General features: G+C 45.2%; 1 protein-coding gene across 1 annotated transcript; it reads right to left on the reverse strand.

Moving 5' to 3' along the window:
• Positions 1-17,698: 17,698 nt before the first annotated feature.
• On the reverse strand, positions 17,699-60,659 carry AKAP14 (A-kinase anchoring protein 14). The gene is made up of 6 exons (XM_069212180.1): positions 60,237-60,659; positions 41,467-41,626; positions 41,284-41,375; positions 39,591-39,770; positions 28,632-28,684; positions 17,699-20,089 (listed from the first exon to the last, which is right to left on the reverse strand). The coding sequence occupies exons 2-6, from the start codon at positions 41,615-41,617 to the stop codon at positions 20,005-20,007; spliced, it is 561 nt and encodes a 186-aa protein (XP_069068281.1). The 5' UTR covers positions 41,618-41,626; positions 60,237-60,659; the 3' UTR covers positions 17,699-20,004.
• Positions 60,660-144,179: the final 83,520 nt, after the last annotated feature.

Here is a 144,179-nt window from a genome sequence, read left to right on the forward strand (position 1 = left end):
GTTGAGGTCACCGAGGAGGATGTAGTCCGGCAGGGCAAGGGCGTGCAGGGAGATGAAGTCAGTAATAGAGTCGCTGAAGAGAGCGCGTAGTCCAGGGGGTCTGTAGATGAGAGTTCCTCTGAGGGTGGTCCTGGGGTCGGTGTGGATCTGGAAGTGCAGGTGTTCGGCGGCGAGGGGGGTGTCTTCGGTGGAGGTGGTGACGTTGATGGAGTCCTTGAAGACGATGGCGATTCCTCCACCGACTTGGTTGGTGCGGTCTCTCCTGGAGATCTTGTAGCCGTCGGGGATGGCTATGGCGATGTCGGGGGCCGAAGAGGCGTTCATCCAGGTCTCAGTGATGAAGGCGACGTCCGGTGCGGTGGAGTCCAGGAGGTCCCATAGTTCAATCGCGTGCTTGTGGACGGAGCGTGCGTTGATCAGGATGCATTTGAGGTGGTTGTTGGCGCGTGGGCTGGCGGGCGGGGTGGGGAGTTTGCAGGTGAGGCATGCGAAGGGTCCATGGGTGCGCTTAGGGTTGGCTTGGAAGCAGGTACTGGAGTGCCCCGGGTTGAGGGCGTGGAGGGCGTTGGGGTCGTAGCGGTGCTGTGGGGTTTGGGAGTGCTGGGGGCCAGGGGTCGTGGCGCTGGGCGCGGACTCCATCGCCTGGACCCAAAAAGAGCATTAGCATTCTACCTCAATCGTACTAAAGATTTCCGGGTGGACGACCAACTCTTCGTTGAGTATGTGGGTGCGAAAAAAGGGAAGGTGGTGCAAAAGCGTACCATCTCTTGGGTGCTTCTTTGCATCAAAATGTGCTACGCTTTGGCCAAAAAGCAACCTCCTGAAGCCTTGCATGCTCATTCCACCAGAGCAACTGCTGCTTCCACTGCATTAGCACACGTAGTTCCTGTCCTAGATATCTGCCAGGCAGCTACGTGGGCATCCCTGCACACGTTTGCTAAGCACTACTTCCTGGACAGTCGGGTCCGTCAGAACGGCTATTTTGGTCGTTCGGTCCTGCAGGATGTCCTAGTATGATCTTGGGTCGCAGCCCACCACCGAGGATGCCATTATTTGGGTATCTATTCTAAGGTAAGGAATCTGCAACTAGAAGTCTCTATCAGATGTACAAGTTACTTCCCTTCGGTTACGAATTATCTGGTAGAGACATATTCTAGTTGCAGATTCCTTACCGCCCACCCATCCTCCCCGCTTGTAAACTGATTTCTAGGGACAGGGATTTCCCCTTTCAGGTCTTTAGCTCCGGTGCACCAATCTCAGTGTTCTTAGCAGCTCTGCGCTTTGGTGTGGAAAGTCGTTAAAAGAAACTGACATCACTGTGCGAGGGCGGCTTCTATATACTACGCCCGTTGTTATCATGGCGATCACGACGCCAGCGACGCCCGCAGAGTCGACCGACACCACCTGGCAATGCGCAAGGGTATTGCTCTAAGAAAAATGTCCGGATCCAGTCTGACGCCTTGGGAAAATTCTTAGGTAAGGAATCTGCAACTAGAATGTCTCTACCAGATATTTCATTACCAAAGGTAAGTAACTTGTACATATAGGTGTCTTCACCCGGAGATGGCGCAAAGCCTCTTTCAGCAGTGGGGATTGCCTTGGTTAAATATGTTTGCCTCCGCAGAGCATGCACAGTCAACTACTTTGTGCGTTAGAGTTTCCAAGGTGGCACTTGCTAGCGACGCTTTTAGTTTTGAGTGGAACTCAGGCCACCTTTACGCCTTCCCGCCAATACCACTTCTGTCCAGAGTTTTGAAGAAGATCAGGAATGACCGGGCCCAAGTAATCCTTGTGGCTTGGACTGGGCACATAGAGTAGGGTATCCAGAGCTACTGTGCATGGCTACGGATCCTGGCTCAGACTGCCCCAAAACGGTATACGTCTGTTGGCATAAATTTGTGGCATGGTGTTCCTACTAGTCAGTTGATCATCTTTCTGCCCCTCTCTCTGAGGTCCTTTTGTTCATCCTTTCTTTGGCCCAGCAGGCCTCTGCTTAGGGCACCCTTGAAGGTTACTTGTCGTCTATCTCAGCCTTTCTTAGATTGCCAGACCAACCTTCCTTATTCAAGTCTCCCATTGTTGGAAGGTTCCTTGAGGGACTCCCCCATTTGTTTCCTCGACCCCGTTCATTATGCCACAGTGGGACTTGAACTTGGTCCTAAGTTACCTTACGTGTGCCCCTTTTGAGTCTCTGCACAATTGCCAATTGCAAATGCTCACAATCAAGACTGCTTTTCTGATTGCCATCAACCTTTGTCTTCCAAGCCCCTACTTTGGTCTGTTCACCCTGATAAAGTGCTGCTTCATACAAGAGACTCCTTCCTTTCTAAGGTTGTTACACCTTTTCACTTAGACCAGTCCATCACTTTGCCTACTTTGTATGCACCCCCACATCCTTCTCATGAAGACGAGGGAGTCCGTTGTCTTGATCCGAAAAGAACGTTGGCGTTCTACCTCAGTCGTACCAAAGATTTCCGGGTGAACGATTAACGCTTTGTTGGATTTGTGGGTGCGAAGAATGGGAAGGCGGTGTAGGAAAGTGCCCTCTTTTTGGCATGGTTACCCCCCCCTTTTTGCCTGCTGTCAGTGTGTTTTGACTGTGTTCACTGGGATCCTGCTATCCAGGACTCCAGTGACTGTGCTCTCTCCCTCTAAATTTGGTTGTTACTGACTTTGTACACACCACAATTGGCATACTGGTGCCCCCATATAAGTCACTGCTATGCTTTTATTAGGTTTTATCATCCTTATAATCACAAAACATGCCTTTTTACATAGAATGCAGTTGATTCAATAAAACTTGTTGAACCTAGTCCTGCTTCTGTTTTGCCTTTGTATGTGTAGGAAGTTGGCTCTGTATATACTATCTCAAAGTAAGAAATAGTGTGCACAGAGTCCAAGGGTTCCCCTTAGAGGTAAGATAGTGGCAAAATTAGATAATTCTAATGCTCTATTTTGTGGTAGTGTGGTCGAGCAGTAGACTTATCAGAGGGTAGTGTTAAGCATTTGTTGTACACACACCGGCAATAAATGAGGAACACACACTCAAAGACTTAATTACAGGCCAATTGTTTTTATATAGAAAAATATATTTTCTTAATTTATTTTTAGAACCACAAGTTCAAGATTTGAAGTAAATAAATAAAATGCAAGGTACTCCACACAGGTAAGTTAGGAACTTTGAATTAGAGCAATAGCATACACAGTTTTAGTAAAAATGGCAATAAGCTATTTTAAAAGTGGACACTGCAAAAGTCAACAGTTCCTGGGGGAGGTAAGTAATGGTTAGTTTGTCAGGTAAGTAAGGCACTTACAAGTCTAAGTTCCTGGGCATAGGCAGCCCACCGCTGGGGGTTCAAGGCAACCCCATAGTTACCACACCGGTCAGGTGCAGATGTCAAAGAGGTGCCCAAAACACATAGGTGCCTATGAAGAACGGGGGTGCTCCGGTTCCAGTCTGCCAGCAAGTAAGTACCCGCGCCCTCGGAGGGCAGATCAGGGGGGTTTTGTAGAGCACTGGGGGGGGGGTTACGAGTAGGCACACAAAACACACCCTCAGCGGTACAGGGGCGGCCGGGTGCAGTGTGCAAAGCAGGCATCGGGTTTTGTATTGAAAGTAATGGAGGGACCCGGGGGTCACTCTAGCGGTGCAGGAAGGGCACAGGGGGGCTTCTCGGGCCAGCCACTGACTGGGCTAGGCAGAGGGTCACCTGAGGGTCACTCCTGCACTGGAGTTCAGTTCCTTCTGGTCCTGGGGCCTGCGGGTGCAGTGCTTGGTCCAGGCATCTGGTTCCTTGTTACAGGCAGTCGCGGTCAGGGTGAGCCTCTGGATTCTCTCTGCATGCGTCGCTGTTGGGGTCCAGTGGGAGTCGTCTCGGGCTACTCACAGGGTCGCAGTCGCCGGGGAGTCCTCCCTGTGGTGTTGGTTCTGTGGATCTCGAGCCGGGGGCGTCGGGTGCAGAGGGTGAAGTCTCACGCTTCCGGCGGGAAGAGTGAGGTCTTTGAAAGTTGCAGAAAAGTTGCAAAGTTGTTGCTGTTGTTGAACAGAGCCGCTGCTCACAGGAGTTTCTTGGTCCTTAGGTTCAGGGCAGTCCTCTGAGGCTTGAGAGGTCACTGGTCCCTGTTGGATGCGTCGCTGTTGCAGGTTTTTGAGTCAGGAGACAGGCTGGTGGGGCTGGGGCCAAAGCAGTCGTCGTCTCCGTCATCCAGTGGTCTCCAAACTTTTGAATGCTGCACCCCCCCCCCCCCAGTTGAAAATTAAAAATCATTGGGCCCCCCTCAGAATTTTTCACAATTCTTTTATAAAGATGGCAATGTTTAAATATGTCAAGACCTATTTAAACATTGCAATTATGTACTGCTGTCTTTTGAAAAATGCAATAACATGCTTCTCCTTAAAACAAAGTCGAGTTATCTGTATAATTTTTCTTTTGGCCAGAGTCTAGCACCCCTGATGGGATCTATTGAGGCCCCTTTAGGGGGGCCCGCCCCCCAGTTTGAAGACCTCTGCCGTCATCTCTGCAGGGCTTCAGGTCAGCAGTCCTTCTTCTTAGTTCAGGTTGCAGGAATCTGATTTCCTGGTTTCTGGGGTGCCCCTAAGTACTGAATTTAGGGTGTTTTTAGGTCTGAGAGGGAAGTAGCCAATGGCTACTGTCCTTGATGGTGGCCACATCCTCTTTGTGCCTCTTCCCTGTGGGGAGGGGGGCATATCCCTAATCCTACTGGGGGAATCCTCCAAACTCAAGATGGAGGATTTCTCAAGGCAGGGGTCACCTCAGCTCAGGACACCTTGTTTTTCTAATTATCTCCTCCAGCCTTGCCGCCAAAAGTGGGGGCAGTGGCCAGAGAGGCGGGCATCTCCACTAGCTGGGATGCCCTGTGGCGCTGTAATAAAGGGGGTGAGCCAGGTGTTACAGTTCCTGCAGGGGGAGGTCTGAAGCATCTACACGCAGTACAGCCTTTGTTCCTGGCCACAGAGTGACAAAGGCACTCTTCCCCATGTGGCCAGCAACGTCTGGTCTGTGGCAGGCTGGCAGAAACTTGTCAGACTACACTAGAAGTCGGATTGGTATTCAGGGGGCATCTCTAAGATGCCCTCTGGGGGTATGTTACAATAAATTGCACACAGTCATCAGTGTGCATTTATTGTGCTGAGAAGTTTGATACCAAACTTCCCAGTTTTCAGTGTAGCCATTATGGAACTGTGGAGTTCGTGTTTGACAAACTCCCAGACCACATACTCTTATGGCTGCCCTGCACTTACAATGTCTAAGGTTTTGCTTAGACACTGTAGGGGCATATAGTGCTCATGCACCTATGCCCTCATCTGTGGTATAGTGCACCCTGCCTTAGGGCTGTAAGGCCTGCTAGAGGAGTGACTTACCTATGCCACAGGCAGTGTGAGGTTGGCATGGCACTCTGAGGGGAGTGCCATGTCGACATAGTCATTTTCTCCCAACCAGCACACACAAGCTGTGAGGCAGTGTGCATTTGCTGAGTGAGGGATCCCCAGGATGCATTAAACATGCTGCATCCCTTAAAGACCTTCCCTGGCATCAGGGCCCTTGGTACCAGGGGTACCAGTTTCAAGGGACTTACCTGAGTGCCAGGGTTGTGCCAATTGTGGAGACAAAGGTACAGTTTAGAGAAAGAACACTGGTTCTGGGGCCTGATTAGCAGGGTCCCAGCACACTTTCAAATCAAAACTTAGCATCAGCAAAGGCAAAAAGTTAGGGGGTAACCATGCCAAGGAGGCATTTCCTTACACTTCTCACCTCTCAAGAGGTGCGGTACCCCAAAAGCTGGTCCTGCTGGCTCACTGTGCCAGTTCTCTTTTGCGTCTTTGTTATTGGGTGTAGAACAGTCCAGGGCTTCCCCCAACCGGTCTTCAGGGGGATTGAGGAGGCCAGCCTCACTGGCCTTATGGGGGACCCACTGGTCCTAGGGTCAACTTGACAGAGTCATGGGTCCTTGGTGGGAGTCAGGGGGAACCTCCTTTAGTTCTCCATGACAGTCCCAGGATCCAGCAGTGCAGTAGTTAGAAAATCCACAGGCAAAGAAACAATCTTCCCTCTTGTGAAAGAGTTTATAAAGGGGAGAGGAAGGTTCTAGAAGAGAGGCACTCCTAACCAATCCTATGGTGCCACATCACCTCTCCACCCCTGTCCCAACCCTTTTGGACATCATGTTGGGAAAATCTAAAATGGCATTATCCAGGAGCAGCTGGTCACATCAACTCCTGGGGCCTTAGCTCTACCCATCGCTGACATCAATGCCATGGACTGGCACACTAGAATTTCAAAGGGAGCCCCCCTGGTGGGATCGCTCCAGTTGTTTGAGCACTCTCCTTTGTTCAGTCAGCTTGGGCAAGCCCATCCCTGATGCAGTGTGACATCTAGGTGATAGTTAAAGATCCTTCCACTCCGCCCCTTTCCTCCTCAGGAGGTAGGAGAAGTAGTGCTAATTGCTCCTTTTGAGTGGGAATGGCCTTTGTTCCTGCTGCTGAAGAGTAATTACTGGGCACAGCAAGGTGACAAACGGTCTGGGCTTTGATCCTGAGCTGAGCCAGGAAAACATAGAAACTCTGAATGACCCACAAGATGTACAGATATCATTTTGGAAGTTACAAATCTGGGTTTCTTCCACATGTTACACTCTGATTCAAGATCTAAATGGGCTCTGTAGGCCAAGGGAAAGGAACAATACACTCTAATGCAGTTACCTCCCTTTGTGTATATTGGCCTGTCACTATAGTTAAAACAGTAAAGCACACTGACTTTAAAGCACACTACCCTCTAGAGGCCTATCCCAGGTGTATACCTAATCCTGCAGAGTCCCCATAGCGCCAGGCTACCTGTGCGCTGTTAAGGGGCTGTGCACGACAGTAGTATCACACACGTGTGCACGCATGTTCCTCGGTAACCAGACAAGTGTCCCTTACTGTGTTGCAGTGGCCTTTGTCTTAAAAAACTAACCCTGGAGGTAAAAACACTCAGTCCTTTTACAATGAGATTACCGTGGGTGAGACACTGGTAGTAAGGCTCGCCCACAGTAAAAAGTCCAAAAACCGGGTGATCAGAAAAGCAAGAAATCTGAGAACCCAGTGCAAGTGCCGCACACTTGTACAAATAGCAATGCTAACAAAAAATAACAAACATTAACTATTAACATCCGCACTTTCTTTAAGAATCTGCTTAGCACACAAGCTGTGCAATTTCCATTTGAAATTTCCGTTTGAAACAACCTAAACAATTCTCTACCTCAATTCTTTTGCACAAACATTGTTATAACATGGTATTAGTTGAGAGGTGAAAACTCACCTCAAATAATAATCACAATCCTTATCATGGTGAACCACAAGAGTCACTAAATAAACCTGTGCTTCTCTACGTGTGTGAGATCCTTTTTTTGTTTAAAGTATGATTGTATAGTGTAAGAAATTGAGGTATTAGCTGAGTGGGGTAGGAACCCACTTCAAATAGTAATCACAATCCTTGTCAGGGTGAACGACAAAAGTCACTAAATAAACCTGAGCTTAACCCTCTGGTAGCTTGACACAAAAGCAGCCAGACAACTTAGAGGCAATGTGTAAAGCAGTTATGCAGTACTCAAACAGTAATAAAGTGAAAACACAACATGAGAAAAGTTCCCAACCAATTTAAAAAAAAAAAGAATATAAATAAAATGAAACAAAACAACAAAAATCCAATCAGTAGAGCCAGTGTTATGAATTTTAGTCTAAGGTTCAAAATAGCACCAAAAAGCGTTGTGTGGTGATCTGGTTTCACTGTTTCCTGGACATAATCAAAAGTTAAGGTTGACCGCAATGGAGCGTGGGTCAGATACAGGGACCATGTTCGTCCCGGTGAAACATTCTATCTTCAGACTGAGGGGGTCATTATGATACGGCAGTAAACACCACTGTGTTCCTGCTGGTGGTCTTTCCATAGACCGTCAGCCCCCCTGAGACCCCATCGGAAGCATAAAGAGCATTCTGCTGGGCAGGGAAAATGATGGCTCCACATTGAGCCGCCGTCAATGCCGCTGTGTGGCGGGTGCAGCAGCACCCGTCGCGTAGGTCACTGCCCGTAAATCGGGCAGTGACCTGCGTGAAGGGGCACTGTATGGGGGCATGTGCAGTGGGCCCCCTGGTGGGGCCCCGGAGCATCCCTCCCGCCAGCCTTTCCCTGGCAGGGGAACCCACTAGGGAAAGGCTGGGGGAAACAGGGTACATTATCTGGAGCACTGTCGGATAATGTAATCTGCCATTGTCAGGCTGCCTGTCAGCGGTAGCCTGGCGGTGGCGGAGGGCCGCCACAGGCTGCCTTCCCTGTGTTAATAATATGGCGGTTGAGACCGCCATGCCGGTGGCGGTCTTTTCCGCCCCCGCCGGCATGGCGGTCTGAACTGCCAAGTTCATAATGAGGGCCTTAGTCTCTGGAATGGAAGTAAAAAATTCACAGTGGGGCAAGGCAGGAGGCTGTGGTTGGAGAGGGCTCCACTTTGTCGTATACCCACTGAACAAGGTCTTGGTAGAGCTGTTGACTTTTGGCGCGAAAGCTCAGAGAAGGAGGAATTTTAATTTTGCACCCAGAGAAGGCCCCTTGACAGTAGGACACTTTTTGTGCCATTGCCCACTCAAGACTTCTGACTTAGTTACTTGTTTAGAGCTTTGATTCTTCCAGCAGGACTGCAGGCTGTAACTGAAGAGAACTTCATGAGGCCAGACTCCGCTGGATTGTATTTGCTGCTGCGGAAAGCATAGCAGGAGCAACTTGAATCTTTGGCCCAGTAGCTATGGACCTTTGCCGGTTTAGCTTCGCAGGTCGGTCTCGGTCCCCTGTTGGTTCTCAGAACAAAAGATTTGCAAAACGTTTCCAAGTCCCAGGTTTCCCAAAACGTCTTGAGGTGTTCACTTTTACTCTTGCCAAGGTTCCAGGACCTTGGGAACAGTACTTGGGGGCCTAGACTCACCCCAGTAGAGGCCAGCAGTAGGGTCAAGGGCAGGTCCACTTGGAACTGGTGAGCTGGGCAGTTGCGTTAAAGGCATCTGGAATCTTGTTGTGTCCCTGTAGTTCAAATAGATGGTCAGCCAACTGACCTTTGGAGTCACTTCTGGAGTCCTGGGCTTAGGCAAGCAGATCCAGTCTTCCTTTAGGATTCAGATAGCCGGGTAGTCCTACTTCTGATCTTCACAAGTCCAGGCGGGTTCTGAAAAGAGTACTGAGGATGCTACTTTTATGCCCAGTCCAAGCCTGTGGGTGGGAGAAACCCCAGACTGTTCCCTAACCAAAGGGATAAAAGTTCCCAGGCGTGATCATACCCACTTTTGCCACACTTCATGTGTGTTTTACTTTAAACTATCCCACAGTGTCCTTTCCCTAACCCAACATGGCAGAACCCTTCTTTCCCTGTTCGATGCTCCCTCTGCCCACCCAGAGGTGTGGCTATGATAACGGGCCAACCGTACCCTCTGGTCACTCCAAACCAGTACTGGGACAACTCTCCCATACCTCTGGGTTTGGAGCCAAGGTGACTAGGAAGACAAAGGGAGACAGACTTAGGTGAGCTACATCCTCCAGAGAAAGGGAAGGCACCCTTTGAAGCTCTGGAAGGGGCTGGGTACAAATTTCCTGCCCAAGGAAGAAAAACACCTCTCCACACCCAGGCTCTTTGTCTAGAGTCTGGGAGCAATCCACATCTTACCACAGAGGAACCAGTCATCAGTAAGATGACACTGGCAGAAAGTCACATTTGCCCTAGGCAGGAAAATGCCAACTTTCTAAAAGTAAGTGTTATTTTCAAAATAGTAATATAAAATCCGATTTTACCATTAATTTAGATTTTAAATTACAAATAAACTAAGTAATTGTTTTTACTCACCCTATCTCTATCCTAATGACAACCTCACCTCTTTCTCTACCTTGTCTGTCTCTCTGATTCACCCGTTTCTCTCTACAACTCTGTATACATCACTACTCTTCCTTTATTTCCTTATACTTATCTCTACCTCACTCTATAACCTTACATATACGTCTCTGCCTTCCTTTCTCTACCTACCTCTGCTCCTTTCTACCTCCCTGCATTTATCTTTCTTACTCTTATTTCTCTTTGTATCTCTCCCCACCTCACCTATTCCCCATCTCATGTCTATCTTCCTTCTTCCTTTACTTCATCTCTTCGTGCAACTGTTCCCTTTACCTCTCATTCCTTCTCTTGGCCCCTCCTAGTGCTCTTACTCAGCAGAGTCAAAGGTCACTGTATAGATATACAGAGATACAGCAAACGAAGGATGGATGTAGGAAAGTACCATCTTTCTTGGCATGCTACCCCCAATTTTACATGAATGTCAGTATGTTTTTGCATGTCTCACTCGGATCCTGCTAGCCAGGACCCCAGAGCTCATAGTTTGTGGCCTGAATGTGTATACCTGTGTAGTGCCTAACTGTGTCACTGAGGCTCTGCTAATCAGAACCTCAGTGCTCATGCCCTCTCTGCCTTTAAATTTGTCACTATAGGCTAGTGACTACATTTATCAATTTCAATTGGCATACTGGAACACCCTTATAATTCCCTAGTATATGGTACCTAGGTACCCAGGGTATTGGGGTTCCAGGAGATCAATATAGGCTGCAGAATTTTTTTGCCACCCTTAGGGAGCTCAGACAATCCTTTACACAGGACTGCCATTGCAGCCCGAGTGAAATAACACACACGTTATTTCACAGCCATTTTCACTGCACTTAAGTAACTTATAAGTCACCTATATGTCTAACCTTCACTTGCTGAAGGTTAGGTGCAAAGTTACTAAGTGTGAGGGCACCCTTGCACTAGCAAAGGTGCCTCCACATAGTTCAGGGCCATTTCCACGGACTTTGTGAGTGCTGGACACCATTACACGCGTGCACTACATATAGGTCAATACCTATATGTTGCTTCACAATGGTAACTCCGAATATTGCCATGTAAAATGTCTCAGATCATGGAATTGTCCCCCCATTCCAAATCTGGTATTGGGGAGCCAATTCCATGCATCCTGGGGGCTCCACTAGGGTCCCCCCGTACTGCCAAACCAGCTCCCTGGGGTTTTCTCTGCAGCTACAGTTGCTACCACCCCACAGACCGGGTTCTGCCCTCCTGTGGTCTGGGCAGCCCAGTCCCAGGAAGGCAGAACAAAGCATTTCCTCTGAGAGCAATGTGTTACATCCTCTCTCTTTGGAAATAGGTGTTAAAGGCTGGGGAGGGGTAGCCTCTCCCAGCTTCTGGAAATGCTTTGAAGGGCACAGATGGTGCCCTCCTTGTATAAGTCAGTCTAAACCGGTTTAGGGAACCCTCAGTCCCTGCTCTGGCATGAAACTGGACTAAGGAAAGGGGAGTGACCACTCCCCTGTCCATCACCACCCCAGCATTCTGTCCTGATATGCTCAGCTCGCTGAGTTGATCTCCGGTGTTGTGGGACCTCTCTTTACAGTGTTGAGACGACTGCCGTTTTCAGACTTCTTGAACCTGTGTTCAAGGACTTCTATGGGTGATTCTTTCCTGTCTGAGGGCTCTTTACGTTGCTGAGGGCCCCCTCTGTCTCCTCTCCCAACTGGTGAAATCCTGGTTCTTCCTGGGCTCGGGCAGCACCCTTTTTCTCCAACTGCAACTCTTGCAGCTAGCAAGACTTGTTTGCGGTATTTTGCCACCAAGGAAACAACTCTGCATCCTCCAGCACGCAGTGGGACATCTTGTGCACGAAGAAGAACTTCCTACCTCCTTTCGTTGTTGCAAAACCTGCAGCTTCTTCCAACTGGAGGCAGCCATTTTGCACATTCATCCGGGATTTAGTGGGCTCCTGCCCCCCCTGGACACTTTAGCGACTCTTAGACTTGGTCCCCTTCCTTTGCAGGTCTTCAGGTCCGGGAATCCGTCTTCAGTGCTTTGCAGTCTGTTTTTGTCCTTGCAAAATCCTGTATCACGACTTTAGTGTGTTTCTGGGGAAATAGTAGTACTTTACTCCTACTTTCCAGAGTCTTTGGGTGGGGTCTCCTTTACACCCTTAGTGTTTCCTTACACTTCCAGCGACCCTCTACACACTACACTAGCCTAGGGATCGATTTGTGGTTCGCATTCCACTTTCTTAGTATATGGTTTGTGTTGCCCCTAGGCCTATTGCATCCTTTTGTATTCTACAGCGTTTGCACTATTTTCTGACTGTTTTACTTATCTGATTTGGTTAGTTGTGTATATTTTGTGTATGTTACTTACCTCCTAAGGCAGTATATCCTCTGAGATATTTTTGGCACATTGTCACTAACATAAAGTACCTTTATTTTTAATAACTATGAGTATTGTCTTTCTTATGATATAGTACCTATATGATAAGTGGTATTGCATGAGCTTTGCATGTCTGCTAGCTCAGCCTTGGCTGCTCTGCTATAGCTACCTCTATCAGCCTAAGCTGCTAGAACACTACTACCCTCTACTAATAAGGGATAACTGGAACTGGCATAAGGTGTACGTACCATTGGTACCCACTACAAGCCAGGCCAGCCTCCTACAATGGACAAGTCGGGGAAAGAGAACTAAGGAAAAAAGTATCAGATTTCATCGGATGGTATGGTGAAAATCCTCAGACTATAGCAGCAAGAATGTCAGTTTGAAGGAGGATTTATATGGGATGATTGTCCAGCAATTACAGCTACAACTTCAAGTGTTATATGCATGTGTTTTCATGTTAATAGTATGCACTAGTCCACTAAGCTTCCACCAATTCACTATTAGGGTGTCTTTCATACAACAGGAGGAACTGTCAGGATTGGTGGAAAGATCTTACTAATGAAGCCAGATGCCCATTAGCAACTCTCCTTCTAGTTTAGAAGAGCTCAGGATTGGTTGATGGACAGATTAGACTGATGGACAATTCCAGATTGTGAGCGGGGCTTTTGACTATATAACCTCAGCGCAGACACATGGACAGTGCCTGCCAACATCCTCCAGTTGCTCTGGCTCCTTCGCTACCAAACAATTCGTCACTCTGCATTCCATACCCTCACTTTTGTTTTGTTCTCTTTGTATTCTTGCCCCTCCATATCCTTTTCCCCAGCTCCCTATGATACATCCAGCTTACCTTCTGAATATTTTATTTGCTGCTACATTCTTCTTGAGTTCACTGCTCTGCTACAGGTGCCACTGCCCACCATCCTGGAAGCCTCTCCAATGGGGTGTTACATCTTTCACCAACTACACTGTATAACTGCGTGCTGTCCCAGTAGACCACCCTCCTCAATTTCAGCAGTCACAGAGCTTCCCCTCGGCTCTTTGGATCTATGCCTGATTGCAGGTAGGACTAGGGCTAGTCAGTCTTTCCTCACGAAGAAAGTGGTAAGCCTTATGATGCCACTGTAGTTGCTTCGGTTATAGATTGTTTCTTGTATTGCATAAATCTCACAGTGTACTTTGTTTCTTTGATTCAAGATAAGCCGTGGTCCAAAGACGATATTGGTTGCTGTGGGTGCCATTCAGAACCAGCATCCCTGGTGTCATTTTCCTTCCCTCATTTTCCCCAGGTTCATAACCTATGCATTATTATTGAGTAGCTGGGTTGGAACAGTTGGAGGATTAGGATACTTCTCTTGGGGATTACATCTTGGTTTGCTGTCTAGAGACCACTTGAAGAGTGGCTGACTGAATCTGAAAAGCTACATGGATGAAGTTAGTAGCTAAATTGCGGTTGGTGTTTTCTGTATTTCCTATTTTTTAATATGTTTTACACTAGACTTTCCAAATCTTTATGGGTTTTCCTTTTTTTGTTTTTTTACTTATACATTAAAAATAAAACGTTGAGCTGTTTTGCATGCTGTTTCTGAAAATGTAATTTATAATTCAGTATTGTTTGGCATCATGATGACTTGAGTTAGCAGGAAATCGGCATTAAATTTAAGGTTGTTCTGAACAAGAGATCTCAAAACGTGTCTTGCAGAAGGCCCCAAGAATCCTTAAGATTGCACTGAAGGAAGCACTTTGTAAAACACTTCTTCATGGAAGTAGGAAAGTGGATACCGTCCTAAACAAACACTAAGGGGCATATTTATACTCTGCACCGAATTTGCGTCATCTTTTCACCGCAAATTTTGTGCAAACCTAAATCCACATTTATATTTTGATGTTAGACACGTCTAAAGTCAAAATATAGGAGTTTGCCCCATTTTTTGGATGTTTGCACCTACCTTGCGTCAATGAGCTGCAAGGTAGGTGTTCCCATCTAAAAAAATGGTGCTATCCACATAGACCCATATTTATCCCCCTGGGCTAAAATGACGCACGTTAGGGGACCTGTGGACCCATTTTCATGGTTAAACACCATGAAATGTCTCCACAGAGGCCCTCCCCAAGCCCCAGGAACACCCCCACCCCCACCCCCACCCCCACCAGAGGGACACTTGAGGATGGGGCACCCAATCCCATGTAAGTCTGGGTAAGTATTTTTTTTTTGTTGGCATCTGAGGCCCTAACTTGGGGTTCCCTGCAATGTCACAGGATGCAATGGCCATGCCCAGGGGACACTTGTCCCCTCTGCTGGCCATTGGGGTGGTGGGCATGATTCCTGTCTTTCATAAGACAGGAGTCATGTTTTTAGTGGTTGTGCACCAGGAAATGCCGCTAGAATGGTTAGAGGCATTTTTTTTGCCTCTAACCAGGCTAGCGTCATTTTCTCACGCACAACCCCCTCCTTCAATACCGCCACCCACACACGGTTAGCGTCTTCTTCTAAGACGCTAGCCCAGTTTTAGCGCTGGCTTGCACCATTCAATAAATATGGTGCCCGGCTGGCGTTGTTAAATGATGCACGCTGGTGCTAAAGTTTTTGCCGCAATACTGCGTTATCGCAGTTTTGCGGCAAAAAGCATAAATATGGACCTAATAGTGTACATTTTTACCTTCATAAAATGAAGAATCATTCTAGACAAAATACATTCTGGTACTCTGCTGTGACGAGTAGATGACAAGGCTTTACCTTTTTTATGGAAATTTAATGTGGAGTAAATGAAGCCAGATTCAACACGTCAGAACCTGTTCAAGCGTCCAGTGGGCAAGCAGGGGCTACTAAGCCACAACTGTGACCGGTGGGGTCATTTGCCTCTGATGTCTTATGGTCTGCCCCACATGGTCCTGCAAACTGAGCTAAGTACTCCCTTTCTGAGTCTGACTTTCAGGATAGCGAGGGTGAGCAGTCAATGGATTCCCAGGGACATAGAACGGAGATCCCACTCAGAAATGAAATGGTCCAACAGCAGACACACTAATGTACTGACCAGCTCAGTACCTGTCTTAATAAAATGAGAAGTACTTTTATTAATCAGCAAAATAAAACACTATCCATATTGATGTGGCTTTAGCTAGAGAATGCTACAATGACATCTATGGGGCTCTACCCAAGTAGGACATTCCTCACAGCATCCACAGTGGCCTAACACAGCTCCTCTAGTGCCCTCTGTGTCTACCTTGTTTAAGCAGAGACAAAAGGATACAGGCAAGAATCAGGCACAGGTGTGAGTTCACTATCAAGCTTCTGCTAGTCTAAGTTTACATTTCTAGCAAACCAGAAAATTATTACAAGTTTAAGAGATGGTACAGCCATGTATACCTCTCTCAACAATCAAGTTCTGTGTTCAAGGAAATAACAAGACCTGTATTTCTCATCTCAGGCAATTGGCAGCACTGACAAATAACACAAAGGATAAATGCCCGCGTCCCGGGAGCCTTCAACAGGAAGCAGAGATATTACGTACAACCTGTCCCAGTGTCACCTGGCATGAAGATTCTTCTCTGCCCTTCACTTTTTGTGCTCTAATTTTATAACATAATCTCATTGTTTTCAATATCTCTCGGTGGAAACAAGTGACAGAAAGTGGGCTGATGCCTTTTCAAAATATTTAATTCTTCTATAGTGTTCTTATGAATTTGAACAAAAGTGAGACACTTAGTTGTCAACCTACTAGAAATTGTTAGAAATCAAGAGCAAGCTAATGTATAAATGAAGCCTTCAGGGTTTCGATAAAACATTGCAAATATATTCACCTCGGAGTTCATTATAATAAATGGAGTTCTGTAATCTGTGTATAAACGCCAGTCTCTAATTTCTTTATAGTTGGCAGCTCTGTCGCTGATTATAAAGAAGACATCAGAACTCGACTATTATAAGATTTTATAGTTGAGTTTTGACGTCACAATGCCTGCTGCCAGCAGCAGAGGTGGAAGGCAGGTCAGGTCACGAAGCAGCTGTTTAAAGCAATGAAAAGTTCTTCTGCTTTTTTTTTTTTTAGCTTACAATGACAAGCAGAGAGAACAAGTTTATTTTTTGCACTCCTTAGATGGTTTGAGAAAAGCTAGGATCTTTCTGCATGTTTCTACACATTCGAGCAAGTGGAGCTTTTTTGTTTTAACAGTCTTTATAATGAACTGTTTCTAATATCTGTTTGCAACAAATAACTAACAGGGTTTTTATTTGTATTCTTCATGTTTGCAAACATACTCGCTCTTTCATGTGAAAGAGCTATGCACCAAGGTTTGAAGTGGTTTGTGGGAAAGGTAATGGTATGACCATGTATTATATGGGATAAAGTACTCCCTGGTGTACATGATAAGGATATTGCAAGTCACAACGGAGTTCCATGAGCTTATAAAGGAGCTCAGCCTTTGGCCTGTTCCTATATATGGCCACTTGCAATATCCTTATCATGTCTGGCAGAGGGTACTTTATCCCTTCTGTTACACTGTAGAAGATGATGATATAACCAAAATGTCTGTCAAATGAATCATGCGTGTTCAGCATTTTGATTAATTGCTTTGCACATGTGATTCAAGCCAAGGGAATGGCCAAGATAAACGAAACACAATATTCACGTCGGATAGTAAGCACCTGTTACAATGAAGTTCTATGTTCAGTAGCATAGCAAGATCTGCTCACGAGACCGACTACATTGATTAGTCAGTGAGCGAGAGCTAAGTTCCTCCTGTCCCGGTAGCCTTCATTGGAACTGGAGAATTGATTCTGTATGGCCTGTCTCAATGTGGTCTGGCGTGAAGACTCCCCACTGCCTTTCCACTTCTGTGCTTGATTTTTGTAACATAATCCCATTTCTGTTAAATCTTTTAACAAAAACAATAAAAGGAGGCCTGATGTTCTTTCGAATATTTTCATTCTAAGAGATTTGGTTCTTTTGAATAACAACAAAAAACGAAACACATTTGTTAACCTAGAAACTATTAGAAATCAGTAACAAGCTAATGTAAAATGAAGCAGTGTTTTAGATAAAACACAGCAAACACATTTATGTGAGCTTTAAATTCATGCGAGCTTTATTATCACATTACAGAGCATAATAATATAATCGTGTCACATTAACCACACAAGTCACCCCCCTTCTCCCCCCCGCTCCCCCTTAACACCAGGGTACCGCCGGAGAACCATGCAAGGGACATTCTCTTCCCAACAGGTCATATGAGATGGCTCAAATCAAATGCAATGGAACTAGAAGCAACAAATTCTTATTCAATTAATTGGTATTTATTTTTCGATGGAAATATGAATTGATGCAAAATAATTACTCAGTGAGGTATGTGTCTATATATATGAAGCCACTGCATGTACAGAAGGCTTAATTCATGATGGCTTAAGAAACCTGGACCCCGTTTATTCAATGAAACAACTGTATGAAGAAAGGCAACGAATTACGATTTATTGCACAACAAAATACAGAGGCAAGATGATGGCAGAGGGCATGACACGTTTGCATACAGGAGGGCTCAGTGGAGCAGGACTACTTCTACAAGGTGGATGCACACACAGTGCAACCTCTGATTGCAATAATGAGAAATGATGCAACGCACATATGAGAACAAAAAGGAAACCGTATACAATTCACAGTTCTGTTTTCTCACTGATAATATATTGGATATGAAGGGTTACAACATGATTTCTAAACAAAATGCATACTGTTAGGCATGAAAATAGCATTGTTGTTAAATGTGAACATAAAAGGAAATTGGAAAAGTTAAACAAGCTAATGAAGGATAAAAATGTCAATTTTGAATGAAAAGCAAACAGGTGAAAAGAATCGTGACCTATCTGGAAGTTATTTAGATCTGAAGAGAGACCTCTAGACTTGAAGGTAGAAGTAGAGCTCGGATTAAATGATGACTATTTTAAAAGAACCGTGGTTCTCAACACTTCCAATAAAGGGATCTGCACTGCTCCAGGAGGCATCTTCTATCCATCAGGGAAGAGATACGGCCTTCATAGCAGCATCTTAAGAGGGACTTGAGTCCTAAGGGCCTGTTTCTTTACCTATTCTGATTAGTTTGACGCCTCAGCATTGATAAAAATGACTTGAAAGAAGACCTGAAAAGAGGCAGTCATTGGTTTAAAGCTAATTGTGAGTATTCCTTTGGGGAAAATTTAGTTTTTATGACATTAAATAGCAGGGATGAAGTAACATAGATTCCTTTTTCACTTGTAAGTGTTATACTTTAAAGTAAAATTTAAAATAATTCAATACAAGGACGTTGACAGAGAGAACCACAAGCAGCCAGTCTTGTACATAATAGATACATGTTTACAGCTGTTATAGTTATTTGGGGAATGCTCAAAACAATATCAACCATTATGATGGGCACCCATCAGTGGAACCGCAGGCAGGAGGAAAAGCCCTTGTTTGATTGAGCTCTTTGGTGTTCTCTAGGGCAGGACATCCTATCAGAAGTCTACAAAACGTATTTGAGTGACAGCTGAAGGTCTTTTTTTTAAAAAAGAATCGGAATAAAAAAAGGTAAACTTGCACATCATAGACATCATTGATTTGCATAAATTTAAATATTTAAAACCCTTAGGGGATTCACAACCAGGCCCCCATCAGTCATGGACCGGACTACACCTAGAGATTGATGCAAGTTCCAGACTTTCAGGCATCCGTTTACTGCTGTACATTCACTATGGGACGTTGTCTGAAGGAGTACAATATGTAGAAGTATGTACTGCTGATTGCGCATTGGCATGTCATTTTTTCGTTTATTATCCACTACCTTTAGAAAAGTGGGTGCCTGGATGTTTTTCCACCCAGCTTCCACACTTACTGCAGTATTTTTGACACTGAGGGCATCATTATGATTACGCCTGTATTTGGCAAGGTAATACCACACCCAGTAAATACCAATACCACCGGGTGCAGCAATATCTCTTCATGATGATCTTCATACCTTGTAATCCTTGGATAATCCCATTATACTGCATATTTTCCCATTCCCAGCTAAACTCAAACTGTGATACAGTTCCTGGCACACATTTTGTAGTTTTTTTTCTACAGAACTTGCTGTTTGGAAAGGGTGTGGTGTAACTGCACATGTTATAATCCCTTCGATCACAAACTCTTGAATTCTGCTCAGTTGAGGGCCTAAGCATAGGTTTTGAGCATTAATATCCTTTTTGCTAGTGAATATCTACACATTTTTGACTTAGTGGGTGTTTACCACCGTTGTCTAGTCTGCCCGCCTCTAGGAACACCCATCTTTCCAACACTACCCATAAACCTACAAGTTGCATTTGCCTGCACAAATCTTCATAGATCCTAAATCTGTGAAGTGGAACACAGGTGTGTGAAACACATTCTGTAATGAGCACCAACATAAATTTTCAAGTTTCGAAATGCTGCACTGGTCAGGTGGTCACTATCAAACTCTTCTCAGACACCTGTTAGGTAAGACACTGACATTTGTATAGACACAAGACCCTCTCCTGGTTGATGCTAGATGTGGAGAAATGCAAGAACTGCTGCCGACAGTGGGCCTCAATGACCCAATGTTGCAATATCTGTGGAGATACTGGAAAACAGTCATGTAAGAAACAAATGACCTAGCATTCTGTTCAATAGCACATATATTCTTCTGGTGCTGTGCTCACACCGACCACTGGTGCATCTCCAATGCCTGCCTCTCCACGCCCCTTTCTTTGTAATGGACAGCTGCCTAGAAAAAAATACTTTCCATCAAGTTGTTTTTGCTTTCTATAATGTCCTTGAGCCATTTTTCTCTGAAACTAGTTTTTCCGGGTCTGTAAAAGAAAAGAATGATACCGTTAAGTGAGAAAAAAATATGGATTTCAAATAAAGTCTGTAACATCAAAGAGCTATTATTATCATGAATCAAATTAGGAAAATAATATTTACGATCCTGAGACGTAAACTTGTATTAAATGAAATGGTTGGCGGAGAATCAGCCGGAATCAGAGGCAGGATGCATTTCTGCAGTATCACGTGTTTGGTTGTAGGGAAAGTGTCGCATTCAGTTGTTCTTGGGGGTCCCTCAAAGGTCGTGTTACTGGGTCGCAGGGAGAGTATTACTGACCTGGGACCGGTAGATGCATGGAATGGTTTACATGAGGTGGAACATGGCTATATCTTCTTCTCGAACATTCATCAATTCTTTGCAGGAACTGGCTGGAATCAATTAGATTGGCAGGCTGGTTTAAGAAGGCTAGGATGGGGTCCAAAGCAATTTCTGAGCATGCCCCGTGATGGCTATTTTAAATCTCAGGGCTTCCATGCCTAAGGATAAATGTGGACCTGGGCCAGGCCAGCAACTCAAAGCAATCCCAACAATTTTTTCTGACGTGACCCAGGGCACGGAACTCAAGAGTGAAGCACTGCTGCTTTTTGTTACTGGGGGCTGATATTGCAGCACCCCTGCAAAACAAGTCCCCAGTAACAAAACAGGCCCCATCTGCTGCAAAACTGGCCTCCACCCTTCCAGCTTCCCGGGAAAACACCCAATGCCTGCTATAGCCAGTCTGGCCCTGTGTCCAAGGACTGAGCCAGGCAGGGCTTAATTTGAGGCAGTAGTTTGCAGTACTCAGCACTGGCACTTAATTCTCAGCACCAGCACTTGTGATAGCCAGCCACAAGGTGGTGCTGTCTGCAATGTATGGTATGAGAAAAACAACAGCTGTTTATTAATTTAATGTACATTAACAGTCACTAATATGTGCCACCCAAGCCATTCTTATAGCTTTGGGGGACCTGAATAGTATGAAATGTCACACTTGTAGGTGTGTGATGGTTAGTGGTTTTGTTGGTACTGTCATTGCCAGCACTGGCGGGAGCAATGGATGGTGTAAGCTGTTGTGTCCTTCGGACAAGGGCCCTGGCATCTAATGTTTGAACCATTGGACCGAAGAGTAGAGATTACAGGTGAGTAGAAGAATCATGGAGAGACATGAGGACTTGAATTATTTGTGTGGTAAACCTTTAGTAAAATAAGGGGGTGGCGGAGTCACAACGCCACAGGCGGTCAGTTCAACTTTGGAGGAAGTGCAGGAAATCTCAACAGAAGGTGCAGTGGCGGAAGTTACTAGAGCAAAGGTCCAACCAGAAAAAATATGCTATTTGAGAACCTTGTTTTAAACAGAAAAATGCACAGGAGAAAAGACGAGGGCAGGATTATCGAAATGAAATGAAAGCAAAGTATTGTTACAAAGAGCTCTTAGGCTGTAGACTGCATTCAGTACACAACTCTCCCTCAGCTTAAGGCATTGATGCTTGCAACATGTAGTTGGCGACTCTGTGGTAAGGAAGCCATTGGCGTACCTGCATCTTGTGCACAGAAGCTGGAAAAGGGATAGCACGGAGGAATACTGTAAGGTAACTGAACTCACACTATGAGGCTCCTAGGCACTACAGTGCCATACCTTCCTGGCTCAAGAACACTACATAGATGAATAGCAGAAGCACTACTAGCAATAAAGCAAGCAGACACCCACCCTGAGTCCCCACACTACAAAGAGATGGCAATTACATTACCCAGATATCTCTGCAGCACATCTGAGGGTACCACACCTCACACACCTTTCCGGCCATTACACGTACCCCAGTGGGGCTAGAGGAACAAATGCTGTGAAAAGGCCAGGCTTTCAGCTCTGCTCCCTTGAGAAAGCAGATGCAATATATATCATCGCCCTCCCAGTACAGTGAGTGCTTGACGTTTGCACAGGCGACAGCCTGAGCTGAGGGCAGGACTATTTCTTCTTGTGTTTCTATCCTTTTCTAGATTGGCATGTGCTATACTATGCCCTTTGTGAGATGCCCTTCACGTCACTCTACGAGGAGGAGCTCGTTGTTATCCTTGCCAGTTCCATCAACCTGCACCTCTTCCTTCAGTTCATCGGTTCACCTCTGGACTCAGGAAGTCCGATGCTTTTCTGGCCTTCTTGAGGCAGCTAAGAAACTTTGTTTCCTGTGCTCGAAGACTGAGCAGGGGATGATGTTGCTAGATTGTAGATTTAGCAAATGCATCCTTTAGGATGTACCAAAAGGGTAGTGATTAGGATAGCAATTAAAAGATATCTGATCCCCAAAAAATACACTTGACTCTGCCTTAGGCAAACCCACACTCAAAAATCCATTCATCCTTCTTTAAGACTTCAGCTTGCTAAAATTAACTGTAACTTGCTCTCTTATCACAACTCCTTTCTGATACCTAGTTAATCAATAAGCACCTTAGATCAACCCATCTTTCTAGGGGAAAAAAAGGACTTATACTGATAACCAATACACCTCATTACATTAAACCCACAGTCAACCCCTTCACACCTGATCCTGTCATTATAACCCGTTAGTTGCCTTTCTCCCAGTACCACCACCTCCAGCTAACACAACAATACACCATCTGAGCTATGCACTATCCAATGTGCACACTCTATTCCACTGCCATAGATCCCAAATCATACAACATCCATGTTCTTAAAACAAAAATGAGGGCATAATTCACAGTGGAAAGGGGCAAGAACAAATCCACAATAAACTTGGAAGTGTGCACACGAGGACTCAACAATGCCTAATCTGCATCCTTTGATCCTTTCAAAATCTCGTCTTCACCAATGACCTGCATACACAATCAGTAATTTTCCTTCTCCGTTCTTCTCACTTGTGACCGGTCCTGCTCTATCAGCCAATGACTTTGCCGTATACTGATCAGTAAAAATCACCACTATTGGAGACATCCTAGCCACACAACAATTTCCACCACCTCTACCGTCCTACACCCCTACTACACCTCAACCCTGCTAACACATACTTTTGCATTTCCTCGCATCTCCAATATAGACTCCAAAAACAAAAATTGCCAAAGCCATCTTGTACATTGTCTAACCCGATAAGGCCTCAGACCACCAAAACTAAATACTGTCATCTTTGGGCTCTCATACCATCTTTAAGCTGCCGACACAGAAATCTTTCACGCCTTTCCTTCTTTCATGCCAGCTCCTGGTGATGTTTTTAGACTATCTCACTGCTATCAGCCTAGGTGGTCCTGCACTCACTCACACTAAACTCCTAAAAAATCAAGGTCCTTAACAGTACGTCCTCATCAGCATCCACCTCTTTGATTGCCCCATTGTTACTTTATCCCTGATACTCAGAAATGTAGTTCATCTTTCAGAAACCTTGTGGTTCTCTTCAGCCACTACATAGAAATGTAAACCTTTATAAGCAACACACCAACTACAGCGAGATAGGACATACAGGAGATCTGCCCTCGCATCCCTTTCAACCCAGCAAAAGCACTCATTAACTCAATAGCAATCAGCAAGCGTGACTCTTAAATAGTTTATTTGTGCACCTACCTTTGCATCACTCGACCTGGTCATAAACCTTGCCACCAGAACATTGTTCAGTTTATTTAGGCATGCTTCCACATCACCAAAGCCCCACCAGATTGGCTGGCTCTAGGCCTACAACAGAACTTCATAGTGACACGCCTACAGGCAGTGAATTACGAAGCCTCTAACTAAATTTCATCATTCTATCTTGCTACACCCAAAACAGAACTCATTTACTATAACCTTCTCTTCACCCACAAACCACCCCCTTCTCCCGCCTAGTTCCACCACCTAGATCTGCTCTACTCCTTACTACCAATTCTCTCCAAGAGTTCAAAACAACATTAAAAGTTTATATTCTGAAACTCAAAGTATGCAAGGGAAATTTAAATATGATTTAAGAATGATTTAAATATATTTATTTCACTCTTGAATGCCTAAGTGGTTGTTGAAATGCAAGTAGCATGGTTTATGTATGTCTTCACTAATGTTATCCATATAGTGTTGAAATCTATCTATACTTAACTGCAATGTGCTTGTTATGTCAGCTGCCTCTCTCCCATAGCTCTATGTAACATCAACGTTGTGTGGGCAAAATCTTTTTGACTGAAATGCTATTGCTGCTAAATAAATAAAAACAAGCCCGAAAGCACCCTAGAGATTATGATGACAGAAGTGTGGGTTGGGTTGAGGGCGCGTCACAGGGAAGGCTGATCTCCATGGTGTGAACGGCTCAGAGCGGAAGACCACTGGCCCAAGGCCTCAAACTCGTGTCTTGTTCCAGGAAATGATGGGAATGAAAGGGCAGATTAGCATTTTACTTATCAACAGGTCCTTGAAAGGGAATAAGGCCATGTGCCAACTCACTAGGAAGCTGACATTAGGATGAACAGATTTTGTGTGAAAAATAAGAGGGGGCGATCTTGCGTTCAAAGACTGGATGGATGCTACCGCACAATAACATCATTATGCATACAGAGTCCTGGGTGCTCGGCTAAGGGTATCTCTCTGTACATTCCTAATGCACATATAGGAACATGGGACACTAATGGACCATCCATATTGCACAACCTCCCTCCAAGCTGTTATTCGTACCTCAGATATTACCATGTACCCCTGTCCTATCTCCAGACCAACTTGGGTTGTTATTCAACCTCATCCTCTCCAGTTAACTTCCTGCAACAGAGACCCCATTATCAATCTGCTGAGTTCGTCACTATCCACTTCCACCACTCCAGTCTTTAATAAAGACCGGCTACGATCTTTATATAATACAAGTGAGTGGACCATTTGTGGACTGTCATGTGTCATGCGTCAACCTCTTTACGCGTCTCGCTTATCAGTTCATAGAGGTTTACAGTCTGATTGTTTATCAAAGTCCAGCACTGGAGCCTCCCAGGCCACAATCCTGTCAGCTACTCTGGGTTCTGCTAACAACAAGGCTAGCAGTGCAACACAGTACATCTGTTTTGTTGACTTGGCGTTCTCTAGCAGTCCCAGCAAGCTGCGTTTCACTGATATTGGCACCTAGGAGGCATTTGCAGTCATACTCCTTGATATAACCGTATCCCAAACTGATTAGATCAGCGCATCACCTTACCATATGTATGAAGTGTGCATTCGCGGTCTGGCAACAAGCACCTATGCCCAAATGTAAACCTAATATTTTACTCCATCTAGCAGGCCCCCATTTTGTCTGATGCAGGCAATTAATTGAATGAATTTGATGAACGCATTTCTTGACACTCAATACATACAAGCGGCTGTGTACCATTACTCGTAATTCAGTTCTATCCCCACTATGACAGACCACTTGTCCCTCAAACCTAATGTAGCATTCCAGAGTCTTCCAGCATCATCTCATGATACTGAAAATGACCTCTTCACGAGCCCAAGTTCAATGATGCCCCTGATGATGTATCCGTGTTTGGTTCAGCTGCTCCTGATCACCAACTCAAGATCACATATTCGGCAAAGCTTTTTCTGTTTTAAGCCTGGGGCACATGGGATGTCTGAGGGCTGACGTGTTTCAGAGACAATGTACATTTACAAAGATCCTTGAGATGTAGATTTTATGGACAAGGGGGCAGTTGTATTATGGGAACCGATTGAAGCAATCCAGAATTGTCAGTTTTTTAAATCACTGTATTATGGGTTGGGCTAAGGTGTCCTTTTGATGCCATTGAATGGAAAGAAGATGTCTAGGCTTTTTTAAATACCCTTTAAAGCAGTACTAGGAAACACTGTGAGAGAGAAGATAAGTTCGAGTTGTTAAAAAAACCTAATGTGAAATGTATTCCCCAGACCTAGGCCCATCCTTATACATTTTTTGCGCCGCATTTACGTCACTTTTTGGCGCATAAATGGCGCCAACGTACAAAATACAATTATATTTTGCAAGTTTGCGCCGCTTTTGCGTAAAAAAGTAAAGTAAATGCAGTGCAAAAAAGTATAAATATGGGCCCTAGTGTTTGCCCCTCTCTCCTTTCTCCTTATTTAGTGCATTCACTTCCACTGCACACTCTCAGTCTGCCCACTATTGGGCAGGTTGTGCTTACTCTGCCAGCCAGGCTCAATTCCCAGTGGATAATTCTGACAGTGCATACCTTTTCTCACACCATGGTCTCTGCTACACCCCGACTGATCCCAGCTCAGCCACAGCAGTGGAGCACTAGCATTAATACACACAACTCTGTTATAATATCAACAATATTATGCTTAGAGTACCAAGGCTGTTATACTGAGAATTATTGCAGCCATTCTGCATGCAGTTTAGGAATTTCTCCAGCTTTCCCTTCTGTTCATTTGAGGAGTCTTTTATATAAGGCATCAAATAGCATAACAATGGGATGAGGATTCACGCTTGCTCCTCTACTTTGTACAGAGGTAAACCTCCACTGTACGTTTTGCCACATTTTGGAATAATTAAGGATCTTGGCAGATCAAGGATCTTGGTACCATCAAGGAAAGTTATGGGCCTTCCTGTGTTTGTGCAATCTCTTCTGCTCCCTTGCATTTAGAAAGCAACACTGGCAGAAGATCCACACATCTGTGCCCTAGCTGTGTTGTCATGTACAATATCATGGGCTCACAACCATTGTGCCTCCTCACAGACCTACAGTCAGAGGTACACTCAACATTAAAGGCCGTGAGCATGCTCATTATGGCCAACCCAAAATATTAATAAGCATTGCACATCAACCTATTTGTATCACCTCTGGCGAATCCATATATTAGACTTATTTATTTCTAAATAGTCAAAGTTTTATCCTGCGCACACAAAGCCAACAGCATCAGAACACTTTACAGAGGAAACTCTACATAGGGATGTATCAGGAACAATGAGATGAGTGCCTTATACTTTAATTGCATAATACATGCAAATAACTAAGCATCATTTTAAAAAGAAACATGGAAGGTAAAATAACCAGCAGCCATGTGGAGAAACAACATATACGTACAAATGTATATACTGGTAACCTAATTGTAAAGTCCAAGAAACCATTTAGGCTCCAGTATCACAGTTTTCCTGTCTAGGTCCAGCCAGGGCATTGGAATTATGCAATTCTGTAGCCGCCATGTTTTCTGGAAGTTACAGATTTGCCGATTTTGCCACATAATCCATTAACCTCATAGTCTCAGATTTTAACCCAAAAAAAACATTTTCTTGCCTAAACATGTGAAGAGTTACGCAAAATGCTGACAAATGTGTTGCCGGGCAGTGACAGATCACATTACAGTAGGTGATTACAGTATTTAGGTGATAAACTGATACTAATGTGGTTTTTGCCACAAAATGCTAACTTTTAAAAACTATAAAATTGTGATGTCATGTGTTGCATTATGCCTTGTAATTTGGCTTTTTGTTCCACATAATTTAGTCAACCGTACCGCATTATTTTGTCCCTCCCCTGCTGCACAGTCCCAGTAGCCCTGGGTGTAATTAGGAGTGGCCGTAACTCTCTAAACTCAGTAGAGTAATCACACAGAATTAACCGAGAATTCAGCAACACTATGCTTAATTATGTGAGGAGTAATTCCGTATTTACCTTGATTTCTTAGCAGAGAAAGGCCTCCTCCCGTCCAAAATGCGAACATGAATGCATTTTGCACCAAGGAATAGAGGTGAATGCAACAGAACACGAATGGCAGGTGCTAGAAGCTGCTCACGCTCCGTAAATACGCCCTTGGGTGGCATTTTTTCCCAATTTACTCCCAGCATTTAGAGCAATCTGCTTAGCGCAAAATGCACCCTTGCATCCAAAATGGTCACAGGGGCGCATTTTATGGTAAGAAATAGCGTTAAAGCAGTACAACATGAATAGCGTGCTCTTGTAGGAGGATTGTTATAATTATGTGAGCAGGCATAATCAGTAATCTAATGTCAGAGTAACGCTGAAATACTGAAATTACTCCGATTACTCCAGCGGATTTTAAATTACGCCCAGGCCTAGTTATAATAAAGTCCAAACCCGTCGGTCTCTTAAAAGCAGGAGTGCGGTGGGGATACTATAGAGAACATGAGGGGAAGCACTGATCAAGAAGAAAGGCGCTTTTTCTCCTGTGAAGGGCGATGGAGAGGCGACCCTGGGAACAGCAGCTGGGACTGAGCTCCAGAGTTCAGCAGCATTGCCAGAGAAAGGCCGATTCAAGGCAGGAAGCCTGGTTCGCCACGTACTACCCTTCTACATGCCAAACCCCCTACTTATGAAGTCTCCCAATAAAGGGAGCCTTTGCCCCATTTAAAGCATCCCCAAAGACACTTTGCATCCGCAGCTCAAAAGTGTGGAAGCCACAAGCAGAAGCACGCATGCAGGACATTATTCCCATTCACATTAGCATGAACTGTGGAAGTTTTAGAGGGGCTGAAAAAAGCTGATTTGTCCCAGAGTCGCGCACAGCTATTGTATTTGCCCTGCATAGGAAGTTGTGTATTTTTGAGTTACATCGTGGGTCGGAGAAGTAGCAAAATCTTAACATGGAAAAATGAGCTCAAAAGTACCTGTGTTCCAGCCTGTTTGATTCCAGGAAGAAGAAAACCTCGACTGGGAAAGTCTGAAAAACATCAAAATGAAAGAGTTTAAAGTTGAGCCAATAGAAGTAAAATTAAATTGCACTGAAACGCATGGGAACTGCTGGACATTTTACTTTTTTATGCATTTTATGTGCAATTTCACACCATCAACGCTCCCTGATTGTTTTTTTTTTGTTTTCGTGTTTTTTTAAGTTTGATTTCACAAACAAATACAGTTTGGCATCATCAGGGATGCATTGTTGGTATATTCATTTCCTAAATTACCCATCCACACCCGTCACTCCCACCCAGCCCTCAGCAGCACTAGCCAGGACCACCTTGGTAAGCTCGACCACAGCACAGTGAATTATCCCGCCATGCACTGCGCTAGATGAGACTTTGTATTAACAGGTAGGAAACAACAGCTAGGAAACAGTAGTTAGGAAGCAATAGGTAGGATACAGTAGTTAGGAAATAATGGGTAGAAAACAATAGACAATGACAGACAATAGGTAAGAGAAAATGGATAGGAAACCATAGCTAGAGAATAGGAACTAACAGGAAAGAAATGATAGAGAATGGGTAGGAAACAATAGCTAGAAAATAATAGGAAACAACAGGTAGGAAATGATAAACAATAGGTAGGAAACAATGGATAGGAAACAATGGCTAGAAAATAGGAAACAATGGATAGGAAATAATAGACAGGAAACAATAGCTAGAAAATAATAGTTCGGAACCCGTAGGTAGGAAACATAGGGTAGTACACAACAGGTAAGAAGCAATTAGAAGGAAACAATAGTTAGGAAACAATGAGCAGTAATCAATAGAAAATAAATGAAGCCCAAATGCCCCGGGGGCCTGAGATGCATCTTAATTTTCCTCAAGTTCATTGCACTTGTTGAAGCTGAACAGGCAGCTCTTTGCTGGAGGTTCGACCTTCTCCCACTAAACATAGCAATCCTACTCTTAGGTAGGAGAAAGTCCCACTTGCCACTGGATTCCTCTGCATCACTTCGATTGAAAATCAAAACCCAGCAAAGTGCATGAAATTTGCCTCATCTGACACCTATCGGACAGACCCTGAAACCGGATCTGTAATCGCCTGGGCGTGTGGTACACCTGATACAGATATTTGACAGTGTATTGACTTAGGTCTGCACTTAACGGGGAGGTATAAGCCCATTAACCATCCATTAGTGTTGTGATAGGAAGCGTCCTCATCGTGAACCGCTCTTCACAGTGGCGGCCCCTGCCTGTCGTAGATGTATTTAGGACTAGAATTAACTTCTGATACTTAGGGGGTTATTACAACTTTGGAGGAGGTGTTAATCCGTCCCAAAAGTGACGGTAAACATCTATCCTTGTATTACACATAATCGGTATTTAATATTTAGCAATTGTTGAGTATATTATAACAGAATTTACAAAATGCACAGTGCTCAGTGCTCACAATAATAAAACAAGACAAGTGGTTTATATGAGTGGGCCGGTCGGCCTCCACTCCAGTGGCAAAGATAAGAATATCTGCTGATAACTGGAATCACAAAACACTACGCTGCCACCATCGCTCTATATGCTAAACCCATTACAGGGAAATTAGTTTACTGTGTGTACAATGAGGGCCTACTTCATGCACTTCTCTAGGTCACAACCCAAGTCCAAGACCTCACTCATGTGAAGGGTCCTGCCCAGCTCTCTAAACACACTAGAGTAGTGTGAAGCTAGGTCAAAAGTCAAAAACCAAGATACCAGATATATACAGAGCTGGTACTCATGGAAGGGAAACATGACTGTACGCCATGTAGAGGACAGTCCCATCTCAACACTAACCTAGCACTTTACAGATTGTATCACAGAATCCTGCAGTGTATTTGCTGCCAATATGTAGAAATGTATGCAAATCCCTGCATACCTTTCTCCTAGCTATCTGCAGTGAACTCAGTTCTCTTGTCAGGAACTGAAGTCCAAGCTCATATCATTCGTCTTTCCTTCAGAGAGCCACTGTGTACAGAATCCTCTTCAGATGGCAGCTGCAAGGATTGTTATATAGTGGTTGATTGAAAAAAAATGTGCTAATAGTCTATTGTTGCTTTTCAAGCTGTATAAAGGCAGCAGGGGAAACGCACACATCTAAGGTAGGGGCAACAAAGCTTGTGAATGCCACATGTTCTAGTGCACAACGCAGGCTTATATATAATATTACTAAATACAAATCTTAATAATAATAACATATATGCAAGCATTTAAAAAATAATGACACAAGCTCTCATAGCATAAAATCATGTCCTGTTGCCCTACTAGGGGGCAAGGGTCATATGTCATAAACCATAGGTCTTAAGTGGACAGAGAAGATGCAAGTGATCAAGTGCTGATGGACTACTAGTCGAAAGGGACCAATACACAGAATCAGGGTGGAAGAAGGCAAAGAAAACAGAAGATCCAAAGGAAATGAAAATCCTGAGACTAGACAAATGCAAGCGTAGGTTACAACAAAGTAAAGTAGAGTTGGTGAAGGGCTCTAAAGATGTGTAGAGAAAGAGAGAAGAAAAGCTGACTGTCTGCCTTGTGTATAGCAATAAAGGAAATATTACCAAAAGAATGGACTATAAGATAAAGGCTAGACATAAAGAAGAATTTTAGTTATCTGTAGATGGTAACAAGATAAATTTTTTTAAAGAAATAGAAAAGTGGAATTCGAGTGCAGTGAAGGAAAATAAAATCTCTAAGAAACACGGAGGTGCATAAATGGTGATGAATAGTGTGATGCAAAATCAAGATCATTGATGAAACAACAGAAAGCAAGAAGCTCAGAGAGTTGATTAGGACAGCAGTGGTATATTATTCAATTTCAGAATTCAGTAAAACAAAAACTGTCAAATAACAGTGATTTATAATTAGGTTGACCGGGGTATCTGCCAATAAAACGCCTGCTGCTCCAGCCAAACTCTGGTTTCTTAGCCCTATTTAAAGGCTGGGAAGTAGAGGCTATCCATTTGTGGAGCATCAGGATAGCTCTGCCATTGGAAATCCTTTACTGGACAGTGTGTTGTCAAAGGCCTGCTAGGTCACAATGATGGTCACCTTCCATATTTAGGGCGTACGATAGTCATTGGATTTCCCTGCCTGAGAGTGCCACATGAGTCATGGCACTTGAAGGCTGGAAAATCCACCAATATCCCACATGCACAGGTTGAAATGGCCAATGATTGCTTGTTTTTCTAAAAAAAAAAAAAAAACTAAGCAGGAGATTGCTTTCAGTGTAGCTGCTAGTGCGATGGCATCACTAAAGCCATAAATCGATAGAGATTTCCTGCTAGATAGGACGGGATTGGCACTGGGTCGGCAGAGGCCATGGTCTCTGGCAGTCTAGCGAGCCACCTACCATGCTCCAAATGACCCCCTTACTCTAAAATAATAGGCAAGAATAGAGGGGAATTTCTTGCAGAGCTCTGGTAGAGATTTAGATGTGCACCAAAAGAGTGGGAAGGTCAGGGTATCGTATCATCGACAATGAGTCAAAGCTAAGTTGACATGTTGATTCTGAACATATATCTGAAGGATTGGTCGGGCATTTCACATACAGAATGATGTGCTTACAAGGCGAGGAGAAACAAAAGAGTAGTGACTATGATCGTGAGGTAACAGAAATAGTGGGAGGAAGTCTAGGCCAAAATGTTGGACAGTACAGTACAGTACTGGCGGAATGGGTGACTCGGGACCTCTACACTGCCCAAGCACTTGGAATGGGCAGTGCAGGGGCCCCCATGCATAGCCACGTCGCGCATTCCACTGCCCAAATTATGGGCAGTAGAATGAGCAACGGGTGCTGCTGCACCGCCACATTGTGTAAAGGCCCTGTTCGCCACAGGGCCGACGGGCAGAAACGCTGGTTCTGCCCACCTGCCCTGCGGTGAAAGCATAGTAGGGCAGGCGGGGTCATGACCGCACTGGCGGTCTTCCAGCGGGATCAGTTCGGCGGGTGGCTTGCCCGCCCACCAAACTCATAATGAGTGCCTATGTGTCTTTACCAGATGTTACTTATTTACGGAGCGGCGTATCTGCACCCCACAGTAACCTCACTTCTATAACATCCCAGGTTATCATGTGGAATGCACTTGTCGCGCCTACCTTGTGGCCCATGCTGGCTGCTGTCTCTTCTTGGCAGGCTGCTCCCCTCCACTTTGACCTCTGAATTCATTCACCTGGAGAGTTGACATCCATCCACAGAACAGTTCACCAAGATGAATTCACAGAAAACCCTGAACTAAGGATATCAACTGTCTCAACTCGTTTCCATTTGCCTAGACTGACAGGCAGATGGTCTAGACCAGGCCTAGCCTTCCTCCCACTATTTCTGTTACCTCACGATCATAGTCACTACTCTTTTGTTTCTCCTCGCCTTGTAAGCACATCATTCTGTATGTGAAATGCCCGACCAATCCTTCAGATATATGTTCAGAATCAACATGTCAACTTAGCTTAGACTCATTGTCGATGATACGATACCCTGACCTTCCCACTCTTTTGGTGCACATCTAAATCTCTACCAGAGCTCTGCAAGAAATTCCCATCTATTCCTGCCTATTATTTTAGAGTAAGGGGGTCATTTGGAGCATGGTAGGTGGCTCGCTAGACTGCCAGAGACCATGGCCTCTGCCGACCCAGCGGCAATCCCGTCCTATCTAGCAGGAAATCTCTATCGATTTATGGCTTTAGTGATGCCATCGCACTAGCAGCTACACTGAAAGCAATCTCCTGCTTAGTTTTTTTTTTTTTTTTAGAAAAACAAGCAATCATTGGCCATTTCAACCTGTGCATGTGGGATGTTGGTGGATTTTCCAGCCTTCAAGTGCCATGACTCATGTGGCACTCTCAGGCAGGGAAATCCAATGACTATCGTACGCCCTAAATATGGAAGGTGACCATCATTGTGACCTAGCAGGCCTTTGACAACACACTGTCCAGTAAAGGATTTCCAATGGCAGAGCTATCCTGATGCTCCACAAATGGATAGCCTCTACTTCCCAGCCTTTAAATAGGGCTAAGAAACCAGAGTTTGGCTGGAGCAGCAGGCGTTTTTTTGGCAGATACCCCGGTCAACCTAATTATAAATCACTGTTATTCGACAGTTTTTGTTTTACTGAATTCTGAAATTGATTAATATACCACTGCTGTCCTAATCAACTCTCTGAGCTTCTTGCTTTCTGCTCTTTCATCAATGATCTTGATTTTGCATCACACTATTCATCACCATTTATGCACCTCTGTGTTTCTTAGAGATTTTATTTTCCTTCAATCCACTCGAATTCCACTTTTCTATTTCTTTAAAAAAATTAATCTTGTTACCATCTACAGATAACTAAAATTCTTCTTTATGTCTAGCCTTTATCTTTATCTTATAGTCCATTCTTTTGGTAATATTTCCTTTATTGCTATACACAAGGCAGACAGCTTTTCTTCTCTCTTTCTCTACACATCTTTAGAGCCCTTCACCAACTCTACTTTACTTTGTTGTAACCTACGCTTGCATTTGTCTAGTCTCAGGATTTTCATTTCCTTTGGATCTTCTGTTTTCTTTGCCTTCCTCCACCCTGATTCTGTGTATTGGTCCCTTTCGACTAGTAGTCCATCAGCACTTGATCACTTGCATCTTCTCTGTCCACTTAAGACCTATGGTTTATGACATATGACCCTTGCCCCCTAGTAGGGCAACAGGACATGATTTTATGCTATGAGAGCTTGTGTCATTATTTTTTAAATGCTTGCATATATGTTATTATTATTAAGATTTGTATTTAGTAATATTATATATAGGCCTGCGTTGTGCACTAGAACATGTGGCATTCACAAGCTTTGTTGCCCCTACCTTAGATGTGTGCGTTTCTCCTGCTGCCTTTATACAGCTTGAAAAGCAACAATAGACTATTAGCACATTTTTGTTCAATGAACCACTGTATAACAATCCTTGCAGCTGCCAGCTGGAGAGGATTCTGTACACAGTGGCTCTATGAAGGAAGGACGAATGATATGAGCTTGGACTTCAGTTCCTAACAAGAGAACTGAGTTCACTGCAGATAGCTAGGAGAAAGGTATGCAGGGATTTGCATACATTTCTACATATTGGCAGAAAATACGCTGCAGGATTCTGTGATACAATCTGTAATGCGCTAGGTTAGTGTTGAGATGGGACTGTCCTCTACATGGCGTACAGTCATGTTTCCCTTCCATGAGTACCAGCTCTGTATATATCTGGTATCTTGGTTTTTGACTTTTGACCTAGCTTCACACTACTCTAGTGTGTTTAGAGAGCTGGGCAGGACCCTTCACATGAGTGAGGTCTTGGACTTGGGTTGTGACCCAGAGAAGTGCATGAAGTAGGCCCTCATTGTACACACAGTGAACTAATTTCCCTGTAATGGGTTTAGCATATAGAGCGATGGTGGCAGCGTAGTGTTTTGTGATTCCAGTTATCAGCAGATATTCTTATCTTTGCCACTGGAGTGGAGGCCGACTGGCCCACTCATATAAACCACTTGTCTTGTTTTATTATTGTGAGCACTGAGCACTGTGCATTTTGTAAATTCTGTTATAATATACTCAACAATTGCTAAATATTAAATACCGATTATGTGTAATACAAGGATAGATTTTGTTATTTCACAGCTGAAACTAGTGTGTTCACAAGTTGTTATGTTATGTGCATTTGTGGAGAGTATTATCACCTGTGAAGGTATCCTGGAGCTTTAACGTTGTGTAGTTACCCAGTTTCCTTTAGGGCATACTAGGTTGCTCGTTTCCTTCATACAAAGATGTGAGGTTTCAACTTCTCCTGATCCTTTGTGCTGAAGACGTGAGGTTGCATCGTGGTCTGAGCATTTGTGCCAAAGACATGAGGCTGCGGCGTGGCCTGAGCTTCTGTGCGCAAAGCATGAAGCTGCAGTGGAACCGGAGTCACTGTGCCCAAAGCATGACATTGCTACGTGGCATAGGCCGCTGTACCCAAATTGTGAAGGTGTGGCATGACCATAACTGTTAGCCAACCTAAGACCATTGCGTGACCTGGGCGTGGTCTCCCAGCCAACTGGTGAGGCCTGCTCCATGCCTTATCAACTGAGCGGCACTGACCTAGACCGGACCAGCCTAGGAAGGATTGCACCACACACCACCAAACCAGCTGTGAACCAGCAAGACTCGAGCAGCCACAAAATGAACGGAACAGCTGCATTCTTACAGTCATGACCGTAGAATAGGCCGAAACGAACTGCTGTCTAGCTCCCAACCTTAAAAGTAGCGGTTTGGTTGAGTCCAGCCAGGAGCAGAGCTGATCAGTGGACTTAAGGACTTTTTTGTATGAGAAACTGTGATTAAAGCAAGGACAGAGCAACAGTGCAAGAGAATTGGGAGTAATCAGCACCTGAGCCTAATGTGACTACCCAAGGGAGGAAACCACCTATTTCATGAAGGGGTACTGGAGCCGTACTGCAGAGAGGCACAGACGTACTCTAACACCAGGATGCTAAATTGCATCAGATACATTTGTGTGTGTGTAGTATCTAGTTCTAGTATAGCCTTAGAATCCACCGTAGCGGGCTCTACCAGCTACTAAAGGCCCGCTCCCGCGCGGAGGGGATTAAAATCCCTTCAGGCTCCATGAGGCTTTGTTCACAGCTGCTGCTGTGAACAAAGAAGATTGGAATGTTCGCGCTGCGGGCTTTTACTGGCCAGTAAAAGCCCTGAGCACTCCATTGTTTTCAATGGAGATGCCAACATTCCCATGTTGTAATATAGCCTTAGAACCTGCCGTAGCGGGCTCTACCGGCTATTAAAGGCCCGCTCCCCGCGTTAAATGCCCGAGCCGAAGGCGGGGGCATTTAACAAGGGAGAGGGACTTTAATAGCCGGTAGAGCCCGCTACGGCGGGTTCTAAGGCTATTAGAACATTCTGCCACTCAGGGCAGAATGTTCTATTAAAAAAAAAAAAAATTCACGGAGCCAGAGGGGATTAAAATCCCCTCGGGCTCCGTGAGGCTTTGTTCACAGCTGCTGCTGTGAACAAAGCGAACATTGGAATGTTGGCGCTGCGGGCTTTTACCGGCCAGTAAAAGCCCGGAGCACTCCTTGTCTGCAATGGAGCTTGCAACATTCCAATGTTCTAATGTGCATTAAAGTACTTTTCTTCTTGATAGTTAAGCAATGGGTTAGGCAAATACGTGTGCTTGCTGAGTGCTAAGCCTGAGCACCCGCACACTACCTCCCTGAGATGCCAGTGGCTGCTCACCATCGCAACCACTTTGAGTCAAGTATTGAAGGGCTTGTACTTGACCATGTTTGCAGAGCCAGTCTATGACAGATCCCAGGACTTGAGGGACAAAAGACCTCAATCACCACAGTTGAGGCCCAGTTGGCCGTGCTTACCTGGTGTCCTCCTGAATGGGGTATAATAAAGATGTACAGCTACCCCATTGTTGTATTCCCAGAACAAAGTCAGGATCACATTTTCTTTTCCTTTTTCAACTGACTCCTTTTTCTCAATCCTCCTAATCCCTCTTCATTTTCCTTCATGACTGCTTTGACTTTACCTTCTTGTTAACTGCGACAAATGACAAACAGTGTTACACTGTTGGTCATTCCTCTCCGGCACCTATAGCACTATTCACCCTGACCTCAGTCCCATCCTTTTTCTTTCCACACTTCTCTATTCCTGATCTCTTTGCTTTCCTTCAAAAAGTTAATCATGATGCTTGCCAAAGTGATACACTTTTTAATTCCTTCCATCAGTTTTGTTTGCAGTGTTTTGGGTTCCCTTTTTTAATATTTCCCTCTACTACTGTCTAAGAGAGAAATTTTCTCTTGCTTCTTTTTATCGACCTCACTGACCTCTTTAATTAGCTTCCTAACTACCTATCCTTCTGTCTCCACTCCGGTTCTCTTCTATGCCTCCGCCCATTTCAGTCTGGGTTTTGCTGTACTCTGTCCGGTGAATCTATGTTTCTCTGTAGGCTCACTTAGGTGAGCGAATACTTTCATTTATGAGGGTAAATCCGCATTCTTGATTCACAAAATATAACTTAGCACTCGTATATCAACTTAGTCACACGTACAATTTGGGTAGTGTGATGGAACTTCTCTGTGAGCAACTCTGCTGAAAATTATGGATTATTTCATCTCCTCTGATCTATCCTGTCATTTCGCAAACGCATTCATCTTCCCACTTTAAAAGTACTCCGTTAATAGGACTATCTCTGTCTGTCTTTTCTCAGTTCAAACCTGGATTCTTTTCATTCTCTTTACCATAACCATATTAATACTGAGTTTCCCATTTCTTCCCTCTACACCCAGTGTCTTTACTTTTCCTCCAACTTCTCGTCTTCTTTCCACCTCTGACTGCCATCTGGGCTTGATCTTTGATCCATTATTTTCTGCATGATTCCGCCATTTCATCTTTCTGTCTCTTTAAGCCTCAAGACAAATGTGTTAATTCCTGAATTTCCATGCTAATAGGACCATCATCTCTAGATGTGTCCTCTCTCACCTACAATCCCGCTCTTCTCTCGATGTGGAACATGCAACCTACTCCTTGCCAACTCTGCAGCCTGTCATCAAATCTTCTGATCATTTCTCTTTTGTCTTTTTGTTTTGAATTGCTACAAAAAAACACTGTGTCACTAAAATAAACCTCGTTCTAAATCAGAAAGAGTTCTCGACAGATCACTAAGAAGCTATGTAAATTATAGAAAATCCTAAATCCACACAGTCAGGGAATTAAATGAATTATTTGCCACCGTGTTCAGAGCGCCATACAGATGCCACTGAGTGAGTGTTGAACTCACTAGAAGGACACATAAGTCTATTTAAAAAAACATAACAGGAACCAACTCATCAGGAAAACGTCTGTAATCCCCTGCAGGTCCAGAACAGCTCAGATATTAGGTGCCAATGTTAAGCTTTTATCAGTGACTTGAAGAGGAAACAGGATAACAGTGCCTACTAGGCAAATGAGAATGCTCATCATCTAGAGCAGAATCTGGTAAAAGGTTTTGAGCCACAAACATCTGTATGACAGGGCCCAATACTCAGTCACCGGAGCCAGTGTTATGTTATATTAAAAATACTTAATAAGGCGCACGTTCACAAGCTGTTTCTTGATCCTAATTGCACTGGCTGCGATTACAATGTAGGTTGCATCTTTCACCCACTTGACCCACTATCTTGCTGCCTAACGACGTAGAAGACACAGGCCTCCTCCTCGGTTATGCATGGACAGCAGGGCTGAGGAACAATCCCACTAACTTTGTGGCCATCCCAGAACACGTAGGCCCTCAGTGAATCTAGATACTACATGAAGACTCCTTCTGGTTGCAAATCCGTCACAAGAAAATAGCATCTTGCAGACCTGTGAAAAAAGGCTTTCCAAATCAGCCCATTCAGTCACAAACAAAGGCCTTTTTAACCATTTCACAAGGATCGCTTGATCACAGAATTTATCAAATCTGGACAATAGATTATGCTTCTGTTTAAGCTAAGGTCAGAGTCCTACTCAAAGTTACATGAGGAAAGAAACACCTGCTCATTTATTCCCCTTCCCATGTCACCCCGTTACATTTGCCACCGTCTGCTAAATGTTTCAATTTATGGTCTACACACTTCCCAATCTTACTCCACCTAAATAAAGAAAGTATAATCCGTGGTGCACTCTAATGAAGTCAAATCTGACAATTCTGTTATAACTACTAATAATCTGGAGAAGTCAGAGGGGCAAAGGAAGATGATTTTGGCAGAAATGTTTTTTGCAACTAAACACAAATTATGTAAATACACACCTTAGAATAAAGCTATATTTCCTATTTACTTCTTTCGTGTATTCAGCGAATCCCATTGAAGAAGACTGTGCTATACCACACTGAAAATTATAGAACTAACATCAGAAGTACCCTGAACTACTCACACGTGGTTTTATTTCGGAGATCTCGATGATGAAGTGGACAGATGCTATGGCTCGTGGAATGGGTTTCCGACTCGTTGGCAAGCTCCACCTCGTCTTGTAATGGTACCTCTTGCAGAACTCCAGGTCCTCCTCTCGCAGAAAGTCGGTGCAGTGAAGCCAACTCTCGTGGACTTCCCATGTCTGCTCAACACAAAGAGAGAGTAACAACATTGACCCAAGACACGGTCCTACCTCTCTTGCTTCGCTGAAGACTCTCACATTTTCAAACTCCATGGTACATCGAGGAGATATCAGAAGCATTATATTGGACTGTAAACAATTCCTAATGCAGAGTGACACTGACTAGTTATCTACTGTGGGCCAATCACACCACAGAGTTATTTAGTAAAATCCACCAGATTTTCGGTGATGCTGGTAGATAACACAAGTTATCTGTTATGTATTTTTACATTACATGTTTTTCTAGTGCAGTTAGCATGGGAAAGATGTTTTTTTCAAATGGGGAAATCGAAAACAGTAAATGACATACTGATATTGTTTGCCTGGCTTCAGGAGAAAATGAATCTATTTCGAAAGGCGGTTTAGTACATTTTATTTGTTTTTTTAAATAGTCTTTTTTTTTTTAGAAGTGAAAGGTTTTTGAAGCTGTTGCAATCAAGGTCAGCTAACAATGAGCCTCGATTGGAACGTTTGAGTGCTAGTTACTTTTCATGACGGGGTTGCTGACACGATATACAATATAAACCTTTGCAGGTACATTTGTGGCTGTCACTATATGTGCTCAAAGGCTAAGCCTAAAGCAAGGAAATCCGACTGAGACTAGGGGGCATATTTATAAACCCCTAGCGCCACCTTGCGCTACATTTGCAGCATTTATTTTTACGCAAATGTGGCATTAAAGTGGCATTTTCCATGCGCCATAGTCACATCTAAATCTCAACCAGAGCTCTGCAAGACTGCCTATTATTTTAGAGTAAGGGGGTCATTTGGAGCATGGTAGGTGGCTCGCTAGACTGCCAGAGACCAGGGCCTCTGCCGACCCAGCGGCAATCCCGTCCTATCTAGCAGGAAATCTCTATCGATTTATGGCTTTAGTGACGCCATCGCACTAGCAGCTACACTGAAAGCAATCTCCTGCTTAGTTTTTTTTTTTTTTTTTAGAAAAACAAGCAATCATTGGCCATTTCAACCTGTGCATGTGGGATATTGGTGGATTTTCCAGCCTTCAAGTGCCATGACTCATGTGGCACTCTCAGGCAGGGAAATCCAATGACTATCGTACGCCCTAAATATGGAAGGTGACCATCATTGTGACCTAGCAGGCCTTTGGCAATGTTATTGTATCTGCACAATATGGCAAATATTTTGTGGTTTTAACATCATCCCTGCAAAATATAGGTTTTGAAAACACCTGCTGTGAAATAAAAACAGCTAGCCATTTAATATTTAAGTCATAAATATTTTGCTAATTCATTAAATATGCTATTATTGACCTTGTTTTCATCAATTCTTTGACCTTAGGATAAGAGTACGGCTGTAATTGAATGTATGATTCAGAACCTCTCTCTTTGTGTGGCCTGTTGCTTGGATGCCTTTATAACTACAAGAACTGCAGAGATGTCTGGACACCCTGATTGGTTAGCAACGTAAACTTTATTGAAGACGATGGTAAATAGCTGGTCTCTTAGCTTACACTGATGTAATCTTCAATTTGCTGTACTCCTCTGTTCACTGTGAAGTCTTCACAAGAAGTCCACTTAATGTTCCTGATCACATAGCTCTGTTCTGAAAAGAATACACAGATACATATTTGCAGCAGCAATCAGGGCTAATATTTTGGGTCTGCATTTCTTTACCATGGCAACTATCGCAATACCTTTTTCTCGACAAGGCGGCGGTTCTTCCAACGCCATTTGCTGCCGCAATTCCAAATTGTGTAGGTATTCTAGTGCATTTCGAAGGGCAGTTTCGACTATCATGCCTGCCTTTTCATTTATTGCCAACGTCATTGCATCGTCCTCCTCCATTTTCTTCAGCTGCCCAGAACAATATATGAATATTTTAGTAAAGGATGGACATTGGTTACATTTACAAATTCTTTGTCCTTTACTGTGTTCAACTGGACATTGAATGCTGTGTTATTAAGTACAAATTGAACACACAATGCACCTCTTGTGCTCTTTCCCCCGTAGCAACACTCTAGAAGTAGGAACAATGCATTTATAGGAGTACAACTTCACACAAGGAGATGCTTTCCTGTAAAGATGCACAAACTAATTTTGCCACCGGATTTGTCAAAATCACTACATTTTTGCTTTCTGCAATTGTTCAATTAAGAAATGTATCTATGGAACTCGCAAGGTTAATATTGTTATGCTTTATGCAATTGTGAAATTATTCATTTTTGTGTCCAATGATTCCTTTGATGAAATTCAACTACAAAATTTTAAACTGACACTGAAATGTTGATCTGTGTACTTTGTATTCCGAGCATAAGTCAAATATTATTTTAAAGGTGTTTGATTAGATAGATGACTCCAGCGTCTGTTTGCGTGTTTTTCTCCACAAGCATGTTTTTTTCATTAATTTGCTTACAAATTTAATTGAACACTTTTGCAGGTGTCATCAAGTTTGAATTTTTCACAAAATGTCACGAAATACACAGAAGTAGAGTCCCATAATTTAACACGTGTGTGCAATGAACCAGAAGCAGCTGAGGAGAAGGAGACTGTAAGGAAGGCAAGATATGTTCCAGATTGAGTGACACTTTTACTTGCGAATAATATGAATGAATGCCCACAATTGCCAGGTACACAAAGGAGTTACTGAGAAAAGGGGTTGGGGTGGGAACATATTAATAGAATATGAAATTATGCTACTTTTTAAAGAAGTTATCAGATGAGAATTTGCTAAATATATTTTCTTAAGCATATATTTCCAGAAGTTATTTTTGAAAACCTCAAGTTCTTGATAGAGGTTCATAATTATAACAATGTATGCTGCCAAATATCAGCAACTGACCCTTACCTCTCTCTATACCCCCACTCAACTGACCAGTACACCAGCATCAGGCATCATAAATATTAATTGCCATTACAAAACGTCTCAGTGGCAGGTAGCAGAACAGCACGTATGAAGCAACACATCACATTATTAGATATTGTTAGAGGTGTTTTTTTCTGCAAGAGCATCATTAAGCAAAACAGAGGCACTCTCAAAGACCATTGTTTGTGGGCATGCATCTAGTGCAGTATATTGCCTTGTCTAACACCATTCCTTAATCTGTTTTTGGATCTGCACTATTTGTGTTAGATTGTTTCAAAGTCGTGGCTGTAATTAATACTGGAGAGGCATAAGTGAGTGTAACTAGTGTAGAGCATCTAAGATCCATTTAGTAACAAGAAAGCTCCTTCTAGCCAAAAGCAGCAATGCATTCATAATATGGATGTCTCTGGTTTACGTGTGATTTGTATGTGATTGACATATCTTTTCCCAGTATCTTTCAATCAGCATTCAATCAGATGCTGATACCAAAAAGAAGCGTCTGATATTTCACAACTGTGGCTTGAATTCAAAACTTCAAACAGAAGTCATGTATGTCCTAGGCGAGACACTGCATTGCAACAACTTAAATGTAGCATTATCCAAAGTTCTTTATTTGAGAAATGTCTTTATTAGTTTTCATAGGAGCAATATTTTACATCATAACTGTAATGATCCAAAATATAATACAGTCAAGAGTTACCATAATATTTGGAAATAAACAAGCCCCCAATCAACCCCCACCCCACTCATGCTGCTTAAATCAGGCTTCTCCAACGAGTAGCTCGTGAGCTATCGGTAGCTCTCCAGTTAACTGTGAGTAGCTCTTCTGTGTGCAGTGCAGCTTCCTAAATTAGAAGCTGATATTTGGCTGAATACTGAAATTAAAAAGTGTGTATTGGATGTGAAAATGTCTATTTTCAGACACCATAATTTCCAAAATATATTTAAAGCTGACATCTGAATGGTAAATGATGCCACATTGGGAAAATTATTACTAATATGACTACCTTGGTGCCCTGCAGCACTGCAGCTGTGACTACTATGTAATGTGCCTGTAAAAGCATTCAACATTGACTATGCCTTTTTTACGTTGTTACTGCAATTCTGCACTGAGGTGATCACGGATGGTAATCTTACATAGGGTGGACACTAATGCAATTTTGTCTGATTTGTAAAACACTTATAATATTAGTAGCCTGTGATGGTTTTCATTGAACATGAGTAGCTCTTGTTAGTCAAAAAGTTGGAGACCCCTGGCTTAAATAGTACAGGATACATTTTCGTATTACAATCACATTACCCAGAAAGATACACCTGGGATGTCTACTGAGAGGTCTGTTGGCTTTCTAAGAATGTGTAGACATCAGTGCACATTCCAGTCAGATGAATAGTCTGGCCATAGAAGACATGTATCACTATTGCAACCACAAATCGTTCAATTCACAGTCTCACGCTTATTTTTCATCCAAAGTTCTTTTGAACTGAGCACACACTTTCTCCCTTTTAACATTGTCTAATTCAGCATTCATTCATTGATCCATAATTCTGATTTGAAGCCCATTGTAGATTGAGACATTAATATCACGTTATACAAAATGAGAAAGGCTGATTCCATCTACATAGTTTCAGTAAAGTATTAAATACCAAATGCTATTGGGCTCCTTTTTTGATCTATCCCAAAATGACTTGATCAACAAGACGAGTCGAGTATAAATAAATAAATAAACTCTGGTAAGTTAAGTCCCTTTTGGAACCTTGAGTTGATAAAAGCCTACCATTGTGGTACAAATATGAAAAAATGGTGCACCAACTCTTCACCTGCTCCGATGCATTATTATATTCTGCTAACGTTGCAAAGTTTTCTCCACCCAAATGTAGTGGTTTGCCCAATCTGATGTACCATATTCATAATCACAGGGAAAGATCTAGCTGGTTCCTCAACCCATACAACATCAGATAACTTGACAATAGTGGTTCTGTCAAGAAATACATGTTTTCCAGACCTACTTCAGGTTTGCCTTCATTGGTTGAATGTTGTAATGGTGTGGCAACGTGATCTAACAAATAATCTCACTGACTGAAGTCTCCTTCCAAAATGGAATCTTCAACAAATATTTCCCCAGTATTATTAAGCCACTAACCCACAGCACTTTTGTGATCAATTTGTCAAGTGTCAGGGAAAAAAACCATGTTGAAGAACAAGTGGGAAGGTACTGAATTTATACAGCAATATGGTGAGTGTAAGGAAATGCCTCCTTGGCATGGTTACCCCCTGACTCTTTGCCTTTTGTTGATGCCAGTTATGACTGAAAGTGTGCTAGGACCCTGCTAACCAGGCCCCAGCACCACTGTTCTTTCCCTAAACTGTACCTTTGTTCCCACAATTGGCACAGCCATGGCACACAGATAAGTCCCTTGTAAATGGTAGCCCTGGTACCAAGGGTCCTGATGCCAGGGAAGGTCTCTAAGGGCTGTGCATGTCTTATGCCACCCTAGGGACCCCTCACTCAGCACATGCACACTGCCTCTCAGCTTGTGTGTGCTGGTGGGGAGAAAATGACTATGTCGACATGGCACTCCCCTCAGAGTGCCATGCCCACCTCACACTGCTTGTGGCATAGGTAAGTCACCCCTCTAGCAGGCCTTACAGCCCTAAGGCAGGGTGCACTATACCACAGGTGAGGGCATATGTGCATGAGCGCTATGCACCTACAGTGTCTAAGCAAAACCTTAGAAATTGTAAGTGCAGGGCAGCCATAAAGAGTACATGGTCTGGGAGTTTGTCAAGCACGAACTCCACAGTTCCATAATGGCTACACTGAAATCTGGGAAGTTTGATATCAAACTTCTCAGCACAATAAATGCACACTGATGCCAGTGTGGGATGTATTGTAAAATGCACCCAGAGGGCATCTTAGAGATGCCCCCTGAATACCAGTCCGACTCACTGTGCTACGCTGACCAGTTTCTGCCAGTCTGCCACAACCAGACGAGTTTCTGGCCACATGGGGAGAGTGCCTTTTTCACTCTGTGGCCAGGAACAAAGCCTGTATTGGGTGGAGGTGCTTCTCACCTCTCCCTGCAGGAACTGTAACACTTGGCGGTGAGCCTCAAACGCTCATGCCTTATGTTACAGCACCCAGGGCATCCCAGCTAGTGGAGATGCCCGCCCCTCAGGCCACTGCCCCCACTTTTGGTGGCAAGGCAGGAGAGTATAATGAGGAAAACAAGGAGGAGTCACCCACCAGTCAGGACAGCCCCTAAGGTGTCCTGAGCTGAGGTGACCCCTGCCTTTAGAAATGCTTCATCCTGAGTTTGGAGGATTCCCCCAATAGGATTAGGGATGTGCCCCCTCCCCTCAGGGAGGAGGCACAAAGAGGGTGTGGCCACCCTTCAGGACAGTAGTCATTGGCTACTGCCCTCCTGACCTAAACATACCCCTAAATTTAGTATTTAGGGGTGACCCAGAACCCAGGAAATCAGATTCCTGCAACCTACAACAAGAAGGACTGCTGACCTGAAAGCCCTGCAGAGACGACGGAGACGACAACTGACTTGGCCCCAGCCCTACCGGCCTGAGTCTAGACTCAAAGAACCTGCACAGCAACGCATCCAACAGGGACCAGCGACCTCTGAAGACTCAGAGGACTGCCCTGAAACCGAAGGACCAAGAAACTCCCGAGAACAGCATCACTGTTCAACAACAGCAACACCTTTGCAACAAAGAGGCAACTTTTAGAAAACACACTCTTCCCGCCTTAAGTGTGAGACTTCACACTCTGCACCCGACGCCCCCGGCTCGAGCTCCAGAGAACTAACACCGCAGAGAGGACTCCCAGGCGACTGCGAGTTCGTGAGTAACCTGAGACGACCCCCCTGCACCCACACAGCGACGCATGCAGAGAGGATCCAGAGGCTCCCCCTGACCACGACTGCCTGGTAACAAAGAACCTGACGCCTGGACCAAGCACTGCACCCGCAGCCCCCGGGACCGAAGGGAACCAACCTCCAGTGCAGGAATGACCAGCAGGTGGCCCTCTTCCTAGCCCAGTCGGTGGCGGGCCCGAGAAGCCCCCCTGTGCCCTGCCTGCATCGCCTAAGTGACCCCCCAGGTTCCTACATTGTTTTCTATAGCAAACCCGATGCCAACTTTGCACCCGGCCGCCCCTGTGCCGCTGAGGGTGTGATTTGTGTGCCTGTTTGTGTCCCTCCCAGTGCTCTACAAAACCCCACTGGTCTGCTCCCCGAGGATGCTGGTACTTACCTGCCAGCAGACCGGAACCGGAGCACCCCTGTTCTCCATAGGCACCTATGTGTTTTGGGCCCTCCTTTGACCTCTGCACCTGACCAGCCCTGTGTTGCTGGTGTGGTGACTTTGGGGTTGCCTTGAACCCCCAATGGTGGGCTGCCTATGCCCAGGAGACTGAACTTGTAAGTGCTTTACTTACCTCAGAAACATAACCATACTTACCTCCCCCAGGAACTGTTGATTTTTGCAGAGTTCCCTTTATAAATCGCTTATTGCCATTTTAACCTACACTGTGTGTACTACTGCTTCAATTCAAAGTTCCTTACTTACCTGTGTGGAGTACCTTGCATTTTGTGTATTTACTTCAAATCTTGACTCTTGTGGTTCTAAAATAAATTAAGAAAATACATTTTTCTATATAAAAACTATTGGCCTTAAGGTAAGTCTTTGAGTGTGTGTTCCTCATTTATTGCCTATGTGTGTGTACAACAAATGCTTAACACTACCCTCTGATAAGCCTACTGCTCGACCATACTACCAAACAGAGCATTAGTATTATCTAATTTTGCCACTTTCAACCTCTAAGGGGAACCCTTGGACTCTGTGCACACTATCTCTCACTTTGAGATAGTATATACAGAGCCAACTTCCTACAGTGAGTATTACTGGTTTACATAACACAACCCATAGTAGTGAAAGGCAGTAAATCCCACACCTCAATAGATCTCCTAAGTGATGTCAGCACTCTATCCAATCAGTTCTGCGTGTGGCTACTTATTGGTGATAAATTCTAACTTTCAAGTATTGGAATATATCTGGCTCCTGCTACAAAGAGGAGCTGGGTGCTTATAGTACATGCTTGAGCAACATCACAAGGGCAGTAATTGCAAACAACCATGACTGAGCCTGATTGTTTGACAGATGAAGAACCACATATAAGTTCTTCTGTTGCAAATCATTGTTCGCCTCATGCTGAAGGAGAGTTTCACCCAACTCAGCGTGTCAAATTCTGCAAGCCACCCCAAGCGCTATAGAGTTCACAAGTGTTTATCATCTCCAGACAGTCCACCCTGTCCTTTAGGTGTGCCACCAAAGGAAGGAAGTATTGCTGAAGCTATGCATTACAAGTTTTAGTTGCTTTCAACTGTGTCAGAGCCAACTCTATTGTGGCCATCTTGGTTTCCATCTGGGCCCCCACCTTTGCAGCCTCCTTCACCTTCCCTTCCATTTGCTTAATCCTGGCTTCAAATTACCCGCTGTCCTCTTAATCAAACGTGTAGTACATTTTTTACATGAAGGCTAAGAACCTCCCTTTATATCCGCCACTGACGCTCCCTTGTCATCAAGTTTCTTACGTTTGCATCAGGTCCTCTTTCTGAAGAAGTCTTTCGGTGGCTGGGAGGGCCTTCCAAGCTGTTGTGCTGTCACTTCTTGGGGCACTACCTTAAAGTCCATTTGTGTCTTTTCCATGTCTCCGCAGCTCAAGTGATAGATTCTAGCCACACTAGTCCAAATGGAGTCTACTAACAGTGGTGAATCGCTGTATACCTCCAGGATCAGAGATCTCCAGTTTTAGGTCAATTGGGTTGCCCTACGTAAAAGGCGTACCTGCCGCCCCTGCTTAATTAAACTACAGGCCACGCATGTCCCAGCAGTGGGGGAGAACGTGGGGGAGACTGTGCCCCCGTAATACAGCTCGGGAAGTGCCCCTGCCCAGAGCAGCACCCTTATAACCCACTGACCTCTCAATAGGGGCCTCCTCTATCAACCAGAACCACCGTCGCCCTCTTGCATTCAATCCACTGACTTCTCCCTATGGACTCTTTATAGTTCTGATCACTCAAGACAGGAATCTACCATATTTAGTTACTTTGCCAGGGCTATTTTATATCTTCAACTGTTGTGTGTTATTTGGTCCGAATGTAATCTGAAAACGCTGGCATAGCATCATGCTGCTCTGGGAACTGCGGAGACACTGCATATTACACAAAGACACACCCCTGCGCCATTGCACCATATATCGCTGAGCCCACCTGTCTCACAGATGTGCCCGGACCACTTCACACTGGTTGAGACGTTCATAAAATGGCTGACTTACTTTAGGTGTAGGGCAGTAAAGGAACTGGCCAAAGACCATATTTGCCAGTGGGCTTGTAATACAGACAAGAGTGGAAAAGGGGCTTTTTACCCGAATAGCACGTTTCTCACCGCCCCTTGTGATAGGTAATTTCTGGTTAAAATTGTGCGTGAAAACTCTGCAGGATTCTGTTTTGAAACTTGGTTCTAGGAAAAACGTGCGGAATTACGACGATTCTTAACATAGCTTAAATTGCATTCGTGAAGAATCTCACCAGACAATCGCAAAGACTCACCTATATGAGCAGAGGCCTGAAGTTAGCAAGAGCTGTTACATAACGGATGGACATGCCTGACCTTGAAAAGACGCATCATGGAAATACTCACATTTCAACGGCGAGGCGCTTCCCAACTCTAAACTCTGTTCCCAAAAATCCAACGAAAAATCTAGGTGTACTGCTCCTGACAAGCAAAGGAGGCGCAGGAAGAGATATTGCTGAAAGGCAGCTCGGACCTCCCGCCGACCCCTGAGGCACGCCGGCTCCTGCACGGCCTGGTGAGATCACAATGCTGCTGCCAACATGGCGCCATGTTCAGTGAGCACTGAGAACAGCAGCCCGGGCAAAACCATGTGTTCAATGACCGAGGGCACACTTACAGCAAATTAATTCATTCACAATACCTTTTATTCCACATGGCTAATATATACGTGAGAACAGAATTTGGGTTACCAGATGATTCCAGGCCAGTAGAGCTCTTACATCCAGATTAAAAAAAATAGTGGCGCTTCGCATCGTGAAGCACCACTTTTCTTGCGTCCCCCTGCGCCCTTCTAATACCACCATGTGTGCACCATATTTAAGATACGGCGCACCATGGCGTATTAGGAACAATAGCGTCAATATTTGTGATGGTATTGTGGTGCTTTGCTCCACTGGCGTCAAAACTTCTGGAGCAAAGTTCAAGGAGGCCCATTGATTCCAATGGGTGTGAACTTTTAACGGCTGCTTTCAGCAGGCGTTAAAACATGAAGCCAAAAATGGCACAGTGAAATCTTGTACATTTCATTGCGCCATTTTTGTGGGCCTTCTGGCGCCAGAACACCCCCTTTGCATACATTATGCCTGGCACATTGAAGTGGGCATGTTACAATGCTGTCAATGAAAATTCAGGCGGTAGGATTTCGCTATTCTTTATTTAAGGTAAGAGCAACAGGAAACAGGTCCAGCGACAACCAGAGGGAAGCCCAACTGACACGAATAGGTTCCACGCGTCACGGACGCAATAGAATCTACCCATGTCATAGTGCCCCGCACTCTACATCTACTTAAGCACACACAACACACGTGCATGATGTGGCGCAAAGGGTCGCAAAGTGGCGCGATGCATGCATAGCGCTACTTTGTAGATATATTGCTGCGTTTTTGGCAATGTAACGCCACATTAGCGTCAGAACAATGATGCTAATGTGCAGTTAGATGGCTCAACGCCATCCTTAAATTTGTGCCTTAGTTTCCTATGGTGGACTTTCACCAAGCAAATCAGTGAACTTTGGGACTTGTTTTATTTAATTGTAGCAAGTGGGCTAACACACCCAGGGCCCGATGTATGGAAGCATGTTGCAGTTGCAAAATCTGCATTTTGGAAAATCACAGGTATTTCAACTGCAAAATAAAATCTCTCAATGTACTAATCCCCTTTTGCAAAACAGAAAAGGGGTTCAACGACTCATTCTGAATCACACATTAGAAGGGCATGAAAGGGGTGTCCCCTCCTATTTGAGACTCACAGTGAGATGCGTCAATAGTCTGTGTCCACAAATGCGATCTAAAAATAAAGGTAAAAATTAAGAAACTCCCCATAGAAGGTGGTAAGTGAATTGAAAAGGGGTAGCTACCTGCTTCTCCTTTTAAAATGTTGCTGGGCGTCCTCAGGATGGAACTCCTCCCCAATTTATTCTTAAATGGAAAACATTTGTTTTAAGTGACTGGTTCCTTTAAGGAACAAGGACTGCTTTAATAATGTGTTTCCTGTTCGGAAATGTGAACGCCTGTTGTTCCTTGCAAGCCTCCGTACCTATGTTCGTAGCCAGTCTCAGAGGGTCGCAAATAGTGACTTGTCTAATTAATAATCATTAAGAAGCTCATAATGCGAACTCTTGCGAATGGACATTTTTTTGACCAACCTATTAGTATATAGGGTGCATACCAAAAATAAATGTGCACAATTTGCTCCATTTGCGACCTGTATTTTTGCACAATGGGCCCCTAAACACCATGATTTGTAACTCTCTCATCTCTGGCCACGTTTTCCTTTATACAAAAAGGTATGGATGTAATTGCTGTCCTTTGCTTTCCAAAATTATAAATCGCACTATTACTCTGAAAAGGATACTTAAACTTTCTACGTCATGCTCTTTCTGTAATGTACAGCATGCTTACCTCACTAACTCTCCAGGAGCTGGATTTGCACTACATAAAAAAAGGATGAATAAAAGTAAGTACAATTTTATGCAGCTTGTTTGGATGCGATGGATTCTGTGATGAATGTTTCTTTGCTCTTAAGGGCAGTTGGAGATGAGGCACATACAGGGAGGCTCCCCTACTCCTGGTGTGGTGTATATCTTGCAATGTATTACGACCACGTTTCCATAGCAGAATCATTTTTTGTTTTCCTAATAACCTTGGCGACGTATTAACAAATCTTCACAGAACTTTCCCATAAAAGTTCTTCCACCTCAGCTCCTTCCAGGAAAGGTGTGGTGTGATCCGTCAAGCGGGGGTTGAGAAAAAGGGGGGCTCCCTGTAGGAAGCGGCTCTGTATATACCATATCAAAATGAGATATAGTGTGCATAGAAACCAGGGGTTCCCCAGAGGTTTACCAGATGCTAAAATAGATAATACTAATGCTCTCTTTTGTGGTAGTGTGGTCGAGCAGTTAGGCTTATCAGAGGGTAGTACAAAGCATTTTTTGTACACACACAGTTAATAAAGGAAGCACACACTCAATGACTAACTCCAGACCAATGTTTTTTATGTAGCAAAAATATAATTTGTTATTTTATTTATAGAACCACAACATTCAAGTTGCAGGTAAGTACATTCGCAAGTAAGTATCCAACATATGAATTAATACCAGTTTGTTTCAAATTGGCAAGCTATACGGTTTTCGAATAAATAGCAATGATCTGTTTTGAAAGTCGACACTAAGTGCAATTTTCAAAGACAGCTCTGGGGGGAAGACAAGTTAGCACAGTTTTCAGGTAAGTTCAGGACTTACAGTTCCAGTCTCCAGGGGTTAGGATGTCCACAGGGTGGGGTTCAAGTTAACCTCAAACACCACCACCAGCAACACCGGGCCGGCCGGGTGCAGCGGTCAAAGTTGAGGTCGACTTAACATGGGCTCCTATATAGACTGGGGGCACTCGGAATCAGGCCTGCTTGCAGGTAAGAACCCGCGTCTTCGGAGGGCAGACCTAGGGGGTTTAGAGGCGCACTGGGGGGGCACAGGTCCGCACCAAACACACCCCCTCAGCAGCGCAGGGGCGGCCGAGTGCAGGGTGCACACACAGCGTTGGGCTCCCAATGCTTTCCTACAGGGAGAACCCAGGAGACAGAAAAGGTGCTGCAGGTGAAGTCTAGGGGGTCGGTTTCAGGAAACCAAACGCTTGACAAGGAGGGCCACCTGCTGGATGTTGCTGCACCAAAGGCTGGATTCCCCAAGGCCAGGGGGCTGCGGGTGCAGGGGTGCATTTTGGCGCCGGGAATCTTCGTCTGGTTCTGTCGCGGTCAGGGGGGTCCTCCGGATTTAACCTGCAGACATCGTTGTGTTGGACAGAAGGGTCAACCCAGCGTGGACACTCAGTTGGAATCACCTGGGGATCACCTCTAGTTGGTTGGGCCACCTGGACATGGGCCGTGGGCGTCGGGTGCAGAGTGGACAGGACTCACAGATCCTGGGTGGTTCTGGAGTCCTTTGCTGGTGTTTCTTTCTGGACAGGGCCACTGTCCACTGGCGTTCTTGGTCCTCTGGAGTGCTGGCAGTCCTCTTGAGGCTTTTAAGAGGTCAATGATCCTGCGGGATGTGTCGCCTTTTGGTTGCAGTTCTTCAGAAGTTGGAGACAGGCCGGGAGGGCTGGTGTCTTCAGGCTTTTCTGCTGGGGGTCGGTTTAGCCGTCCTTCTTTTCTTCTTTCTTCTTCTTCACCAGGATTCTGATGGGCTATGTTCAGGGAGCCCTTAAACCTAGATTTAGGGGAGTTACAGGAGTTACAGGGGTCAGAGGGCAGTAGCCAATGACTACTGTCCCTGAGGATGACTACACCCTTCTGGTGTCCACTCCCTTTAGGGAGGGGGACAGAGACCTAACCCTATTATTCCCTGTTTTCCAAATGAAGATGGAAGATTTTGCAAGGAGGGGGTCACTTCAGCTGTGGACACCTTAGGGGTGGTCCTAACTGAAGTGGTCACTCCCCCTTGTTTTCCCTAATTTTCCTGCCGGACTTGCTGCCAAAAGTGGGGCTTTGCCCGGTTGGGGGGGGGGGGAGATCCCCACTAGCTGGAGTGCTCTGGGGCACTTTAACGTGTTACAGTTCCTGCAGGGGGGAGGTGTGAAGCACCTCCACCCAGTGCAGGCTTTGTTTCTGGCCATACAGAGCACAAAGGCTCTCACCCCATGGGGTCAGAGACTCATCTGGAAGTGGCAGGCTGGCCCAGACTGGTCAGTCCTGCATTAGCCGTTAGGCTAAAATACAGGGGGCATCTCTAAGATGCCCTCTGGGTGCTTTTTTCAATAAATCCAACACTGGCATCAGTGTGAGTTTACCAAACATCCCAGATTTTTGTGAAGCCAATATGGAACTGTAGAGTTCGTAATGACAAACTCCCAGCCCATATACTTTATATGGCCACACTGCACTTACAATGTCTAAGAATGGACTTAGACACTGTAGGGTAAAATTGCTCATGCAGCTATGCCCTCACCTGTGGTATAGTGCACCCTGCCTTAGGGCTGTGAGGTCTGCTAGAGGGGTGGCTTACCTATGCCACAGGCAGTGGTTTGTGGGCATGGTACCCTGAGAGGTGCCATGTGGACTTTCTCTTTTTCTCCCCACCAGCACACACAAGCTGCAGAGGCAGTGTGCATGTGCTTGGTGAGGGGTCCCACAGGGTGGCGTAATACATGCTGCAGCCCTTGGAGATTTTCCCTGGCCACAGGGCCCTTGGTACCATTGGTACCTTTAACAAGGGACTTAACTGTGTGCTGGGTTGTGCCAATTGTGGAAGCAATGGTACAGGTTTTGAGAAAGAATGCTGGTGCTGGAGCCTGGTTAGCAGGATCCGAGCACACTCTCAGTCAATTCAGCATCAATATCAGGCAAAAGGTGTGGGGGGGGGTAACCATGCTAAAAGTGGCACTTTTCTACACTCCCCAAATGCATCTTTCCATAGGAACTTGAGAAAACAGCTACAGCCCAAACCACTGAACAGATTTACACTACATTTGGCAGAAAGCAAAATGTTGGTCCAGAAAGAGTGCTTTTTGTGATCTGATGTAAATCCATTCAGTAGTGTTTGAGACATTAATGCTCACAAAATGTGTATATCTATGGACACGGAGCCTCAATCTGAGATTTGATTGATTACCACCACATTAACCAGGAAGTGGGGGCAGCCATCGTATGATTCGAGATTCAGTCCTGAGTCCTTAAAAAATGCATAAGTGCAGGTTAGGGCTACCCTGACTCCCTAGGACTGGTTGGGGCCCCACCTGGGGCCAAAAATGTTTCTTTTCTTTTTTTAAATTTTGCCACAAATTCATGGAGGATCTGCAAATCCACTGTAACATTATAAAAAAAAGCAAAAGCACGGGCTTCTGTGTGGTGAAACCAACACCCTATGGGGTAGGCCAGGGCTTGGGGGTGGCGCATAGGTGATTTTTGGGGAGAAGGTGCATGGCACTCCTCCCCAAGCCTCTAGAGACCCCATGGACACCATCTCTCAGGACCAATTTTTCAATAAAGAGGAGGGGGGCTGTGTAGCCCCCCACCCTTTCCCTAAGCATAAAAAGCATAATTTCTTTACTTCAAAAGATCTTCAGTTTGTAAAATCTGTAGGATTCGTTTTAAAACGTCTGTATTTATTTGATGTCTGACTGTTTTTTCTTTTAGCTGGAAATACTGCAGATACTTTCCTTTTCGGTAACCTCCTTGAGATCCTTTAGAAACCACACTTATCTTATACAAACAGGTTATTTTTAAGAGTAGGTTTTCCAAAAAAGACGTTGGGCACTGTCTCCGCTCCTGGGACATCAGCCAGAGGTTACTTCGTGTGTGCCCTGGTCTGGGGCAAGTCAGACGTCTTCACCTGACAAGGAGCCTAACTGCAGAAGTACTCTGGAAAATGGCAAGACCAGGCCCATGACAGTATAAATAAGATATAAGTGCCCACAACTGATCCACCAGGACCACTTATAGAAGATCTCGTCACCCTATTTCAGGTGCCAACAATTTGTGAGAAGCAGCAAAAGGGCCGCAGGAAAGTATCTCAACCAAAAACAAAAGTCCAAGTACCCATCCACCCATACCAATCTGATCAGGCCCTGGAATCTGACTCACGCCGTTATGTACCTCCTATGTAGCTTCACTCACACCTTCTTCTCATCACTCATACAGGTTCCTGCTTCGAACTGATTGGACAAGAGAAGCTGGCAATCCATTTGACAAGGAATGCATGATTCTGACTGCAACCACACTAGTGGATGAAGCATGCTACACAAAAAAGTCAAGTAACATAACATAACATAACAAAATACAAGATAACTGAACAAACTACTGGGCCTCACAAAAAGAGGAAGGGATTCGTGAAGGTCATGATTGTCACCATTACAAATGAATGCTTTACAAAACCTAAGATATCCAAGCACTGAAAATAGACAATACTTCCCAATGAAGTGCCCAGACCCAGCCCATTGTGCAGATGCTCAAGCCTAACTCCATCTCAAAACACAGCAATCGAGCAGATGTAGAATAGGGGTGTGTAAGGCTTTTATTACAGTCTTTCTTAGACACCATTTTTTGGTCTACCCATGGTTCTCTGACTTTTTTTTTTTACTTTTCCTATGTTTATGCTTTGACATACTCTTCTCACAAACCGACAATATTTCCTCACAAGTGGCAGTTGGTACTTGAGAAAGTGAATTTACCCATCTATGTATAACCCCCACCCCCCGCCAGCAGCAGAAGCTGCAAACCTTTCTCAACGAAAGAATAATAAACCATGTTTATTATCCTTTCGTTGTGAAAGGGGTGAGGCATTGGGGGTGACGAGCAGTGAGGGGAGTGCACTGTGCACTCCACTCACAGTGCATGTGTGTTTGGTCGGCCATCTTTTCTGCCCCTCAAGTTGATTTTCTGCTCGGGCAGCAGCCACCTCAACGCGAATGGAAGATTTCTCAACGGGAGCGGTCGCAAACATCTGCAACCTCCCGAGTTGAGAAATCTTGCTGGGAGGTGGTATTGAGTAAGATTTTCCTTGCTCGCGCTCGCCAATGCACCGTTGACGAGCGCGAGTGAGGAAAAACCTCTGCTCCACTATGTGGAGTTTTTAAGAACTCCGTGCTCTAAGCGGAGTGGAAAAACTCTGCAAACTTCGCAACCAAAGCGGAGTTCACCGCCCACCCCTAAAGATATGCGTGGGTTCAGCTGCTCTTGCCTTGAAGGCCCCATTGCCTTCCGATTGAGTAACCAGAATAGAGAAGGAAAAGAAACATACTTTAGACTCAGGGAAATAAACACATATGTATTATTTTATTAACTAAGACCTGCTGCTGCAGCACTTCCTTATGCCCAGTCTCCTCCTCTCTTGCTTTGCAAATTATTCCTACAAGATTCAACCTCCAGTACCCCAGCTAAGAACACTTATTGATTCAACAGTATCCAGTGGAGCAAAGCTGAGCATGGGCACATGGTTTGATGCCTAAACAGTTGGAATCTCTTACAAAAGGCAAACATATGTAGACATGAAAGAAAAATATAATTAATGAGAAGAAATAATAATGTGCAACAGTTGAGTCTCGTCTGTCACAACTTATTTTATTCTCAAAATAAATTATTTTCAAACAGCTGACATGTGTTTCGCGCACTCTGCGCTTCTTCAGGTCTGTGTTGTCTCTCACATGTGCAATTTTTCTTAAAGTATAGCTCATATATATTCGAATGTATAAGAAAATAATATCTTGAGAGAATAAAAGACGTTTTGACATACGAAACTAAACTGTTGGACATAATTTTCTTCTCAGTAATTTTTATTGCGTATCATACTAACCAACACTGGTTGGGTACCAGTGTACTGAGAGATCTATTGCTGGGCATTATCCGTATACCCATAAGTGTATTATTATAAAATAAAATAATGTCTGCACTGGTGGGTCCATCAGTTCACTGTCCTTTGATGCCCCACCAGCAGTTTTCAAAAGCCCCAAAATCGTCTATCTTTGGGTCCTCCACTGCTGATGCCTCAAGGCCCTCAAAGAAGCCAGAAGATGCAGGCAGCCATTCCATGCGCATTAACCTCTCATGCTTCTTCTACGTCTCCACAGCTTTTGGGGTGGAATGTCACTGCATCCGTTACATGACTTTTCTCGCCAGTGACCCGCTCATGTGTTGCTTTTCCTTTTGCGTTGCTCTTCCTTTCTCTCAGCTGCATGCCCCAACATGAGTGTACTCTTTGGAGGTCTGTACCTGGTAGGTCACCTCATACACTAACAAAAAAAAACCTCTCAGACCCAGAGCTATAATGTCTAAACGAAATTCGGCAAGAGTTTACAATTACTATTTCAAGAGATGAGATTGTAGAAGCAATAAAATACAATTTCAATTTTGGTTTGAACAATGTCAATGTTTTTCACTTTAATTATAGATCCTCAATCAATGTTGATGAGATTGGATAAAGTTGTTCTTGAATTTTCCCTGTCACATGGCTTATTATGGTGGGTGGACATTTACTGTTTTAACCATCTGTGTCACTTCTCAGAAGGTAAGCAAGAAATGGGAAGGAGATTTACGAAGAGGCCTCCTGTCCTTACTGACACGTGAGTTTATCGGGCCACGTAGTAGGTTTGGGCACTTGACGCAGGGCAAATGAAGAACCTTTCATGGTGGTGTTTAGTCACAATACTTCTGGTTAGAAAAAGCATGGAATCACCTCTTGAGACATACAGCTTTGGTATTTGCCAATAGAGTCTGATAGCATATCCCCCTTTCCAGTTCTATCCCTCAAAGGGGAGAGGCCTTATGGCTAAACATACAGCCTGGAAGCAGTCCCTCACTGAGCTTTTTGTGACCCGGCAGCCAGCACAAAGGTGTATTTTTGCCTCCTGCTGTCACAGTTTGCTGTTTTTCACCTCACCAAAGGCCCAGTGCAGCGAGAATCACATGCAATTCTACGAAGCTGTACTATTTTGTGCGATGCAGTGGAATGACAACAGTAAAGGATTAAAGGAGCCATCTGATGAATGATGTCACAATATGCCTCCCTCTCGAACCTGAAGGTGAGATCAAAGGAAAATTCTAGAATGCTTATTCTTGGTGATTGGTAGAGATACAGAACTGGGTAAACAGGGCTGCTGTTTTCACTGTATAGCCCCTGTATAGCAGTGCCTAAAAAAAATCAGTAAATTAGTGGGTGCATTGCTGGGCCTAAACAGATTTATGCTCAGAGGTCCCTCTGTGCTTCCTCAAGTGCAGATTAATAATTTGACTCCTGTGAAGCTCCTCGGCTGAGAAGACTGTATCAGTTGTCTGTATGTGAGGCTACTGCGTGTACTGATAACCAAAAGTATCGTTGACTGGTCTTCGAGCCACTGTATGCCACCCACTGCTACAGTCATTTTGATGACGGACAGTTGGATAATTCTGTCCCACGTCCATCTGATTGGTGAGGAAGCAAGCAAAAGCCATTAAAGTTCAGAGGGCAGCCGTGGAGGAAAACAAGGTGGAAAGATAGTGAAGGGGGTTGCAGAGCATAAGGAGAGCGAAAGATGGAGGGCATTGGTAGGGAGGAGAAAATAAAGGGAAGAAAGACACAAAGGCAACGTTGTGGGAACAGGAACGGGGAAGAGAGATGGGTACCGAGCGTGGACTAGCCAGTGAGATGGAGGGATAGCAAATGGAGCACTGGTGAGATGAGGCAAGCCCCTACTTCAGTGTCCACAGCTCCTGGGGATGGCCTGGGGGCATGCACGTCAATTCACCAAATGCCAGGGGTAGCGGAAGTGACATCACACGCCATTCCATCTTTACTTTCACTAACACACATATTCTTACGCAAACACACATTCACTCACGCACACACTGTTTTACATACGCACAATCTCACCCGCAAGTATGCACACAACATATACTTAAAAGTGTTTTTTACTTACCTCAGCTACCAAAGAGGGTCATATTCCAGCTAACTGCACTCCATGTTTTATTACTCTAATAGTGAATAATATATGTTTCACTATTAGTGTAATTAAAAAACTGACTGGAAACAAGGAAGTGGAGCCCCAAGCAACGTCCACAAGGACGAGCTGTCCTGTGTTCCTGGCACTGATTTTACCACCTCTGAAGCCAGTGGGTCGCAGAGGCAGTGCCAGGGGTCGCTAGGGGCGAGCTGGGGGTCGCAGCCGTGACCCCTGGCGACCCCTAAATGACGTCCATGCCTGGGGCTGAATTTTGTGCCCACTATCTGGCTGGATTGTAGTCCCAGGCCTTCAGAAACACATTGCAGCACGTGGAAAAGCAGTGTTCCACCCAGCCATGCCAGGCGTTAAAGAACGGTGTGCTAGAGAAGAAAATAGGAGTCAAAAGACAACAGGGCCAGCATTTAGTGGTCAAAGTTTGAGGGAACCTGAGCAATCTTATAGGGAAGATAAACAGGGAGCAGGAGGTAGCTACAATTTGATATACTGTTGTAGGAGCAAGCTCAGTTGGCTCAATGAAACATAGATGCATAATATGTTCTGTAATTAGCGCGCAAAAAAGGGTAGCTAGCAGTGCGTTATCAAGCCTCATATAAAACACGCTCTACATCTGTTATATCGTATACCTAAAATCATTTTTGTGCCAATAATATTAACTTAAGCCTTCAATTAAATTATTTCCCACATTTCTTTCCTTTTAAATTATTTAATTGAACTTCACACAGAATGTATCACTTTTTTGATTGCATGGCCACCGCGATCCAGAGAACACGAAAGAACATAAGAAATGCATGAAAGATACAAGGTACCTACCTAATTTCAATAGGTGCAGGTTTGGGGTTCCTTTCTCTACTTGTCTGTCACTTCCTTTCGCTGCATGGTTTTCAGGAGTGCCAAAAAGAATGTTTGAACACAATCGTAACTAAGACGACGTGCGGCTCAACCAATGAGTAGCGCCGCGGTTTGGGCTCAGTGATCCGGGGTAAGCCAATGAGCGGGCCGAGCAGGGCAGGGTAAGCCACAGCACGGCGCGAGGGTGAGACCTCAATGTCACATCACGCTCCCGGAGTGGAAGGCAATTTAATTCTGCCACGAGGAAACAGTGTGCAAGAAACACCCAATAAAAAAAAATTGCTATATTAGGCTGCCGTTTTTCTTATAATAAAGCGGACTTCGCAATGACTAATGTAATGCGAAGCAGGACGCTGCTATGGCAACGCGACTCACCAGACAAGTGAGTTGGGCTGCTCTGGGCGGATCATCGCTCACTTCATGTAACACGAGGTGGGCTGTGCTTCGGCTCTGTCGCCTATATAATGTCCTTCAAACTTGTATAAAACATGATGTGCTCCGATGCTGTAACAGAATTGGACAGGATGCCGCAGGATAGGCATTTAGATATCTTTCAAATCGACTTGCGTCTCTCTCGACATACACGGGTGTAAATGAGACCTAGAAGGTCATTACCAAGCCATAAGTAAATGACTCAACATACAGGCACGGACTGAACACACAGGCACGGGGAGGGAAGCCACTACCACTACCTGGCACCAACCCTTGCGAAACAGGGCTATCTACTCTAGACAGGAAAACACACATACCTGACCTTTCGCCCGGAAGTCATTTTTGTATTACCCAAAAAGCACCACAGTAGTTGACTAGTGGTGAAACAACACAAGTGGCAGGTTGTTAACTTACGACAGTCAATCAGTCAATCAATCAATCAGTTTTTGCAAAGTGCAGCTACTCACTTTGAGGGCCCTGGTGAGGGTTTCAAGGCCCTGGCGGGAGGGGGCCTCATCCGAAGAGCCACGTCATGGGCTTTATCTGAGGTGCAGAGGGAGGTTGTTCCATCTCTTTGCTGCGATGTAGGTGAAGGATCGTCCTCTGGCAGCGGTTTTACAAATGCGAGGGATGGTGGCCAGGGCCAGCTGGGCAGAGCGGAGAGATCTGGCAGGGGTATGAAGGAGACACAGTGGTTCAGGTAGGCTGGTCCTATGTTGTGTATGTCCTTGTACATGTGGGTGAGTAGCTTGAAGGTGATTCGTTTCTTGACCAGGAGCCAGTGGAGGGTCCTCAGGTGTTGGGAGATATGTTCTCGGTGTGGGAGGTCCAGGATGAGTCTGGCGCCGGCATTCTGGATGAGTTGTAGTTTTTTTATGTTTCTAGTCAAGGTGCCGGCATAGAGGGCGTTGCCGTAGTTGAGCTTGCTTGTGACTAAGGCGTGGGTGACTGTCCTGCAGCAGTCTGGATCCATCTGAAGTTTTTCCGAAGATTGCAGAGTGTGTGCCAGCAGGAGGAGGCGAATGAGTTTACCTGGCGGGTCATGGATAGGGAGGAGTCGAGGATGAAGCCTAGGTTGCGGGCATGCTCAGTGGCGCGGGCGCTGAGGGATGTGGGCCACCAGGGGTCGTCCCAAGCTGAGGTGGTGTTTCCGAAGATGACAAGCTCAGTCTTGTCAGAGTTGAGCTTGAGTCAGCTTTCTCTCATCCAGGTGGGGACGACTTCAATTCTTGAGTGGAAGTTCAATTGTGTGTCATCAGAATATGACACCATGTTCATTCCGTGGCTTCTGACGATGGATGCGAGAGGTGCCATGTATACGTTGAACAGTGTGGGACTCAGTGAGGTTCCTTGGGGGACTTCGCAGTTGACTCCTGTGGGTCTGGATGTGTAGGGCGGGAGTCTGACCCTCTGATTCCTCCAGAAGAGCAAGGAGTGGATCCATTCCAGGGCTCTTGCATGGATTCCTGTCGTGGAGTCTGGTGCGTAGAGTGCTGTGGGAGACCGTGTTGAAGGTCACTGAGAGGTTGAGGAGTATGAGCGCTGTTGTTGCGTGGGCTCTCATTATCCTAAAGGAGACTACTGGATTTCTGGGCAGCAGGGTCGTTCCTGGTGTGGGGGACTTAGTCTTACCCACTTAGAAGGACCTTTGCTACCTTCAATCCGGTTTTGCTCCTGCTAACTAGCAGTGCCTCATCTCTCCCAAAGGGAAGGGATGATTGGGCAGCTGAGCGCATGACATCTTTGGAACCTCTCAGGGAAATCGTGGTCACTCAGATCCAAACCAGCTCTCTCATTTACAATATGATCTTATATACAAATGACAAAGGCAGTTTAAGTTTTATATAATGTTTTAATAAAACAACTGCATTTTAGATATTAAGGCGTGAGCGGCAATAACCAGAACCGTACAACACAGTAGGATTGAAATAGTCACGAGGAGAGTGAAACATAAGAATAACGCTATCATGGTGTTAACAATTTCTACTCTCCCTCAGCTAGTTCTATTTGGAGCACAGCATGTTAAGCTTCTAACTTGCATTTCAGATTCCCTGGGAAGACATCAACCCTCATACCTGAGCAAAGGCCTGTGATCTTGGTTCAGCATCTGCAACGAGGCAGTCAGCGTCTAGTTGTGGTTCCCTGGTCGGAATCTCCCTCTTGCGTGTATTGGGACAAGAAAGTGTTTTTATAACTAACATGTCAGTGTGATCACAAAATGTTCCTACGCAAGAATGCCAAAGACTAAACTCCTACCACGTCTATCGGCAATGTACCAGACTGAATCCTTGACTAAAGCACAGAGTGAACAGGAATGTGTTATTGGGGACTCCAGTGCTGAAGTAGGCTAAACAGTGTGATATAAAAAGTAAAACAAGACCGTAGAACTGGTTATTTGAAAAATAACAGTACGAAGCCGAATAAAAAGCATTTAGAGCAAAGTGCACAGAGGCTCTAAGCTGCAAGCAAAGGAATAAAATACATCCAGGGCAAAGTGCACAAAGGCCTAAAGCCTGAAGCTAACGCGCAAAGGATACATAAAACTGACAACACTACACTGTGGTGTGGCCGTGGTCTAAGAGTGATCGGATGTCGTCGGTGGCTGCAAGGAGGGCTGTCTCCATGCTGTGGTTGCTGCGAAAACCGGACTGGGAGCTGTCCAGGGAGTTATTGGCCTCGAAATTCCGTAATTGTGCGTTGATTGCTTTCTCCAGTACTTTAGCGGGGTAGGGTAGCAGCAAGATGGGCCAGAAAGTCTTTCGTTCTGATGGGTCGGCTGAGGGTTTTTTCAGGAGCGGGCGTTGACAGTGAAGTTGACAGTGTTGATGGAGCAGTTCATCGTGTTTCGGAGCTCGGGGGCGATGGATGTGCTGGCTCTGATGTATATGTGGTGTGGGCAGGGGTCAGTTGGGGCTCCGGAGTGGGTGCTGTTCATGATGCTGACTGTTTCCTTCATGGTGAGTGTGGACTAGCTGTGGATGGTCTGGATGGGCTCTGGGGGTGGGTCGGTCACAGATTCCGGTGCCAGGTTTTTCCGGGAGGAAGCTGTCGTAGATATCCTGGATCTTGCGGTGGAAATAGGTAGCAAGTTTGTCACAGAGGTCGTGGGACGGGGGGATGCTGGTGGCTTTGGAGGGGGGATTTTTGAACTCGTTTATGACTGAGAAGAGTTCCTTAGAGTTGTGTGTGGAGGAGTTGATGCGATCCTAGAGTGCGTCCTTCCTTGTGTTCTTAATGTTTCGGCGGTGGGTGGCGGTTGCGGCTCTGAAGGAGGTGAGGTCTTCGCTGGTTTGGCTGTTCCACTATTTGTCTCCAAACGTCAGTGGGCGTCCTTTGATTCTTGGAGTTCAGTGGTAAACCAGCTGGCTTTCTTAGGTATGTGTTTGGCTTATGTCAGCCAGAGGAGGGCTAGAGTGTCAGCACATTCAGAGATCCATGTGTTGAGATTGTGCTCTGCTCTGTTGGCGTAATCGGAGGGAGGGATTTGGCAAGAGATGAGGTGAGTTGCTCGTTGGTGATTTCATTCCATTTCCTGTGTGGGAGTGCAGGTGCGGCTGCTGGGTGTGGTGATTGTGAAAGAGTAGAACTCAGTGAAATAGTTGTTTAATGAACCCTCAAGTTAATGGGCAGAAAAGGCAGTCACACCTATATTTTGAGATTACAGAACTGTGTGATTACATGAAGTCAGATTATTAAAAGTTTTAAATGTGCTGACATGCCAGATGCACAAGCCATCCATGCAGGCACACCAGGGTGGACAATTGTAGGAGCAGACCCCCCAGCCCATCATTTTAATGCATCCCAAATTTTTAGATTACACAAATGTTTACCTCTAGAGTTTCCACTCCAACACCCTTATCTTGCGTTAAAGAACACCATTCTCAACATTAGGTCAATAAATAATTAAGTAACATATAAGTAGCTTGGCCCACTCAATAACTGAGTTATAGATTAGGAAAAGGTAAAGGGTTTTAATGCGGATATCAAAAATCAGATAGTGCAGAATAAATCTTAAATGCCACAAAGACATAAATGCAGAGTACATAATCACAAATCAAAATCATTCTACATCACAAATAAACAGCAAAACCAATACAAATACACAGTTCCTGATAAAAGGGAACATTTGATAAATTAGTGTCAGAATCACATGGAAAAACAGATGGCATCTCTAGTAGAAATGGAAATCTCTCTGACTCATTCCCAAATCCAGGAGATTTTATGCATATTCCAAGCATAAAGAAAAAAAAAAAAAAACTTTTCATTTTGGCATGGTTACAGATCGGACAATATCATACAACATTAACCAAATACAAATGACCATGCCACAAATGCTAAGGTAATGTTACTAATCCCCGTTTTACGTAGGACCCCTGCAGACTGTCTGGAGATGCAGGACATTATGAAACATTTTTAAAATATTGAAACTGACACCACTGAATTCTGTCAAGCACACAGTGGAACTACATCAAAAGTGTCCCTGGACTCCTAGCACTATTGGGAACATGAAGAAAAACAAAGCACATTCATCACACATGGACATTTAGGAAAATAATCATTTATGTCACAATGTCCAGAGCTCTACGAAGACTGCAGAGACTGTGGGGAGAGATGACATTCATAGGAACATTGATTGGGAGGGGGAATGAGCAGTAACAGGATAAGCAGTAATTCAGCACAGCAACCATATTAATTCAAATGGAAGTTCCTTGGAAATATGCACAACTATATCTCAATAATAAACACACTAATTGTCTAATCAATCTCGTTTTAAGTGTGACGTTATTAATTCAGCATTTGCGACTGGAATTCATCATAAAAATTACAAATACTCAATGTTATTTGCCAAATTGTGCATTTAAAAAACTTTTACTACAAACTCCTTTCAATTATTCTATAATCACTAAACCTAAATCAGTAAATCTTTATTAATCAAAATGCAGTTAGTTTGTTGACATTGCCTTCAGCTGCTTTGGAGAAGTCTCCTCTTCTATCTTCATCTGTTGATAAACATTTTCTTTTAGACATTCCAGCTACATGTTCACAGATCTCTTTCTCCTCTTTTATATGTTACCTCTTTTAATTATAACCTTAGAACATTTATAAAAAAAACAGAATTGCTGCACAAACCATTATTATTATTATTATTATTATTATTACTAGTAGTAGTAGTGTTAAAATAAGCTAAATGTGTTACTTCCCACTTTACCCAACTGTTCATTAAGCCTTTCAAAACCCTTTCCAAGTTAATTAAACAAGGAATCTTCACTTTCCCATAACCCAGGTTCTTCAAGGCAGTTATTTACAGAAGAAAATACTAGTTATGTTAGTGATATGACTCTATAATTCTATTAATATCTGGCACAAATGTGCAGCAAATCTTTGCTTTAATCACCTGTCCGACTCCTACTTCCTTTGCTAAAAGAATATCTAAAGCTAATGTATGCTGGATAACCATAGCTCTAATGGCAAGCATTTCTTTATTAATGTTTCTAAAAGCTCTGGATGTATCTACTGCCATCTTATCTACCAACGTTGAAAGACAACTAATCCTGACATTGTTCCTTGCATCTCCTCCGGAAGGCATAAGAGCGCAGAATATATCTAGAACTACTGAACAAGAATTTATTTTAACTCTTCTTAAGCCTATTGCTTCACCAGTCTCACTCACATCCTAAATTCTAGGAAACACTAAAACCATGTAGCTTGATCCAACCCAATTTCTAGACAAATTAAAATAAGCATTCTTCCTACAAATAAAATACATTCCTCTCAAGATTGGTTATAGTCTCATCAGAATAGCAACATTTATTTTAGATTTCTTTTCACAGACACTCTGTCCTATCTTTTCTACCTAGTGTGTTTGTTCTGTGTCTCTGGGATCCAGCTAGCCAGGACCCCAGTGCTCATACGTTTGTGGCCTATATGTGTTCCCTGTGTGGTGCCTAACTATATCACTGAGGCTCTGCTAACCAGAACCTCAGTGTTTATACACTCTCTGCTTTCTAAATTTGTCACTGCAGGCTAGTGACTACATTTACCAATTCTCATTGGCACACTGGTACACCCATATAATTCCCTTGTATATGGTACTGAGGTACCCAGGGTATTGGGGTTCCAGGAGATCCCTATGGGCTGCAGCATTTCTTTTGCCACCCATAGGGAGCTCAGACAATTCTTACACAGGCCTGCCACTGCAGCCTGCGTGAAATAACATCCACGTTATTTCACAGCCATTTTACACTGCACATAAGTAACTTATAAGTCACCTATATGTCTAACCTTCACCTGGTGAAGGTTGGGTGCCAAGTTACTTAGTGTGTGGGCACCCTGGCACTAACCAAGGTGCCCCCACATCGTTCAGGGCAAATTCCCCGGACTTTGTGAGTGCGGGGACACCATTACACATGTGCACTATACATAGATCACTACCTTTGTATAGCGTCACAATGGTAACTCCGAACATGGCCACGTAACATGTCTAAGATCATGGAATTGTCACCCCAATACCATTCTGGTGTTGGGGGGACAATTCCATGATCCCCCGGGTCTCTAGCACAGAACCTGGGCACTGCCAAACTGCCTTTCCGGGGTTTCCACTGCAGCTGCTGCTGCTGCCAACCCCTAAGACAGGTTTCTGCCCTCCTGGGGTCCAGGCAGCCCTGTCCCAGGAAGGCAGAACAAAGGATTTCCTCTGAGAGAGGGTGTTACACCCTCTCCCTTTGGAAATAGGTGTGAAGGGCTGGGGAGGAGTAGCCTCCCCCAGCCTCTGGAAATGCTTTGATGGGCACAGATGGTGCCCATCTCTGCATAAGCCAGTCTACACCGGTTCAGGGATCCCCCAGCCCTGCTCTGGCGCGAAACTGGACAAAGGAAAGGGGAATGACCACTCCCCAGACCAGTACCTCCCAGGGGAGGTGCCCAGAGCTCCTCCAGTGTGTCCCAGACCTCTGCCATCTTGGAAACAGAGGTGTTGGGGGCACACTGGACTGCTCTGAGTGGTCAGTGCCAGCAGGTGACGTCAGAGACCCCCTCTGATAGGCTCTTACCTTTCTTGGTAGCCAATCCTCCTTTCTTGGTAGCCAAACCTCCTTTTCCGGCTATTTAGGGTCTCTGCTTTGGGGAATTCTTCAGATAACGAATGCAAGAGCTCACCTGAGTTCCTCTGCATCTCCCTCTTCGACTTCTATCAAGGATTTGACCGCTGACTGATCCAGGACGCCTGCAAAACCGCAACAAAGTAGCAAGACGACTACCAGCAACAGTGTAGCGCCTAATCCTGCTGGCTTTCTTGACTGTTTCCTGGTGGTGCAAGCTCTGGGGGTCACCTGCCTTCACCCTGCACCAGAAGCACAGAAGAAATCTCCTGTGGGTCGACGGAATCTTCCCCCTGCTAATGCAGGCACCAAAAGACTGCATCACTGGTCCTCTGGGTCCCCTCTCATCCTGACGAGTGTGGTCCCTGGAACACAGGAACTCTACCCAAGTGACTCCCACAGTCCAGTGGCCCTTCAGTCCAAGTTTGGTGGAGGTAAGTCCTTGCCTCCCCACGCTAGACTGCAAACCTGTGTACTGTGTGATTTGCAGCTGCTCCGGTTTCTGTGCACTCTTCCAGAATTTCCTTCATGCACAGCCATTGCCTGGGTCCCCAGCACTCCGTCCTGCAGTGCTCAACCCACTGAGTTGGCCTCCGACGTCATGGGACCCTCTTTTGTAACTCTGCGTGGACTCCGGTTCACAAATCTTCCAAGTGCCTGTTCAGGTACTTCTGCAGGTTCTGCTTGCTTCTGTGAGGGCTCTCTGAGTTGCTGAGCGCCCCCTCTGTCTCCTCCTCCAAGGGGCAACATCCTGGTCCTTCCTGGTCCTCAGCAGCACCCAAAAACCTTTACTGTGACCCTTGCAGCTAGCAAGGCTTGTTTGCAGTATTTCTGCATGGGAACACCTCTGCAACCTTCATCGCAACGTGGGACATCTTCCTTCCAAAGGAGAAGTTCCTAGTCCTCTTCGTTCTTGCAGAAATCTAAGCTTCTTCCATCCAGAGGCAACTTCCTTGCATCTTCATCCGGGGTTTCCTGGGCTCCTGCCCCCCCTGGACACTGTTGCGACTATTGGACTTGGTCCCCTTGCCTTGCAGGTCCTCAGGTCCGGAAATCCGTTGTCAGTGCACTGCTGGTGTTTGTTGTTCTAGCAGAATCCCCCTATCACGACTATTGTGCTCTCTTGGGGTAGTAGGTGTACTTTACTCCTACTTTTCAGGGTCTTGGGGTGGGGTATCTTGGACACCCTGACTGTTTTCTTACAGTCCCAGCGACCATCTACAAGCTCCCATAGGTCTGGGGTCCATTCATGATTCACATTCCACTTTTGGAGTATATGGTTTGTGTTGCCCCTATACCTATGCTTGCCTATTGCAACCTATTGTAATTCTACACTGTTTGCATTACTTTTCTGACTCTTACTTACCTATTTGTGGTTTTTGTACATATAACTTGTGTATATTACTTACCTTCTTACTGAGGGTACTCACTGAGATACTTGTGGCATATTGTCATAAAAATAAAGTACCTTTATTTTTAGTAACTCTGTGTATTGTGTTCTCTTATGATATTGTGCATATGATATAGGTGGTATAGTAGGAGCTTTGCATGTCTCCTAGTTCAGCCTAAGCTGCTTTGCCATAGCTACCTTCTATCAGCCTATGCTGCTAGAAACACTTCTATTCTACTAATAAGGGATAACTGGACCTGGCCCAAGGTGTAAGTACCTTTGGTACCCACTACAAGCCAGGCCAGCCTCCTACACTTATTAATCCATTTGTCTTTGAAAAATTGAGGCACATGGAACAACATGAGGAGGGTCGGTACCGGAGCGACTAAGACCTGGGTGCAGAGGGTGTTCTCTCAATGCTTCAAACGTCTCGAATTGCTCCTAGGCTCTAAAGACTCTGGCCTCAAAGTGCACAATATGGCAAAAGACAAGGAGCAGCGACCTCCCAGGCAGGGAAAGATAGACAAATACACAAAAGTGATGGAACAAACTACAGACCCTTAAAAACCGCCGGCAATGCCAGATAACGTATTTAGGGTCTCTGCTTTGGGGAATTCTTCAGATAACGAATGCAAGAGCTCACCTGAGTTCCTCTGCATCTCCCTCTTCGACTTCTATCAAGGATTTGACCGCTGACTGATCCAGGACGCCTGCAAAACCGCAACAAAGTAGCAAGACGACTACCAGCAACAGTGTAGCGCCTAATCCTGCTGGCTTTCTTGACTGTTTCCTGGTGGTGCAAGCTCTGGGGGTCACCTGCCTTCACCCTGCACCAGAAGCACAGAAGAAATCTCCTGTGGGTCGACGGAATCTTCCCCCTGCTAATGCAGGCACCAAAAGACTGCATCACTGGTCCTCTGGGTCCCCTCTCATCCTGACGAGTGTGGTCCCTGGAACACAGGAACTCTACCCAAGTGACTCCCACAGTCCAGTGGCCCTTCAGTCCAAGTTTGGTGGAGGTAAGTCCTTGCCTCCCCACGCTAGACTGCAAACCTGTGTACTGTGTGATTTGCAGCTGCTCCGGTTTCTGTGCACTCTTCCAGAATTTCCTTCATGCACAGCCATTGCCTGGGTCCCCAGCACTCCGTCCTGCAGTGCTCAACCCACTGAGTTGGCCTCCGACGTCATGGGACCCTCTTTTGTAACTCTGCGTGGACTCCGGTTCACAAATCTTCCAAGTGCCTGTTCAGGTACTTCTGCAGGTTCTGCTTGCTTCTGTGAGGGCTCTCTGAGTTGCTGAGCGCCCCCTCTGTCTCCTCCTCCAAGGGGCAACATCCTGGTCCTTCCTGGTCCTCAGCAGCACCCAAAAACCTTTACCGTGACCCTTGCAGCTAGCAAGGCTTGTTTGCAGTATTTCTGCATGGGAACACCTCTGCAACCTTCATCGCAACGTGGGACATCTTCCTTCCAAAGGAGAAGTTCCTAGTCCTCTTCGTTCTTGCAGAAATCTAAGCTTCTTCCATCCAGAGGCAACTTCCTTGCATCTTCATCCGGGGTTTCCTGGGCTCCTGCCCCCCCTGGACACTGTTGCGACTATTGGACTTGGTCCCCTTGCCTTGCAGGTCCTCAGGTCCGGAAATCCGTTGTCAGTGCACTGCTGGTGTTTGTTGTTCTAGCAGAATCCCCCTATCACGACTATTGTGCTCTCTTGGGGTAGTAGGTGTACTTTACTCCTACTTTTCAGGGTCTTGGGGTGGGGTATCTTGGACACCCTGACTGTTTTCTTACAGTCCCAGCGACCATCTACAAGCTCCCATAGGTCTGGGGTCCATTCATGATTCACATTCCACTTTTGGAGTATATGGTTTGTGTTGCCCCTATACCTATGCTTGCCTATTGCAACCTATTGTAATTCTACACTGTTTGCATTACTTTTCTGACTCTTACTTACCTATTTGTGGTTTTTGTACATATAACTTGTGTATATTACTTACCTTCTTACTGAGGGTACTCACTGAGATACTTGTGGCATATTGTCATAAAAATAAAGTACCTTTATTTTTAGTAACTCTGTGTATTGTGTTCTCTTATGATATTGTGCATATGATATAGGTGGTATAGTAGGAGCTTTGCATGTCTCCTAGTTCAGCCTAAGCTGCTTTGCCATAGCTACCTTCTATCAGCCTATGCTGCTAGAAACACTTCTATTCTACTAATAAGGGATAACTGGACCTGGCCCAAGGTGTAAGTACCTTTGGTACCCACTACAAGCCAGGCCAGCCTCCTACACTTATTAATCCATTTGTCTTTGAAAAATTGAGGCACATGGAACAACATGAGGAGGGTCGGTACCGGAGCGACTAAGACCTGGGTGCAGAGGGTGTTCTCTCAATGCTTCAAACGTCTCGAATTGCTCCTAGGCTCTAAAGACTCTGGCCTCAAAGTGCACAATATGGCAAAAGACAAGGAGCAGCGACCTCCCAGGCAGGGAAAGATAGACAAATACACAAAAGTGATGGAACAAACTACAGACCCTTAAAAACCGCCGGCAATGCCAGATAACGTGGCCCTCCATAATGAGATTTAGCAATCCTGAGCAACTCTGGAGGTCAAACTTGGAGAAGTGCGCTCAGAGTGTCGCTGCTATGGCAAGATCTCCGAAATGTGGCAGAATGAGTGACAGAAGTGGAAGATAGAGTGTCTGAACTGGAAGATGCCACAAAACCACTGAGAGCTGACATAAATGAAATGCAAACTGTCATGAACGAACTACTCTGCAAGGTTGATAATGCTGAAAACTGTACAAAGTGCAACAACCTGAGCTTTGTAGGGTTTCCTGAAAGTGTGGAAGATCCTGTGCGATCCGCTTCCTGAGAGACTGGCTTAAGACCACTTTTTGATCAAAAATTTCTCTACTTTCTTTGTCATAGAACGTGTGCATTGGGAGCTGGTGGCATTCCCACCCCACAGGGCACCCCCAAGAACTCGCATTGATTGTCTCCTTAATTACCGGGACCGCGACATGATACTCCAGAAGGCTAGGAAATTGGGTGAACTGAAACATGGTTCCCTCTGTATCATGATCTTTCCCGACTACTCCAGAGAAGTAGAAAAAAAGAGAAGGACCTTTCGACTTTGTCAAATTTAAACTCTGTACACTGCACCTGCAATACATGCTTCTCTTTCCTGCCAAATTCGATAGCAGGACATATTTCTTCACTACACTAGAAGAGGCCTGGCACTTGCTGGAGGAAAGACCGCGTTTGGGCCAACTGCCCAACAAGGTGCACACAGACACTGAAAGGATGGGGGCCCGGTCCAAGGATTGGGAAACTCAGAGGAAGAGGAAAAATTGACAGCGGGGAAGACAGGGTAGTGAACATGGAGGATTGGAAGAGCGCAGGCAACTGGGGGAATAGTCCACGGACTATGAGGATGAACAAGGCCAGATGGAACGGCAAAAGTCTAAGACAGACGGGGAGGAGTGACTGCAGCTCGAGGGGGGTGGATGGAGAACTGACCTGGGACTCTGTCAAAATGCACCTAACCGCTGAACAGTGGAACATTGACCGGGCAGAGCAAGAGGTAAACAAAGTCTCAAGCAACACATGACGCAAACTGAACATTGACTGATGGTGTGGCTGCAAAAGAATTAGGGATACGGTGGAGAGCCATGAGGAGGCTGCAACTGGGACCATCAAGGAGGAGCTGAATACTCTGACCTCTCAGTCTGCAGCAGTACATTCCCTTGCCTCTCATCTCTTCCCTGTTCCCCAGTCCTTCCTCACTCTTCCCCCCTCTCTTTTTCATTCTTGTGTGGGAACTAGTTTCATCTGAGTGAGTGTGGTGAAGGGGCATGTGGACAGTCATCACCCCCTGGAGTGATTGTGTGAGTGTATTAAGGGTGAGTGTTTGAGGAGTGAGCAGGATAAATGTAGTGTTTGATATTTAGAACTTTAGTTGAGGAGCTCTAAAGTGTGAGCTACAGACCTTTCAGACCACCCTTGTGACGTAGTACGTCTGTTTGACATGAGGTTTCACGCATACAGGGGCGAGGGGTTTGAAAGTTTGTTATGTTAGTCCAGGATTCATTACTCTGTTTCACATATTGAAGCAGTGGTGTACCTATGCACCTACTGCTGTGAGTGGTAGGGCGCAATCAGACCACAAATATGGCAGGACCTGAGGGATAAGTGCAGGGAATAACCTCAATTCTGTCATGGAATGTCAATGGGCTGGGAACCGAAGTAATGTGGGGATTGGTCACCACCTCCATCAGAAAGCGGAAACCAGATGTGGTCCTCCTCCAAGAGACGCACTTGATGGGGTCCAGATGGCAATTTCTCAATAGAGGGATTTACACCACACTAGCACAGGCCAACTTTACAGCGGGCTCCCGAGGGTTGGAGATTTTAATCCGGAAGACCACCCTCCCTTCCAGACTCACAAGACACGGATAGGCCGGGACGGGAAGTGTGCAGCGGTGATGGGTGGATGGGGCCAGAGAGATAATGCACTTGTCAATGTCTGCGACCTCCCAAGACTGCGACAGTGACAGGCGCTGAATACTTAGCTCAGATCGGAACACTCGCCCCTTCAGGTAACCATAGGCTGAAGACCACAACGCCTGAACACGGGTTGGTGACTAAACACTTGGGAGCTGCGGGACGACCAAATTTCAGTGAAGCTTAAGGTAGACACAGAGCTGTCTTTCATGGAAAACAAAGACCATGTAGAATCACCAATTACAATATGCGAGGCTTTTAAGAGGATGATGAGGGACAGGGCACAGAATATTTAAGTACACAAAAGAAAGAGGAATGCGCAAGCTATGGTGGACATAGAACACCACCTGGTAGCTTTTGAAAAGCCCACAGCCACTGAACTAGACCCCCTGACCCTCCGTACCATGGCGGTCCTCCTGGACGAATATGGGACCCTGGAGAATAGGGAGGTGAGAACCCAAATCCTGGCCACACATTATAGGCTATGTGATGTGGGGGATAAAGCTGGTAGGCTGTTTGCTTGGCTGAACCGAAAGGAGATAGAATCAAGATGGGTTCACACCATGATAAATGAGGATAGCCACGTATATGATACCAACCCTGGTTTAGCCCAGGAGCAGTCTTTTATGGGCTGCGGCCATTGGCACCATCTATGCCGATTGAGATCTATTAGGCAGCGATACAGATGCCAATCCTCCCACAGGAAGACCGAGATGATCTTGAGAAAAACATTACTGTGTCTGAGATAAAAGAGGCCATCGCACACCTCAAAACCGGTTAGTTCTCCGGTACCAACGGGATAACAGTTTAGTTTTTCAAGAGCAACGCTCAGATTCTGAGTCCTCACCTACTACGGTTGCATGCAGAGGCCGGCCAGCAAGGGAAGTTACCATTAGATTTGCGGAAAGCCACAATAGTGGTTATTCACAAGCCAGGGAAACCAGCTGCACATTGTAGATCATCTCTCCCGATTTCACTCTTAAACGTTGAAATGAAATGGGTAAACATACCAGGGAGACACCGCTGTGGCACGGAGCAAGGCTTAAGAAGATTGGGATACTGGAAAGTTTTCCGAGCATGGGGTCTCGTTGAGATTTCCAAACTAGGGGACCTTCTTGAGAATGGGGACTTAGTTCCTTTCGGCTCCCTACAGAGGGACTGTCACTTCAGAACTACACAACATTACAAATATTTACAGTTGAAGCACAAATGGCGAGCTGAGGATATTGACACACTGGATGTTCCAGGCTATGCCCCACTAGAAGAAAGGTTGCTACAGGGAGAACTGATAGAGAAGGCAGTCTCCTACACGTACAAGACCATAAACAACAATGTACCTGACAATCAGGTAAAAGTGGGACAGAGACGTGGGAGAGCTAGATGGTAAGGACATAGAGGCAGCCCTAATGCACCCAAAAGAGTGATTAAGTCACAACTGCATCTTATACAGTTCAAGATCCTGCATAGAGTCTATTATGACTGCTGTAGACTCCACAAATTTGTGAGGGCCGAAACTCCAAACTGCTTCAGGTGTGGGGAGATGGAGGGCTCCTTCTTTCACACTGTGGGAATGCTCTACCATCCTTGTGTACTGGGCCGACATATTGGCTGAGCTAGGTAAGGTCCTGAATGCACCCTTTCAGGTAGATCCCAAATATGTACGCCTTGGCATCCCCACAGACGTGGATCTCCAGAGAGCCCAGCTTCTCTTCTGTAATCTTATAGTGGTGGCAAAACGTGATGTCTCCAAACACTGGGGGGCACCTGAACTACCCCACTTGAGGAATGGCGGAGAGGGATGGACTTGTACATTGCGCAGAGGAAGTAACATATAAAGCCAGAGGTTGTCCCAAGAAATATGCTAAAATTTGGGGGGCCCTGGGATAAATATTATGGAATAGCTATGATGGATGAAGAAGCTGTGTCCTCACCAGAATGATGTAACAGTCTTCTACTGAAGCTTCAGGCAAAGAGGTCTGTGACTTGATGTTTGTTGCGCCACCTGATGACCAGATCAGATGTATTGTGCTATTGCAGATGCCTAATGAAGAATTGCCATTGCCTGTATATTGTTGTTTTGTTTGCACATCCGTGTGCCCATTGTCTACTTGTCACAAAAAAACCAAAAAAAACCAAAAACTTTGTCTTTGTTACTGTAAACTTCTTTCTTCCTCTGGAGGCATTTTTGACTTTGATTTCCAACTGTAGATTCTCTGTGATGGAATCAGAGACTACTTCTTCTTGCTGCCATTCATCTCTGTGACTTTGATACTGCAACAACTCTTCATTGTGATCCTGAGATTGAAACTGGACTTCAGAATTTTCAGTTTTTTCTTCTTCAGATCTTTCACTAACCTGAAATTTCACCACTTCAGCCTTTGATTTTCAGTTCTCTGGTTTTCTTCACCAGTTTCAACAAATTTCTCACCCCACCTCTGGTTCCACACTGAAAGTCTGAACTCGTCTTTGAGCTGCCTGACTTTGTGCCTAAAGTCTGTGCAAGGCTTTTTGTGCTTGTCTCTCGGTTTGCCTTCAATTTATCTACTACTTCATCTGCTTTCGCTATCTGTGTGAGCAGCATGGATCCACTACGGCACACCAGCACACTTTTCTGCAGTGTTCGTCACCAGGATTACCTGGTAGGACTCTTTCCAGATGCTCTTCCAGACAACTCTTCCTGATGTGTCTCTGGATTATCAATCAAATCTCCAAGGCGGAGATTGTGGCATTAGATATCCTTTGTGTTTCATGCACCACATTCACCTGATGAGAGACAGATTTCAACACATCAGACTGACTTTTGCAGTAATCTAACATGATGTAATCTATAAGCTCAATCAATCAATCAGGAATTTGTAAAGCGCACTATTCAAGGCGCTGAGGAGGGGAACAGGGAGACGGGTGGAGGGGCGGGGAGGTGCTGCTACTTCTCAAACAGCTAGGTCTTGAGAAGTTTCCTGAAGGTAAGGAGGTCTTTGGTCTGGCACAGGTGGGTGGGAGGAGTGTTCCACGTTTTGGCAGTGAGGTGCGAGAATGATCTACCACTGGTTGTAGTTCTGCAGGACGCGTGGGATGGTTGCGAGGGTGAGGTCGGCGGAGCGGAGATGCCGGATCGAGGTGTAGAAGGAAGGTCGTCCTTTGAGGTATTCGGGTCCGGTGTTTGTGCAGTGCTTTGTGAGCGTGGGCTTGGGTGAGCTAACGCAATTGATAGTACATGTGCAATTTGCATAGCCCTGCCTATTACTGCCTCTTGAGATAACTCTTTCTTTCTGGAGTACTTTTACATGCTCATCATAACAAGAGGAAGGACATCAGGCCAACTTAGACCAGTTGAAGAACAGATCTTTGCCAGCTTATTTTTAAGCATTCCAATTGTTCTCTCCACTACTCCTGAAAACTATGGATGACAACTGCAGTGAATTGTCTGCTTAATCAGCTTCACAAATGATTTGCAAAACCTCATTTTTAAAATGAGTTCCATGGTCTGTTTCAATAGAAGTTGGGAGACAAAAATGTGGTATCAACTCCCTCAACAACAATTTGGCAACTGTAAGGTTATCTGATCTCCTACCAGGATACGCCTTCACCAATTTAGAGAACAAGCAGACAATTACTAAAACATATTTTAATACGTTATAATGAGGCATCTCAAGAAACCTACTTGAAGTCTTGTAAATGGCCCTTCCTACTTCCCACGTTGCTGCACTGTAGCTCTGATACCTTCAACTTGATTATTCAGTTGACAAGTGAGACATCTCAAACAAATGCCTTCAGCAACACTCCTGAATTCTATATTTTCCTTGTATTTATAAAATATACTTACTAAACTGTCTCTACCTGCATGTGATTTATGGTCCAAGTAACAACACATGGGGTACAGCATGACTCAGGTAAAATATATTTGCTTTATGCATTCGTATACAAACCTTGACAATTTTTTTATAACCTGGTCACTCCTAGCTCTCTTTTTCATTATATTCATGTAGATCTCTAAGCGCACTAAATGAAGTTTGAATAGAGGTCATAAAGAAACAGGTTACATTTTCTTCTACATTCTGACTTGTGTTTACTCTTGAGTTTTCATCAGTCTCATTTTCTTGAACAACTGTCTCATCTTGCAATGCACACTATTTTGCCATCTGATCAGTGTATTTATTGCCAAGTGTAACTAAATCCATTCCAGCTTACGGGCAACACGTTTAACCACAGCAATCTCTTTTGGTTTTAATGTGGCTTTGAATAAATCCACAGTGTAAACACTATTTGTTGTTGGTGCACCTGAAGATATCATGAAGACTATGACCAGAGTTGCCCAAAATCATGAACAACCCTAAACCCATATTGGTAGTCTGTGAAATTATTGGCATTTTCTGACAAGCAACAAGCTCTTGTAAAGGCAACTAACTGTGCAACTTGTGCAACTTTTGTTGAAGATACATTTGGCACAGTAGATGTTTCTAATGTTTCAGAAACAGTGCAAACTGCATAGGCAGATTTCAATGCACCATATTCATCTCTCAGAGAAGAACCATCAACAAATGCAGTCAGATCAGCCATCTCCAAGGGCGTCTCTTTAATGGCTTGGATTTGTGAATAACTTGGTTGCCACTATACAGTAATTATCGGGCTCATGGGCTGTATTCCGTGTCTCTGAATTAAATAGGAAGCAATGTTGCATGATTCAATATATTATATGTCTTAATATAGATGTTCTCAGCAGCAAGTATGACTTGTTTGTGACAAGTCTATCTGCTGTTGGTCAGGTGCTGTGTTCATGTTCTGGTCAACAGAATTTCTACAGAATGTGGAACATGTAAAATTAAAATATGTTCCATCCCAATTTCCTCACTCTTCCCAATGGCAACACAAACAACTACAACAGATTTCAGACAGCCTGGAAGACGTGCAGTTACTGGATCTAACACAGCTGACTGATATGCCACTGGGTGCATGAGATCATCATGCTTCTGTGTGTGGATTGAAAGTGAACATCCAACGCTCCTGTTCCTAAGGCTGACCGTGGCAAAAAGGGATTTAACTAGAGAGTGGAAAGCTGCAGCCCCTTCATCTCTGGCTGTGTGGAAGAGAGGTCTGGACGACTGCATGGTTTGGAAGCCACGGTCCTTCAAGCTAGAGCTTGCCCTCAAAAGCACAAAAAGTTCTGCTAGTGTTGGGCGGATTTCCTGGAGATTATTATGCAGCCCGCCTCCCTGGTACACTCCTTAATGAATGAAGAATTTAGAGATTATGGACAGGTGGGTGGGAGAAAAGAAGCACAGACACCCAATGTTTGCCTGAAATACAATTCAATGCATATTGTTGGGTGGCGGAGGAGGGGCTCTGTGCAGTTATCAGTTTTTATGATTATAATTCTATCTTTTTCCTTTTTGTATTACTGTCAACCTACTTGGCCCATTTGCCAGGATAAAACTAAAAAAAACGTGTCATGAAAAAAAAAAGAAAGTGAACATCCATTTTTCACATGACAGAAAAAAAGGATGTTAAATTGTAATTGGTCATCCTGAGCGCAGGCGCACAACACAAGCACTCTCTTGCTAAAAAAAAAAAAAGATTGGAGATAAACACAAAAAAGGTTCCAAAAAGGATGTAGTGAGAATTTTACATGAGATGGCATACATATATCAAGGAAAAGTAGTCTAGAGAGGCGTGCAAGGCAACAAAGAGGTCCTGTAAACTGGGTATTCTCATCTAGGGAAGAAAGTGTGACGATGAGGATTTCACTTAATGCCTTTTTATCACAGCATCATTACATTCTTGGTCAAATGGTGCCAGAACCCTCACATCACCTCATGTTAACCATACTGAAGATTGCAAGGCAAAGTTTGGAATTTACTGATGGCAGTAGCTAACAATTCCAAGAAGCATTGGGACCGCTCTCTGTGTGGTTGGTGGACTCATATTCAGACTTACAGAAACACACTTTTTTCCTTTTTTTTTTAGACCTGCCAGTCTTAAGGTGGTCTTCCCCAAAATGTTTTGCCTTTTTCCATTCATTTTTGCTGGAATTTGCTTTTGTTGGCCTTATGACTCTGTTCAGTTTACCACAGTGAACCAGAGCTAATGCATCTGTGCTCACTCCCTTAAACAAAGTAAAACTGGCTCACAGTTAATTGGCACTTTTAATTTACTTATAGACATTACACCCAGGATCTGTAAACTAAATGCTACTTGTGGGCTTGCAGCACTTCTTGTGCCATCCAATTACGTAGCCCCTTAGAACATGTCTCAGGCCTGTCATTGCAGTCTGAATGCAGTTTTATACTGTTAATTCAACTTGGAAATGACCCCGCTGCTAAACTGGAAACTCTCATTTTATTGTATATATATGTGTCACTTTTAAGGTAAGCATTAGGTAACTCTTAGAACAGAGTGCATTGTACTGAAAAGGTTGGACATGTACATTTAAGTTTTACATGTCCTGGTAGTGAAAAACTCTTAAATTAGTTTTTCACTACTGTGAGACCTTCTTATCCCATGGGATAACCCTGGGTTGTCATATTCCATTTGATACCTACTAACATCTGATGGGAACTGATCAGCATTTTATGTCTTGTATCTATGAAATTGTAATTAGAAACCCTCTTTAATGGTAAACTTAGATTTTAAATTACAATTTTGAAAATGCCACTTTTAGAAAGTTGGCATTTTCCTGCCCTTTGCCATTGGGTGTCTGCAGTCTGTTCTGGGTCACATGACTGGGTGTAGGTTGCAGTTAGACTTTGTGATTTCCTCCCAGACAGTCATACAATAGAAGGATTAGGCATGCCTGAATTGGCCACCTGCTGGCAAGATGGGAAGGTGGAGCTGAGCACAGACCCACTTGCAACTGAATAGGCTGTTCTATGCCTTCAAAGAAAGTGCTTGTCTCAACTGCATTGTCCCTGCAGCCAGACTGACTGGAGCCAATGGTAGGAGAGTCAGAAAATTCCAAGCTCTTCAAAGAGAAACCAATAGAAACTTCTCCTACTTCAAAGAAGACACCAGCAATACAAATAGGGCCCTCAGACCCACTCTTCAGTTCACTTTGTGGCCCTGGGGAAGGACTCTTAGAGGACTGCTGCTGCTGCGTACACCACAAGACTGATTGGCTCCACCTGGAAGGACTGCTCTGTTGCCTGGAACCTGCCTTTAACCCTCAGAGCTGTGTTTTGCTTCTTCACTGAACCCTAAACTACCAGAGTGACTCCAAAGGCTAGTTTGCTGGCCTCCTGTTCATAGTCGCAGGGGCATAACAGGCTCCCACTATCTTGAACTCACACCTGGACGCAGCCTGAGTGAGTCCTGAACCTCCCAAATGGTGCCCCCCAGCCCTGCTCCCTTGTTTGTGGTGTCAAAGGTACCCAGCTGGCCAAAATCCGAAACCTGGGGCTTAGAACATTTTTTGCTAAAAACTGCTCTGAGATCCAAGAGAAGACCGGGACCGTCTTGCTTGAACATCTGCCCAAGGTGAATCACCAGCTGGCCTAACTTCACAGGCGCTCCCACTACTTTCGCCTCTATCACAGCAAATGCTGTTCAGTAGTCCTTTGCCAAAGGACTCCTGGAACTCTTGTCGGCTACAGCCTCCTGCATTGTCCCGCTGGAGATTTTCGACTACCCAAAAAAGTAAGTAAGTCCGAACATAGCAATCGCCATTGTGACTTTGTCCAGTGGTTCTCCAATGACAATGCTCCCTCCTCTGACACCCCACGCAATCTTGCCCCACCTAACTTTACCTTCTTCAGAAATCCTTCTAAGTCCAAAGGTAAGCGCCAACCGGCCCTAATCCACTTTTTAAATCTAACCAGCGCTCCATCGCCATTGGGCATATTTTTTTACTTAGACCTGGTCTCGCATTACCAGTTGTCTGCGGTTGGCCCTTTGATCTTTTAGGCATGAGTTTTTACTGAAAACTGTATGAATTAATAACTTTGGTTCTACTAATTGGATTTCTGTTGTTTCAAAAATCTATTTTCTAATGACAATTTTGGAATTTAGTCGTGTGATCAGGTATTGGCTGAGTAGCCCAGCAAATACAAAGTCTTAGACCCCACCGCTGACCCACCAATGTAGGAAGCTGGCTCTGTATATACTATATAAAAATGAGATATAGGGGGTCATTACAACCTCGGCGGTCTTTTAACAAGACCGCTGAGGGACCGCCGTGCGGAAGACCGCCAGTAGTGGCGGTTTGCCGCTCGGCGTATTATGACTGTTGGCTGCTCTCTGTCGTTTTTCCGACAGAGAGCCGCCAACAGCCATACTGGCGGGCGGCGGGGAAGTGGAGGTTGCTCCACCTCCACTGCCACGCCACCAGAACACCGCCCAGTGAATCACGTCCTGTGATTCGGCGTAGCGTTGTTCTGTTGGCGGTGTGGTGTCGGCGGAGCAGCCCCCATGGCTCCCGTCCCCTCCCGGAGGATCGACGGAACAGGTAAGTCGATCGTCCGTTCGGGGAGGGGGGTGTTGTGTGTTGTGTGGGTGCATGGGGGTGTGTGAGTGCGTGTATGCTTGCGGGGATGTTGCGTGTTTTGGGAATGAGTGCGTGTATGTCTGTAGGTATGTCTGTATGGATGTGTGCGTGTATGTTTGAATGTGGGTCTGCGTGTCTGACTGTGTGTGTGGATGTTGGCATGTATGTCGGTGTGTGTGCGTGTATGTGTGTTAGCGGTGCCTGTGTGCGTGTCGTGTGTGACTTATGTGATGTTGGGGGTCGGGGTGGGGAGGGGGGCCCTGCCACCTTTGGGGGTGGCAGGGGTGGTAGGGGGTGTAGGGGAGGGAGTCGGGGTGGGGGTGGGGGGGCGGGGGAGACCCCTATCAGTGCCAGGGAAGGAATTCCCTGGCACTGATAGTGCTTACCGCCATGGATTTCATGGCGGTTCCTACCGCTGGAAATCCACGGCGGTAAGCTGGGTCAAAATACCGGCGGCGGTATTGTGACGGCCGCCGGGCTGGAGACCCAGGTCTCCAGCCCAGCGGGCGGAACGGTGAAGCGGTGGATGACCGTGGCGGGTCATAATACTAAAAAAAAGACAGCCAGCCTGTTGGCGGTCTTACCGCCGCTTTAACACCGTCCGCCAGGGTTGTAATGACCCCCATAGTGTGCACAGAGTCCAGGGGTTCCCCAAGAGGCTTGACAGAGGCAATAATAGATAATACTAATGCTATATTTGTGGTAGTGTGGTTGAGCAGTTAGGCTGATCAGAGGGTAGTGTTAAGCATTTGTTGTACACACACAAGCAATAAGTGAACACACACACTCAGTGACTTAACTCCAGGCCAATAGGTTTTTATATAGAAAAATATTCTTTTGTTAATTTATTTCTAGAACCACAAGATTCATTTAGCAGGTAAGTACATTAAATGAAAGGTACTTTACACAATAATACTTAAAACTTTGAATGGAATCAACAATGTACACAGTTTTCTTTAAAATGGCAAAAAGCTATTTTAAAAGTGGACACTGCAATTTTCAACAGTTCCTGGGGAGGTAAGTAAAGTACAGTTTTTGAGGTGAGTAACATACTTACGGGTTCAATCTCCGGGGCATAGGTAGCCCACCGTTGGTGGTTCAAGATAACCCCAAACACCCAGCACCACCAACACAGGGCCGGTTAGGTGCAAAGGTCAAACAGGAGCCAAAATAATGTGGGCCCCTATTGAGAAAGGATACTCCAGTTCTGGTCTGCTTGCAGGTAAGTACACACATTGTCGGAGGGCAGACCAGGGGGGTTTGGAGGAGTACTGGAGGGGCCCCAAGTAGGCACAAAAACCACACCCTCAGCGGCACGGGGCGGCTGGGTGCAGTGTGCAAACAGGGCGTTGGGTTCTCAATAGAACTCTATGGAGGGACCCAGGGGTCACTTAGGCGCTGCAGGCAGGGCACAGGGGGGCCTTCGGGCAAGCCACCGACTGGGCAAGGGTGAGGGCCGCCTGCTGGTTGTTGCTGCACCGGTTTTCAGTTTCTTTCGGGCCTGGGGGCTGCAGGTGCAATGCTTCTCCAGGTGTTGGATATCTTTGTTCCGGGCAGTCGCAGTCAGGGGAGTCCTCGGAATTCCCTCTGTAGGTGTTGTCATCGTAGGGGTGTAGAGATGTCAGCCCAGGGTGGGCACGTCGTCAAAGTCACCTGGGGATCCTCTCTGGCTAGTTGGTTTCTCTGGAAATGGGCTGGGGGCGTTGGATGCAGAGTAGTTGGACCCACGCTTCTGGAGTGAGGTGAGAGACCCTTTAAAGATGGTTTCTTTGTCTTCCTTTTGGAGTTTTTTGGTCCTCGGTGCAGGCAGTCTCCTGGAGGCTTTTCAGGGGGTCGCTGGTCCTGCAGAAAGCGTTGCTTCTTTTCTTGCAGCTTTTCGCAGTAGGAGACAGGTCGGTAGGGCTGGGGCCGAGTCAGTTGGTGTCTCTGTGGGGTTTTCAACTCACCTGTCCTTCTTCTTACTTGAGGTCCTCAGGAATCTGAAGAGCTGGGTTCAGGGTCGCCCCTAAATACTAAATTTAGGGGTGTGTTAAGGACAGAGGGCAGTAGCCAATGGCTACTGTCACTAAGGGTGGCTACTCACACCTTGTGCCCACTCCCTCTGGGGAGGGAGGCACATCCCTATTGGTCCTAATCCTACAAAGCAAGATGGAGGATTTCTCAAGGAGGGTGTCACTTCAGCTCTGGGCACCTTAGGGGTGGTCCTGGATGAGGGGGTGACTCCTCCTTGGTTTTCTCATTATCCCTCTGGACTTGCCACCAAAAGTAGGGGCTTGTCCGGGGGGGCGGGCATCCCCAATAGCCGGAGTGCCCTAGAGCACTGTAACACTAGGCTTGAGCCTTTGAGGCTCACCGCCAGGTGTTACAGTTCCTGCAGGGGAGGTGTGAAGCACCTCGACCCAGGACAGGCTTTGTTTCTGACCACAGAGTGCACAAAGGCACCATGTGGTCAGAAACTTGTCTGGAAGTGGCAGGCTGGCACAGACCGGTCAGCCTTACAATAGCAGTTGGGCTAACATACAGGGGCCATCTCTAAGATGCCCTCTGTGTGCATTTTTCAATAAAACCCACACTGGCATCAGTGTGGGTTTATTGTGCTGTGAGGTTTGATACCAAACTTCCCAGTATTCACTGTAGCCATTATGGTGCTGTGGAGTTCGTAATGACAAACTCCCAGACCATATACTCAGTATGGCTACCCTGCACTGACAATGTCTAAGAACTGACGTAGACTCTGAAGGGGCATAGTGCTCATGCAGCTATGCCCTCACTTGTGGTATAGTGCACCTTGCCTTAGGGCAGTAAGGCCTGCTACAGGGGTCACTTTGTCTTTTCTCTCCACTAGCACACACAAGCTGCAAAGCAGTGTGCATGTACTGAGTGAGGGGTCCCTGAAGGTGGCATAGTACATGCTGTAGCCCTTAGGGACCTTCCCTGGCCACAGGGCCCTTGGTACCAGGGGTACCTCTTACAAGGGACTTAACTGTGTGCCAGGGCTGTGCCAATAGTGGAAACACATGTATAGTTTTTAGGGAAAGAACACTGGTGCTGGGGCCTGGTTAGCAGTGTCCCAGCACACTTCTAATCAAAGCTGGCATCAATACTAGGTAAAAGGTGACCATGCCAACAGTGGCTTTTTTCTACAGCCCCCCCCCCCCCAAAACGAAAGAGGATGAGACTAACCTTTTCCAAGAGAGTCTTAATTTTCTAAGTGGAAGAACCTGGAAAGGCCATCTGCATTGGCATGGGCAGTCCCAGGTCTGTGTTCCACTGTGAAGTCCATTCCCTGTAGGGATATGGACCACCTCAAACATTTAGGGTTCTCTCCTTTCATTTGCATGAGGCATCTGAGAGGTCTTTGGTCAGTCTGAACAAAAAAGTGAGTACCAAACAAGTATGGTCTCAACTTTTTCAGTGACCAAACCACAGCAAAGGCCTCCCTCTCAATGGCACTCCTATGCTGCTCCCTGGGGAGTAACCTCCTGCTAATGAAAACAACAGGCTGGTCAAGGCCATCATCATCGGTTTGGGATAAGACTGCTCCTATCCCATGTTCAAAGGCATCTGTCTGCACAATGAATTGCTTAGAATAATCTGGAGCTTTTAGAACTGGTGCTGAGCACATAGCTTCTTTTAGGGTGTCAAAGGCCTTTTGACAGTCTAGGCAAAATGTGGGGGGTGACCATGCCAACAGTGGCATTTCCCTACAAATAATTTATTAATATTTACTCTAATTTTCTAAATTAGAGTGGGATTTTTCTTGTGTTGTGGTTTAATTTATTGCTGTTTGTGTGCTGCATAAATAATTTACACATTGCCTCTAAGTTAAGCCTGTCTGCTTTTGTGCCAAACAACCAAAGGTCTAAACACAGGTTAATTTCGTGAATTTAATGGTTCACACTAATAGAAATGAAGGCTGCTGCTTGAACAGGGGTCAGCCCGCACCCCCTTCAGCCAATAACTTAGTTTCTCTTATTGGTGTTCATGGTGTGGATCAGGACTTGTATTTGTGCAGTACCATACAGTGATTTGTGTTCCAAAAGGATCCCAGATAAATAACATGACATCAGTTGATCTCTTTTTAGGTTTCGCCTGCACGTGTGCTTGCACACTGCTTGCAAAATCTATTGTTAACAAAACCTAAAAAAAACTTAAAGGGGGCTTAGGCCCAGCCCCTTACTTTCAAGAACTTACCATTGGCTCAGTCCAAAGTTGCTCTGATTTACATGCTTCTAATTGGCCAGCACGTTGTCTTGCTTCACTTTCTGTAGTCTTCTTCGTCTTCTTCACCATTCTTGCCTGTGGACCAAGTACTCCTTCCAGTCACTTCTCATTGAACACTGGTCAGTGTCATTACTTTTTGGCTACCACCCAGAAGCTACTTCTTTTTTTAATTTTGCTTTGCGCTCCGTGGCGATATGCTGAGTGGGCATGTTGTTTCTTGTCACTGTTTCTTTAGTATCTGCACCCATTGACTCTGCCATCTCACCCTGCACCTGTATCTCTGGCTACAATCTGCCATCTGACCCTGCATCTGTCTCTCTGGGTGCATTTAGGGCCAGATGTAGGAAGCCTTTTGCGCCTCGCAAACTGCTAAAAACGCAGTTTGCGAGGCGCAAAAGGCTGAACGCGATGCAGATTCACATTTTGCGAGTCGGTACCGACTCGCAAAATGTGATTCTGACTCGCAAATAGGAAGGGGTGTTCCCTTTCTATTTGCGACCGCATCACGATGTAGAGTTGCTTTGTAACCGCGAAAGCGGTCGCAAACCAACTCGCAGTTACCATCCACTTGAAGTGGATGGTAACTCATTCGCAAAAAAGGAGGGGTACCCATGGGACCCCTTCCCCTTTGTGAATGCTCACAAAAATATTTTTTTGGTCCTATGGACCACTGCCTGCTCTGAAAAAAACGAAACAAAAAGGTTTCGGTATTTTTTCTTTTTACAGATTGTTTTCCTTTAAGGAAAACGGGCTGCAAAGAGAAAAAAAACTGCTTTATTTAAAAGCAGTCACGGACATGGTGGTCTGCTGTCTCCAGCAGGCCACCATCCCCGTGAGTGCCTAGACTCGCCATGCGGTCGCAAACTGTGACCCACCTCATAAATATTCATGAGGTGGGTATTTGCGTCCCCATAACGAGTCGCAGAAGGTGTCTGAGACACCTTTCTGCATACCAGTTTGCGAGTTGCAATTTGCGAGTCGGAAGGACTCGCAATTTGCAAGTCGCAAATTGTTTTGTACCTACATCTGGCCCATAGTTCTTTCACCATGAGGTCTGTGCCCGGCAGCCCCTGCATTCTGGCACCTGTGCTGTGCCCGGTGCATTGTGACAGGCTGTGCTGTTGGATGCCTGGAGGTTCGGTCTCATCTGTACTGAGCAGGGGTTCACATGGCAACCGACCTGTCAAGCAGACGGCGTCTCCATAAGGTAAAAGCAGCGCGAGGCGCTCAAGGCGTCACCGTCAGCTGCGCGCTGCCGTTGCCAGCTCCGGATGCTTAGTCTGTTTTCCCCTATAGCTCCTTTGCCTAGTTGTGTTTCTTTACCCGCTTTGCTCGTGTTCCTTCTTTAACAAATATACACAGTGTCACAGTCTGTTTGTTTGAGTTAAAGATTTGTTTTTGTCTACTTGCAGAGTTTTCTGCATGCTGCTGTGCCGGGCCTACACTTCTGCACTCCGTGATTTTACGCAGGGTTTGCTCTTCTGCACTGTTCGACCTTTTGCGTATGAAATGTCACTTTGCACGATGTACCTTAATACAGATGCACATTCCCTTTCCTTTTGCAGCGTGGGCCCTCATAGAGGTAACCCCTGTTTTGTACAGTGTGTTCTTGTACAAGCACAGCCTTTTTCTCTTTTTTATGATTTGGTCTCGTGCGGATACGTGTTTCTTTCTCTAAGCAGGCACTTCTCTTCTGCGTGCTCTTGCACAGCAAGACTCTGCTGTCTGCACTGTGTGAGCTTATACAGGATCCCATTGCCAATGTGGCTCCCTTCAGGGCATGATCTTTCTATATTGTTTCTCCAGCTACTGCCTTGGTTCATGCATGCTGCTGTCCAGTAACATTTTGCTAATATAGAACCATGTGGAGCCTCTTCGTTCATTTCTTTTTTGTCCTCAGTTAAAAGAAGCCGGTATCCAGCCTGTGTGAGAACAAACAGCCAGGTTCTTTCTCTCTCTCTCTCTCTCTCTCTCTCTCTCTATACCTTTCCCTCTACCTACCTCTACCTACAGTTACCTCCACCTACCTACCTACCTCTCTCTCTCTCGCCCCGTGTTATACCATTTGCATAATCCGCTTACCTAGAAATTAAAAAAACAAAGGCGAAACCTATTGGCTTTGCCAATGCTTGTTTTTAAATTCCTCTTATTTTTGCATTGCCCTTTTTCCCTTTTTCTAAATGTAAGTGCCCTACTTTCCTTTTTACCATGGAGATGGATCTGTTCTACTCTGAAATGCTCAGCAGGGCTGAACTGCTGAAGCTTTACAAACAGAAGGGGCTGAAGGCAGACAAGAAGGCTACCACACTTGGGGGCAGATTTAAGAGCCCCTAGCACCTCCTTGCGACAAATTAGCGTCATTTTTTTTATGCTCACGTGGCACAGCAAAGTCAAAATTGCTGCACCAAATTCATAAAGTGGTACAATGCATGCATTGCGCCACTTTGTAACACTTTGCACTACGTTATGCCTGCGCCAAGCATAATGTATGCAGAGGGAGCATTCAAAGAGATTTCTTTGCCTCATTTTTTTCAGCACGTTTAATGCCTGATCAGAGCAGGCATTAAAAGGAAGCACACCATTGTTTACAATGGGCCTCATTGGGCTTTGCAGGATTAGCGTCAACGTTTTGACGCTAATCCTGCAAAGTTCTGAACTAGCGTCAAAAATGTCAAACGCTAGTTCCCTAACTACCGCCATGGTGCGCTAAGAGTGGCGCTGCATTGGGTTACTTGAAGTTAGTGGTAATCCACCTGAAGCAAGCATTTGTGATCTGTCCTTAATACACATTTGGTACCCCAAAGAAGCATGTGGAAGTGCTCTGTAGCCCACATGCATGCTTGTAATTCTTTCTCAATGACTGAGTAGTTTCTTTCCGGCTCTCATAATGCCCTCAAACCATATGCTATTACTCACTCTTTTCATCCATCTGTTTGCTGTAACACTGCTCACAGATCTTCATTACTGGCACCACTTGCAACTATGGAACATTTTACCACTGCAAATGGTTTCAAAGGTGGAACTTGAACAATGTCATGCTTTAGTATGGCAAGTGCTTTTCTTTGAGTATACCCAGGCAAATTCTGAGGTTTTTCCCAGAATTCCCAAAGAAACATCATACTTACAAGGAATAGTTCCCCACAAATTTTGTGTAAGACTCTGGAAGGCCAAGAAAAGATATCAACTGTTCTTTTGTCATTGGATCCAGAGCTTCTAAAATGGCCTTCATATGTGAAGTTTTCGGTCTCTTCTCCTGATGAGATATTGTGTGCCCTAAATATTCCACCTTGTCATGCCTGGAACAACACTTCAGCTTCAAAGAAAATCCGTTATCCGACAAACCTTGTACCAAATTTCTTAATCTCAAGTCATGTTGACCTACATCCTTACCAAATACTAGAACATCATCTTGAAATGATATAGCGCCATTTTTTTTTACCAACGCCACCTGGTGATGAGCACTGGTAAGATCTAAAGTTGAAAATACCACTGTTCCTTCTAGAGTAGAAATTAGCTCATGTGATTTTAGTAAGGGATGGCAATCTACCCAAATGGTGCTGTTTAGACTGTGAAGGTCCACACATAGCCTAAGCTCTCCTGAACATTGAGCGAAATTACTATTAGGGCAACCCAAGGAGAATATTCAGTTGGCTCAATAACATCTTTGTTCACAAATCCTTCAAGATATCTTTCAAGTTTCCCCTATAAGACAGAGGAACATTTCTCATTTGATATCTAACAGGTTCTGCATACTTCTTAAGTATTATTTTGTCCTTAAACTAGTTTTACTTTCCCAATTCCTGTGTGAACACTTCTTTAAACTCCTTTTTTTGGTCTGGCCTGACAATGCAGCTTTTGCCAGACAATTATATTAGCATTTCTAGAGAGGGGCTTTGTCTCCGCCGACATGCGGGAGTCAGGAGCACATGTTTTGATTGGGCAGAATTTGTGTGCTTCCACAAAAAAAAGTGCTTCCCCTTAACACAGCTGTGATAATTTTGCTTATTGTTCCAACTGCATAAGGTTGAACTTTCTGGAGCACACACATGACACAGGAATGCTATTAGAGCGTCTTAGATGACGAGATAACTTATATTGTTTTTCTCCGGCAGCAGGTTCTTCAGAAATCTTGATAATTTCTCCTCCCCTGCAAACTCTGCTTAAAATGTCCCCTTTTTGGCATTTTTCAAATCCTCAACACCCTCTCGAAGTACCCATATGTGTGTTGCTTCCACACCTATAGCAAGCCACTGTGCCGTTCGTGTCAGATTGAATATGCCCCTTTTCACTTTATTTCAGTGCCCTTTTAAATGAACTACCCTCCCAGTAAGATTTACTCCATATGAACAGGGACACCGTATTTCCTTTTCAAACTTTTCAGAATGCTCAAAGCTTTTTGCAGCTCAAGAGTTACTCCAAGAGTTAAGTTAGGAGTTGCCCATATACTTTTTTAAATGTTCTTATTATTTGTCCTCATCAAAACTTGATCTCTTAAAACCTGGTCATAGTTTATTGTTTCAAATTGACATGTTGCTGTTAGTGTACATAAAACTAGAATATAATCATCTATTCTCTCTCCAATTTCTTGTTTTCGTAAATAAACTGTATAGCGTTCCATTACTGTATTAATATTCTTGCCATAGCTGAGTTTAATTTCTTTTATGGCATAATCAAATTAATTCAAATTAGATATATTCTGTAATGCGGGTAGTAATTTAAATTGTCCCAAACCTTCTCTACCCAGAGTATTTCAAAGAAGAGCCAATTTCCTTTGATATGGCCACTCTTCACCTTGAAGTACATCAACCTATGCCAAAAACACATCAAAAGATATTCCAGCTTATTTAGGGCTGGAATTTATTTGGGGTTCACACGGGATAGGTAGAAAGAACGGAAGATTTTGAATACTTGACAGTTCCCGGGGGTTACTACAGTTCAAATTAAAAACTAAACTGCAACGTGCAAGGATTAATTCGCCCAAATTGTGCGCTTAATTGTTGGCTCGTACACAAGGTGGCGCTGTTTGATAACACTGTTTGCGAACTCTCGGCACTTTAGCAACAGTGTGTTTGGGAAATTCTCAATTTGGAACGTACATGCGCTCCATTAGACATAGGATGTAGCACTGTATATATCTGTCGCCTCAGAGCATACTTGGTCCGTATGTTGGTGAAGGTCAAATTCAAGCTTCAAATTCAATACAAGACGTGATTCCGCATTCACTAGTACTAGTTACGATGCTTCATTACTATGCGGGCACTCTCTGCACGTCTCTCTGACTGTCCTCTCAGGGTTGCTGCAGCGGTCAAGGTCCTTGACCGAAATTGAAGTAACTGGGATACAGAAACGTGGTCCCATTTGCAAGGCTTGCGCGTGGTGTTTTGGGTAAGAACTCCACCACATCCTTTTGTTCAAACGGATTTATTCCCAAATTGCAGGTTACTGAATATTATGACGTACCTCTCGGTCTCTAACATTCCACAGATTGCGCATTACATTCCATGCAACCAGCACCACTAATATTGCCAGAACCACAAGGGAAAACTGACAGCACCTCTAGTAGAAATGGATGTACTAGAGGCACATGAAAAATGATATGATGAATCAATTTGAAGTCAATTGACTAGCCCTGAAGAAGTCCTATGTCAAAGGGCGAAACACGTTGGCTGTTGCTGCTATGGATATATGTGTTGTTTGAAAAGAAAAAAGAATAAAGAGAAAACTTGTATAATATTATATCAAGGAATTGGACATTGAAATATTGCTGGTGGTGGTGCGCTACAGTTGTTCTGAATAGAAATGGAAAAGTGTTTGACTCACCGCCAAATCCAGGGGTTTTATACCATACAGAATAATAGCATAGCGGTTTCCCATGGCATGTTTACAGATGGCACAACATTAACCATTTTCAAGTTACCACGTCACACACTCTATTTACCATGGGCGTCATTTAGGGCTCGCCAGGGGTCACAGCTGCGATCCGCAGCTTGACCCTTGTGACCCCTGGCACCAAATCTGCGACCCCTGGCCTCAGAGGTGGCACACTCAGTGCCAGAAACACAGGGCAGTTCCTCCTTATCTACGTCAGTTGGAGCTCCCAATTTTTTATTACACCATCAGTGAACAATAATATATTATCCACTATGAGTGTAATAAAAATGGAGTACAGTTACATGGAATATGCCCTTCATGGTAGCTGAGGTAAGTAAAAAACACTTTTAAGTGTATGTTGTGTGCATGTTTGCGGGTGAGAGTGTGTTTATGTAAAAGAGAGTGTGTGTAAGAGTGAATGTGTGTTTGTGTAAGCACGTGTGTGAATGAAAGTAAAGATGAAATGGCGTGTGATGTCACTTCCACTACCCCTGGCATTTTGGTGAATTGACGTCCATGAGTGTTACTAACCCCCCTTTCTACATAGCACCCCAGCAGCTCCTGCAATGTTATTGTCTGGAGATGCAGAACATTATGAAACATTTTTAAAATATTGGAACATACACCAGTGGATTCCATCATGCGCACAGCAGAAATACATAGGGATAAATCCAATACTGGTATCAGTATGGATTTATCATTTGATACCAAACAACCCAGGGTTCAGAGTGGCCATCATGCAGTTGGGGAGCTCGTGTTGATCAGTGGCCAGCACATGTATTAACCCCTTCGCTGCCAGGCCTTTTCTCCCTCAGGTGCCAGACCTTTTTTGGGCTATTTGGGGCAGTTCATGCTTAGGCCCTCATAACTTCTTGTCCACATAAGCTACCCATGACAAATTTGCGTCCTTTTGTTCCAACATCCTAGGGATTCTAGAGGTACCTAGAGTTTGTGGGTTCCCCTGAAGGAGACCAAGAAATTAGGCAAAATACAGTGAAAAATTAATTTTCTTTAAAAAAGGGAAAAAAGGGCTGCTGAAGAAGGCTTGTGGTTTTTTCCCTGAAAATGGCATCAACGAAGATTTTGCAGTGCTAAAATCACCATCTTCCCAGCTTTCAGGAACAGGCAGACTTGAATCAGAAAACCCAATTTTTCAACACAATTTTGGCATTTTACTGGTGCATACCCCATTTTTATGATTTTTTGTGCTTTTAGTCTCCTTCCAGTTAGTGACAGAAATCGGTGCAAAACCAATGCTGGATCCTGGAAAGCTAAACATTTCTTAAAAGTAAACAAAATTCTAAATTTAGCAAGGGGTCATTTGTGTAGATCCTACAAGGTTTTCCTACAGAAAATAACAGCTGAAATGAAAACATATTGAAATTGAGGTGAAAAAACAGCCATTTTTCTTCACGGTTTACTCTGTAACTTTTTCCTGCAATGTCAAATTTTTTAAAGCAATATACCGTTTTGTCTGCTGGACTCTTCTGGTTTTGGGGATATATAGGGCTTGTGGGTTCATCAAGAAGCCTAGGTACCCAGAGCCAATAAATGAGCTGCACCTTGCAATGGGTTTTCATTCTATACCGGGTATACAGCAATTCATTTGCTGAAATATAAAGAGTGAAAAATAGGTTTCAAGAAAACCTTTGTATTTCCAAAATGGGAACAAGATAAGGTGTTGAGAAGCAGTGGTTATTTTCACATCTCTGAATTCCGGGGTGCCCATACTGGCATGTGAATTTCAGGCCATTTCTCAAATAGACATCCTTTTTACACACTGTCTTACATTTGTAAGGAAAAAATGTAGAGAAAGACAAGGGGCATTAACACTTGTTTTGTTATTCTGTGTTTCCCTAAGTCTCCCGATAAAAATGGTACCTCACTTGGGTGGGTAGGCCTAATGCTCGCGACCAGAAAAGAAACATGGACACATCACATTTTTTCATTGAAATCTGACATGTTTTTTGCAAAGTGCCTAGCTGTAGATTTTGGCCTTTAGCTCAGCCGGCACCTAGGGAAACCTACCAAACCTGCACATTTTTTAAAACTAGACACATAGGGTAATCCAAGACGGGGTGACTTGTGGGGCTCTCACCAGGTTCTGTTACCCAGAATCCTTTTGAAACCTCAAAATGTGGCCAAAAACCACTTTTTCCTCACATTTCGGTGACAGAAAGTTCTGGAATCTGAGAGGAGCCACAAATTTCCTTCCACCCACCATTCCCCCAATTCTCCCGATAAAAATGGTACCTCACTTGTGTGGGTAGGCCCAGCGTCCACGATAGGAAATGCCCCAAAACACAAGGTGGACACATCACATTTTCCCAAAAAAAACAGAGCTGTTTTTTGCAAAGTGCCTAGCTGTGGATTTTGGCCTCTAGTTCAGCTGGCACCTAGAATACCTACCAAACCGACGCATTTTTTAAAACTAGACACCTAGGGGAAACCAAGATGGGGTGACTTGTGGGGCCCTAACCAGGTTCTGTTAACCAGAATCCTTTGCAAACCTCTAAATATGGCAAAAAAAACCACCTTTTCCTCTCATTTCAGTGACAGAAAGTTCTGGAAACTGAGAGGAGCCACAAATTTCCTTCCACCTAGCGTTCCCCCAGTCTCCCGATAAAAATGGTACCTCACTTGTGTGGGTAGGCCTAGCGCCTGCCACAGGAAATGCCCCAAAACACAACGTGGACACATCACATTATCCCAAAGAAAACAGCTGTTTTTAGCAAAGTTAGTAGCTGTGGATTTTGGCCTCTAGCTCAGCCGGCAACTTGGGAAACCTACCAATCGTACGCATTTTTGAAAACTAGACACCTAGGGGAATCTAAGATGGGGTGACTTGTGGGGCTCTCACCAGGTTCTGTTAACCAGAATCCTTTGCAAACCTCAAAATATGGCAAAAAAACACCTTTTCATCTTATTTCGGTGACAGAAAGTCCTGGAAACTGAGAGGAGCCACAAATTTCCTTCCACCCAGCGTTCCCCCAAGTCTCCAGATATAAATGGTACCTCACTTGTGTGGGTAGGCCTAGCGCCCGCCACAGGAAATGCCCCAAAACACAATGTGGACACATCACATTTTCCCAAGGACAACAGAGCTGTTTTTTGCAAAGTGCTTAGCTGTGGATTTTGGCCTCTAGCTCAGCCAGCACCTAGGGAAACCTACCAAACCTGCACATTTTTGAAAACTAGACACCTAGAGAAATCCAAGATCGGGTGACTTATGGGGATCTCACCAGGTTCTGTTACCCAGAATCCTTTGCAAACCTCAAAATTTGGTCAAAAAAACAATTTCTCCTTACATTTCGGTGACAGAAAGTTCTGGAATCTGAGAGGAGCCACAAATTTCCTTCCAGCCAGTGTTCCCCCAAGTCTCCAGATCAAAATGGTACCTCACTTGTGTGGGTAGGCCTAGTGTTCGTGACAGGAAATGCCCCAAACACTATCTGGACACATCAAAATGATCAAATACAAAACTACCTGTTTTTGCGGGGGGCACCTGCGTTTTTGGTCCTGGGCTCAGTAGCCATCTAGGGAAACCTACCAAACACAGACATTTCTGAAAAGTAGACACCCGAGGGAGTCCAGGGAGGTGTGACCTGCCTGGATCCTCCAATGTATTCTTACCCAGAATCCTCAGCAAACCTCAAATTTAGCTAAAAAAAGCTAATTTTTCCCACATTTCTGTGTGGGATCACCGCACCGGGACAAAGTTCTTACTACCAACATGCCCCTCAGTCTCCCGGTAGAAATGATACCCTACTTGTGTAGGTGGGCCAAGTGCCTGTGACAGGGAAGAGCCAAAAACATGTTGAAATTGATGGGGACCCAAAGCGGGTCCAAAAGGGCAGTTTGAAAAAATATAATTTTAGGCTGACAAGTGCAGCAGAATTTTTATCTGTATAGATGAGACAATGTTGGGTCGTAGGGATTTTGTGGATTCCTACAGATTCCGAAAAGTTCCATTACAAAAATGTGGGAAAAATGTGTGATTTCCAGCAAAGTTGGAGGTTTGCAGGGCATTGTGGGTAAGAAAATGATGTGGGGTGCATGTGAAGCACACCACCCTGGAATCAACCAGATGTTTAGTTTTCAGATGTGTCTAGGTCTTGTGGATTTTTCTACATGGCAACGTCCCAAAGTCAATAAAGTGCAGCCCTCACCATTCCAAGTAGGACGATTTTGAGAGTTACCAAGCTCTCATGGCCCAAATGTAAAACCAAAACCCAAAATAATCAAATGTCCTCTTGCTTGCCGCGGGGTAAAATGTTTTAGTGTGCGGGGGAGAGCTGAAAGACTGCTACCCCCTTCAGTTGGGGTGGGGGGTCATAACCAGGCCCATACTGATTGGTAGCCAGCACCCCATTATTTTCTTTTTATTCCTTGGCATCTAGTAGACTTCCTGCCCCCCGGGGTGTGGATCGGGGGTAATTGCACAATCTGCCCACTGGTGGGCAGAACAACTTTGGCCGCATTATTTGGGGTGGAGGTATGGCCATACACCCACCCTCTTATTTTGAAAAAAAATCTTCCCTGGTCTCCGGTGGGCTTTCTGCCCCCTTTGGGGGCAGGTGGGCCTTCCAAAAATAGGCCGATCTGCCCCCAAGGGGGGCAGATATGGGCACAGTAATGTGCCCAAGGTGCTGCCCCCCAAACAAAACACACACATACACAAACACCAATCCCTGGTGTCAAGTGGTTTTTGCCCCCCTTTGGGGCAGATTAGCCTAACAAAAATAGCCCGATCTGCCCCCATGGGGGGCAGAATTGGCCTAAATACAATTTGCCCCCCAGGGGAGCAACCTTTGCTTAAGGGTTTCCTCTCCATACATAAAAACATAATGTAAATACAAAAATATATATATCCCTGGTATCTAGAGGTTCTGCCCCCCACCAGGGGGAGATCGGCCTAATTATATTATATTAGGCCGATCTGCCTCCGGGGGGGGGTCAGAAAAGGCCTAAAGATATTTTGCCCCCCTTGGGGAGCGGCCCTTGGCCAAGGGGCCGCTCCCCTTCTGCGTAAGTATATAAAAAAAAATCCCTGGTGTCTAGTGGTTTCTGCCCCCCAGGGGGCAGTTCGGCCTAATTACATTAGAACGACCCTTGCCTAATGGGTCGCTCCCCACATATTTAAAAAAAAAATCATTTTTTTTAAATCCCTGGTGTTTAGGGGTTTTCTGCCCCTTTTGGGGGCAGATCAGCCCAATCATATTAGCCCGATCTGCCTCCAAGGGGGGCAGAAATTGCCTAAAAATATTTAGCCTCCCCTGGGGAGCCTCCCTTGCTCAAGGGGCCGCTCCCCTCATGCATAATTATATATATATATATATATATATATATATATATATAACCTTAGACACTCCTTCAAACATCAGGAGAACCAGGACACCTCCAATATGAAAATTCAATTTATTTCAGCACAAAATCCAACGCGTTTCGGCCACAGCCTTACTCATGGATACCACATAAATAAAGTGCTTCACATATATAGCCCAAGTTAGTCATAAAAATAAAAAACAGACAAAACCTAATGACACCAACTGGAAAACACATATTTGTGGTGGCCATCTTAAAGTGCACATTTAATCTTAATACACTATAATAAATATTAAATAGTTTTTAAATAGTTTTTAAATCACATTGATATCCCCCATAAGGTTTTCAAAATCAAAAGACTTATTCAAAATTATTTCTCATGATGTTACTTTCCAAACAATTAGTAGAAAATATAATAAATAAATATCTAAAACACAATTGCAAATCTATAAAATAATTCAATTATTAAATATTTCAATTATTAAATTATTAAAGATATTTTACTCAAACGTCAGGAAATGAAATATTTAATAATTTAATAATTGAATTATTTTATAGATTTGCAATTGTGTATTAGATATTTATTTATTATATTTTCTACTAATTGTTTGGAAAGTAACATCATGAGAAATAATTTTGAATAAGTCTTTTGATTTTGAAAACCTTATGGGGGATATCAATGTGATTTAAAAACTATTTAAAAACTATTTAATATTTATTATAGTGTATTAAGATTAAATGTGCACTTTAAGATGGCCACCACAAATATGTGTTTTCCAGTGGGTGTCATTAGGTTTTGTCTGTTTTTTATTTTTATGACTAACTTGGGCTATATATGTGAAGCACTTTATTTATGTGGTATCCATGAGTAAGGCTGTGGCCGAAACGCGTTGGATTTTGTGCTGAAATAAATTGAATTTTCATATTAGAGGTGTCCTGGTTCTCCTGATGTTTGAAGGAGTGTCTAAGGTTATATTGGGGTCTCTCGGAACCCATCCAGGACCGCTGTGTGGAGCACCTGCATTCCGGGACTTGGTTTCGAAATATATATATATATATATATATATATATATATATATATATATATATATATATATATATAACTCCCTGGTGTATAGTGGTTTCTGCCCCCAAGGGTCATTCCCCAGACATAAAAAAAATAAAAATAAACAGAACTTTTTTATCCCTGGTGTCTAGTGGATTTCTGCCCCGGGGGAAGGAATGGCCTAAAAATCATTTGGCCCCCTGGGGAGCAGCTCTTGCCCAAGGGACCGCTCCCCTTATTGAAATGTACAAAAAAATAATATATCCCTGGTGTCTAGTGGGCATTTCTGCTGCCCGATCGCACAGAAATGCTGTGAGAGACATGAAAGAAAAGGAAAGGTCTTTCCTTTCATGTCCCTCCCGCCTCACCTCCCGGTCGGAAGAGAAATGCAAAAGCATTTCTCTTCCGGGATCGGGCTGGAAATATGCTTCCAGCGTGATCCAAGGTGACTTCTGATGAGGTCAGCACGCAATTTGCGTGCTGACGTCATCAGACGTCACTGGGGGGTGGGTGAGGGATCGGGGGGGAAGGGGAAGCAATTCCCCTTCCATCTCCGACTGGGGGCTGTTGGCCGGGTGCAGGACAAGCTGGTTTCGTCCCAGGCACATGGCAACCGTGTGCCTGGACAAGACTAGCTCGCCTGGGGCATCCTATAGGTTAAAATGGCTGCTCTGTTCACTTACAACGTCCCAGGCTTGGCAAGGACATGGTGAGAGCATATTGCTCATGCAGGTATGCCCTCACATATAATATGGTGCATCCTGCCTTAGGGCTGTAAGGCCTGTCAGAGGGGTGTCTTACCCATAGTGTATGCAATGTATGGCGGACAGGGAACACAGGCAGTGTGCCATGTCGAGCTTGTGTTTTAGGTTTGCACCAGTACACCCAGCCTGCAATGGCAGTGCTGGGGACATGTGGATGCATGGAGGTAGAAGGTGGCACAATCAGTGCTGCTGCTCTCAGAGGCCTACCCATAGTACCCATGCCCTGGGTACTTAGGTACCTTTTACTAGGGACTTATAGTGGTAGCTAAAGGTGTATGCAATTGCCAATGCATTGCAACAGTTTTAGGGAAAGGGCTCACCCACGAAACCTAGTTAGCAGGGATCTTGGGCACTAACAACTTCTAGGCTACATCATACATCAGGCAAAAGGTGGGCGCTAACCATGTTAAAAAGAGGTCTTTTCTTGCAGTGAACATATTTTAGGAAAATAATAATTTACGTCACAATGTCAGGTGCTCTGAAAAGACTGGAGAGTGTGGGGAGAGATGACACTCACAGGTCGTTGATTGGGAGGGATAATGAGCAGAAGCAGGATATGCAGTACATCAGAACAACAACCATATTCATCAAAATGGAGGTTCTGTGAAAATGTGGCACAATTATATCTCGTTAATAAACACACTTCTTACTCTCTAATCAATCTCGTTTTAAGTGCTGTGTTGTTTATTCATCATAATCATCATAACAAAGATGAATCTAATTTTTATATATATATATATATATATATTAAGGTTGGTCTCCTTTGTTACCGGCAGCTGAGTGAGCCTTTTAGAAAATTACTCTGACCATTTGTATAATATATATATATATATATATATATATATATATATATATATATATATATATTTTAGAAAGGTTATAACCCAGCTTCTTCCACCTCTCGGGGTCGGTGCAGGTCATGGCCACCGGCAGCCATTATTGTAAACCTGAAAGTATGCCATTCCTCCTATGCATAAAAGAGACCTCACTCCAAAGTTCTTAGACGGCCATTAAATCTATTTTTGCATCTAAGAACTTTGGAGTGCGGTCTCTTTTATGCCTAGGAGGAAAGGCATACTTTCAGTTATATATATATATATATATATATATATATATCCGTAATAGAGCATAAAAGCCGGAACGTCAAAGCCTCACCGCGGCAGACGGAGAGGGGGTCGCGACCCCCAATATTTCAAATACCAAACATCCACAACGCTCTGGGACTAAAGTATCAGCGCTCCAAGCGTAAACAGACGAGTCTCCATCACTTCAGAGAGTTAAGATGCAACCATTAGGGACATCGCTAAATAAATGGTTGCATCTTAACTCTCTGAAGTGATGGAGACTCGTCTGTTTACGCTTGGGGCGCTGATACTTTAGTCCCCGAGCGTTGTGGATGTTTGGTTTTTGAGTGATATATATATATATATATATTCATATGTTCAATATTATTTGTCTGCAGAAATTGTGCATTTCAAGAACGTTGACACCACATATTATACAATCATCAACCCTCCAGGTATAACAATGCTTAAACTAGGCCCAAGTGCAGACTATGTCTGTGGCACAAAAAAAAGGAAAATGTATGGGCCATTGTGCCTAGGAAGCCAGACAGTAACATACTCGCCATAATTACTGGGAACGAGTCACACCGAAAAGCCTTGGGATTACTTAGGTCACCTCAACATCAGTATCAATTCACACCGCAACTCAATCCCCAACTCACTCTGCATTATTGTGAAGTAGCTTAACCATTGCTATATAGAGGGTGTTCCGTGGCACCTTCATTACTGTTAGATATTATTATGACAGTCAATTTGTATTCTGTTCTACGAACCCTTATTTCTTCTCACTTTGACAGCAAATAGCTTATACTGAGAGCAAAGAGGAGGACCACTGGGCGCAGCTCAGACATGATGCCCTCTGAAGATGCAGAGAACTGGCAGAATCATCATTCATAGCTACCTTTGCCTTATTTTGTTAACAGTATGAAATATCAGAGCGTCCCCCACCTGGAATACAGAGAGCATGTGTTCAACTCACTCAGTTATTTTTCTATCAAGTTTATCCTTCTGGTTTCTTTTTCTGTCAAATCAACAATTCTTCTACTTTTATCAACTATTTCGGTACATTATTTCCACTTCTCGTTCTGGATCCAGATTGACCATCTCCAGCTGTAGATTCTCTGTGCTATTCCCATCCACCTTTTGCTATACATCTGGTCAGAGTTAGGCTCACACGTTCGCATTCTTACCTGCAATGTTGATTACAGTAATATTCATCTGTCTCTAGAAAAGAGTTTTCAGACAACTGTGACAGATGTAGTTAATGACAAAGATGTTTCATAAAGGAGCCCTGTGCTTTCAGTTTTCTTGCTTTTCATAGTCCTATGAACAGCATTTGCTCTTTTGGCTTCGCCAGATCGTTCTTTTGTGAACTTGCTATCTTAAGTGATATTTTGAGACATCAAGGCCCGTATTTATACTTTTTTTAGCGCCGCATTTGCGCCGCTTTTTGACGCAAAACGGCGCAAACCTACAAAATACAATGGCATTTTGCAAGTTTACGCCGTTTTTGCGTCAAAAAACGACGCAAATGCGGCGCAAAAAAAGTATAAATACGGGCCCAAGTATTTATGTTGCCCTCGCTTCTCTCTGGGTACCTGGAGGCAAGTCTCAAAGACCCCTTTTGATTTCCGGACATTTATGAATCGTGCGTTTTCTCATACAATGTGTGTTTATATTCACTTTCTGGGAATTCACAGATATCCACAGGAATATGCCTGCACATCATAGATTTCCATAGGTATGCCTAACAATAGGGTGGCAGGTATTTTACCACTCACAGGTCCGCCAGTTTGATGTTGTATTTCTGAGCAAATACCCATAACACTATTTTTCTAATTTCCTCTCTTTGGAACGTTTCCTCTGAAAATATTTTTCCATGGTCTTCTGAAAACAGTTCTCTTTATGGATAAGCCCTTTCCCCTTGACTCCTAGTTTACACACCTCCACCGGTATTTGCTGGCACTAACTGTAGGGGGTGGGCAAAGGGGTCACCTCGAAGGAGGGATAGGTCGCTGATTTCCCAGTAGCCATTCCCCTGTTCTTTCAATGGTTTCCACCACTTACATTTGCAGAAAATCAGCCACAGCAGTGTTCTTCTACTATTGTAGGTGTAATTTGCATTGGTAGGACTTCACTAATTTACAGCAGTTGAATTGATTTTGTGAATAGGGACGTGGAATGCACAATAATAATTTATTTTTTCTCCATACCGAAACAACATTTAGATACACAAAAATGTTTGTGAATCAGGGCCCTGGAGTATGTAATCCTAAAGGCTTCACTTTCAGTGGATCCTTAAACCCCTCTAACATTCCTTAGTTTAAATTTCACTGACATTGTTCCAATTAATTTTCACTTTCAATCTCTCAGCTGGGATTCTGCTGTTCCTAGGGCTTTGCTCAAGGGGCATTAGCCTCCACCTTAGAAAGGCTATTTCTTTATAGTTAGCAGCATGCCCAGCTGCCCTTTAATTGGTTATGTTTGACTGATGCCCCTGTAGCTCCATGATTACTGACAAGTCTATCCCCTTCATCTCTTTTTGGGAGTTTTCCTGGGATAACCTCGATATTCGGTTCAAGAAAGCAGCTGTGTCTTTAGTCCCGCTTCTTCACACTGTCCAACTTAGCTTGAGATGTAACCTCTGATTTGTTCAGGTCTACATATTTTCTGGTACCTATATGACCTCAGTACATAGTTACCTGGTCACCATATCATATCCTTATGTTCTTATGGCGATCAATTGACAGTGACTTTCAAACCTGGATGATCTGACACCCCCATAGATACTATGTAAACCTGTAATGTTTCACCTAGCAGTTCCTCAGTTCCTGACATTTAAAGACAGGGAGCCAGAGGTACGAAAATGCAATTTTGCATTTCTTAAATAGCGACTTCATAGTAATCGCTACAAAGAAATCCCATTGCCTTTGAGTCAGTGGACCGGTTTTGCATTTTCTAAATAGCGATTTCTTATTAGGAAATCACTATTTAGGAAATGCAAAACCAAGGATGGCAATGGGCAAAAGGCCCCCTTTGGTGCACCCCATAAATAGGGGTGTATCTATAGAGCACACATATGCCTAACAGGCGTATGTGTGCTCTATTGCAATTAAAAAAAGCACTTTGGAGTGCTTTTTTGAAATTGCACCTGGTTACCATTGACTTCAAGTCGATGGTAATTGCATCTCCCAAATGCCAAAATCGCATTTAGGAAATGCGTGGTACATCAGAATAGGAATCACAAATAGGAAATCCGTATTTGCAATTTCCTATGCTGGGAATCGCAAATTGTTATTTCTACAGAGTAGAAATTGCAATTTCCGATTCCTTAATGGGTTTTGTACATAAGAAAAGCCCAGTTTGCATTTCTTAATGGCCTGAAATAGCGATTCGGACCATTAAGAAATGCAAAATGGCTTCGTACATCTGTCCCATGATCTATTGTTAGAAACAAGACATGTCTTTGAGGGGAGACACCATAATCTCTCTAATTGTATGTGCTTCTCTCCACGAGACCAAGGTCTTTGAGTTTGCACTTCGTGTTCCTTGATAAGGTCCAGCTCCTAATCAGGCCATCCTTAATATGTCCATACCTTTATCCACAATGACATTCACATAACCGAACCTACCAAATTTAGAGCACATTCATTGCTTAATTTGTGCTGATGTTTGCTGGTACTCAGCACCGGGCCTTATCGTTTACTCCTGTTGTAGTAACGAGACAGCTGGATTTTTGGGCGGCAGCACCACAGAACGTAGGGACTGAGTCTGATCCCACACTGTGTAACAGTTGTCGGCTTAACCCTTTCCGGCTAGCTAGCAACACCTCAAAAGTACCAAAGGTAGAAGTGATTTGTGGCAGCCTATCTCATGACACTCAGACTTCTCAGGGAAGTTGTGGTGATCTTATCCCTTTCTCCCAGTTATACAAGTCACATACATGCAAAGACAGATCAGAAGCAGGATTTTGGTTCAATGGGTGTTATTGAAGCAACTGCTTTCTATGTAAAAAGGCATGAATTGCGATTATGACGATCATGAAACACAGCATTATTACAGCACTGACCAGAAAAGTAAAACACAGGAAGATTCTCACCATATTGTCATAATAGTGTGTCTAACAATCCCTACCAACACTACTAAATTTCTACATGAGAGCAAGTAGCAATGGTAGCCCTAATCCACCCTTCTAGTCCCAGGAAAGAAGCCCAACCCCCATACCTGTGTTCAGAGGTAAAGAAGAGGCCTGTTAGTCTGCTGGAAGTCCTCCCATGTAAACGCAGAAGAATCAAACGTCTTCACCAGAAACTGCGGCGACATGCAGCATAAGATGGCAAACAGGCTGGAATGTTCCCTCCCCAATGATGTGGGTAGGGTGATGTTTTATAATAACACATCTGTTGTTCTAAGAACTACCCTGATGTGACAACACATATTTTTGTGCGTAGGGTAGACAATGTTCCCTTTGGATGGGCAATACCCGGTAAATAGCATGTACAGCTTTGGGTTGAGCAAATCCTCGTATCTAAACAGGGTCCCTGAGCTAGATACAGAGAGTAACACACAGGGAAGCAATACTATGAGTATAACGTAGTTTACTCTCCATTAACATAGCAAACATAGGAATGGAAATCTTAAATTCAAATATACAACATACAATATATTTCAATTTAGATATTTATTATAGCTAATTAAACATTCAGTTCGCACATAATATAATCAACATAGAATCAACCAAAAAAAAATTATAATACAACCCCCTACCCTAAATGAAACATACATATATGAAAACATAAATAACATACCAGTAAATACGCAAAAATAAACAAATATATTGTATGTTGTATATTTGAATTTAAGATTTCCATTCCTATGTTTGCTATGTTAATGGAGAGTAAACAGCTTTGGGTTGAGCACAGGATGAAAATGTTGTGCAAAGAATTGAATGATAGATTCTGCATGGAAGGACAACTGCTAAAAGAATAAAAAACATATCCACTAAAATTAAGATTTGCTAAAATAATAAAAGGAATAAAAGTGAAATGTAGCTAGGTGAGAGGCAAAAAAGCCTGAGGCCCAGAGCTAAACAATGTGCCCCTGAGGTTGCTAAAATAACCTCACTACAGCCTCAATTTGAAGGGCTAGAACTAGCAGTGATTCTGATTAGCTCTGCCTGCAACTATGTGAGCCTTCACAGCAAGGCAAGCTGAATAGAGAGAAGTTGTAACATTAAAACGTAGCAACACAGTATTACTATTTTAGTGCCACTCGCTGGGTCATTTCACCACAGCCTGGCAGACTATCTGGGAACAACCAGTTCCAATTCTGGCGACTGTGAGCATGTGATAAGAAGATGTCTCACTCAGGCTCACACCTGTGTTGTACCCTAACCCACCCTGATTTGACACTTACAATGTCCCTCTATCTCTCACATACTTCTTCAGTGAGTTAGTCCTCTCTATTGCATAGAAGTAATGAATGTGTCCTCTACTTCATGCATACCTACTGTAAAAAATTAGGTTATTGGTTGAGGGGGTTATTAGCTCTTCCCATGCAACATCCACAGTCCTTGTCAGGATGAACCACAAAAGTCACTAAATTACCCTGTGCTTAACCCTCTAGTAGTTTATCACAAATGCAGTCAGACTTAACTTAGAGTCAAATGTAAAGTATTAATGCAGTTCACAAACAATAATAAAATGAAAACAAAACACAAGATAAATCCCACACCAATTTAGAAAAATAGATTAAAATGTAATAAATAATTTTACACCAAAACAACAAAAGTCTAATCAGTAGAACTGAAGATATTGAATTTTAAATATTTAGTTAAAAGTAGCTCCAAAAGGTGCAAATCGCCAACCTAGGGTATCTGATTGCACTGGACCGTGACAAAGTCACAAGTTCAAGTCAACCACAATAAAGTGCAGGCCGGGCACAGGACCAGGTTTGATCCACTGAGAGTTGTACCTTATGTCCTTGGTGCAAGGTCTGCGCAGTGCTGCTTTGCAAAGCTTTGCGTCATTGGTTCTGATAAGTCTGTGCAGGGAGGCTTTGTGGGGTTTTGCGCCACTCAGCCATCTTTCTGCTGAAATGTGCAGGTGTGCAGTGAGCCTTTGCGGGGTTTTGTATCACTCGTTGGTTGCGATGCGTTGCTCAGTGTCATTTTTGATGAAACTTGCAGCTGTACAGTAAGGCTTTGAAGAGCTTCTCATAACTTTGCTCCGAATTTTATTGGAACCTTCAGTTAGGCCGGGAGCAGTTCTCTCTGATGGCAGCCAAGGGTCCAGGACCTACCAGGAATACACTCCAGCAGAGGCTAGCAATGCTCTGGCAGGTCCAGTTGCAGCAGGTCAGCTGGGCAGTTGGAGGTAGGCCCTTGGAGCTTGTTGTGTCCTGTAACTCAGAACAGGAGGTCAGCCAGCTGACTCTTTAAATCACCCAGGTAGCCTGGGAACAAGGAGATGGTCCTCTCGCCTTCAAACAGCAAAGCAGGCCTCAAGCTCAGGGCAGTTCTCTGAAGAACAAGGAAGGCCTCAAGCAGCAGAGAAGTCATCCGGGGAACAAGGCAGTCCTCCTGAAGCCTTCCACAGGCCCAGGAGTGTACTGAAGAGTTGGTCTGAGTGTCAAATACTTATTCCTAGTGCCGGCCTTTGATGTGGCAGAAATGTATAGACCTCCCCGATGTTTGGTCCTGGAATTTCCTTCCTGGCCCTGCCCAGGCTCCAAGGGTTCTGGGGTGGCAATACTAGAGGAAGCCTCTTTGAAATATAATTGAGGGAGGGGACATCTATACCCTCCATCCTGTCAATACCTAATCCCCCTTTCTCTCACTGCCTGGGAGGAATACACAAAGGCCAACTGCCAACTACACCCAGTCATATGACCCAGGATACAGACTGTAGGCACCAAATGGCTAGTACAAGAAAATGCCTTCTATAAGTGACATTTTCAGAACTTCCGCTTAAAATCCAACTTTAGCATTAAAAGGGGTTTTAAATTACAATTCATTTGAGTGTAACCATTACATTCCCAACGGCTCCCAATCAAAAGTTATCACTTATTATATGTCATAGGAAAACCAATGATATCCAATGGGAATGAAAGTCCATTACAGTAGTGAAAAAAGATTTTATGAGTTTTCCACTGGCAGGACATGTAAAACTTAAAAACACATGCCCTACTTTTGAAAAACAACACACACTGCGCTATTGGCTGTTTAGGACCTACCTTAGGGGTGACATATACGCACTTAAAAGGAAGATTTATGCCTGGTTTATTTTGCTAGGTCGAAATGGTAATTTTAAATTCCACACAGGCTACAGTGGCACCCTGAGACAAGTTTTAAAGGACTACTTAAATCAGTTGCATGATATGTGCTGCAGGCCCACTAGTAGCATTTAATTCACAGGCCCTGGCTACATGAAGTACCACTTTATTAGGGGCTTACAAGTAAATTCGGTGTGCTAATTAGGTGTAAGTCAATTTCACCATACTTATAGAAGAGTGCACAAGTACTGGTTAGCAGTGGTAGAGTGCACAAAGTCCTAAAAGCAAACAAAACAGGTTCTGAAAACAGGAAGATTGAAATAAAAAAGTTCTGGGTTACCCTGCAGGGAGGGCCAAGTCCAACATCTACCTTGTACCACTCTTATCCTCATGCCTATGGAGTGCCTCCCTTGCTCCTGAGCTTCTGATATCTTGGTTTGTACCCCACCTCTCTCTCATTTACATCATTGGACCACTCACCCACAGACCCAATCCTTGCTCTTATCCTGCACCTCTCTTTCACTATTTGAGGTCCTCTCTCATGCTGGTGACTCCTTCCTTGCAAAGCAAGCCGCAATCACACAGAGCCCCTCTCTTACACCGAGTCTAACCCTCACACCTTTGAGACCTTCCTTCTGATCTGTTTCATAAACGCACCATACAGTCCCATTATTCATAACCCCATCCAGCTACCTTAAATCCATGAGCAGCTCTTTCACATCCGAAAGACTTCCCTCAAAGTATGTAGCCTACCCGAGACCCTCTCAACAACCCAGATGCTTCCTCACACTCCTTAACTCTTGCTAATACCCACTTCTCACCCTGGAACCTCCTCTATGTATGGGTCCCTACTTCACAACCTGAACAACTCTTTCACACCCAAACCCAACACTTTACAACCGGTCTCTAGTGAGTCACCTTCACCTCACAGAACCGTTTCCTGAGCCCATCTGCAATGCTGCTGAGCTGCACCATCACAACACTCAACCCCCCAGAACCAGAGACTATGGGCCTCATTATGAGTCTGGCGGTCTTCAGACGGTGGCAGTCAGACTGCCACGGTCGTGGTGGTCTGAGTGCCACATTATGACTGTGGCGGAGCCACCACAGTCCGACCGCCGACACCGCCAGGCTGCTGCCAGCCTGCAGCCTGGCAGTCCGGCAGTCCCGGTGGTTATAATCCGCCAGGGCAGCGCTGCCCTGGGGATTACGAGTCTCCATACCGTGAGCCTTTCCATGGCGGTTACATCGTCATGGAAAAGCTGGCAGAATGGGAGGTGTCGGGGGGCCTCTGCACTGCCCTTGCATTTGGCATGGGCACTGCAGGAGCCCCCATGCACAGCCCCGTCACGCATTCCCCTGCCCGAATTATGGGCAGTGGAATGCGCAACGGGTGCTGCTGCACCTGCTGTACCGCCACATTGGCACTGGCTCCATCAGGAGCCGGTATCAATGTTAAGGCCCTGTTCACTGCAGGGCCGGTGGGCGGAAACACCAGCCCTGCAGTGAACTCTTAATTGGGCCGGAATGTGTTCAGGTCTCACAGGCGGCCTGATGGAGGAACAAGTTTTACAGGCGGCCTCTGCCTCCTGCCAAACTCGTAATGAGGTTTCACACAACGAGCCAGCCATTCCCCCTGATCACTACCCATACACACTGCAGTGTGCCCTTTTAGGTCACAATCCCTCTCACATGCCAATCCCATCCATGCTTTCATGGGCGCCACACTGGCACTCAGTGCTTTTCAAACCTCTGGGATAGGTTTTTATAAATCACTGGCAATTGAGATTGAGGTATTTTGCAGATTGATTTAAATGAGTTAAAAACAGTTAACCTTGTCGGTCTGGTCCTTGTCACTAACATCTCAGTGTGCTCGTGTAGTGTCATAGTGGAGCTCAGTGACATCAAAGTGTGAGTTAGTGAGCTAACCATAGAAAGAGGGTCAGAAACACTGAGGTAAAGCTGGCTGACCTCAGAATTAAGCAGTGGAGCTCACTAACATCACAGTGGGATCAGCGTAGAGCTCAGTGGTATCACAGTGGGATCCTGTAAGTAAGGCAGCCTGACATCACAATCAGGCAATAGAGCTGTGACATTACAATGGGATCACGGTAGAACTCTGTGACATCACAGTGACAGTCAGTATAATCATAGTAGAACTGAGTGACATCACGAAGGGTTAGTAATGTTCATTAACATCGCAATGAAATAACAATGGATAACAGTGTCATCATTATGGGACAGTACCACCCAGTGACATCACAATCTGAGTTGGTGGGATCACAGCAGAGCCGGAGAGATCAGGCTGTAGAGATCAGTGACAGGGACAATATAGATGGGGAGAAAAGAGAGAAATATGAAAGCAGGAGTACAGATGGGAGACAGTAAATGAGAGACAGAGACAGGAGAAGGGGAAGTGAGAGTAAAAGACAAAAAAAGGACTGGAGAAAGGAGCCTGCTGAATTTTTGGCATGAGGTGCATCCCTCCAGGTTAGACCTTCCAACATTTCTGTGGAGTACACACCGAAGCGCAGGTGTGGTGCCCTGCAGGAGTTGTAACAGATGTCTGTAGATTGCCCTAGTTGCCTACCACCAAAAGCAGTGCGACGAAATGCCCATACCAAGAGCAGAAGCAGGTGATGACAACAGTGCCAGTTGGTAGTGGTATCTTGAGAAAAGCTTTGGGTCCAGAACTGTTTTTTTAATAGGTACTTTAAGACCATTTGCATGGCACTCACAACACACCGTTGCCCTCACATAGGGAAGCTTTTAATTTTGATTCACTCAGGCTGCACCACTTCTAGTCCTAACATTTGAAACAGAAAACCCCATCTTAACATTTGGGCCTCATTCCACTTGAGAAGGACTTAATAACTCTAAAGGTATACATGAAACAAAAGATTAAGGTGGTCATTACAACCTCAGCGGACGGTGTTAAAGCTGCGGTAATACCGCAAACAGGCCGGCGGAAAAAAAAGGGAATTATGATCGTGGCGGAAACCGCCAACATAGACAGCCACTTTAACACTCCGACCGCCACGGCGGTACAGACAAGCAGTGCGGCGGTCACCGCCAACAGACAGGCGGGAGACAAAGTACCACCCACAGTATCACAACCCGCCAATCCGCCACCTTTTCCGGGGCGGATTCACCGTGGATAAAAACACGGCGGAAACAGCTTTTGCAATGGGAAAACGCTCACCTTAACACACTCCACGAGGAAGGAGGCCACCATGGAGCCCGAACTACAAATACTCCCTGTGCTTGTCTTTCTGCTCCTCTACGATCACCATCTACGGAGGCGCTGAAGACAACGGTGAGTACTGCACCTATGACATAGGGGAGGGGGGAGGCAAAAGTCAGGGGGACACACATGCAACAACCCAACCCTTCCCCCGGAACCCCTTCCCCCGGAAGAATGCAAAGACAAAAGGAAATCAGGTCAAACATTGTAATGTATCAAAATACAGTAAGCTATTATATACAGATATATTTACACATTCCAGAATTGATACATGACGATTAGTAGTGCAGGTATGTACATATCAATGTCCGTGCACCACTGGGCCCAAAATGCATGGGCGAGGCCCACACTAGATACCTGTCCACAAACGGAGAGAACACTGCAAGGGCATCAGATACAAATACAACAGGCACCTCAGGGGGAACGGAAGGGGGGGGCACCTCAGCCGGATTACAGCACCACGCCAGATCCACGACGGGGCTCCATGCCCATTGATGTATCCTGGGGAGTGCAAAGCCACAGTCTCTCAAGTCTCTACAGTGGGTGGGTTGCCCACTGTACCATCCTGGGGAGTGCAAAGCCACAGTCTCTCAAGTCTCTACAGTGGGTGGGTTGCCCACTGGACCATCCTGGGGAGTGCAAAGCCACAGTCTCTCAAGTCTCTACAGTGGGTGGGTTGCCCACTGGACCATCCTGGGGAGTGCAAAGCCACAGTCTCTCAAGTCTCTACAGTGGGTGGGTTGCCCACTGTACCATCCTGGGGAGTGCAAAGCCACAGTCTCTCAAGTCTCTACAGTGGGTGGTTTGCCCACTGTACCATCCTGGGGAGTGCAAAGCCACAGTCTCTCAAGTCTCTACAGTGGGTGGGTTGCCCACTGGACCATCCTGGGGAGTGCAAAGCCACAGTCTCTCAAGTCTCTACAGTGGGTGGGTTGCCCACTGGACCATCCTGGGGAGTGCAAAGCCACAGTCTCTCAAGTCTCTACAGTGGGTGGGTTGCCCACTGTACCATCCTGGGGAGTGCAAAGCCACAGTCTCTTAAGTCTCTACAGTGGGTGGTTTGCCCACTGTACCATCCTGGGGAGTGCAAAGCCACAGTCTCTCAAGTGGATATCAGTCTCCACTGGTTCTGGAGGGGGACTGGTGCCCAGACTGCATCAGGCACCCCGTGACGGTTCCTGTTCCGTCACTATCTCAGCTGCACATGGGCTAACGATGCTTGATTTGGCGGTCTTTTCCCTGCCCAGCGGTGCTTTGCCATGTCAGTCTTTGCCCTGTTCAGCGGTGCTTGACTTAGCAGTTTCTGACCTGTTCAGCGGTGCATTGCCCTGTTCAGCGGTCTTCACCATGGCGGTCTTTTCCATGTTCAGCGGTGCTTTGCCATGGTGGTCTGTGCCCTGTTGAGCGGTGCTTGACTTTGCTGTGTGACCTGTGTATTGGTGTGTGGCATGACAGTCGCTCATTGCCCAGCGGGGCTGTGGCTGCCGGGGCCCTCCAGGGCACTGACGCTGGCGGTGCTCTCTGGACCAGTCACTACAGTGCTGCCCTCCAGGGCACTGACTCTGGCGGTGGTCTCCGGACCAGTGACGATTGTGCTGCCCTCCAGGGCACTGACTCTGGCGGTGGTCTCCTGACCAGTGACGATTGTGCTGCCCTCCTGGGCACTGACTCTGGCGGTGGTCTCCTGACCAGTGACGATTCTGACCAGTGACGATTGTGCTGCCCTCCTGGGCACTGACTCTGGCGGTGGTCTCCTGACCAGTGACGATTGTGCTGCCCTCCTGGGCAATGACTCTGGCGGTGGTCTCCTGACCAGTGACGATTGTGCTAGCGGTGGCGCCCCGCCGCCGGGGAGAATGGCGCCCTTCTCCGCCGGGCTGCTCTTCCCAGACTGTGCAGACTTCTTCTGGCCCTTCACCACCTTTGGAGTCACAGCTGACTCGGCACTCCCCCTGGGACCCTTGTGAGCAGTTTTGCCGCCAGGAGTCTTCACCCTGTCCCGTCGGCCAATTTCCAACTTAAGGTGCTTTACAGGGGGTGGACTGGCAGTGCTTTGGCTCCGTGTCACACTGGCTGCCCTGGTGGCCGGTGCACTCCACACACCTTTAACACGCACCACTGGTACTGGACTTTTTTTGTCTGAGGTGCTACTACGGGACCTATGAATAGGAGGGGTGGGGGTGGTGGCAAAGAGGTCAACGTTGCTGAGGAAGAGTTGCTGACGAAGACTGGGATTGGTAGCTGGAGGGGGTCTGGGAGTGGAGGAAGAGGAGGTGGTTGTAGGAGGTGTAACTTTAGGTGATTTCGGTGCAGGTGCAGGTACTGGAGGCTGTCGTGAGGTGGATGGATGTTGGGTGTGTGGGTGCCCGCGTTTGTGTACTTTGGGAGGGGGAGTCACAGACACACTGGGAGTGGACACAGGGGACGTGTAAATGGTAGTGGGGGTGGTGAGTGCAGGTGAGCGGGGTGTGGTTCTGGGTGTTCTGGTGCGAGTCCTAGTGCATGTAGATGTAGTGCATGCAGGTGAGAGTGTAGACGACACTGGGAGGGAAACGACGAGGAGGGGGACACAGTGGAGGCAGTGGATGTTGTTGTGTCTGTATGTAGGTGATGCTTGTTTGAGTGCCTGTGGGTTGTGTGGTGCTTATGTTTGCCTGAGCTACTTTTGTGTGTTGAGGTGTATGCATGCTTGTCTGACGGTGTGCTTGGGATAGGCTGGGGTACAGGGGACTGGGTCTGGGTGGAGGAAGTTGGAGGGGGGAGGCTAGACACAGGGACAATGGCTGCCATCAGTGCTGAGGCCAGAGATCGGAGGGTTCGATGAAGGGCAGCCTGACCAGAATGAATGCCCTCCAGGAATGCATTACCGTGTTGCAACTCCCTTTCTACACCCTGGATGGCATTCACAATGGTAGACTGCCCAACAGTGAGTGACCCGAGGAGGTCAATGGCCTCCTCACTGAGGGCAGCAGGGGTGACTGGGGCAGGGGCTGAGGTGCCTGGGGCGAAGGTGATGCCCACCCTCCTGGGTGAGCGGGCACGGGGCGAAGGCTGAGGGGCTGCTGGGAGGGCGGTGCTGGTAGGGGAGGTGGCGGCTGTACCTGTAGAAGTGGAGGGCACAGATGGTGCCGCCACCACAAGGGAGCTCCCATCGGCGGACGAGTCCGTGTAGCTGTTTGGTGATCCGGTGACCGACGTGAAGCTCCCCTTGCCCTCCGTCCCACTGGTGTATTCAGAGTCTGTGGTGTGGCCCTGCATGGCCATGTGGGATGCAGCTCCCTTGTGCTCCGGTGATGATGCTGATGCACACAAGAACAGGGAGAGCACAAAAAGGGGGAGGGACGACAGAAGAAAGACAGGTTGAGTGCATGGCTTACCGCTACCGTTGGCGGACAATACAGACACAGCAGCCCCCTGCACTACGCCGTGCTCTTGGCCTCTACAGATCCAATTCCTGGGATCTGGCCTACATGGCTATGGTGGTCATCTGCACACATAGATGACACAGGGGCATGTCTACCTGTACTTGGCACTCTACAGAGGTGGGGTGGAGTGGCACATGGCCTGCATTACGGAGGGGCCTAGCCTACGGAACTCGCCCTGGCCTAGGGAAACCCTCAGCCCTCCTCCCTCACCCAGGCCCCTCCACTGCGCGCAAAGTCAGCAGAATGAGAGTGTACTCACCCCCTTGTGTCTTCTGTGATGCCCTCAAGCGCCCATCCAACTCAGGGTAGGCCACCGCCAGGATCCGGAACATCAGTGGGGTCATGGTGCGACAGGCACCCCTCCCACATTGGGAGGCCATCCCCAGCTGAGCCTCCACCGTGTTCTTGCTCCAGCGGCGAATGTCCTCCCATCTTTTACGGCAGTGGGTGCCCCGTCTCTGGTGGACCCCCAGGGTCCGGACGTCCTTGGCGATGGCACGCCAAATGTCCCTCTTCTGTTGGGCGCTGACCTACATGACATGTACAGGGGAAGAAGAGAAGCACCGCACCGTCGAAGTGGGTGGCCCCCATCCCTATCCTTGCCATGTGGCACATGCATTCACAGTCCTTCATGTTCCCTGAACTATGCCCCCTTCCTACTGACATTCAGCCCTCTCCACCCAGGCATAGCCCATACAACGTGCTCCCTGTGTACTTACCTGTTGGTCTGGAGGACCATAGAGTAGCGTGTACTGGGGGAGGACCCCGTCCACGAGCTTCTCCAACTCCTGAGCAGTGAAGGCAGGGGCCCTTTCCCCAGACGCAGCAGCCATTGTCTCTTCCAGACCGAGGTCAAGCAGCACTTGCAGTGTAGGTGCTCTCCTGTCGAAGATCAGGTATCGAGTGATTGAACAGATAGAAAATGGCGGTCACTTCCTCGGCGGTCACGTCCGCGGCAGTGCGTATCATCACCGCCGGCGCACTTCATCATTGGCTCCTGGGACCCATAGGGTCCAATGTTAACCAATGCAGCACTGTGCCGCGGTCTACGACCACCTACCGCGACGGTGTACAACGCCAGTGCAGATACCTCACATCCCATTGTCCCACTTTAGAGGTCAGGCAGCCGCCATTTCAGGGGCCCACATGGCTTCATTTACTACTGCGTCACACATACCTAGGCCTACACTCAACACACATACAGGAAGAGTTTTGTATTTGGTGTCGTGTTCTGTGTAGCTGTGGGTACATACCTGGGAATTTGTTGACTCTGTGGTCGCTGTTGTCCTTCCTAGGCACCGTCAGCTGGGATATGTGAGGAGATGGCGGAATCCTCCGGTGTACCGACCGCTGGTGGACCTGTTGACAATGGAGGAGCGACATTTAATCATCGCCTACAGGTTTGACCATGCCACAATCCAGGAACTGTGTACCCAGTTGGAGCCAGACATGATGTCACCAATCCGCCATCCCACAGGAATCCCCCCTGATGTGCAGGTGCTATCAGTACTCCCATTTCCTTGCAAGTGGGTCATTTCAAACAACAGTGGCCATGTCATCAGGGATGTCCCAGCCAATGTTTTCCAACGTGTTGTCCAGAGTGTTGTCTGCCCTGCTGAAACACGTAAGGAGCTACATCGTTTTCCCTCAGGTGGAGGATTTGCCTACAGTTAAAGGTGACTTCTATGCCCTTGGACATATCCCCAATATCATAGGTGCTATTGATGGGACCCATGTAGCTCTGGTCCCCCCCGCAGGAGTGAACAGGTGTACAGGAACCGGAAGAGTTATCATTCGATGAATGTACAGATGGTATGTTTGGCAGACCAGTACATCTCCCAGGTAAATGCTATGTTCCCTGGCTGAGTGCATGACGCCTACATCCTGCGGAATAGCAGCATCCCATATGTGATGGGTCAACTCCAGAGGCACCGTGTGTGGCTATTAGGGGACTCTGGTTACCCCAACCTGTCATGGCTATTGACCCTAGTGAGGAATCCCAGGACCAGGGCAAAGGAACACTACAATGAGGCCCATGGGCGGACTAGGAGGGTGATCGAACGCACCTTCGGCCTCCTGAAGGCCAGGTTCAAGTGCCTCCATATGACAGGTGGTTCCCTATTCTACTCACCAAAGAAGGTGTGCCAGATCATCATCGCCTGCTCTATGCTTCACAATCTTGCTTTGCGACGCCAGGTGCCTTTTCTGCAGGAGAATGGTCCAGATGGCGGTGTTGTGGCAGCTGTGGAGCCTGTGGACAGTGATGAGGAGGAAGCTGAGGAAGAAGACATAGACAACAGGGAGTAAGTCATACAGCAATATTTCCAGTGACACACAGGTGAGAATATGTTTTTTTACTATTACATTCACTTTCACACTTCTACCTCTATCCTGTCTGTCATTTAGTAGCAGTATTTGGTAACTGAGTTGTACCTTTCCATTACGGTTTCACAGGTGTGGTCACCAACGTGTCGCATCTGCTTGCATCCTTCATGGTCTTGTGATGTGTGACATAGGTATGTTGACATTACAATTGAAAACGCATTTTGACACTGTCATTGATAATACATATTTACCAAATCACAGACTGGCTCCAGATTGTTTTGTGCTTCAAGGGTGTTTATTTAAGTGCTCAAAAATGGAGGGGGGTTGTAAAATGGTGATGGGTGATGGTGGAGGAATGTCCATGGCAGAGTCCAGTCTATTCGTCTCACAGGTGCTTTGCCCATATGGGCATAGGAAGTGGAGCTGGGGCAGTTCCAATGTGGACAGGGTAACAAAATGGGACAGTGGGAGGACAATCAGGGTGGTCTCATTTCCTGGCGGGGTCTTGCCATCTTGCTCTGTCCTGTTCCTGGATCTCAGGGACCGCTTGCGGGGTGGTTGTCCGTCTGCAGGGGGTGGGGTGCTGGTGTGGTGGTCCTGTGGCGGGGCGTCCTGTCCACTAGCGCCGGCAGAGGTGGTGGGCAGTTCATCATCCAGGCTAGTGTCAGGGGCCCCTTGGAGTGCCACAGTGTCCCTCATGGTCTTTTGTCTGTCCTTCAGCACCCCTACAATGGTGCCCATGGCGGAGCTGATGGTTCTGAGCTCCTCCCTGAACCCCAAATACTGCTCCTCCTGCAGGCGCTGGGTCTCCTGAAACTTGCCCAGGACCGTCGCCATCGTCTCCTGGGAGTGGTGGTATGCTCCCATGATGGAGGAGAGGGCCTCGTGGAGAGTGGGTTCCCTTGGCCTGTCCGCCCCCTGTCGCACAGCACCCCTCCCAGATCCCCTGTGTTCCAGTGCCTCCGTCCCCTGGACCGTGTGCCCACTACCACTGCCCCCAGGTCCCTGTTGTTGTTGGGGTGGTGGGTTATCCTGGGTTACCTGTAGTGGTGGACACACCGCTGATTGACGTGCCCTGGCTACGGAGGTATGGGCCCGCTGGGTGGGTGCTGTACTGGTGTTACCAGAGGGTGGAAGGTCAGTGTTGGGCTGTGCCTGTGCAAGGGGAACCGACTGTCCCGAGGCCCACGATGGTCCGGGCTGGCCATCTGGATCCAGTTGGCCAGAGCTGCTGTCATCACTGTGGGCCTCTTCTGTGGGTGGAGTGGAGATGTCTGGACCCTCCTGTGTGGTGACGTTCCGTAGTGGTCCTGCAGGGGTATAAGAGCATGACTATTGCATGTGAGTGTGTCATGGTGTGCAATGGGTGGGTGTGCGTGTACCCCAGTGCAAGCATTCCTGTGTGGGGGCTTGTGTGATGATGGTTTAGGGGGTTGTTATGGGTGTGTGCAGTGAGCATGCTTTAGTGAGGGGTGTCCATGCTTTGTTGCGTCATGCAGGGCTTGGTGTTGGGATGGGTGGTTTGTGTTATTAGTACATTAGTGAGGAGTTGTAGTGATAGGGGAGGGGATGAGGGTGGGGGTGTGTGATAGCATGCAGGTAGGGTCGGGATATGATAGTTAAGATTTGACTTACCAGTGTCCATTCCTCCACCGACTCCTCCGAGGCCCTCTGGATGCATGATGGTCAAGACTTGCTCCTCCCATGTTAGTTGTGGGGGAGGAGATGGGGGTCCGCCGCCAGTACGCTGTACCGCGATGTTGTGCCTGGAGACCACAGAACGCACCTTCCCCCGTAGGTCGTTCCACCTCTTCCTGATGTCCTCCCGATTTCGTGGATGCTGTCCCACAGCGTTGACCCTGTCCACGATTCTGCACGATTCTGCACCATAGCTCCATCTTCCTGGCTGTGGAGGTGTGCTGCACCTGTGAGCCAAATAGCTGTGGCTCTGTGGCTCTACCCGTAGGATTTCCTCCACCATGACCCTGAGCTCCTCCTCAGAAAACCTGGGGTGTCTATGGCGTGACATGGGGTGGTGTGGGTGATGTGTCGGGTGGTGTATGTGTTGATGTGTGTGGTGATGTGTAGTGGTGTGTGGTGTTTTGTGCGTGGAATGTTGTATGGGTGATGGTGTTGTGTGCCTCTGTGTGGTGGGGTTCTCAATTGCTGTGCTCTCTGTCTCTCGGCTTCCTCAAGATTTCTGGTTGTAGGGGTTTGTGGGTGATGTGGGTGTGTGTTTTATATAGTTTTGGGTGTGTGGGAGTGTTGTTTGTATGTGTATCAGGTGTGTGTATTTTGAATTGTCCAATGTGGCGGTGTTTTGGAGATGTGTGTGTATTTTGAGCGCGGCGGTGTGTACCGCCAATGGAATACCGCGTTTGAAAGACCGCCGCGTGGATTCGTGTGTCGTGATAGGATGGGCGTGTTTCTGTTGGCGTGACGGTGGAGGAATTGTTTTCGCCAGTTTATCACTGACCTTTGGTGTGGCGGACTTGTGTGGGTGTCTGAATTTCGGCGGATTCCGAGATGTGTGTCATAATAGCTGTGGTGGAATTCCGCGGCCGCAGCAGTGTATTGGCGGTCTTCTGCACGGCGGTAAGCGGCTTTTACCGCCAATGTTGTAATAACCCCCTAACTGTTTTCCGACAACAAACAGTCGTTGAAGCATAGGCAGGGGTGCCTAGAATTAACCACCAGCAAGCCCAAGGTGATGATGGATTTTGGTGGCAGGGAGGACCTGGGAAACCTCCAGTAAACTCACTTAGAAAGAATACAATCTTTATGGTTGTCCTTTGTCCCCCAGGTGCAGGTTCAGTATAATGGCAGCCATCTAGTTTATGCCGTCTATTCAAATGACACATGTCCGGTTTTCCTTGCTTCTCAGCAAAAGAACCGCAGAAGACCTGACCTGGTGCTGACCACTAGCAAATTCTCAGTAGACTTCCTGTACACAACCATGTGTTTCGTGTGATTTCAGTGGTATCTTTATTGGGTTGTATGAGCTCAGCAATAAATGCTCCAGTTCCTCAAGACCTGCCGAAGAAAATAAACATCAATTGGTGCCTTCATTTATGTGGGCATGCTTAATAGCAGGGGTGGCTCCTCCGCTATGGCGGAGAAGCGTGCCCCTCCCCCCCTCCTCCCCATCAGCAGCAGCATCTGCAAAACCTTTACAAGAAAACAATAGTAAACTATGTTTATTATCATTGTCTTGTAAAAGGGGTGGGATCATGGGCGATGACAGCACTTCCCCTCAGTGTGCATGCATGTTTGGCTGGCTGTCTCGGACTGGCCAAACACACATGTGCACTAGGCTCTCACCAACTCGGCATTGCTTTGCCGGGTTGGAGACAGCAGGTAGAGACTTTCACTCTGCCTCGGAGCGCCCTGCTTTGGTGCTCCGTACAATCTTAATACTGCTTTCACGCTGCCAGCAGCATGAAAGCAGTGTTAGGATTGGACACAGGGCAGGCTGGGAGCCTGTACCTGCAGTGGAAGACCGAGGAGCGGATTGGAGTGGAGCGGCAAGAAAGGTAATTCTTTATTTTAATTATTATATATATTTTTTGTCGCCCCTTCCCCCCGCTACGCACCGCCCCGCCCCTTTTTCCTCAAGCCGTCACTGCTTAATAGCGATGAGCAGTTTTTAAAAATCATAAACGTCAGTGGATATCAGTGTTCACTGTTTTTTCCTCTGTAAAAAAATCAAGGGGATGTTGTTTTTTCCAGTGATTAAGAAGAATTTGGCTTTTTTTTCCTACCTTCCCTCATTCACAGATTGTCCATTCCTCCTGCCTTTCCCTTACTCCTAATTCCCTTCTCCGTACCTTGTCCTTGATTTACTCTCACAAGTAACTTTTCATTATTTGCCTTACCTCCTTGTGTGTCTCTTTTCCCAGACGTTAAGCTGCTCTTTTCAGCATTCCAGTCCCGAACCATGTACTGGATGTTCATTGATGGGGTAATGTCAGCATCTCATTAGGATTTGATTGTGGCATAGAAATATTAAATGTAGAGGTTTTAACACACCTTCCCGCTGCTCTATCCTACAGACAAATGAAAATCGACTGAATTATGGTTTCCTACTTAAGTCATGAGGTATGTATTGTGGGTGCTTGTTGCTTTGTTATTAGAAGCCTGTGTCACACCATTCTAACCTTTGTCTTGAGACACCCAAAAAAGACAGGGTTAACAAATGTGCTATTAGACTCTATTCTTGTTCCATTCCTGATCTATCTGGTCATAGAGAAAAAGTCAGATAGAACTTGGGGGCTCGTTACGAGTTTGACAGTCGGACAAGCCAACCGCCAAACTCGCGGGGATGAGCAGGCCATCAACCTGGCTGCCTTCCCTCCCCACCCGGCTAACTGGTGGGAACATCACATTACAACGTTCCCGGGGTCAGCTACGTGAGACGAGTGCTGCGGTATTGGTCTCGGCTCCCTTAAGGGAGCCAGTATCGTGGTACACCAGCACCCTCAGAATGCGCATCATCTGCAAAGCGGACAGTGCAAAGCAGACAGTGCGCCTTGCGGGGGTGCTGGGTGGAGGGGCCCTGTACTGCCTCCCTGTGGCCCCCTGCACTGTGTTTCTGCCAGCCTTTTCATGGCGGGGTCCCCGCCATGGAAAGGCTGGCCGAAGCTGGACTTGTGATCAGCGCGGTGGCTCTGAACTCACTCTGCCAAGACTCACCATGATTTCGACCGCCATCAGCCCATCGGGAACCATGCTCCTGGTGGGCACGGCAGTCCCCTGGTGGTCTGACTGCTAAGGTAGTAATGTGGTGGTCAGGCCGCCTGGAGTGTGACAGTACAACTGGGACTACCAGACAGGTAATGAGGCCCATGATATGCTTACTGTTTGCTCTATATTCTTTGGTAACAGCAAACTCTACTCCGGTATAAAAACGTGTTTGGACAAAATATTAAGTTCTAATAACAGGAGAGAGAAATATCAGAAATACATTTTCGTGATGGATAAATCTTGTGATGGAAGAACATTGTTGACAAAAATATCGTTTTTGGATGTACGTAATATCATCTTAAATAGTATTCATGTTTTTAATATTGGTTTCAGTAATATAGCTGTTAAAAAAATAATGTTTAATTATTTTAATATGTTTTAGTATTAATGTTTATATTACTTTTATGTTAATATAATTTTTAAAATAATTGTTTAAGAAATTATATTTAGTGACTGATATTTATTATGTATAGTGATCTATTTTTGTTACATGTTATTTGTAGGCTGTTAGGTGTGTAATGGTACAGGGTGGGAAGTTAATTAGGGAATAATTATTTAACAATTATTTATCAATTGTTCATTAATTATTTAATTGATTTTTAATTATGTAATTTATGGAATACTTACTTATGTTATTCATATTTTAGTTGTGGCTGCTAGGTTTGTAGAGGTTTAGGGTGGAAAGTTAATTGAGTAAAAATGAATTAACAATATATTATTAATTGTTAGTTTATTATGTAACAGATTTTAAGTATGTAAACTTTGGAATACTTTTTTTTGTTATATTTTAGGTGTAGGATTTTAGGTTTGTAGGGGTACAGGGTGGGTAGTTAATTAATAACTGAATAACAATTATTTATTAAACGAATTTTATTGAATAGTATTGATGTAAATTGATTGTTTTTAGTTTTTTGATACATATGTATATAAATATTATGTTAATAATGTTTATATTAAGAGTTTAATTTTTTCTGCATTTATGGAGTTACTCAAATATGTAATAATAATGTGTGTGAAGTGAAGTAGTTTCCCTACTCTTGATTAGACTGCAGTAGGAATAGTAAAATTAACCCCTCTGAAGTCCTACACTGTCCCTACTGTTGCCCTAACTATAGTGGCATTAGTAAATTCCACCCCTCCGAAATTCAACTGTCCCTACTGTCCGTATTGTTTCCAAAGTTTCCCTCACTACGAAGACGCATTCACATGCATGTATTCTACTTTATTTCCAGTTTGACTTTGCTATAGAGATTTCATTTTCTCTATTGCAGTTTTGCATTTCGGATCACTTGCTTCCAAAACCCCGCAGACCCACTTAACAATCAGTGTGGTGGTGCAGCCTTCATGGCAGGGCGGCGTCATACATTGTCTCCAAAGTTCCCTTTACAACAAAGAACGACTCACATGCAAGGATTCTCCTTCATTTCCAGTTTGACTTTGCAATAGAGATTTCTTTTTTCATTTTGCCTAAAGTGTTTCAGGCCCTCACGGCCCCTCTTCACAGGCTTGAGTATGAATGTGCACTTTACGCTTCCACTGAGCCTTCAATCACATACTTATTAAGGCTATTCACCTTTGGTGGGTCTTTCAATTAATCATTATGCATGCTGGGATTTCGAGTTCAGTACCATCAATTCTTATCCTCCAGTAGGTGTGCACTTTTCATAGTTTAATTTAAAGTATAGGGGGTTATTACAACTTTGCAAGAGGTGTTAATCCGTCCCAAAAGTGACGGTAAAGTGACGGATATACCACCAGCCGTATTACGAGTCCATTATATCCTATGAAACTCGTAATACGGCTGGTGGTATATCCGTCACTTTTGGGACGGATTAACACCTCCTCCAAAGTTGTAATAACCCCCATAATCTTTAAACCCTCCGGTGGGCCTCTCAAAGCCAATAGTCAATAATCCATTTTCATTTCTGTACCTGTCGTTCTGCATTTCAGTTCACTTGCTTCCCAATGTATGACAGCGCCTCAGTCATGAAGGCTGCACCACCTCAGTGATTGCTAAGTTGGTCTGCGAGGTTTTAGAAGCCACTTGAAATTCCAGCATGCATGATAGCATGCTAATAGCCGCACACTGAGCCAGTACGGGGCCCCTGAGACCTTTTAAGGAAGATTGTATTGACATACATCAGACCGGTTCACATAGCCCAGAATCAGAAGAGAACCTGTGGGGTTATTTTCCTCTAGACCTATACAAGGCCTGTATGTATTTGTCAGAATACTGTCGGAAAAACAATTGACAGGGAAATATCTACCGGTACTGTACTATTGGGGCAAGGACACTCAACTGCATCTGGATTCATTTGCATACTGATGGGTCTTTCTGGGCAGAAGAGTGGAGGGGCTCTCACTTACACTTGAAGGGATAGTGGCCTGACGTCACACAAAGGGACTGATCACCCCACACAGATCTCCTGACAGACAGGGATGGATTGAAAGGGGAACTAGTGCACTTGGTCTGTGACTCCACCAAATCATACACTTCAGACACTTCTGGCACCTGGACACTGTAAAAGGGACTGCCTGGCTGCCCAAACGACTCATCTGGATTGCTTTGCTGGAAGGACTACTGGCCTCCTTGTTGCCCTCTTTCCTGCTGGCCCCTGACTCTGCTGGAAGGACTCTGCCTTTCTCCGCAAGTGCTCTCCAAGGGCATGGATTAAGCTTGCCTCCTGTTCTGAAGTCTCAGGGCTATCAATGACTTCACAGAAGAGAAGAAAATCTAGTGCGTTGAAAAATCGATGCAACGCCTGCAAAAATCGCCGCAGCGCCTGCCATATGGCTGAAAAATTGCGGTATTACCAACTGGATCAACACAGCGCCTGCCCCTTCCTACCAGTGCATTCTGGATTTTCCACACATCGCCCCTGGGAATAAAAATCCCTGCACCACAGAGAGGAACCGGGACTACACTACTGGAAATCGACACATCTCCTTGCAGCGTTGAAATAATCGATGCATCACTTCTGCTGTGGCAGAAAAAATTACTCATCGCTTTATTTGCAGATGCATCTTCTAGGGCCCCTCTGTGGCATTAATTTTGACGCATCCCACATACTATGTGTTAAAAGGATACAACCACTTTCTCTTAAGGACTGAGACCCATCTAAACCTTTAAAAAGTGATATCTTGACTTGTGCATATTGGATTGTTTTCGTTTTGGTGTTATGTTATTCAGATAAATATTATCTATATTCCTAAACTGGTGTGGAGTACTTTTTGTGTTGTTTTCACTGAGTCACTGTATGAGGTATTGCACAAATGCTTTACACATTACACTGTAAGTTAGGCCAGCCTTCTCTGTGCCAAGCTACCAGAGGGTGAGCACAGGATAATTTAGGTTGTGTTGTGACTTACCCTGACTAGGATTGTGGTCCCTACTTGGACAGGGTGCCTACTACAGACCCAATTTCTATCAACTTAAATCTTTAAAATTGCATATCTCCTATTCTGTTCTATTATGTTGATTGGATTTTTGGGTTGGGATTTATCTTGTGTTGTGTTTCATTTTGTTACTGTTTGAAGTTCTGCATAAATGGCCTCTAATTTAAGCCTGGCTGCTTTTGTGTCAAGCACCTACTTGCGCCACATTAGTGCCACTTTTTTGCAGCTAATGTGGCCCAACGAGGCCAAAATCACTGTGCCAAATTTACAAAGTGGCTCAATGCATGCATTGCTCCACTTTGTAACCCTTTGTGCTACATTATGCCTGCGCCAGGCATAATGTTTCCAAAGGGGGCGTTCCCCCGTTAGGGTTGCTGAAAAAGTGGTGCAAAGAAACCTAAGAGTTTTCTTTGCGTAATTTTTTTCGGCACTTTTAATGTCTACTCAGAGCAGGCGTTTAAAGGAGGCACACCATTGTTTACAATGGGCCTCAATGGGCTTTGCAGGATTAGCATCAAAATGTGTAACCTAATCTTGCAAAGCTCCAAACTAGTGTAAAAAAATTCTGACGCTAGTTCCCTAAGTTAGGGGGGCGCTAAGGGGCTCAAGAAAAGTGGCGCTGCACTATGTGCAGCACCGCTTTTCTTAAATCTGGCCCTAAGATTCTTAATAAGATACACTATACCCTTCAGAGACATAGCTCTCATCCAGATTCTCAACAGATCAAGCTGACGAAGTGCATATGTTCACAGAGTGCAGGAACCTGACGTTGTTCTGGACTAAAATAACTCTCCCTATGTGGACAACTAAAGTGTGACATTGCACTAGCTACTCACATAATTATTCATGGTTTACATGGTGAACTACCACGAAGCTGCAGATTCTTTATCTTGGATGCCACATCTGTGGCTAGACCTTGCAACGAGCTCAAATCGATCAACTCAGGCCCACCAAGTATCGATAAATGGTGGAATATGATATGTATGAATTTGAAGCAGCCACACAAAAGGGTTAAACAGAATGGGAGTTTTAGAAAGAAATGGGCCTGTTTACCTGTTCTTATTTATTCAGCATTGTCAACATTTATTTATGTGATTTTCTATTATAATGCTTCTTTAGTTATGTAGCATATTGACCTTAAGTAGATTATGTATTATATGTGTATCTTATTTGGTGGTCATTTGTTTTTCTGCATCTATTATCAGTGCAGTTGCATGTAGGTCCATCCTCTTGCCAATGCAAAAAAATAAAATAGTTTACAATGCTGAACCATGCCTATGTGATTTTGTGTTTATGAGGCCTGGTAAACATGGAGTTGCACCATGCACCTCAGTCGTTGCTTAAATGACAGCAGTTATCCTGAAGACACTTTGCTTTAAGATCTGTGCAGCATTCAGTGTTCAATAGCATTTTCCATTTAGAGGGAAAGAACGAGCACAGTTGAATAGGTTTAAATATGTTTCCATTAAATATGGTTACTGTGGTTCGCCCGGGTGATTTCTCCTAGAGTTTAGCCTTGTTTCGGCACCATACGTTCCACGTTTCATTTTGACACGGAGACAGTAGGAATGAAAGTTGAACATGGTGACCCTGAGGCTGTATCATGAACATGTTGTACTTCTGTATATAGGCTAAGAATGGGTCCATGCAGCTGTTTTTACTCATATTGAGCTGCCTGAGGTACTAGGAAACGCAAAGCAGGGGCTATGCTTAATTGCTGATCCTTGCCCCTCTGTGGGAGGAGATGTGGCTCCTCTAGAATACTTTTCAGACATCAGAATATAAAACCAAAGAACAGGCGTGTTGGGCACACCGCTGCATTGGAGACATTCATTTTACAGGTGTATGTGGCCACAGTGATCTTCATGGGCTAGGCAAAGCTCTAGCCCACTGTCGGGGAAGGAGGATAACATTAAGATGGTGCCTCTTGACTTGTACTGAGATAATGCTCATAGTTCGACCGTGAACCTGCTAGCCACTACACAGCAATGTGCAGTGAACAGTGAACCGAAGCCATATGAAGCGTGCCATGCTCCCAGTGAAGGACTGGAAGTAGCTGCAAGGAATCCAATGAGCCCAGAGACTTTGTGGGTGGTCAAAAGGGCATAATAAGTAGCTTATGATGGCCTGAGTGGGTCACAGCTGGAGCATCCTTTATAGAAAAGTGCTTAGATGTAGAGTCTACACTAATACTGCTTTGACACCAAAAAAGCAGTAAATATGCTGCAAAGCTGCAAAATCCAGTAGAGTGGGTCGCTAATGTCCAAGCAATAAATACAAATGCCTTTAAATTTTGTATGCCGCCTATTTTTTTAACATGAGGAATGGCACTCACAAACTTCTCTTACTTTGCAGGCAGAGAAAGAAAAGCAAATTATGTGACAATTCTGTTGGAGTGCATAGTGTGAAAGGAAAGTGAAAAGAAAGGCTGGATAATGCCATTTTTTGTAACACACAACAACATGTAAATACCTGTAAATTAACTCTACATATTCAGCAGTTAGAAAAGCAAAAATGAAGCACATTTTTTTAAATTCTCAAGTCTGATGTAGGCAAACATTTTAATAGGATCAACACATATAAAGACACTTTACTTGGTGTCGCACAAAAGATAAATATTCACTGATGCCCGATTTCCACACATTATAATTTGTGTGCAATGTAGTTTTAGTAGTAAATCTATTTGTCAGTGCAAATTTAGTGGTTGTTTTGATGGAAAATGTGCTGACTATAAATGACAGTGCACTGCCACATGAAGCTTTATTTACATTAAAAAAATACCCGCCTCATGTCCACTAATGCTAGCTAAGTTGTGAAAGTTTGTTGTTCTAAAAAGTGGATCATGGGTCTAAAAAGTTTGGGAAGCACTGATCTAGTAAGCCCAAGGCCCTGATTTCGATTTTTGTCAAAGGGATCATCCCATTGCAACGGTGACGGCTATTCCGTCCGCTGAAACATAAACCCCATTATATCCTATGAAATTTATATTTCGGCGGATGGAAAATCCATCAGCGTTCTGATGGGGGTAACTCCTCGGCCAAACTCTAAATCAGGCACCTACGTTTCTATTGAAAAACAGATACTCCCTTCGGTAGTGTTTTGTCAGTTATAATAAAATTTAACTGAAACCCAGAACACTCAACATTCCTCTTTGGGACTTGGCAGCTTCAGGTGGCCAGAAGACAAGGTAAAAGACGTAGTAAGGAAATCCAGTTGTTGAGTGCAAAGCCTGGGGTCACCAAATGAGAACATATCTTAAAATCTGCACATCAAGTGAAACATTAGCTCCTTTGTGCATTCTTGGCCACAAATAAGTGCAAAAAAGGATGCTTAATGAAACACATCATAACACTAGCCAGGGTATTACTAAAAGGTGGTTTACATTAGGCAGACACCCTAGTTTATAATGATTTGCTAAACAGCAGCGGAATTTCCCAAGTTTGGTTCTCTTGATTTTCCAAATACTGGCCATGATAAAAGCAAAAGAAAATATGCAGATGTCAGTTGTGGCTTGCGGGGATGAAGGGGCAGGCGGCGCAGCACGTGGTAGGAGAAAGGTGGGTAGGACAAACAAAAAATAGCAATAATTAAAAAAAAAGTATCTTCCTCGCCGTCTCTGCCGCGCCACTCCTCGGTCCTCACAGCAGGGACAGACTGGCAGCCTACCCTGCAGCCAATCCTAACGCTGCTTTTATGCTCCTGGCAGCACGACAGCAGTGTTAGGATTGGCCAAAGCACCCTGGCTTGGCGCTCCGAGGCTCGGTGGGAGCCTCTGCCTGCTGTCTCCAGTCCGGCAACACAGTGCCGGGTTGGAAAGATCCCAGTACGCATGTGTGTTTGGCCGGCCCAATACAGCCGGTCAAACATACATGTGCACTGAGGGGAGTGCTGTGCACTCTCCGTCCATCGCTGTCACGTCCCATGGCCCCACCCCTTTTACAATAAAACAATAATAAACATAGTTTATCATTTTATTGAAACGATAATAAACATAATTTATTATCGTTTTATTGTAAAAGGTTTGCAGCTGCTGGTGGGGGTTAGGGGGCAACGCTCCTCCACTATATCGGAGGAGCAGCCGCTGGCAGAAGTTGTCAGGGTGGTAGAGGTCACTTGAGTTTGTCATAAAACTGTTAGCACTTTCTCTGTGATGCCCGCTAGTCTGATGACTGTGATTTTTTATTAAAACAGAGCACCCCCAGAAAATTACCGTAGCAAATTAAGGAAGTTCTTAAGTTCACATTTTGCCACATGCACTTTCAGCAGCAGTAATCACAAGCATTAAACAAGAGATGTTCCCTGGAAGAGATTGGCATACGGTCAATGTGAGATAGAAGGGCGTTTCTCTTCTTGTCAGCCCTATGCAAGGCTTACATTCACACATTAGGCCAAACAAAATAAGTTCTTTATCTCAGCTAGAGAATTGCAAACCAGTCATTGTTTCCAATTGGCTTTCTTCTTGCACACACTATTGAATCTGCCGCTTCACAAAAACAGTGCTTATTCTTGAATTACTTTAACAGCACATCCAGCAAAGGTAATCTTACAAGCACTCCTAATAAGGGATTCAAAGGAATTTGCTCTGGATCACAATTTTGATCAAGTGGGGTAAGCTGGAATTCAATGTGCAAAAGCGAGCATAATCATGGTTTCCTTTTTTTCCTCCCAAAAAGTGCCTAAAACTAGGAAGACTGAAAAGATGATGTAGGATTTTATTGCCTAATTTAGAGTGCAATTGCAAATGACGCCTGGAGGCTTTGGGTGCCCCATGTTTGCCTTCCAGAAATATAGTAACATTAAACCCGGGCTCCTTGTTGTCTCCCTCAAAAGCGACTCTCATGATGAGGTCTCCTGTGTGGTTTGTGAAATGTCTAGGTCAACTCAGCCGTACTTCCTTCTGAGGTGGATAAAAGAAGCAGTATTTAAAGCAGTTATCTATAACATCTAAATTTAGTCGTCTGGTCTGGAACTCCCCTTTTTACTGCATATAAGTCACCCCTACGGTAGGCCCTAAGTAGCCCTATGGGCAGGGTGATGTGTAGGTAAGAAGTAGGACATGTGCCTTGTTTTGTGGCCTGTCCTAGTAGTGACAAACAGCCTATTTGGTTTCTCACTGCTGTGAGTGCTGCCTCTCTCATAGGATTGCAGTGGAAATACCCTTTCACATGGCTAAGTGGTATTTTCTGATCTATGAGGGGTGGCATGGGCATGTTTTGTATGGTTGGAATGGTTGTGAGAATGCTGCTTACTGGTGTAGGTGGATTATTTATTACCATTGTAGAAATGCCACTTTTAGAAAGTGGTCATTTCTCTGTTCTTATAACTCTAGTGCTTTTGCAGCATGACTCCAATCCACATCTGAGGCAGAGTGGCAGGCTCACTTAGCATACTTGCCAGACAGCCATTACACAGGAGGGGTTGGGTTTGACAGAGGAGGCATCTGCATACTGATAGTCTTCCTGGGCCGGGGAGAGGGAGGGTTGTTCACAGCATACATGTGAATAGGCCGTGTGCTGCTGTCACACAATAGAATGACTTCCCCCTACTGATGTCTGGAGCCAGAACTGAGGCTGTAAGGGGAGGTGTTGTGCACTTCTGAGGATCCTTTGAAGTGCCCCCTTAGATCAAAGACTTTTGTAACATAAGTACAAGGGGTTGTTTCCCATTTTTTGACAGAGACAGACACTGGTGGACTGGACACTAGATGCTGCAGGAGGGACTTGCCAGCAAACTGCCACTGGGACTGCCATGCTGCTGTGCTAACAAAAAGGACTGCCACTGGACTCCAAAGACCCTCAGTGTCCTCCAGGGGCTGGGTGGTGTATTCCCCTTCCCTCTGTGTTTTCTACTTTCTAGCGTGGAGGGAGTGCTGTAATTTGCTTTTGCTGGATCTTTAGGAGAGTGCCTACTCTTTTTAATTGTTGTGATGGAGCGCGAGCAAAGTGCACACCAGTTGGTGTCCCTGAGGCAGAAGCAGGCAGTCATTCCTGCAGTTGGAGCTGCGAGGGCAGCCATGCTTCAAGTTGCCTGCTCTGCTGATGTCCACCCTCACCGCCCGGCCCAGGAACGCCAAAGACTCAGAGCAGCGTGGAGGCCATGCCACTAACCGCCAACCCCCTGAGAGGGAGAATCCCTGTTGGTGGCCGGGAGAGAGACAGTCCCACCTCCTCTGGTGGGTGCTGCCTCAGGAAGGAGAGACCTAGTGGTCTGGGAGACCCTGGAGGACTCTGAACACGCTACCTTCGGGAAGTGGCTACTTAAGAGAGTTGCAGAGGTCGGTGTCCAGTCCGCGTCAACGTTGGCGGCTGACCTGGTTCTTTTGGCCCACGCTGGGAGATTGAGAGATCTCCCTGCCAGCAGAGATGTGTGTATGTTCCACCCATTCAGCGGAGTCCTATGGGGACGCGGGGGCCTGGTTCTCAATTCCCCTTGCAGGACGGGGACAGACCCCGATGGAGGCCCCCATCCTGCCAAGTTAAAGTACCTAATTTAGAGTATCAGGAGCGCGGGAGCTCCCATTCTGGTCAGGTTGTGTTATACGTCACCCCCGATTGTGTAGTAAAAGCATGGGAGTTCCTGGGTGACCGAGTCACGTTTGTATTTGCTGCCTGTCAGATAACAGAGGTTCAGGGGCACCAAATCTAAGGGGGTTGTGCTGGTAATTCGCCCCACGGATCTCCCGTGGATATGTGACTCATTATTTGCCGCATTGGATGCCATTCGTGTCTCCTAGTGATGTAAACACAGATATTGTTTCAGGGGTTGTATTATATACATAATAATGTCTGCTCTATAATGGTTTGACATGGGCCATATGGAAATGTTTCTTTTTGGCATTCATTATGTTGTCTTGGCATTCATGGTAATGTTTTGTGTGACCATTACAAGAAAGTTTCTTCTAAGTCTGCACTACGATGATCTGACAACTGCTTACTTAGCAGAACATCACTGATTTATGTCGTTTTTGGTCTACGGATGTGTTATGCAACACAGTTTATTTTTATATAACTTGTTTTCGAGTTTTCTTTGTGGTGTATTTATTGTGTTACTGGGTTATGTGTGTGTTGTGCGAACGCTTTACTCAGTGCCTCTGGCATAAGCCTGACTGCTTGTGCCAACCTACAAAGAGGGGGTGAGCAGGGGTTATCTTGGGTGTGTCGCTCCCTTGCCCTGACTAGAGTGGCGGTTCCTGCCTGGCTTAGGTGCTTACCCTAGCCAACCAGGAACTCCGTTGCTAACATTTACTAATTCACTATACATTGTACACAACTAATACCTGCCACCCAAACCATCCTTATAGCTTTGGGGACCTCAAACAGTCTGAATTGTCACACTTGTAGCAGTGTGAAGGTCAGGAGTTGGGCCGGTACTGCCTTTTGCAGCGCTGACAGTGACAATATGTGGTGCAAGCTGCGGTGGCCTCCAGATGAGGGCCCTGGCACTTATTTTTTTTTTACAAATTAAGCACTGGCGTGCAGGATGTCAACTAAGTGGCTGTGGTGGTTTGGTGTTGATGGGTTTTGGACGATAGCCAGGAGTAGGAAAGTGAGATTTTGGGGCATGGCATGATGTCAAATATGGAGTTGTGTTTTTTTAAGGCTTATGGCAGAACAACAGATGTGAAAATATTTTGGGGGAGGGAAGAATGCCATTTTTCAAGACAATTGTGATTCATGAACTAGACATTGGACTGCTTTGATGCGGGGTGGCAGGTTTATCAAATTTGCAGCATTTGGGTGTGTGAGTGACAGGACATCCACATGTGTGGCTGTGTGCGGATACAAAAAGCATGGCTCTGTTCTTGTGGCTGTACATGCGGACTGGGATGTTTTGGTGTGCCTAGCGCCCACACTACTATATTCCCTTCGATAAAAGCAAGGGTAGGAGACCAGCCCATGCATTCACGTTAGAGACTCTTTGCACTCCCAAAAGGCTCACTATTTGCCCACACTCCAGTCGCTGGGAGCTTGCCTGCCACAAAATGCTCTATTTGTGTGTCTGTAATTTAAAGGTAGCCAGCAAAGGAGGCAATCTGATTAGCTGGCCAATCTACCCGGGTTGGTTTGGACTGTCATCAGGCTTTCCATCAAATGTCCTCCCATTTTCATTTGGAGATACTTCGGCATCCAGGGGACAGTCTTCACACTTCAGTCATGTCTGTTTGCTTACATTCGAATGTTAGGAAGCATTGTCCTTAGGACGTGTATTCTCGGTTATGGCACCTTCACTCTGGAAGCCTCATCATCGGTGTTCGGGTCCACTGTTAACCATTCACAAGGATTATTAATACTCGGCTCTAAGCAGTTTAAGTTTTTGTTTTTTTACCTTGTTTTCGCCTCTATGCCAAGAAGATTTTGGTTGTAGGTGTGCTTTAAAAATCTAGAAATAAAAGTACAAATATATAAAAAGCTCTGTCGTACTTACAAAAACATGGCTTGAGCACGTCTTTTTTCCTGTTGCCATGCTGTCTTTTCCATATAACAGAAAGGCAAACAACTATATCTTATATATTACAACAAAAATCCAATGAAAACATTTCTTGAGAGATGTGAAGATTTGCTGGAAAAACAAATGCCATGCTGGTCAGTCATACAAATTAGGTAAAAAACATCTGCTATGCCGAAACAGCTGACAGTATAACAGTATCTGTGAAATCCACCATATGTACGCAGACATGGGGCAAATTCACAGAGGCATTTATTAGGTCTTGAAGTAGTGCTCCTGGGGCCTTATTATCAAAGGTGCTCTGGGGGCACAACAGGCTTGCGCTGTCCCTTCTGTAACGCAGATCGTGTCAGCACACCTGTACTGCCAGTGCGATATCAAGAAGTAGTTCCCTCCTTTGCATGCAAATGAGGGAACAATTTTTCTCTGCTCCTGTGTGGTGTTATAGACATGGGGCAGAGGCAAAGGAGCTGTTAGGGGACCGTACTGTGTGCCACAGTGATGTGTCACGTGGTCAGTGTACCCTCCACGGGGACCCTTGAAAAGCGAGAAAGGGGTACCTGTAGACCCTCCAGACATCCCTGTGCTGACAGATGCAGTCACTCACTGTACGTGCTTGCAGGGGGCTCCCTGCAACCTTTCCCAATGCAGGCCAGGTGCAGTCTTTCAAACAGCCTGTCCACCTTTCACTAGTGTGCTGCCTCTGTCGCATGCACATATTTTCAGCTTAAGTCTTGTGCACAGATTCAGGGCCTGATCTAGGTCTGGGTGGAGGGGAATACTCAGTCACATATCTCTTGTGTGCTGTTTTACAATCCCATGGTATCCAATGGGGATCGTAATACTGTGGATTGGAAATCCATCACGTATGTGACAGAGTGGTCCCTCCGCCCAAATCTAAATCAGGCCCTTAATGTTGTAGGGCACACCGGCCTGGTCTGCAGCCACAGGTCAGACCAGGCCAGTGCGCCTATCTGTTGTATGGGCCAACGCCACATACTCATGAATGTTTTTATGAATTGACTTGTTGTAGTTCATTGGTAATGGAAAATCCATCACTTCCTGAATGAAATTAAAAATCATTTGGAGAATCAAACAGCTGAGTTTCTTTATCCATACTATCTCTATGGTGAAGGGAATTTCACTAGTCAATTCTGCTCTGAATTTTCCATTTCCTCCAGCAATTGGATTATTCTCTGCTACTATCCATCTCTATATGTGCATTTCATTCAGAAAGCGGAGGATTCTCTGTTATTGGTCATCTCTAAATGATGCTCTTAACACTTACATTTAAAAAAGAAACAGTCTTAAAAGTTTGCCAGAAAAACCATTGAAACATTAGATGGAAAGGAACAGTTCTATGGTACTTTCATTGCACATTGAGAATGGATCTCAGTTCTGGCAAGAGATGAGCCGTCTGATCTACTTACAGCAAGCTTGTGGCAACCAAACTAGTTGTTCCTGTGTTGGTGCCAGCGAACTGTGCCAACAGGAAGCAACTTAGTCTTTCGAATATAGCCCCGTGCCAGTTCAAGTAAATATTTGGGGCCGTTTGCCCAGAATGTCTTGTGCTTCAAACACATGATTCTAGACCCTGCTGGTGAACTTGGCAACAAAGTCAATTGTCTTCATGTGACAGAGACGTGATCATGTGTGTTGAACCCACCCAGTGCTGAGAGCCCACCCTGTACATTTTGTACTCGCTTCCATGGTCTTATCCGGAGGGGATGTACAGCCCGCTTTGGTGTAATTAGGATAGGAAAGAACCACAGCCTGCATGACTAACTGTACGCTTGAATTTCAAAATAGAAGAATACAAGAGAGCTGACTTTGAAGGATATTTTGGTGCATTACCCATGAATGGCGAGTCACTAAAACGCCGATGGTAGCGGAAGTGACGACTACAAAGTATTGACCGCCTTCTCTCTCTTGCTCAAGGGAAGGGCAAGGAGTGGAAACTGATGTACTAGTACCCCTAAAGCCAAATATACTTTCGTTCCACTTCAATCATGGCCCATGATACCAGGGATAGGCAGGGTAGTAACAGGGGTATGAAAGGGCAAGCCATGGGCTGCAAGTTGTATTGCTAGCTACCTCGATTGGCACTGATGTCATTACCAATCTCTTTACTTGTACATTAAAGTAAATACATTTTTTGACGTAATCTGCAGATTAAGGTAGTCTGTCATAAATGTGACCGACATCCTGTCCATCTTGTTACGAGTGCATTATGTGCTAAGGCACTTGTAATGAGGCAGACATGATATGCCTCATGTTAGTGACCGAGTACCCATCCTCCATCCTCCAAACTCTAAATCAGGCCTTACATGCCGTTTTCACATGCACCTGAGTCTCCCCCAGTTTGTTCTGCTGGGCCAGAGGGTGGTCCCCGTCCAGGCTGTGGCAAAGAGCGGGATCTCCTTTTCACTGCCACTGATGCCCGAGCCACGTCTCTTGAACCCCACCACGTGTCATGCTGAGACATTGCACACTTGAGTGGTAGTATTCATATGTTATGGACGGATGGTAGGCACTCTTCTGTGCATGGATGTTATTTAGTGCTCACCAGGGGTCGCAGCTGCGACCCGAGGCTTGACCCTTGCACCCCCGGCACTGTCTTTGTGACCCCTGGCCCCATCGGTGGCAAAATCAGTCACAGGAACACAAGGACAGCTGTCCTTATAGATATTGGTTGAGGCTCCACTTTCCTTGTTTTCTGTCATTTTTTTATTACACTAATAGTGAACTATATTTTATTATTCACTATTACTGTAAAAAATGGAGTACACTTAGGTGGAATATGACTCACAGTTAGCTGAGGTAAACCAAAAATGCTCTTAAATATATGATCTCTGCGTTCTTGTGGATGAGAGCATGTTTATGTGAGAGACGCTGTGTGTATGTTTGCAAGCATGTGTGTGTGAGTGTAAGTAAACGCCAGATGGCGTGTGATATCGTTCCCGCTACCCCTGGCATTGTGGTGAATTGACGTCCATGCCTCTGTGAACTGGAAAGTGACAGAAGCCATCTCCGCACCATATTTTAGGGGAGTGTTATGCCCAGAGAAGACTAAAGACCTGAACAGAGCAGGGCAGACAGAAATGCCTTCCACCTTTGTGACAGATCTTACTTTACCACCAATGTGCTAGAGGAAAACACATTCAAATTCTCAGCTATAGTGGATGACTCACCATCAAAAAGTCAACAGGAGAAAAAATCAGTTAAAAAACACAGCCACTTAACATCTCTGGTGCCAGAATTTTCACCAAAAGTGGGCGCAGGGACACAAGGAATCTAATTTCCTTTCTTCCTGACGTGGTGGGGTTGGTCTGGGGGGCTGGGACTGGTTAGCATCAGGCTTAGGCCACTGTAAGGGCCTGATTTATACTTTTTGAGCACCGCATTTGCAACATTTTTTGACGCAAAAGCGGCGCAAACTTACAAATTTCAATTATATTTTGTAAGTTTGTGCCACTTTTGCATCAAAAAATGACGCAAATGCGGCGCAAAAAAAAGTATAAGTATGGGCCTAAGTACCTTAACATGAAAGCTGCCCTCTCATTTAATGCTGCCATTTCAGAAAAGTAAAAACTGTTAGACGTGGTTCGATACCACTCTTGTCGCTTTTAGAGTCCTTTCCTTGGGAGGCCTACCCATGATTTGGGCTTTACCAGACGAGGGCCTCATAGAATTCCCTTGGCTCCTTCGAAGCCGCCACCTTCCCAGACTCCTGGAAGCACGCCGAAGTAACTGCACTCCTAAGAAACCCAAAGCAGACCCTAATGACCTCACGAACTACCACCCCATTTCTCTTCTTCCCTTCCCCGCCAAGGTCGCTGAGAAGCTAGTGAACTCCTGCCTGTCTCACTTCCTAGAAGAAAACAACGCACTCGACACCTCCCAGTCTGGATTCCGCAAGAACCACAGCACTGAGACCGCCCTCATCGCCTGCACTGATGACATCAGAACCAGAGTCGACAAGGGTGAGACCATCGCACTCATCCTCCTGGACCTCTCCGCAGCCTTTGACACTGTCTGCCACCAAATACTCCGTACACGACTCTACGACGCAGGAATCCGACACAAGGCCCTGGACTGGCTCACCTCCTTCCTCGCCGAAAGAACCCAGAAAGTTCGCCTCCCTCCCTTCCAGTCCCCAGCAACCAAGATCATTTGCGGGGTCCCCCGAGGGTCCTCCCTCAGCCCTACCCTTTTCAATATTTACATGGCCCCGCTCGCCAACATCCTCTGCCCTCACGGAATCACCATCATATCCTATGTAGACGACACCCAGCTCGTCATCTCCCTTACCAGGAACCCCACCACCACCAAGACTAACCTCCACGCCGGACTCCTCGACATTGCCAAATGGATGACAGCAAGCCACCTCAAACTAAACTTCAACAGAACCGAAATCATCCTCTTCGGCCCCAACAAGACAGTATGGGACGACTCCTGGTGGCCCACCACCCTAGGACCACCCCAACACCTGCCACCCATGCATGCAACCTCAGCATCATCTTAGATTCTTCTCTCTGTATGGCCCAGCAAATCAACTCTATCACTTCCTCCTGTTTCAACACCCTCTGCATGCGGCGAAAAACCTTCAAATGGATCCCCATAGAAACCAGGAAGACCGTCACCCATGCATTCATCAGCAGCAGACTAGACTACGGAAACGCCCTCTACGCTGGCACCACAGTCAAGCTTCAGCAGAAACTCCTGCGGATCCAGAACGCAGCTGCACGTCTCATCCTGAACCTCCCAGGCTATGAACACATCTTAGCCCACCTCAGATCCCTTCATTGGCTACCCATCAGCAAAAGGATCATCTTCAAAGTCCTCATCCACGCACACAAATACCTCCACAACACTGGACCAGCCTACCTTAATGAAAGAGTGAACTTCCACACTCCCACTCATCTCCTCTGCTCTGCCGCCCTCGCCACAGTCCCCCGCATCCAATGCACCACCCCGGAAGCAGATCCTTCTCCTACCTCGCCACCAAGACCTGGAACTCCCTCTCCACCAACCTACGCAAGACCCAGGACCTCCTGTCCTTCTGAAAACACCTCAGGACATGGCTTTTTGAACAGTAAAACGCCCCCCCACCCTGTTTTGTCCCCCCCATAGCGCCTTGAGACCCTTGCGGGTGAGTAGCGCGATTAATACATTTTTTTGATTGATTGATTGGCTACCCTGGGCGCGATCCTGGCAGTCAACTGGTTCTAGCATTCATGGGTATGGATGTCAACTGGAGCTTCCTTGATGTATGGGCTATATTGCCAATCTCCACCCTCCTAATGGCATTGTGTATGCCTAGCGGAAGCATTAGCCTCACCCTGTCTACAACGGATCAAAGGCAGGGTGGGACCTGTATGGAAACTCTTAGATTCTTGAGTGCAAGTGGAAACCATGAGAGCTGGGGAGAGGTGAACACAGGTGGAGCTGGTGGGAGGAACTATTTCCCCTCAGAACACAAGTACTCCATGGACATCAGCAGGAGTGATTCAAAGGGGCACCCTTGAAGATGGAAATGGCTTGAGCAGTTGACATTATGAAATCTATAGGAGGACCAGGAGATGAGGACTCCTCTAGTCCGATCCTCCATGATCTGCTAAGACACCAGTGACCTTCTCCTTGCTGGACCACATGCCGTAGGGGGTTGATGAGCATCAGCCAAAATCATATGCACAATATAGATAATCCTTGCAACGCTTATCTACAATATTGATGCAAAGATCTAAAATGGGCTCTGTCCACTGTAAGGTTTTTCAAGGGAGATGCAACTACTGCAAGGTTCGTTCTGCTGTGAACTTTCCAGTTGAAGATGAGCAACAACTGACTACTCCAAGGAATGTGTCAATGGGATACTGATGCCTTTGACTTAGGAAAGAGGGAAATGCCCTTCTATTCATGGGCTTTTTATTAATTCTACAGTAAAACAAGCCTATTTCCAATACCAATTGCAAAACGTTCTTTAGTTGTGGGTTTGGTGGATTTCGTTCTGCGATTAGGAATTCTTAAAAAAAACATATTTTAATGGTTTATGTTTAAGGTTATAACTCTCATACAGACTCCGTTGTTTAACACACAACATTCCATTGTAATGGCACAATTTGTAATATTGTCAAGGAAGTAGGACATCACCCAGCAACCGAAAATCAGAATAAAATATTTCCAATACAGTTTTTGTTCCTCATAGGCTCATGTTGCTGTTAGTCAGTCCAAAAGATTTGTATCAACAACATTTTTTGTACCCTTGACTTTTCTTTCAAGTCCCCATATTTTTCAAATTTTGTTGGACAACCTCTCCTAGCTTAAATCACTCTCTCTGGCCATATTTGAACCCATGGCCTTTTCCATTCTGCGGTTGTTGGACGGACTCCACTGCCCCATTAATCGGCTATGTACGCCCTTTTAGCCACCGCTAGGCCTAGGCTAACAAATAGTTTTTGGTATTCATTTATGTTTTGGTCTCACAATATACCAAGCACCACCGTGTGAACCCTCGTCCAATATATCTGTGATATATACTTTTACGGATGATAAGTTGTGGCAGATGGAATCCTGGTCTCAGCGCTACCTGTTTGGGTTACACCGATGCCTAGTCTCCATCTTCCATGGCACTAACCTACATTTCCCATTTTTCTTTCAGAATTAATAATTAATTTTGAGTGTTGTGTATTAACGTTCTCAGTGTGAAGGATACTACCTTTTTTTGTAATTTTTGTGTCTACCCTCTAGTGATGTCTGGGATAATGGAGCCCTTTTTCATGCTGTGTTCCAGGGTCTGTCTAACTTGTATGCATTTACATATCAGAGTGTCAGCTAGTGGAAATTCCATATGTAATTGATAGCATGCCTTATTGTGAGTGTTGTCATATGCTTCTTCCAAAGTGGAAGTCCTTATTTCATCCCACCCTTTGAATACCCCCAGCTTAATCAGTGCTGATAGTGTGGTGCCTCGCACTAAGAGGGCCTTGTGTCTCAGTTTTCCCTTCCAGCCACAGTTCCTTGTACTTGGCTGCCATTTGGGTATCACCTGTGTTGCTGCTGCTGGTATTCAGATTTTTTTTTACCTCCATAAAGAGTGCACATGTGCCCCAGGCAGCCCAAGGGCATGTCTATCTACACATCGTGCTGGTTCCCCTTTGGGAACAAAGGCCTAATCAGTAGGAGTTGTGAGGCTTTGTTGTGCATTAGGTAGGGAAAACCTACCTTTGTATCAACTGATCTGCAATGCTGACCTTGTTATGTTAGGAGAACCACTGTTCCAAATTAGAGATCTCCCAATATCACCAATTGTTGGAAATGACCCTTTCTGCAGGGTTATCCCCAAACGTTTTGCTTCTTCCTCCTATTTTTTCTGATCTGTTTTGCTGGTTTTAGGACTCTGGGTACTTTACCCCTGATGGCCAGAGCTAAAGTGTAAGTGCTCTCTGTCTAAATTGGATTGGTGATTGGTTTATCCATGATTGTCATACCTGATTTACTGGTAAGTCCCCAGTAAAGTGCACTATTTGTGCCCAAGGTCTGTAAATCAAATGCTAGTGGCCCTGCAGCACTAATTGTGCCACCCACATGCGTAGCCTTGTAAACCTGTTTCAGACCTGCCACTGCAGTGTCTGTGTGTGCAGGTTTGTACTGCCAGTTCGACATGGCAAGTGTACCTACTTGCCAGGCCCAAACCTTCCTTTTTACTACATGTAAGTCACCTCTAAGGTAGGCCCAAGGCAGCCCCATGGGCACGGATCAGTGTATTTAAAAGGTAGGACATATACTGGTGTGTTTCACATGTCCTGATAGTGAAATACTGCTAAATTCAGGTTTCACTAATGTAAGGCCTATCCCTCCCATAGGTTAACTTCGGGATTGCCTTTAAATATATTTTAAGTGCAGTTTCTCATTAGGAGCAGATAGAGATTTGGAGTTTGGGCTCTCTGAACTCACAATTTAAAAATACATATTTTGGTAAAGTTGTTTTTTAGATTGTCTGTTTGAAAATGCAATTTTTAGAAAGTGTGCATTTTCTTGCTTAACCATTCTGTGTCTCTGCTTGGCTGCTGGATCCACGTCTAGGTCAGACTGACAGTTGTCTGTTTGTGAATTCACTCTAGACAGTAACACACAGAGAGTTGAGATTTGGCCTGCATATCCTGATGAATCTTCCTGGGCTACAGTGGGAAGGAGGAGCAGTCAGCTTCACTTGAAAGGGCTGTGTCTGTCCTCTCACAGTGCAGTCTCCAAACCCCCTAACGTGCGGCTGGGACAGGGCAAGGAAGATGCAAAGTTTTGTGCACTACAAAGACTTTCCTTTGCCGTTTGCTTACCTCAAAGGCAGAAATGAGTGTAAGTAGTGGACCCAAAACCCCAGACTTTTAAAACACTTCTGGATCAAGAGGAACCTCTGCCAAGGAGAAGAGCTGAATATCTGTGAGAAGGAGTACTATCCCTTTGCTCTGTGTGCTTTTCTGGGTCGGCCTGCAGTTACTGCTTCTGCCTTAGAGATGACTTCACCTGCCAGCACCTTGGCTCTCTTGCTGAGACCCCCTGACTTGCCAAGTGGTGCTACATCTAGTCCCTGGACCCCTGGAGAAGCCAGCAAAACCTGAGTGAATATCCACGCACTGGAGCCAAGCAGCAAAATCAACACATCCCTTCCCTGTGAGAAAAGAATCAACTCATCGCTTACCTGGTGGAGAAAGAATCGACGCACTGCCTCACTTGGGAGTAAGGAATCAATGCATCACTTGCTTTTCTGAGGCACGCTCGCCCCTGCGGCTTTATTCCTAATGCATACCAGGTACTTTGTGCTAAGACAACGCTTCCATTGATTCTTATAGATTAATACTCTTTTTACTTTAAAATTTGATATCTTTAGTTGTGTATGTTGGATTTTTGTTGTGTTGGTCTTGTTTGATTTAGATAAATATTGGCTATTTTCCTGAACTGGTACAGAGTCCTTTTGTGGTGTTTTCACTGCATTATTGTATGTGTTTGTCCAAATACTTTATATATTGCCTCTGAGATAAGCCTGACTGCTTGTGCCAAACTACCACGGGGGTGAGCAGGGGCTATCTGAGCTGTGTATATACCTTACCCTGACTAGAGTGAGAATCCCTGCTTGGACAGGGTGCAAACTGTCTGCTAACTAGAGACTACATTTTTAACGCCAATCTGTTTGGTATTTCATATGGTGCATTCTGTAATATTATTCGACAAAATAGTGTAGTACAGCCATTTTAAATAATATGGCCCTTTCCCATTGGCGTGATTGGGAGCTTCTTCCTGTGGGACAGCTCTGCCACCAGTTTTTGTAGCAAGGGATATAAATTATACATGTAAAACCTCACAATATTTGTCGATATCCACACACTCAGCTACCTAAAGTGAGTATTTTTCACCCTCAGCGCCATCAGCAGTCGTCAATGTGGCGCTCACCATTCAGAAAGAAAAGCTGTGACTTGGATGAGTTTATCTTGAAACCAGAGTATTTTCCATATACTTTAAATATTGTTCTTGATCTTTCTAATAATTTATACGTTTAGTTGACCTTGATTTGAAAATTATTTGTCAATGAAGTCTTATAGGAGTCTTATTCATTAAGGTTTGACTTGCTGCATAGTCAATTTGGATCCCAAGTTACACATGCTTTGCTAGTGAATTTACCTTTTTGTACATCTCATATGGATGGTTATGAACTCTACATACCTAACCAGCATTAGCCCAATTGTGGCTTTTGCCAGATCACCAACCAACATGGCCAGTTGAATGCAGAGATGTGTTCCTGTGGTTACTAATTCGTCCATTGATCCTGTTTACCTGGTTGACCTGTTGTACATGTTGCTGGGGAAAACATCCTATCTGATTCAGGACTCCTGCTTGCTATGTAAATTGGAATCCTGATTTGACTTAAAAGAGGGAGGGCAGCTTGCATAGCCTTGGTGGCCCTTTGGTGACAGAGGTTGTGGAGGAGCCTGATACTGCACCGATGCTCGATCCACTGTGGTGGATGATCTGGTGAAGCTGCTGAATGGATTGATCCTCCTTGAACTGTTGCAAGGAGTCCCTCCCTGCCTATCCCGTGCTATTGCACATCCAGAGTGTAGTCTTTCCAAGATTGATGTTGCCTACATCAGTTGACAGCATGCAAAAAGGGGACCATAAGCGGATTAATCTTTACTTCAAACAGAAAAGACCATCCCAGATGAATTAAGACGAGATACTCGATCAGGGTGGCAATGATGAATGGCATCTTAGTAGATATGAAGGGCAGTCTCAAGTCCGTAGGGTGCAAAATGTATTCTGTCACCATGTGAAGAAATAGTTGGACAAGCAACACATCAGAATTATGGCAGAACTGCATATATTGGACCACAAGGACTATGTGAATACCTCCAATGAATGGGACAGTTTCTTCATAAAAGGCCAAGAACCACGATTGTAAACATGTTCTCTCTGTAACAATATCAGATTTGTTGGACTGTCAGGATTTAAATAGATGGGGAAATTCAAGATACCTGTAGAATACTGCCTTCTGACTTCCAGGGTCTGTAAAAACGAATGTGAGAAGTTTACAGTGGTGACAGCTTCTCACTTCTTGGTGCTTAGGCCAACTCGTGAGCCTCATTTAGGCTCTTCATAAGCTTTTGAACTACTATGATGGAGACGTAGCTGCCTAACTGGTCAGAGAAAAGTTAGATCTGAAATTTCACAGTTCAGCTATATCTTTGTATCCCAACATCACAGGGTTGGTGCAGGAAGTCAAACAGCAATTGCATTCTTCTGATGTTTTCTTTATGTCCCATCGGGTGAGACTCAATGTAATACTAAACAGGAAAGTAAATTTCTTTATTGAGCA

This window comes from Pleurodeles waltl, chromosome 2_1, assembly GCF_031143425.1.
Source record: "Pleurodeles waltl isolate 20211129_DDA chromosome 2_1, aPleWal1.hap1.20221129, whole genome shotgun sequence".
NCBI classification, from domain to species: Eukaryota; Metazoa; Chordata; class Amphibia; order Caudata; family Salamandridae; genus Pleurodeles; species Pleurodeles waltl.

Coding starts and splice junctions, on each gene's coding strand:
- AKAP14 (XM_069212180.1), bottom strand. CDS start 41,617: ATGGAGGAGGACGATGCAATGACGTTGGCAATAAATGAAAAGGCAGGC. Junction 39,771..41,283: donor AAATTGAAGATTACATCAGT/GTAAGCTAAGAG, acceptor TGTGTTGAGCAG/ACATGGGAAGTCCACGAGAG. Junction 28,685..39,590: donor TCTCCGAAATAAAACCACGT/GTGAGTAGTTCA, acceptor GATGTTTTTCAG/ACTTTCCCAGTCGAGGTTTT.